Source organism: Pararge aegeria, chromosome 11, assembly GCF_905163445.1.
Source record: "Pararge aegeria chromosome 11, ilParAegt1.1, whole genome shotgun sequence".
NCBI classification, from domain to species: domain Eukaryota; kingdom Metazoa; phylum Arthropoda; class Insecta; order Lepidoptera; family Nymphalidae; genus Pararge; species Pararge aegeria.
Window position 1 is genome coordinate 6,801,792 of NC_053190.1, and position 144,179 is coordinate 6,945,970.

Consider the following 144,179-nt stretch of genomic DNA (forward strand, 5'->3'; position numbering starts at 1 on the left):
CTCCCGCAATGAGACAACGTTAAAGCCGTAGTCCACCACGCTGGCCCAGTGCGAAGTGCCCCTTTGAGAACATTATGTAGAACTCTCAGGCGTACAGGTTTCCTCACGATGTTTTACTTCACCGTTAAAGCAAGTGATATTTTAATTAATTAATGCGCACATAACTTAGAGGTGCTGGGATTCTAACTCGGCCCCCGGAAAGTAAGTCGAATTCCTACCCAATGCGCTATTATTATTATTATTACTCATTATTTGGACACCACATGAAGAATTATACAAGAAAAAAAAGAAACAAAAAAATAGAAGCAGAATACAAAAGGCGGCGGCGGCGGCCTTATCGCTTAGTAGCGATCACCGCTTTACTATTGCTATAGATAACAAAATAAGTAAAAGAAATAATAAAAGAAAAAAAAACCCTCCGAAATCTTAGTATTTTTCAAGATCATAGAGTTTTTTTTCAGTTAAGTTAAATCATTTTCAAGAGAGTATTTCAATATAAATTATTTTAAAGTTAAATATTAAATTAATGCATAAAATTCATACATTGGTATGTATTGACATAAATAAAAATTTGGAGTTGAATCACTAACCTACTTACAATTAAGTTATCACCAGAAAACAAATCGTTAGATAGATTTACTTTAGTTAGATTTTCTGCTACATGATTTCTATTGTTGATATTATGCTATTTATTTCTTGGCAGATACATACGTAAATAAATAAATTGTTACTACAAAATTTGCTCGCTCGCAATCAAGGGGTCGTTGCCGACTAGGGAAATACTTGAACATCGGAGTAAAATGGATCTTATTGCCATTTTGTTAAAGCTCAAATTTGCCTGAAATTCTGTAGAAAATATGAATTAGAAATACAGGATTTGCGATTCTAAAACAATTAAGTTAGGTCCTATTTATTTTGACAATACAGAGTTTAATACTCGAAAACGACACCAGCAAATTCTGTACTAAGGCTTTTTTTGCACCATCGCTTATAAACAGAGCAACATTTCGCGAGGTTTGCAAGGCACATGTCCTACAAAGTGCCCCCTGTGTCCATCAACCAGAGTCGTACCTAAGCTTCAAGTGCCTGTAATTTCACCGGCAACCACGAACTTCAAACCGGAACACAGAAATGCCGCTCCGCCATAGTACACCGAACGAGCTCTATCACAAAAAGCTCTAAGCAGTGGTGTGCACTTCATATATGCACAGAAGCACTGCATACCCTAAAATTTTTGTATGACTCATAAATGCGAAGGATTTTTCCATTTTATAGCACCTTCCTTCTTTATGCATACCCTGGTCAAAAAAACCCTGTGCACGCCACTGGCTCTAAGCTATTGATTACGACCAGAATATACCAAAACTACGTTCCAGAAACTAATATCGGTGCATAGTAAAAATAATAAATTAGTAGATTATTGCATGCCCAATAAATTGTAAAGCAGTATAAATCAAGGGATATACGCAGTACAGAACCAGCCAGCCATCCTTCAATCAGAGAGGCCATGTTGCGTTTATAGCGACGAAATAAGAGTTATACGATTGCGAATAAGCTATTTTTCAGTAAATCGTGAAGTTATCAGCAAAGTTGTTAGGTATCGAGTTTTTAATGTTAATATCGTGACATTACCGGATTATATTTTAGTATGCATCGATCACCAACCCGGCTCCCCAGCGTCGTGATTATGGGCAAATCCTCCAGTTAGGAGAGGCCTTTAGTCTAGCAGTAAAATGAAATAGGCTGTTGAAGATGATGATGCAACGTTGCAATTAGTACCTAATTATTTTTCTGCAATTTTTGATGCATTAGGAGTCGACGAGTCGGTTATAGGAGTACAAAAAGTAATTAAAAAATGTAATACCACAAAAATACTCAGTAATGTCTAAATATATTATAGTTTTTATTTATTCCGAAAATTTTAATATATTTATATTTCACACATATGCACGAACAACTAGCATTATATACGTTTTTAAATATAACACACACACACAAAAACATGGACAATATTGACGTCAATTACAAGTTCACATAGCATTGACAAAGCGTCGTGTAAACTTAATTTGACAAAAAATTCAACTCACCGAACACTTTTCGGTGAAAACTAAGTTTTTTCCTAAAAACTGTGGGTGATTCGTGGAAAATATTAATGCCAGGTATGTTTTAGATAACTCGTATTTCGCACATATAATAGGCTTTTGTTTTCCGAGGTGGTATTTCATAATGATGGGAACGGGAACGGGATAAGAAAAAATTTTGTGGATTTGTAAATTTAAATTTTTTTCTGTCAAGAAAATTTACTTAATCGTCTAAAGCGGTCAACCATTAATTAAGAATATTATGGTCAAGAAAAACATATATCTTTTTTTCATTATGAAAAACTAAAGAACGTAGAAAGATCATGGATTTTATTCATAGTTTTTTTATTCACAGTTGTTTTCTTCTCTTCTTGGTATTCCAACCAAGCCCACTAATCTCAGACTAACACCTGGCAGACACAGGCTAACTTGAAGTGGAATAAGAACTAAATCTGCTTCAAAGCAATCAAAATAGTTATCCAGTCGGTTCTAAATAAAAATCCTCTGATAACACAGACAAAGACCGAACTATTATTTATAGGACTCCTAGTTAAAACTCCTAGGGGAAACAAAGACCGAACTATTATTTATAGTACTCCTAGTTTCACTAGAGGTCCCTAGAAATTTGAATTCTCAAATTATATTTCTAGCAAACAGAAGGGAAAAAAATTAAAATAGATATTATTCGACAGAATCTCAAACGAATAGGTAAAATTCTTTGTTTGAAAAACAGTAAAACACAAAAATTGCAATTAACGAATTAGTCAGAAGTACGATGGTAGATGATAAAATGTCTAAAAGAGTGACAGCTCACTCATCAAGGCATCTGCCTTTTATAGGCAAATGCACCCGCTTTCGTCCAAAATCAATGCCACGTTGGAATTGGTTCATAATTATAAATACAACGTGTATCTAATAGAATTACGAAATACCTACTGCATAGCATTGTTACTAATACACTAACAATCTATGGGTCGAAGCGTCTGAAATAAATGTTTATTATTACTATAATTTATAAGTATATTTTATAAGGAACGACACTGTAAAAATATAAAATCAAAAGCATATTTATTTTTCCATACAAACAAATACAAAACATTCTAAGTGCCTACTTATGACAACCCTAATGAAGATAAAAGATAGACACGCACATAGTTATGCTACGCAACACATACCTAATAAAAAGGAGTCATTGTAATTTTGCATGAGATGAAAGGGGTGTATCTGATTTCTTTCAGTTAAAACTATGGAAGTGGTTTACTCAAAAACTATTAGAGTTTCGGTTACAAAGATAAGATTCAGAGACAGTTAATAATGTACCTCTAAAGCCTGTAAAGTAATACTTCGGTTTTCATTTACACGTTGTATAACGCATTTTTATGCAATTCTAAATACTGTGCGTAGTTTTTGATGCACACTGTTTCTCTAAATAATGATGCGTGTAATTATAACCTAAGTATCGTGCAATAATAATTTATTAATGTATCCCCGATATAATGAGGTTAATATATCAATAGACATACGAGTTGGACCAATCGGGAGATGGGTTATAGTTGATGATGCATGTAAATTACTAAAATTGCGTCGTTGGCCTAGCGACTATGTATTGCGAGTTTCTGGCTTCGATTCCCACGTCGGGTTGATAGTTATTGTTTTTGTTCTAGGTTTTTAATATCCGCCCCATGCATTTAAGAGCTGTCATTCCCGGTTATTACGCACAGTTCCCTTTCGCAGCGGTGAGCGCTATGGTTTTAAACAAGAAGTCCCGGGGTCGTTCCAGCCTTATTGAAAATTTTTTTCGTTCTTTGTGATACAGTAGACCTGTGCCAGTAATAAGGAAATATATAATCCCTAATTGATCCTAAATTATATCATCGTAGTTTGTTTGCTTGCTGAAAAGCTACACTTCATTATAGATCCAGATAGAAAAAAAACTGTTTAAGAAAATGAATGGTTTTTGCTTATATTGCCTACTATAAATATTTGAAACAACACAAAGACTCATCTCGTCTCTTACGCTGAGTCTTTCTCTGGCAGTAGCTGCTAGTCTAGAACTCCTAGCATATTGAAACTGATTATACGAAACACGCTAAAAGGCTTCAACTACAAATAATTTTTAATTCATATTTCGCGCTCTTATAAATAGCAATTTGCTTACTTGGACATTCTGCCCGCCATCGTGACGAAAAAAACACTGAACCCGTGCGCCACGTCTTCTCAGAAAATCTCGGCTCGCAGGCGCAGTACATTCATTTTCTAACTAGTCAGAACCTCGCGATAAACTAGAATAGTTAGGGACATTTAAGTTAAGTATTGCGGGATACAGTCATTTCTGTCTAGGAAACAATATTTATTTGCATAATATTACTAAACTGCAACGCCTTTATGTCTCTATATGAGGAAAGCTTTCATAAGTGCAGGTTAGTTAGAGAACAGAATGACATAAAATTAATTATAATAATAATTAATTTTACTAATTATATAATATTAATTGGCGAGAATAAAAATTTGCTTGTTTTTATAAATATGAATTAAACCTTTGTTTTTGAATGATTGGTTTATTCAACCTCACAAATAGTACCTATTGTATTATTGTTTTTGTACGTAGAGCATTTCGATCGCACGACCATTCTTCAATCAGGGAATGGCGTGTTTCGCTTAGAGCGTGAAAAAAGAGCGTACAAAAGTTCGAGTGAGTTATTTCGTGTAGGTGTCCGAAAATGAAGCAAAATTTACTGACCGACTTCAATAAAACAGGAGGTTTGTTCAACCCCGACGCACACCTCTAACTTTTTTAAGTTATGTGCGTTTTAAGCAATTTTATATAAAGTGCTGTAAAGGTGAAGTAAAACATCGTGAAACCCTCATGCCTAACAGAATCACCATAATATTCAGAAGTCAACGAATCCGCACTTAGTATCCGTGGGGGACTACAGCCTAAACCCTTCTAATTGTGGAAGGAGACCTTTAATCTTCTTCTTTCTCCTGGCTTTTATACCAATTCATTTGGGGTCAGCCATCCTAGTATTCCTCCGCCACACAGTGCGGTTGTGGGCTTTCTCTTCTGTTGTGTTGCTCGCGATTATGTCGTTTTTAATTGTTCTTAGCCAGGTATTGGTGGTCGTCCACGGCCTCTTTTCCCGTCCTCTATATTCATGACTTTTTTTGTCATATGGTCATCATCTCGCCTCATCAATATACTACGACAATACACACATCGCCATCTAGTCCCCAAAGTAAGCGTAGCTTGTGTTATGGGTACTGAGATAGCTGATGAATATTTTTTTATGAATATAATACACATAAATACTTATAATACACATATAAGCACCCAGACACTGAAAAACATTCATGTTCATCACACAAACATTTTCCAGTTGTGGGAATCGAACCCACGGCCCTAGACTCAGAAAGCATCGGTCTTAGTGGGCCCGTAATAGATTGACAATGATGATAGCTTTATGTTTATATGCAAATGTATTCAAAATAGTAATTCCTACTTGTAGATACGCAAGCACAATATATTTCCCCCTGATGAACGAAAACGAGGAGTTATGTATTCATTTGCGAGCGAATAAAGTCATTAACGCATGTATCAGTTGATTTATACTTATCCAGTGTTCAATGTCTTTTGTTGTGTTTGTTGGATAGAAGCAGGCTTTACTTTGCAGAAATCCATAATATATTATGAAAATTAAGCTTAATTTGCTATATTTCGCGAACAGCAGCAGAATCTGTTCAATCTGTGGTGTAATTTATAATTTCTTCAATACGTATACTCCAAACCAAACAGATCCTCGGCAATGTACCCTCTACGTACGTTTCGCTCCGAAACCGGAGCACCCTCAGGAGATGTAGACTTTACAATGAATAATTGTTAAGTCGACTCGACTTAACAATTACGGATACGGATTAAAGAAATTATAAATTACACCATACAGATTTTCCTGCTGTTCGCAGAGTATAGCAAATTAAGCTTAAATTTCGTAATGTAGTGTTTGTTGTTTTTAATATTCAGGATTCTCTCATTAGGTTATATTTATGTAAACTATATTTTAATTTCCCTGCTTTTTACAACGCATTATGTAATGATGTTGCTTGTACATAAAAACGATTACTTACACTCCTAATAAGAAGTATAGCTTAGCTTTTTGTAGCAGAAGCAGAGCAGCAAGCAGAGCTTTTTATGACAGGGAAGTACTGTGGCTGTGTTTCAATCTAAAGGGCGTGCTTGCCGGTTTAATTACAGGCAGATTAGGCTTACAACCTAATCCTTAAGTATGTGTTTTTATTTTTTTCCTATCCTTTGTTGGGTTGCCTGGCAGAGATCGCTTTCTAGCGATAAGGCCGCCGTCGATTGTACCTGCTTTTTATTTAAGGTTGTTTTTGTTTATAATTTCATTTCTGTTAGGTGTACAATAAAGTGTATTTTCATTTGACGACCGAGTGGCGCAGTGGGCAGCGACCCTGCTTTCTGAGTCCATGGTCGTGGGTTCGATTCCCACAACTGGAAAATGTTTGTGTGATGAACATGAATGTTTTTCAGTGTCTGGGTGTTTATCTGCATATTATAAGTATTTATATGTATTATATTCATAAAAAAATATTCATCAGCTATCTCAGTACCCATAAAACAAGCTACGCTTACTTTGGGGCTAGATGGCGATGTGTGTATTGTCGTAGTATATTTATTTATTTATTATTATTTATTTATTTCATTTCATATGAAGCTACGCCGGGCGCACGTTTCAGGGCCATTACTATTTCCTTACATGCAACGCGGAGTGTTGCTCTGTTCATAGGCGATGTTTTCTATCGTATGTACCATGTATCCATCTAAACTTCGCATATAAGGCGCACCTCCCACAAAGTGTCGCTCTGTATCAATCATTCTAGGCGTAGGTGTTTAGCCTCACGTGCCTGTAATTAGCACAGCAATCTCGCCCTTCAGACCGGAAAACAACAATGCTGCTTAGCGGCGGAAATAAGCAGACTTGTTATAAATACTTCATCGGACGAGCTCTATCATAAAAGTTCTATTGCTCCCACATGAATATGTTAAGAGAAAAACACTACGCAAAGGTCGAGTTAATGTTTTAAAAATATACAGTTCAATTGGAAAATAAAGTATAATTAACTATTAAATATATTGGTTCATTTTAGTGTACCCAAATCCTTAATATGCAGTTACCGTCTGTATTATAAATGGCTCTTATTATTAATGTTTGTAGGCCGAAGATAAAGATATAGTGTTAGAAATGTAGACAATACACCTTTTGGCGCTCGCTTGTTGAGCTATAATTGAGATTAGAGCCAAATAATTAATGACGTCCCATAACGCTGGATACAATATGAAGTAAATTCGATTATGGTAATATTCCTGACCCTATTATCCCAAAATATTATATAACTTATCACCGTCACTTCCTTTGGCAAAGAAGGTAAGTGCAAAGGTCCAAGTAGGTCCCTATAATGTTCTGTGTAGTTGTTACAAGTTACTGTAACATGTAGGATAGTATACATAGACATTTTAACCAATTTATATATTATAATGTACCTACGATATTACGTGAAATCCTAATGAATTAAATCATTTGCAGTAAGTTATAACTTAAAAAGTGTCTGACTGAGTGGATCAAAAATTAATTTATGATTCATTCGAACTAATCAACTGAAACTACATGGCACACACGCACGCTTGTTCACACATACACTTTAGATCCGTTTAGCATTTCATGGAGATCTAAATAGCCACTTACAGCAATAAAATGAGTATCTTAGAGGATATCAGGGATTTAAAAAGCGGGGGCAGTGTCGCTGGCGGGCCGCTAGTCCGTCCCAATGGGCATCGGTCTTCGGGCACGGGGTGTTTGTAGCGATATCTATCGGTGCTCTCATGCTAGTAAAATATAAATAATATATATAGATACCCTTAAGTATAGGCTAAGCTTACCGTAATATTATTTAGAACTCCAAACTGCCGCACATCGGTATCTAGATTGCACCCGCACGAAGCTTGTCGGGTCGCTAGTATTAAAGAAGTCAAATGTCACGAAAGCAAAGATCTTCGTAGAAATTTATATCCTTTATACCTTTGGAGACTCTACCATTAGTAATAATCAGTTTCTGTGTTTGGAACAGGATGTTAGGTTCTAGCAAAATTATAGCACTACTGCAATGGGCAGTAAGTCAGTGAAATGTAAGTTCTCCAGTTTACCACATATCTTTGCAGCAAACTCTTAAACGATTAAATTAAAATGAGCTTATGACAAAGGAGGTAGGTGGAGGAGTCTCTGGACGCAGTTGCATGCATTTTTTTTTACGCAACTTCTACATTGTGCGGAGTCTACAACCGGGTACCTACTACAATATCTTTTACTCTAATACTTCTTCTACTTTAATACTTTTCTCTATTATTATAATTATTTTTTTATTCTATTTTTGTTTTTTTCTCCCTCCATTTTCTGTTTTTGTTTAATTACATACTTTACTTTGTTTAAAGATATACCATTCCTACAACTTCTTTTAAGTAATTTTACATGACTTTACTAATTATTCTACTTTTTTTTTTTTCCTCTTCCTTACCAACTTTTTGCATTTAATTTACTACTAGTTAAGATTAGCGGGTCATCATGTCGTGGTCTTTTGTTGCTGTGTGATTTATAACATAGCAACCAGAGCCTTCACTTTTTGCAATAACAATTTTTGGTTAGTTTGGCGGGCGTTTCAATGTACAGATGGTTTATATATAGATGTATATTACAGTAATATACAGATATATTTTTATAATTATATATTTATATAATATATATGTATTGATGTGTGGGATACATTGTGTGGTATGGTATATTAATGTATTCATTTATGTAGAAGGGTTGTTGCACTGTTCACAGATTAGTTAGTCTTGTTTTCTTTTATTATAATTCTTGCTAAGTTCTCACAATAATCAAGGAATTTTTCCCTTGTTTCAATATTGCTCATCAAATCATTAAATAGGTCTGGTTTTATGGTTTTTCCAATTTCTATTTCAGTGTCATATCTCTGTCTTCCAAATCTCGGGCATTCGGATATGATGTGAATAATATTCTCTGCTGTTTCTGGATCGCAATTACATGATTGGTTACATTTAAACCTATGAACACGAGAACCCACCTTGTCCCGTAAGAATCTGCACTCTTATCGGGTTTAGTTCGGTTTGTTTGAGAATTTTGTAGGCCTGTTTGACATTTGGTAAAAATAACTGCGTTGTTCCGGCAGTTGATCCTGAGGTATACCTATTTTTCCATTTTTCGAGTGTATCACTTCTTATAGAGTGTTTTATGTAAGAATTGCATGCATTTCATACATGTACAAAAGCACTGCCTCCCCAAAAAAAAAATATAAATCGTTTGAGAGGAGGATTTTACGTTTTTGGCCCTGTCCCAGCTTTACATATATGCTGGTAAAGAACTTGATGCACGCCACTATTCAGTAAGGCACTTTAATTTGAGTCAGGTTTTACGAAATCAATTTAGTACATACACTTACAAACACAAAAGTGAAAGTGAAAGTAGTAGCTGGAAGAATTTACCTACTGATAAGATATAGGTATTTTGTGTTGTTAATATACGTAGTTGCTGGCTAGCTCAGAATAATAGGTAGCTAGCTCCCTTTGTGTGTTTAAAATATGACGTTTAGGAATCAGAAAACTGGAGTTACTGGAGTATATTAGATGAAGTACATCGGAAAATTAGAGTTATTATTGGCGGTAAATTAAATGTTTGATGCCGCCGTACCTCGTAATAGTAATAAAACATACAATTGAGCCAAACAAAGCCAACGTAAATGCATTACGAACGTTTTGAAAAGAAAATTACACTTTATTTCACGAAAGATACCGCTATACCGGTTTTAAAAAATTACCGACTTTACAATCTCTATAGCGCTTATGTAGGATGCTAGAACGCTAAGGGGAAACCATCGACACTATATTTATCAAAACCAACCTAACAGGGGTAACACTTAACAGTGTGCCATTGTTACATACACACATGCAAACAAAGACTGTTAATATTAGCTTATGATACAAGTATGCAAAGTGATACTTTACATTAAGAGCGCGAGCCCATATAAAACACAAGTGCCGTAATGTTAAATAAAAGACACGTGTCTAATATCTTGGATTATGAGCCTTATACGATGTAATAAGATCCACGAGACGGGCAAGTATGATGAAAATAAATTAGCCTTCCTTTGATTTACTTTAAAAGATAGAATACTTTAACAATAATAGAAATAAAGGTTAGGCCTCTTTTGCGCCGACATTGAAACTCAATTATTATTGGCATCAATGCTTCCTGAAATAGACGGATGTGCAATAAATCCGGCTAAGCTTATCGCTATTAGCTGCGTGCGTCCACAATCGAACCCAGTCGAAGAAATTGCCATTCTTTCGATATACCTACCTATTGTAGGATGATAGGTGTCATGTGAAAAGAGCGATGAATGTCTAACGTATCTAGTGATGTTAATTTTGCGCGTAAAGCTACGCGCAAAATAAGCGCCCTAATAATTCTCTAGTGTTCTAAGAGTATTTTTGTAATTTTACAATTGTATGACGTGAAATTATTTCGAATAATGATTACATCGTTCCAGGCCATTTATTGGGCAAATCTTCATGTGCATGCAGGTACCAGCTTATTACTACCGACATATATAACGTGGGTTTAATAAATGAAGTTAATAAAGATTATCTAATTAATTTTGTGAATTTAAGTTTGTTGTGTCCGTACAGACACAGGTAAGTTCTAGCAATTCATGATTCTAGTCACTTATAAAACTAGGTATCTAGAATCATTACTTATTATTACCAAAATGAGGGCTACCTGGGCCCTCATATTGGTTTGGTAGGGTACCGGCGTGACATCGTACGCGAAACTCTCCTGGCGTTTAATTCTCATGAAATTCATTAATAAACGAAATCAATACTTAGATCATGTGTTCTAGTGTCCATTACCATAAAGACATACAAGTCATATATACTCGTTCTAATTCAAATGTCAATTTATATACCTATTGTTCACTGCGCAGATTGATAGTCAGCGCTCCTTTTACGTGACACCTACAATACTTACTTATGCTTCGAGGGCACGATATATGAAGTCACGCAAACTTCAGAATAATATTACCAACTTACATTTTCACTAAATGTCATGCCCTGGCTTCTCACTGGAACTTTTTTTTCAGTCCGCTACAAAAGAAAACGCTTTTGACATCTTGTGTTGAGCTACCCTGTTTTTACTAGTAGGTCACTGCCGGAATAGCAAGTTGTGTTACTGAGTTTAGCGATGTGCAGTTTAGATATGTTTACTCATTGAGAGTACCGGCGCGCAAGTAACCGAGCCGACATTTCTCAGGCTTCAAAGGCAGAGGAGGGGACTGCTCACTCTTCCCACCATTTGCTCTGTTGTTGTAGCCATAGAGATGTGATTCAAATTCTAACGGTGTCTTAGGTATTTTTTTTAATGTTAAAAATATTTTGATTCTGTCGCCCTTGCCAACTGCCAAGTCATCAATCTACTTGGTGGTTTTACATTGTAGCGTCGCATCGCGTCTAAGCGAGTGAATAATGTACTTCAAAAATAAATTTTTAATAGATTAATGATGTAATCTGTATGTATAATATAATATAATATAGTATGTGTGAAGGGGTAATAGCCCAGTGTTAAGAACTTCGGCTAAACTTTCGGGGAGCCGAGTTCGAATGCCAGCACGTACCTCAAAATTATGAGCGTTTTAAAGCAATTTTAATATCATTTGCTTCAACGCTGAATGAAAAAACAACGAGAAATTTCTCAATGGCGTTGTCGAGTCCACTAATCTGCTCTGGGCCAGCGTGGTGGACTACGGCCAAAACCGTTCTCCTCGTGGGCGGAGACCCGTTTAATGTAGTGGGGTCAGTAATGGGTTGAAATGATAATAACTTAATATTATAAAGACTGTTTGTTTGTTATCGATAAACTCTGAAACTAATGAACCATTTTAACCATTCGAAAGCTCTATCCAGAAGCAGATAACATAGGCTTTATTTTATTTCACTAATAATAGTAACGGTAGTAGTTTAGTAGTAACAGGGCTCGTCCTGGTAAGTACTACCACCGTACTCATATCTGAAATGAAATAATGAAATGAAATTTTATATTTGTCCACAATTGTATACAAAACAATATCTAACAAAAAGCATGTGAACAAATAGGGTCCCGCACAGCACGAAGCCCCTGACAAGAAATATAATTAACGTGTCCACCCGCTAAATCACTGGAACATGGAATAGGAGAAGTTGACCCTATTTATTAATACACATATATTATTTGGAGATTTTTTCCACTTGTGCGCCAGTGCTCTGAGAGTTGATAAAGCTGTGGGAGAAGGTTAATTTTTATCTTTTCCCCGGGGAGATAATTGTCTCTTGCCCATGCACGTCGTGCTGGTAGGCGTTGTAATACTGGCCAATACACAAGACGATACCAAGTGCGAAGTATTGTTTAGATTATAGGCGATCGTTTTCCAATATCGGTGTCCCGCGCAAAGTTTTTCGAGCATTTGAACACCAAGCCAAATGAAAAGCGCTATCGAGCTGCATTCTTCGCATGCGCTGATAATATGTTACGTTATAAATAAACCGCAATAGGACATACGAACAAGATTTGCTCACTGGCAATCGAAGAGTCATTTTCGAGTATGTGATAAAGTTACTTGAACATCGAAATAAAATGGATCTTTCAAGCATTGCAATAAAGCTCAAATTTGGCTACAATTCTTTAGCTAAAGGCTTTTGATAGAACTTTTTTGAAACAATAGTCGGAAGTACAGAATTTACGACTAAAACGAGTGGTCTTAGGTCCATTTTACTTTGACGATGCAGAATTTCATATCCAAATACGACACCTCGATTGCGAGCCAGAAAACCTTGTATTAAGGCTACAGGTTACCTACTACCAGCGAGGCAGTTATATATACGGATACCAACAATATATAAACAGAGTATCAATAAGGGAACTATTGTATATGTATAAGAAAGGAGCCATCGTCGTAGATTTGCCAGTATTTTTCTCATACGCTACCGCGGAAAAATTTTGCTAACCTCACGGGAAATATGAAATGGCTCGCGGAAATAATCGCAGGCAGCCCGGAGCAAGTAATAAAATTAGGTAAGTATTATATTTCTGAAAAAACAATCTCTTGCCCTTAGAACGTCAAAGCGAGAATGTTTTTATTCAGATTGTTTTTTTTTTAAGAAAATAAATAGTAAACAAGGAAAAAAACTTGTTTCTTATTTGTGTAACTCATACCAACCCATAAATATGTATTTTTATGTATTTTGATATTCTAGTCTGAGTATTTATGTATTTCTTTAGATTCACTTTTAATAATTCCGTAATCCATACTTACAGCGAAAGAAAACGTACTACATACGTTACTATAATAATTTTCCGTATTCGTTCCGTTCCGTAGTCGAAGGAAGCTTTCATTATTGATTTGATATGTGCCCTACTATTTTCATGAAAATGTCGACAAAAAGTCATCGCATCCACGTAAGCAAATTTTTTAAATAGATCGAATCCTTGAACGGTTTTGTACATTTTATTACGTACTTGCTGTACGTGACTTTACTTTATGTGACTCAAATTTGTTTATCGACCCCTCGAGCGCTATAATGAGCGTCTTACAAATGGAAGATCCAGGATTCGATCCCTGGCAGGGCCAATTTAATCATCATCATCATCATATCAACCCGATACCGGGCAACTACAGAGAACGGGTGCGGAACGGAACGATGAGAAGGGGTTAAGGCCGTAGTCCACCACGCTGACCTAGTGCGAATTGGTGGACACCGCACCTTTTCAGAACATTATGTAGAATTCTCAGGTATGCAGGTTTCCTCACGATGTTTTCCTTTCTAAACCAAGAAATAAATATTATCCACAGCATTTTTAAGTCGGTGCCAAGTAAAATGTGGAAATTACTGGTACCTACTTTCCTTGCTACTATTAAAAAAGGAATACAAATATTTGATCTATACGTAGTAACTTTATGCATTTTACTTGGCACCGGCTTAAAAATGATGAACAAAATATTTATTTCTTGCTTTTCTTATTTATATAAAAAAAGTCGGTTCTCTTTGTCAATTTTGTTTTTATTAAGTATTACTTGCCAACCGTAGAAAGTTTAATAATTATGTACATTACCACTGCGCGGCTCTTTGCGCTTGTCCAAACATAACGAAACGATGGGATAAAATTAACGAAGCCGAGAAATATAAAATTAATAAGCTCGCCTTGGAAGACGTAACAGTGAAATTGGGCCAACCGAAATTGTTAATTTGGCCCCATGATAAGTAATTAAAATCCTCCCGAATAACAAATGTACCAGAAAACATTGTTATAGGATTGTAACGATTCAGTGCGGACCAACCAACGTCGGCCCTTCGGCCAGATGACTCCCATTATTACTTCCATTTATCAAACTTATTTCTATCTTGCGAGAACTTTATTTCGATTAAGTAAGTAGCGCGAGACAGGTGATATTGGTAAAGTTATGATGCCCAGGAAAGAGGATTTCTTTTAAAGGACTTCATATTAATGCATAACGATATCTACCCGGGTACCTACCTACCTATTTTTTGATTCACTAAAAGTTAGCCTATGTACAGTCAAGTACAGTAAATCTCACCTGCTAACCTGTTAGGGGCAGTTATATTAAACCGATATCTCTGATCGGTTGCTACAAGACATCGAACCGAAATGATTTATCGCTTAGCGGTACATCTGTGTCCGTAACCCGGAACCCGGGACCTGCCAGTTAAGTTACCGTTGAAGAAACTTTTTTCAAAATATCTTCAATGTGCAGAATTCGACCCCTTACAGTTTTAAATTAGGATACCACTTACCTGAGGTACTGTAAGTATACGAGCAAATAAAAAAGACCTTATATATCTATTGATTTGTGTTAGAAAAGTCATTGGGATAATGGCGCGTTTTTCATGAGCGTGTTATTTCCCGATCGCTCTATACAATAGTTTTATGTCCTCATTGTTTAAGCATTCACGTGCTAAGTTTATAGGTATTTTATTTATATTATGTAGACCGTAATAATGACAAACATGTTCAACATTGCTTTCGAAATAAAGAGGCCTAACTGCCAGCGAATGTGTTCTATAACGGGTAGCAGGAGACATTCTTCTCCCGGAGAACAAAATGTTTTCTTCTCCCACAGCTTTATGAACTCTCCGCGAACAGGTGGAAATAATATCCAAATAAAAAACGAGGGTATATTCTCCTATAACCTGTTGCCGTGCTTTAGCGGCACGCTAGCCGTGCTGCCATGGACATGAGATAAAAATTGTATCCCCCGTTATAACCACCGAGAAGGAATCATTTTGATGTCCACCTGCCAAAGCTAAGGCCCGCGTCCTTCCTACCCGTTCTTTAGGGCGTAAAAACCGCTATAGAACGGGGACGAATCCCGTTGGAACCTTTTGTTTTCCTGCCCAAAAGTCAATGTTACTTTCCGTCCTTTCAACTTACTCTATGCCATAAGTCAAGTTAATTGTTTGCTCAGTTAGGGCGTGAAGGAAGGACTCATGGCATTGTCAGCAGTAGGAATATTCATTTTTATGGCAAAACAATCAAAACCACTGCATTTTTTATCAGTACCATTAACATAGCAATGTAATCATCCAATATATGTTGCCCTAATAAGAAACCACCAGTTAGCGCTGTGACGTTTGTAGGGTAGTAAATGAAGGTGGAGTAAATCCCGAAGATCAACTCCCGAATACTCCTTCCCCAAATGCGAGTTTATTTCAAGTTTGTTTTTTAAACTGAAATTATGATACTTGCAGTACATATGTATACTGCGGTCGTTGACTATGGAGCTCATAAGAAGAATCAGAGTCTAGAGAGAGAGAGAGAGCAGGCGATGGAGACTCCTAATGTAGCTCACATTAGGAGTATCTCTACGTGATCAAATCAGGAATGAGGAGATCCGTATAAGAACCAGAGTTACGCAAATAGCTCTACGAGTAGCGAAACCAAGCGGCACAGGACAGTGGAATTTGAAACTACTTACAAAAGACTTATGTCCAGTAATGGACGTCAATGAGTTGATATGATGATCATGATAATGATGTATAATGCAACTTCTCCATCTTCAAACGAAACTAGACTAGTACCGAAATACAGAAACTATAAACTCCCAAGTTGCCCCTACTGGGGATCGAACTCCCACTTACCACAGCGGTACCACTGCGCTAGGGAAGTCGACAAAAACTAACTCTTCGAAAAAATATACTTACGTACATATTATTACAAAACCATGCGCTTTTATAAGTTTACTTACCTAATTCAAGGCTCTGCTTACCCTTACTAAGTACTAAAAAGGTTTCTCGAGTACCAAAAAAATCAACCCTTCTTTTTATTTACAAATGTAGCTTACAATAACACAGACAGGAGTGTTTCCGTCTTATTCCATTTCCGTAACAAATGTCCTTTTAAAGGTTAATAATAATAAGTTACTAGAGTAAAAAATTAATCATTGCATTTTTCTAACATAAAAATATGTGTGTAGGGATTACCTACTGATTATTTTGGCTAAGGATATTTAATTTTATTGAGGCAACTACAAATTGCAAAAAAATTTGCAATGGAAAATAGTGCACAGAGTGGTCCCGTAGCACTTTAGGTCGCTTCTTAGTTTGTCCTGGAATCGAATCCGGTCACGATAAAGGTACTACGATGAGCAGGTTATCAGTCATCTTAGTACCCATCACACAAGCTACGCTTCCTTTTAACAATGGGAGACTTCGGCCTTGGCTAGTTACAACCCTATTACCACCCAGCGATTTAGCGTTCCGATATGATGTCGCGCAGAAGCCGATTAAGGGAGTATGGCAGTTCTATTTAACCCATAGGTTAAATAGAACTGCCATACTCCCTAACAGGCTAGCCCGCTGCCATCTTAGACTGCAACATCAGTAACCAATGATGGGGTCCTCATGTAAATAATTTATCGAACAGGCTTAGTTCTGCTGCCTATGCAGTAAAGAAGATACGCCACCTGGCAGACATAGAAACTGCTAGGCTGCTCTAGTCTATTTAAGTCACTTTCACAGAATTATGTCATATGGAATTTTACTATGGGGTAATGCTGCTGATATTGGCACTATTTTCGTAGAAGAAGGCTGTTCGTGCGATCTACAAAATGGGAGAGAGAGTAAATTTAAAGATATTAAAATAATGACAGTACATTACATAAATACATATTTAAAAATTTAATGTATGTTCACAAAAATATTTCAAAATTTAAAAGAAAATGTGTATGCAAAACTTTGAACGATAGAAGCAAAAATAAACTTGCAGTTCAGTACACTAGACTACACAAAATAAGCAATTCATTTAAAGGAAATTGTATACAATTTTACTATAAATTACCGGTTTATATCTTGGGGATGTCACTAAAAAAGTTCAAAGATTGTATTAAGCGAAAGCTTGTAGAAAAGTCCTATTATAGTATAAAGGATAACGTAAGCGATAAAAAAGCTTGAGTGTGAACAATTGCTCTAACCAGGTTGCTTCTTAAATATTTTCTAATGACAATGTGAGATGGTGATAACAAAAAGAACACCCGGCTAGGTTTGTTGTGGGCTTCTTCTTAGACCAGGGCGCGTTTGGAACCCTCGTAGCTTTAGTTTTAAGTTTACGATTGTAGTTACCATCGCCATCACTACTCACTGCTATGTACACATTTTGTTATAATCAACGCATCAAAAGTGCCATCAATGTGCCTATTTGAATAAAGAAATATTTGACTTTGACTTTGACTTTACCAACAGGTGAGATTGCAGTCAAGGGCTAACTTGTAGTGTTAAAAAAAACTATTCCCTAGATCGTAGTCAGATCGTTGTACCTACATTAGAAACAATAGGTACTTCCTTTCCTTTTAAGAGATATTCGAGATTTTTTTTCATTACCAATCAAAATAAAAGTCAATTGACTTGCATTCAAGATATCGTTTAATCGTTACATTCCTTAAAAGATAAAAGCTCCATCCATATATACTACCGCGAACACATTTTCATAATATTTACATGTGTGGTGTCAGACAACCTTTTTCTAATTAATTTGGTCACTACATAGTGACCAAATTAATTTTATAAGAATTAGTTTTTGGAAGAAATGGAACTTCGAACTAGTTTGTCTGCGGTAAAGAATACCTACGTGTCTGAGTGTTTAGTTTTACGATTATATCCTAAAAATAAACGAGTCATACATAAAAAAACTCATTAAAGACATTTTATTTTAACGACGCGACGCGCTTGTTGTTTGTTACAAACACTTAACACCGACAACAATCAACATTACACATACTCGGCATCCCCATACTTTGCGTACGCGTGATTAGAGGTAATCCATACTATTGGTGGCGTTCCTAGGGTCTTGAATAAGAGCAAGCCCAGTTACATATAGGACTTATTCCACTCATCATATGGCCAATATAAGGCAGTTGTTTATGTGCCAAATAACAGACATCAACTCATGTTTGAAAAACACTACGATTATGGTCCACACGCTAGTTATGATTAGAAATTTTGATTGATAATAAAAGCCTGGTTTTTCGGCTTCTATGGTAATACCGCCACTGTTGGTGTACTACCCCAATGAATAAAGATTGGCACTCTAAATAAGAAGAAATCCAAATGATAGGATTTTTTTCGTGAATTGAGTTGTCAGGGGGTTCCTCAGGAGATATTGACTTTACAATGAATTACCAATTATTCATTGTAAAGTCAACGTCTCCTGAGGAGGCTCCGGTTTCGGAACGAAACGTGCGTAGCAGGTGCATTGCCGAAGATCTGTTTGGTGTGGAGTATAAGGATTGAAGAAATTATAAATTACACTATACAGATTCTTCTGCTTCTCGCGGAGTACAGCAAATTAAGCTTAATTTTCATAGTTTCTACTCTATTTTGCCTTGTTATGATATATTTTATTAAACAGCTTACTCATATTATTTATTTCAAATATGAATAAAAGAAAATAATTTTGTTACTTTAAATAAAATGCAAATTATGATTTTAGCTTTCAACTTTAATTATTTAATTTATTAATTATAAAATTTAAAACCAAAAGATTTTTTATATGCCCCACGTAGATGTATATAAAAACCACTGACCTAAGTAATAAAAACGTAGATTGTCTACTAAAAAAAAAATTGAAACGTGAATAATCTGTATGGCTGCAAATAATTGTTCTAAAGACATGGCTGTAAGGTGAAAGACCTTTGCCTTTGCCTTGTGTCAAAACTGTCAATTTGACATTGACGAATTAAGTTTAATTCTTTGAAGTTTCAACTTACAAGTAGGTATTGAAAGCAAACAAATATTAAGTACTTACACTAAGTTTCTAACTAAAGTATTTTAACTTTAAATAAATGTATCTAAGTAATATGAGTTATTAATTATGTACTTCAAATAAAACTAACACTATGTTCAGTTACGACGTAAAGTTCATAACAAGTGACGATTCTATTTGTTTAAAAAACACCGAATTCAAAAGTTTGAAGTAAGTTTTCTTTTTACACTCGAATTAATTCTTTTATTTATAATAACCAAGCTTGTTCTAACGTTAAACAGGTATGAAACAAAGAAAAAGGTTGATGAATCTATTCACGATCATGGAAAAAGGAGTTTCTGTGAACGGCGCGGTGGACTCTGGTGGTCAACAAGACCGAGACAACTCCGTCAATTAGAATCCAAACTCCGTGAAAGAAATATAGTGTACAGTGAATGGACTACAGACTCCCTATGCACCTTAGTATTTTCTTCAGGTGTCATAGCATACATAACAGTAAAATGCAATACATTAGACATGACCCACATATTATTTGATAGGTACTGTGTGGGCAAACTTAACGGACAAATGGTAACCGGTGGTATGTTTAATTTTTTATCACCACACGTCTCTTCTAAATGTGTACCAGCTTCTTTTCCCTCTTATCCTGCTATATGCATTTTGCACTTCTACCAACCATCTTTTTTACTAATATTATAAATGCAATAAATAGTTGTAAGTGTTTGTTTGTAAGTACAAACAATATCCTTGCAAAGCGCCTTAACAAAACAACCCATCAACTTGATTAATGACATAGAGTTAGATGAAAGGATCTAGACTAACATAAGCTACTTTTTATCCCTGGACAAAGGTAGTACTGGGTTTGGAGGATTTTGTGAAAAACCTATAATAAACATGTACAAAGAGAGCGGGCAATAGCTAGTCTTGTATAATTTTGGTTTTTGTTTTAAATACACTATTTTATTAGTGTTTACAAGAGAAATTGCAGTTTAATAAGTCTCAGAGGGGACCTCTTCCCGAGGGTGTTGTATGGGCTGTTATAGACTATTAATGAAGTATCTAGTAGCCTGGTTGGTGGTCAAAGAGACCAGATATAAGATTATGAAACTCAGCATTCTTCAATTGTCATGTCCACTCTGAATTATGTGCCAATTCACTGCAGATCACAGCCAATGCAGAGTTCTATTTTTGAATGTCATTGTTATTTGCATGTACACTTAAAAGTGGCCAAAAAGTTTAAAAACTACTGTATGCTAAGTGCACAAGTTTTTTATTGGTTTTTATTTTTTTTATTTTACCCAAGTTTGTTTTTGGTTTTGTAGTGCTTTTCAGTTATTTGTTTTTTTCAGTTGTTTTATGTAAATCGCTCTTATTGTTCACTCATACTGATAAAACGGGCACATTGATCACATTTGGCAAAAACATTGATAACAGTCTTCCCATACAAATCTCAGATAGAGATCCACATTTACAGGTATGTGTGAGCTACTGTGTGCAGCCATTAAATGTTATAATCTAGTTTTGACACTATCATATCCCCCCTTATTAATAAATGTTGCATGACGTCAGAATAAATAAATAAATATACTACGACAATACACACATCGCCATCTAGCCCCAAAGTAAGCGAAGCTTGTGTTATGGGTGCTAAGATAGCTGATTTTTATTTTTATGAATATAATACTCATTAATACTTATAATATACAGACAAACACCTAGACACTAAGTTTATTTTTAAGCAAGATTTTTTTTTTTACCACCTCAATTTAGCCCTTGACTGCAATCTCACCTTGTGGTAAGTGAGGATGCAGTCTAAGACGGTAGCGGGTAACCTATTGGGGAGTATGGTAGTCATACCAATTGGTTTCTACGCGACCATCGCACCGGAACAATAAATCGCGAAGCTGCACGTCTTTGTCGGTAGGGTGGTAACTAGCCACGGCCAAAGCCTCCCAAAAGACCAGACGAGATAAAATTCGGAAATTATAAATTCAAAATTGACTTACTATTACAAGAATAGTTCAAAGCATTCCCTACAAAAAAATCATGCAAATTAGCCTACACTCTTCATTATAGTGTACAGTCGCGGAATTAAAAGGTTCGTTGATTTTCGGCGATAGAAAAATAGAAATGAAAGGCCAAAGAGGCTTTGGAAAACCATTATATTTGGGAACCATTATATTATATTTGGGAAGACACTAGAGGTTTGGATCTATGCTCTCGTCTAGTATGTTCCATGAGAAATAGATTACAATGTGTGATTGAAGCTAAAGGTGGTTATTATATGTCATTATACATATTCGTAGTTTTCATTGACTTTTGCTTATTATTTTATAGTTTGAATACATTTTGTAACATTGCATTGATGGAATAGGAAAAACCAGCAAAACCTTATTCGATAGAAAACGTCATCCTCATCATCAAATCATCAACCCATTATAGGCCACTACAGAGCACGGGTCTCCTCTCACAATGAGGAGTGGTTAAGGCCGTAGAAAACGTCATATATATTTAATAACATTTAAATATATATGACGTTTTCTACGGCCTTAAAGCAGCACTGTTTCTTGCACTTCTGTGTTGGCATAATGGACTCTAGCAGTACTAGTGCAAGCGAAAACCGACACTAAAATGACCAACCTTTTCATTTCGTGACTACAAAAAGACGAGATATTGACAACCAAATATTAAAAAAAAACACATTTACTTTTCTTTTAAAGTATATATAGTATACTAGCTGTTGCCCGCGACTTCGTCTGCGTTTGATTTTGTTTTTAAAGTATTCAGTATCGCTAAGCTTTAAATGAGTATAGTAGTATATATATATAACATGTGACTGCCAATTAATTATAGACAAATAATTTGAAATAAAATAAAATTGGTCGCAATTTTATTTTATTTCAAATTATTTGTCTAACTAAAGATCTAAGCTATCCTATCTCTTAAGTTGGATCAGACTGCTCACGGTGTACTAATTTAATTTTAAATCGGTTAAGTAGTTTAGGAGTCCATCGCGGACAAACATCGTGACAGGAGATTTATATATATTAAGATATAGTTATATATCATATGTATGTTGTAGCACAAGCTTGTGCTACGAGATATATGCAGAATTAAATTGTCATTTTCATGTGATTAATAATTTCAGATTATAAATCTAGGTGGCAGTGCAAGGAGGGCTGATAGACGCGTGTCCTCTTGTGAATCGTCCACCTATGTTCGCATACTAGTGTGGGGTGCCACGATAATAGAACCAGCTCCCTGGAGTCCTGTGCTAGAGGACCATGCTAACTTACATCTTTACCAGATAAATGGGTAAGTGAGCGGGATGCTTTTATATTATGAAAATTAAGCTTAATTTGCTATACTCCGCGAACAGCAGGAGAATAGCAAATTAAGCTTATTATCATCATAAGATATTGACTTTACAATTTAACAATTATTCATTTTAAAGTCAACATCTCCTGAGGATGCTCCGGTTTCGGAGCGAAACGTGCGTAGAGGGTACATTGCCGAGGATCTGTTTGGTGGGTAGTATACGGATTGAAGTAATTACAAATAACACCATACAGATTCTCCTGCTGTTCGCAGAGTATAGCAAATTAAGCTTAATTTTCATAATATATTATGGATTTCCGCAAAGTAACGCCTGCTTCTATCCAATATTTATATGCTTTTAACAAGAATGTCTTGAATGGATGTCCAGTGCTTGTCTCGGAATTAAATGGACCAGACACTACAGCTTTGGAAAAATAAAATATAACAGTGATTGAAACATTTCAGGCAGCAAATGACATTATTAGCGTATCATCAGTTGGAGAATGAAGTACTCTTTGCCGAAATATCACACAAACATGATCACATTGTTCATGTTTTAGAGCAAATAGCTTGTCATAAGGTAAGAAATTTACACGCTTTTTATTAGCTTTATCTGTATGTTTGTCTGTTATGTTTATATAAAAGTAACCGACTCCTTTGGACTTGATTTGGACTTTCTTCAAACCGTCTAATTTCGGTGTAACTTTGTAGATATATTAAGGACACAGCTCTAGTAAAATAAAAAAAACAACTAGTAAAAAAAACTGCCAAATTAATATTTCCTTCATAAAAATCAAAACTGATCCAAATCTAAAAGAAACAAAATACCGTGCATATAAATGCACGTCAATTAGAAGTGCACATAGCATTGACAAAACGTCATGTTAACTTAATTTGAAAAAATAATTTAGAAGAAACCATGAAAATAATTACCACATTACACATTAGAAAATTAAGTTTCCTATGTAATTGACTTATGTCTTTTTATGGGAATAAATGGGTCTTTAAACATAACTTTCTTCAGAAGCATGTTTTATTTCAGAATGGCGTTAATTTAATATGGCTACGATACGAAATACCAGAGGGAGAGAATAGAATTACTAAGTTATCCAGCCTCCGTGAAAATGTAACCAGAGTTTGTTTGCCTGCGCCTGCTAGAGTCGCGCGGCGGTCACCCTGTGACTCGAGACTGCTTGTGTCTTGTATTGATGCCTCAATACACGTTGTCCATCACATTACTGGGCTCACTCATTCCACTAGAGCAGGATTTGTAAGTTGAATTTATAGGAGCTGTTGTTAACAGGGCATATCGCATAGGCGGATGGCCCAGGCCATGAGGTGGATAACAAGGACTAATATAGAAAAAGTAATTGTTACCAACACCAAAAGTTTAGTAACTTAATAAGTACATTTTTAAAAATAATTATACAAATAAATACTTTTTTATTATATAGGCGGGTATCACTACATAGTACTCGTATAAAACAAAGTCGCTTTCCGCTGTATATCTGTACATATATCATATGCTTTAATCATTAAAAAATATATATATATATATATATATATTAATAGATAAGTGTCACTCAGCAGGAAGGTTTTGAAGTATATTACATGCATAACTTAGTTGAGAAACTGATAATTTTGGAGGTTTCTAATGTGATGTCGTAAATAAATACATTTTTTTGCGCTTACATTGCAAACGCTGGCTGAAACCTGCGAGATAGATCAAAATAATGTACTACTCCTATACCTTAAAAAGGTCTACAAAAAAGTCCGCGATGGTGTATCTCCAAAGAATAAACAAAAGTAATAATTTTTACATTTTACAAAAAAATATACGCTTTTTTACAATACTTTTTAAAACAATACAGTATTATTCCTTATCCAATTAAATACATTAGAGACGTGCATTTCATGTGGATCCAAATTGTCATTTACAGCATATTTTATTTATTAGAATATATTAGAGCAGTGGCGTGCACAGGGTCTTCGACCGTGGTAGGCATAAAGCAGGTACGTGGCATAAAATGGAAAAATTCCCCTCTAATACGAGTTATATAAAATAATTTGGGTAGGCACTGTCCACTGTCTTGGAGGATATTTTAAATAATCGTCGCACGTCGCGCCTACATCGGGTAGCAGGCGCGGCGCTACATTCAAACTCCCGAAAAACAAATTCAAATTTCATAGACTACATACCTTGCGCTCTTGCGAAGCCTTAAATATAATTATCACATGTCAGTGAATGTCATGTCATGTCAAAAATCAAAACACGATGGCAATACGGTCTCCGATGCCAACTTCCTAACCCCAAGTAAATCTTATCTTTTTTATATAGCAGGCAAAACTTATATTAGACAGACAAACGTAACGTAACAATTTTGGAAAAATTTGCAATGCCGCTTACGCTCTAAAACAATTAGTGTACGCCGTTGTGAAATCAGAAAAACCTAAAGGGCATTTCTAGTGTATTGTTATTAAGATTTATATGCGTGACTTGTGATGTACGTACGAATTACAGATAGCCACAGACGTGCGATGGGCGGGCGAGTTGATAGTGGCTACAGAGGAAGCGGGCAGGCTGCAATGTTTCGACCGCGCCCTCTCTTTGTTACACCATCACACCAAATGTTTGGACCTCACTTCTTACATGCGGTAAGTTTCATAACGCGCTATTTACATTGACACTAGCCATAGCTCGTCTGCGTTCATTACGGTTTCTTGCAAAACCCCGTGGGAACCGTTTTTCCCCCGAAAAAAAAAAGAGCCTCGTGTTTTCAACTATATGCCAAAAATCTAGTAGTTAGGGGTCAAAGGAAGGACAACCACCGTACTAATATTATAAATGCGATAATATGTTTGTTGTCAATGATTGTATTACGACAATTTATTTTAAACATATAAAGAACGACCACAATGAGCGTGATAGAAATGTTCTATATGTGAAGCCTCTTTTTTTTTCAACTTCTTTTATGTGAAAGCCGCATAAAGATGTAATTTAAGTAACGACTTAAATTACATCTTCATGCGGCTTTCACATATTCAAAATTTAAAATCCAAAAATGTTTTATTCATGTAGACCTTATCACAGGCACTTATGAAGCGTTCACACATTTAACATGTTACTGTATTATTAACCAAATTCGTTAACTTTAAACTAAAGCTAGGAGGGTTCCAAACGACCCCTGGTCTAAGAAGAAAGAGCCCACAACAAACTTAGCCATGTTTTTTTTTTATTATCACCATCTCACAGTCTAGTATTGAGGTATGAAGTTAGAGCACCCAAGCTTTTTTATCATATATGTAATCCTTAATATTATAATAGGATTTTTCTCTAAGCTTACGTTTTATATAAACTTTGAACTTATTGAGAGACATCTCAAGGATTTCATCTGGTAATTTGTTATAAAATTGTATGTTAAATTACCCTTAAGTTAATTACTAATTTTATGCAGCCTAGTAAACTGCACTACAAGTTTATTTTTACTTCTAATATTAAAATAATTACATTCCACTTTCTTTTTAAATTTTGTCATATTTTTATGTATGTACATACATATATATTATAAGTACATATATATTCTAAGTAGCAGTATATATAAGAGAATTAACATTACAGTCAGTTTTTATTTCTTATTTACTAAGTACTTGCGCGGAGTGCGTGATTGTGTGCGTGTGTATCTCACTAAACTCCTAAACGGCTGAACCGATTTGAATGAATTTTTTGGTATGCGTTTGGGTGGCACCCTGGATGGTTTAGATTCACAAATCAGCCCGACAGATGGCGCTGGGGTCCGCTAGTTATTTATATATTTGGAAATCGGGCTATCGTTGATTATGCAAATTTTCGTCATTCTCGAAGTCGGTCCGAGTTGGATTTCTAAAAATATTAATCGTTATTTTTTTTTTTTTCAAATTTATATAAATAGTAGTTTCTTTTTTTCTTAAATATAGTTCAACGGATAAATACCACACCATATTTTTAGATATTTCCACCCAGTTGCATGGATCGTGGTCACGACGGGACTGCGTAGGTACGAGATGTCAAGTTGGATATCACGGGCTATATCTGACTACAGAATCTGATTAAAATCTTAAATAGTAGTTTGATATAATATTTACTATTCCAGGGATGCGAAACGTGTACAAATATTGGCGAGCCTCACTCTTAGAGGCGGTCCTCTTATCTTGGCCTCATTTACCGGAGGGCCCTTGACGCTGCTACGGATCACACACGCCCGACTGTTATCGGTAATGTATAGACATTTCACAAAAATAGATTTTTTCATTAATCATAGACGGACCCAATAGCATTGGCCGCCTGTGTGTTCTGAGTGCAAGATTTTTCATATATTCGATCGCTTAAAAGTAAACTATGATTTCTATGAAAGAGCGCCAACTAGGGACAATAGATGACGATCTTTCGACGCCATACAAATGATTGTTTATATGCGATCGGATAGATGGAAATTCTCGCACTCAGCACACCGATGTTAAACGGAAATCCGTTGCATATAAACAGTGGGATATTTCACAGGATATGTGAGGGCCACTCATTGCCCATCATAATAAGTGTTAAGCCCAATAGCGTGCATAGAGGGTATGCATAGGGTGGTGATAAAAATTGAAGAAATTCTCTAGTACGAGTTTTGAAAAACCTAAGGATAAGCATTGTTAGTGTTATAAAAAGCCTACCCTTAACGACCGAAGCCTCTTAACAGATAATTATTGTTGCAGCTCTTATTCCGATTATTGATTCATTTATTTATTTACTAGCTGTTGCCCGCGACTTCGTCTGCGTTTGATTTTGTTTATTCATGTGGCATTAAATTTAGTTTCTGTTCTAAAAAAAAATTCAAGTATTCAGTATCGCTAAGCCTTAAATGATATGATGATGATTGGCGATTAAAATATTATTATTTGTTGGCCCTGCTTCAGAGTCTAAGGCCAAGGGCTCAATTCAACTGAAAGATGTTTTTTTCACTGTCTGGTTGTTCATCTGTACATTATAAGTATTTATGTTTAATATTTCTAAATATCATTTATCTTAGTACCCATATCCGATATCCGAGGAGATGCCAGTATTTTCGTAATATATTTATTTATTATTATTCCACTTATATCTTTGAATAGCGGTGATAGCATAGTGGTTGGGACTTCGGTTTCACTTTCGCAGAGCCGTATTCGAATCCGCACCTCTAGCTATATCTACTCGTAAAATCTGAAGTTATGTGCATTTTAAGCAATTGAAATATCACTTGCTTCAACGGTGAAGGAAAACATCGTGAGGAAACCCGCATGCCTTGAAAATGTGGAGTCCACCAATCCGCACTGGGCCAGCGTGGTGGACTACAGCCTTCACATTTTGGGAGAAGACGCGTGCGCAGTAGTGGGCCCGGTAATGGGTTTATATAAAGACATCTTTTCAGGCTTGGATACGCTCTTGTCGTACAACTAACGCAGTGGCTCTACTTCGGGCTCTCGATTGGGAGGAGGAAGGGGCAGAATGCCTCAACGCGATAAGTGAAATTGTACGCAATGCACTTCGTAAAGGTGCTTTAGGGGAGAGCGGGGAAGTGGTGCAGATGGCACTGGGCGCGTATTTAGCGCCGAGTGTGCCTCTACCTGCAATGGCCACCAAATACGCGCCAGCTGTACATGACTTGGCCAGGAAGTTCTTCCACCATTTGCTAAGGTAACTGTTTAGTACGCCATAAATCACGCCATATAAACGCCCGATGTTTGAAATCAGTCTATTCCCAATTCTTCAAATGGTCGATTCGGTCGAAATAAAGGTCGATTAAATTTATTAGTTATATCCTTATTTTAAGCCGCGAAAGCCCAGCGGTTAGGACTTCGACCCTCGGTTTGTACTGGTCATCACCCCATATGCACCTTTTATGATTTTTTGGAGTTTCGTGCGTTTTTAATGTAAGGAAAACATCGTCAGGAAATCGGCATGCCTAAGAGCTCTCCATAACGTTCTGAAAGGAATGTACAGTCTACTAATCCGCACTAGGCCAGCGTGGTGCAAATCTTTTTGACTCTGACACGTGAACTGAAGTGGGCTGGTAATTGGGTTGATGATGATGAAGGCAATAATAATCCTTATCTACAGAGAAGAGTAGGTAAAGGATAATACTACTAAATTAAATATGTCATCTGAAGTTATTGGATTGGATTGATTTTTACTTTCGGGTAAAAGACGGCAACAATGTGTCTTTTTATCAGCCGTCACTTCCTCTGAATTGTAGCCCTTATACACTTTTTTACACGAATATATTTTCCCCAATTTAATCCATCTCTTCTTTGGTCTTCCTCTACTGCTTTTTCCTTTCACATTAATATTTATGCAGTATTTGTAATAACAATAAGTATATGAGTAACTCGACTAAGCTGCAGGACAGGTCAACATGGCTGCGTTGTGAAAAGTGCAGATTGTCCTTTCTGCCCATGTGCAGTAGAATGGCCCAACTTGCGCTCCGTTACTCTCAATGAGTATACAAAGAAAAGTACTGCTTACTACAGTGTACTATTCTTATGTTCTTTTTCAATAATACCATACTTTCATACATATTTTCTATTCACAATAGGGTTCCGGCGACATATACTTTGTTTTTTTTAATACCAGACGCGGTCGTATCGAAAAGGCGCTCAGTCTAGCGGTAGATTTGGCGGCATGGGATCTGTTTGTTGACGCGAGGTGGGCTGCCAAAAAACACAACCTGCCACATCTCGTCGAAGAGGCAAGCACTTGCGCGGCACATTATGCAAGGCTTGACGGACCTGGTGAGCAAACCCTGTTTTATCGTAGGGAAATCCTCACGGATACCTCTCGCCTCGGAGAGGCGGAGATGTAACGTCGGACTTCTACCGATTGAAACCCCACGGTGTTCCTAACCACAAAGCACTACCTGGTTTCGGGAACACTTCCAAACACAGCCGCAACTGGTAAGCAAGCACAAGCGACGATGACCGTAAATAGAGAAAATGTTACTATATCTAGGAAAATGAATGATATCAAATAAAGCAAATCCCTCTGACTTATCACTTCATACAATTTGAAACACCTTCAGTGTATAGACACAATATTTATTCTTAATTTTTAATGTTTAATGTTTTTTTATTACTGTGCTTTTTGGATTTTACCACAATAAAGAAAAAAAATCTCGATTTTGATGGTTTCACTGTTTCATAAAATGGTTAAGTTGAACCCATTTCTTATTTGTTTATTTATTTGTACACCAATACACAGTTAGGAAAATAAAGGACGAATAGAGTGAAACACAAGGACTGGAGTAGAATACAAGAGATAAGCGAGCTCTGCCAGGCAACCTTAGGATTAGGCTAGGATTTCTTGATGTGATTAAGTTTCCAGAGAGAGATGAATCAACTTACTGCAATATTATACTCCTTACCTTTTAACCCATTTTTAAAGAGTTTCTAAATCACGATTACTGTTATATACGCTAGTTTGGTTTTGATTTTTTTATTATTTTAATTTTTTTTCCAGATTCCGAATGCTCCGAGTCTTGTTCACAATGCAGTTCGCATTCATACTCCGGTTCGGAAGACGAATCGAGTTCGTCCCCCAAACCGATAAAAAGTAACCCCCCACCTCTCCCTCGAGTCCCTATGCCTCCCCATCCGTCTATTCTCACCGTGCCGATAACCCAAAATGAACCGTACACAACAAACAGTATCAGACCAAACCTGCACCAATATCTTGAACGTGACACCACAATTTGGGCCAAGGATATACCTTTGAGAGACGATACCTGCATAAGGAGCATGTATAAAAGGGACATAAAACCGATAAACACAGTCCCAAATGTCCGATGGAATAGTATGGACAATGTACTCAACTGTCAAAGACCTCCTATAAATTCTGTAAACTATGAATATACGAAGGCAACTCAAAGCGTATTGGATATCCTTCCTCGGAACCAAGACGATAGGATAGCATCGCATTTCAAACACTTATTTCAAACCGAACTGAAGGAAGAATCTAACGATAGATACATCGCGAACATTTCAAACAATAGCAACTTTAATGGCCGATATCCTCAAGACAAATACTGGACGGGCGTGAAACCTGAAAAGAACAAGGTCAAATTCTCCGACACAGTTAAAATTGCAGTTGTTTCAGTAAGTATAAATATTTAGCTAATCTATTTGAAGTTAAGTTATAAGTACTTATTCCTCGTTTATTACCTTTTCACTCCTAACCAGTTTTCTTGAAATAAGTTAAAAACTTGATAACGAATTAATTTTATAAAGTAGCCCTACTGGGTACGATCTCCTCAGAGTAAGGAAGGTTTAGGCTGTATCCAACTACGCTGGCAAAGTGTAAATGAATTGGTAGATTTCACACATGGGCGTACCCATCTTCTGGTCTAGGCTGTTTTTGAAAAAAAAAATTTAAGGCCCTCTTTAATCGATACTGAAGGCAACACTGTATTTTTCTTTTTGTCTGTCTGTCTGTATCTTGGCCGCCATACATTTTTAAAGAGAGTTCATTCATTTTATGCGAGATTGGCCGCAAAGTGATTTTCAGATGCCTAATACAAAATAACGCACGGTTCATTTCAGGAAAGTCTAAGTCCTAACCCAGCGCACGAGTTGGCTGCCAGCCTGCCGCTGTGTCCACCGCACAAGTACCTAACCGCGTTCGCGCCGCTCCCCCCTCCGCAAGCGCCGGCCACGCCCGCCACCCACCCGCCCGGTACTACGCTCGACTACGTCGAAGTGTGACGCATGACCCACCCATTGACGTGTGTTAACCCATACACTATGAGTAGACTATACGTAGTGAGTGCACGAACAAGTACAATTACGCTAAAGGTCTTATTAATAAACGTGGCATTACGTCGGAACAGTTATGACCCTTCAACTGACAGAACTTTTAAAAGAATATATTGCACTGTCGTTCGCAATGAGGGCTCGTTTTCGAGCATGCAAATAATGAAATATCGAAGTGAAATGACATCGGATTAAAGCTCTTATTTGCCTAAAGTTGCTCAGGCTTTCGACAGAACGTTTATGAAACATAACTCAAAAGGTCCGGATTTGAGACTGTAAAACGAGTGACATTAGGTCGATTTCACTTTGGTGATACAAAGTCGAGCGAACAAATCTTTGCCACTGCACTGCAGACTTTATCAACAATGAATTTATATATCGACGTAACGCCACGTTTTTTAGGACCTTGAAAGTGCGCTGTAATCGGTCAAATACGTGCTTGACAAATTATTTGACGTTTTAATGAAAATTTTACTTAGCAGCTAGAATTAAATTAATAGTAACAGTTCGATAGTGTTTGTCAAACATGTATGTATGGGAGTGTGTGTCACTCAATGGCGCATTTGCGGGCAAACACTGCGCTGCGAAGGTCGCCAACTCTCCAAGATGTTGAGAGTCTCTGGTTATTTTGTCTGTGACAAAAAAAAAAGGCAAAATGCTGGACATTCATCCCATTTCCAATGCAATAATTAACTTATTTGCTTGTTTTGCCAATCGTTGCCTTTTGCTCTTATCATTCCAGCGTTTTGGTACTTGAAAACTTGCAAATTATTTCTGAAAAATCTAATGAGGTCACTGGGCACTATAATGGATTTTTCCACTAGTTTAAGACAAGAAATACTGTGAATTAGACAACTGCAATGCATATTGCATTGCAGTTGTCTTATTCACATGCAATGTGCTAACACCATTAGATGAATCAGAGTTGTAAACTTTTATTTTGGGTCTCAGTGTAGTAATAAGCTTGGCTATTTTAATAACACGATTTTCAATAATATTTATCACATGCATGACAGCTTTAAATTATTAACACTTGCACTATTCGTACAACTATTCACATCGCAAACCTGCAGACTATAAATTGCGAGAGTATTTCCTATTTGACGTCATTGAATGCTTTATTTTTTTCCTTACAGAACATATGATATTTTTATTTTCCATATTGTTCCATAGATTATTATTAAAATCTGCCACTTAAAAATTGGAATGGATTATTCCTAATGGTTCGGGAAAGTTTTGAATCACTGAAAAAAGAGTTTGAGCAAGACCCCTTTTTAATAGTTGTCTAGAAAAAAGTATTTAGACTAAATAAGTCTCATTTTCTACGGAATGAATGGGGTTTCTAAGAACTACTCAACTACAATGCATGATTTCGTATATTGACTCTTAGTAATATTATATTTAGATATTATAAGTTTCTTACCTAAGTAGTGTTATATTTATTTACAGATAGCGCTGCTCAAAAGGTCCCTAAGATTAAAGTTGTACATTTTGGAATGGTGTAACCCTATATAAATAGTTTATAATTTAGCATAGATATAGGTGAGTTTAAATAACCACTGTATTCCGTCCATATTTATTAGCTTTAATACTTAAATTAAGACATTATTAATAAATAATTACAGACTTAATATGAGTTTAGTTTTACTTGCCCTGACCTTTACCAAAGAACGAGTTTGCAGACAATTTATGAAGAATCAATAATGACCTATTTCATTCACGTAGGAGATGTACTTGAATAAAATATAGTACCCGTTATACTTTGAAGCAGTGAGATTGCAAATATGTACTAGTAACATATTAGATCAATGCTTTAATATTCAACTTTATGGAATCTTTCGCTCAAGTACCGGTTACTGGTATATGGCTGGCCATATACCAGTAACCGGTCATTTCGGTTCCTTAGAATATTTTCATTTAATTAACCAGTGACACTTAAAATAATACTTTATGCGATTCTGAGCCCTGCGTGCCACGTAGAGCTCCGTAAGCCATCGTCAGTCACGGTTAGAATCAGTAATATCTGATTCAAAAAAACCTCTCATTGAATGCGTAGGTCTAAGCTCTAAATACCTCTCAGCCCAGAAGTGGGGCACTAATAAGCTAATGTCAATCGTACACCATATTAAGAGCTTTATGTTCTGGAACAAGTATGAGGCCGAATTTACTCACATAGGTAAATATACACATAGTGGGTATGAATGTTACTATCTCAAAAACTTTTTCTCATTTTCCCCATTTTATGGTAATTTTTTAACATTAGAGGTATGGATGCTAAAATTTTCGAGTCAACTCAGTATTATATGTATAAATCATCATCAAAATGTTATAGGCAACAGTCCACTGCTGGTCTAAAGGCTTCTCAGGAAGGGTTTCGTCATTTTCACAACTCTCGGCAAACGGATTACTGATCGCAGTTAATAAACGTCTTCGTATGGACACCAGTGGGTTGGGGAAAACTATTCTGATCTGCCGCCGCCCTACACTGCACTGGATTGATGATTTATATTAATTTCATGTTTACTTAACACGTTGACTGCTGCCTAACATTAACAAATACGGTACACGAGTGCGGCAGGATTACACGCTAGGCGTGTTTTCAGCACTGGTGAAGCGTATTCGAAACAGGCGCTACGAGCATGCGGCCCCACACGCCTGGCGTGTTTAAACTTATCGCGACAGCTATGCGGCCTTTACGCAACAGGTGTGTTATTACATCACTCGTATTTTCTCATTTATTTATTGAACAACATGAAAACCCAACACTTGTCGCATTTGAATAGCAATTTGTATTTTTTTGTTGGATAAAATAGAATAAAACTTTAATGTAGTCAACACAGATTTTCTTTTTTTCAAAATTAATCATTTTCTAAAGAGCTTTAAATATAGTGGCTTTACATCTGGTAGGTACACTATTTTACTATATTCAAAATCGCGGCAACGTCAACCTGTGTGTAACTTGTGAATGTCATTTAGGAATCATGATAAATAAATAAGTAAAAAAACAGTATTAAATACCTACTTACATACGAATGCGGATTGCCGACAAAGAAGCAAATTTTAAAATAATATGCATTTTAAATATAATAATCCTTCCAGTAAATATACAGAACCATTGTTAAATTTACTTTTAAATTCGAAACAATAGTAACTCATTCCTGAGTAGTTTATTGGTACCGCTGGCCGCACCGATAACGTTTATTTAAGAAGATAAGAAAAAATAAGGATGCGGATGCATCGTTTTGTAATTCTGTCGGTATAATGGAATGCAAACCGATATTTATAAAATAAATTATTGACGATACCGATACCAATGAAAATAGTGCAGGCGAACTCAGGCGTACAAATATTAAAAAATATACAAATAGACGTCAAACTTATGTTGCGGATACCTTTATTGCAGAAAAACATTGTAGAGTATGCTAAAATATAGGACGACGATCCTATATCGATATCAATATCTATTTCGCGTCCCTATAAAATATTTTAAAACAATGCAATTATCTAGGTGGGTATTATTTAGTGATCGATGGTATTATACTATTGTTGCAAATATTTGGTCGAAAACATGTTTTTTATATGAACTTGTTAGTTATACGTGTGATGGTCGATTCTCTCGATGGCATGGGAATTATTAAGAAAAACACTCATGTATAATGATTAGATAACTCACAAAACAACGAATTTTAAGTAGGTATACTGTCTAATATATAATAAAACGTAATTGCGTTAACGTTTAACTAATATTTAATAAAACGTACTTGCGGTAACGTATAACACACTTGTTGCGTAAAGGCCGCTCTAACAGTATATTTAAACAACACAGCGTTTGTGTTTGCCGCACTCGCAGAACGCCGAAAAAACACGCCCAGCGTGTTCGGCCGCATCCTTGTAGGTACATTTATTTTAACACGCCTAGCGTGTTCGAGCCGCACACGCGTTACGTAGTTATCAAACACAAACGTTGTGTTTTCAGCAGCCAACGTGTTAATAATAATTTCTTTGTGATTTGCCATTACTTCTGCAATCTCCTACAAATCTATCGGTACCGATTAAGGACAAAACCAGCCATAATTGAACAAACTAGTCGCTACAGCTTTCAGCCATTCCAAAGTGTAATATTACTTTTGTTGTTGAATTGTTCTGACCATTAGCAGTAGAGCAAAAACAAAACGTTTAACACATGACATTTTCAAACAATGATTAATAAAGAAATTCATATTCATTAACATTTATTGTTTTGCCAACAGTAGGCACCTTGCAACTTGAACTAGAAATTTAAAATAACTGTGCAACATATATTTTACTGAATTCTCTATTGTTGCATTGAAATTTTAATAAAGATTATATGGTAGAATTTTAGCACTTTACATGGGAACTTTTATTTTGACATCACATAATATAATTTTAGATTATTTCATAATAGAGAACCAGGGCCAGCCTTAAGGAATGATGAGAAATAGAATTTGCAAGTTTTACACTTTTTATTGTTTAATTTTTAAATTTAACATTAATTGCATAAGCAAGTAGCTTTCTGTAATAAATGAAATTAGTCCTTGATCTTCTTCTTGGGGCGCAGATTGTTGGTGTGTCCGCACTTGGTCTTGCGGCAGTTGGTAGCACGAGGGTGAAGACGTGCATAGCATTTGCGGCAAATCATTTTATCGCAGTTATATTTCATGGCCAAAATCCTGAGAGAGGGCTCAATAGTACCTGAAATTATTAAATAAAAATATTATTACTCAGTTGGCCAACATGCTAGTGAGCATGACTTCTGCATGACATCTACAGAGTTGTAAACTAAACTCCAAGTCAACATGCAGGGAGCAAGACTTCTAACCAAATCGTATACTAACCTCCACGTAGTCTGAGGACTAGATGCAGGGTAGATTCCTTTTGAATGTTATAGTCAGACAGGGTGCGTCCATCCTCCAATTGTTTACCGGCAAAGATCAATCGCTGCTGGTCTGGTGGGATACCTTCCTTATCCTGGATCTTAGCCTTCACATTTTCTATAGTGTCAGAGGCTTCCACCTCGAGTGTAATGGTCTTGCCCGTGAGGGTTTTCACGAAGATCTGCATTTTGAAGCTGAAATAAGAATTTAGTTAAATAAAACGTCTATAATTTTGATGGACTGGCTAATAAAATGGAAACAAGAAACAAAAACTAGCAGTTGTCGTCAAAATGACATGCCACGCGGATTTCGAATATCGAAACACCCAGTACAACTCAAATTAAAAAACAATTTTCGAAGGAGTCGTTATTGATTGAATTGACTCTTTTTGCCGGAAATTTAATATTCTCTGGAATTATTGATATTTATAATACTAACCTTCCCAAAATGTGCTCGTTGTAATGTCAGCCTTGCACGAAAGAAAATTACACAACACCACAGAGTATACAACAGAAAAACGAGCACAAGAGTCCAGACACAGAGAAAGAATGTGAGCACAGGCACAGAGTCCAAACCGTCAACACCATGAACCCTACAATAAAAATGAGAGGAAAATAATTTATTTAATAATAAAAAGACCAATAACAACTGATACTAATAAAACTTCGTGAGTTTATATTTTTTTTCGACATAATGCTTGAATAAATTTTTTTTTCAGGTTTTGTTTCATTTATTGTTCATTTTTAAAATAACTAAAATGAAAATACTATACCCATGGAATTAAAAATTAAGAAAAAAATTATTAGACCTTATCGTTCAAAAACAGTTTTTATGACGTAAAACTCCCTGTCGCTACTGCGCTACGTTTCTGAACGTTATCGATATTCTAAAGTACTTGTTTCGTAACAGGGTTCGGATTTTTAACTTCGATAAATTCAGTGAATTATAATTCCAACCATGTATCACCAATTGAACCGATTTACTGGCAGGCTGATTGCCTCTTCTCACCTGCAGAATCCACTGTTCCCTGTTGTGAGTATAAAAAGTTCATCACCATACCCAACCTTATCTGCACTCATTAGATACTCAAATTCCATAGTTGCTTTTAGTAGTTACTGGCAGGCTGATTGCCTCCTCTCGGTTGCAGAAGTCAGTTTTCCTGCTGTAAGTAAAAAAATATTACATGCAAATAGATTAGTTGAGTGGCGCGGACTAGTGGTAGTTAGTGAGTAGCGATGTCAACATACCTTTATTAGATTCATTGGATTTGATCATCTTATGGAGTGCTGCTGATTTATGAAAAATATAGTGAAAATGGGAATTTACCAGAGGGTATAACATAAAAATAAAAAAAATTCGTATATAAAAAATCACCTAGATTTCATGTTACAAAAGATAGTGAAAATGGGAAATTTACCAGAGGGTGTAACATAAAAATAACAAATTTTCATATATAAAAAATCACCTAGATTTTCATGTTACTAACTATCACTTACTGCAACTTTGTGCTGAATTTATGTTACTACTAGCTAATCCTAACTTGTACTGAAAAACTGGGAAAGTTCTATCTACATAGGTGAAGGGTTTTGTGCCGTTCCACATTGTAAGTCTTTGTTTGTCCTCCTTTATACCCTAACTAAGCAACTAATAGAGTTAGTTAAAAGAACGGAGAGAAACAGGCTACATTTTATCCCAGGAGAACTAACTTTCCAGGTTTTGTAAGAGCATAATAGACGCAGACGAAAGATTGCGGGCAGCAGCTAGTGAAAATATATTATTGCTTAAGCCCACCAACCTGTATTGCAGCAGCATGATAGATCTAAAACCCTATTCCCCTTGAGAGAAGCCCCTGTGCCCAGCAGTGCAATGTTGATAGTCTCAAGAGGATGATGATAATGGTTGTTCTAATAATCTTATAAAAAAGGATTATAAGTGACTAGCTGTTGCCCACAACATCATCTGCTTTTGATTTGGTTTTTTGATGTGGCATTAAATTTAGTTGTAGATCTAAAAAAAAATTAAAGTATGTAGTATTGCTAAGCCTTAAATGAGGGGTTTGCTGCTGTCTGCTGAGGAGTTCTTTCCTCTTTCTACAACCACAGTTTGGGCAAAATTAAACACATATTATTACCTCTATAGTACAAAAATAATTATTTTAATTGGTAATAATTTGTCGGAGTTGTGGTGTAAAATTGTCAAACACTCCTCCACTCGCCCAAAGGAACCGAGCTTATTGTTGGGATACAAGTATTCTATTATTGTGTGAAAGCGTAACAAACAAACTTACAGTGACATTTATAATATAAGTAAGGAAGTAGGGATGTAATTTTAAGTTTTCTTCATTTTCAGGCCCCTATTGCTTTGCAACGAGTGGACCCTCCAGCAATCCAGTACAACACTAATCACATGTCTACAGTGACTGAAGCTACTGCATGTGCTGCAGGCTCCAGGCGATTGGTGCCAGGCACTAATATCCCATACCCCCCTGTGAACGAAACCATCCGAAAACAACAAGAACTATTTCAGGTAAAATTTTAGCAAAATATTTTAGACTGATTTTTTTTTTCTTGTAGCAAAAAAAAACTTCTTGCACAAAAGTTACTATAGTATTATGTCTATGTCACTCAAAGAAGTGATAAAATTGTTCATGCTTGAACTAAATTAGATAGAGAAGTGGTGGTCAAGTTTTAGTTACAATTCTTGGTGCTGCCACTCTTTTTTTTTTTTGCTAAAATAGTGTATTTATATATTATCAGATCATTCATTATTACATAATATTAATCATTTAATTTATTTATTCATTAATTTTATTAGCTTCAATAAACAATATAATAAAAGACATGTTATGATACATGATTATCAAAGCCATCAGCTTTGTTATACACTAACATTCCAGAAATAAAGTAATTCTTAGCATTAATGGGATGTTTATTGAACTGCAAGTTTTTTAGACTTAATATTTTATTTTTTATTTTTTTACAGAAAGACAATGATGTTCCAGTCCATTTGAAAGGTGGTCCATTTGATGCCCTTCTGTACCGCCTCACCATGCTGTTGTGCATCGTGGGATTGGCTGGCATCGGCCACACAATCTACGGCCATGCTGTTCCTAAGAAACAGTAATTCATGTAGTGAAAAACCGTTAAATTATGTTTTAGATGCATGTGTTAATATAGAACTCTGTTCAAATAAAGAACCACTTTAAGTTATAAAATTATGGTTTAATTATATATATCCAATAATCTACCAAGTCTAGTCTAAGTTTGCAAGTTTGTACAAGTACATAATGCACTGAAACACCTCAAAGGATTAGCAAGTTGCAGGGCAAGTAATATCTATCAAGAGTCAAAAATGGACTGAAGAATATACCTAATTTTTTTTTCATTGGTCTATCTCTAAATCTAATAGAAAAATTGACCAGGTTTCACCTGTAGTTACAATTAAAGTTGTTGGACAAAACACACTTTCCATCCGTGATTTTAGTCAAGCGCAAAACTGTACAAACAAAGCAAGGTTTCCTCAGGCAATATACTGTGGAAATTCCAAACCGTATTGACTGGCTTGAAAACCGGATCACCTGGAAACCGGGGAGCCTTAAGTGGTACACAGATGGCTCCAAGTCGGGTAGTAACGTAGGATGTGGAATATTTAATTATTTGAAGAGACCACCAGGGTAGGGCTCCAACGTAACCTGGGTGTCTACGCCTCCATATTCCAAGCAGAGGTCTTCGCAATAATTGAATGTGCGGAAACCTGTCTGCTAAAGAACTACAAAAACAAAACTATTTATATCCATTCGGATAGTCAGGCTGCACTTTCTGCTCTATCTTCTGAGGTTCTAAACTCAAAACTGGTAGAAAACTGCAGACAATTACTGAATACTCTGGCGCTAATAAACAGGGTCATTCTACGCTGGGTTCCTGGCCATAAGGGGATCATCGGTAACGAAATGGCCGATGAGCTTGCAAAGTCAGGCGCTTTGGAGAAGCAGATTGGCCCTGAGCCGGTCTGCGGAATACCCAAAAGCTTGGCGCAACTCACCCTTCAAACCTATTGTAATTACCACACACTTATTCGCTGGAGACAACTCCAAGGAATGAACCATTCTCGAGCGCTAATAAAACCATTTAACAAAAGGGCCGCCTCTGAGGCATTAGCACTCAACAGAAAAAACCTATGCATACTAGTGCGAGCGCTTACGGGGCACTGTGGGCTTAATAGACACATGTTCAACCTAAAGCTGCAGGATACAGATCTATGTAGACTCTGTAAGGAGGCTGCGGAGACGCCGCTGCATTTGATCTGTTCCTGCCCCGCGCTGATGCATAAACGCAGCACTCTTTTGGGGAAACACATAATGCAACCAGTGGATGCTAAATTTCTTCCAGCAAGGAAAGTGCTGCTTTTCCTGAAGGCGACCAACGCTTGCTGGGAGATCTAGACAGCGGCGTCACAATAGATCGTAGCCGGTCGACGTGACACCAGGGATCAGACGAACCTGAGCCGCAAGCAGAAGAAGAAGAAGAGAAGAAGAAGGTACCTTTATTTGTAATTATTAAGGGATGCGTTCCATTGACAGATGGGTGTTCTGACCTTATGAGGGCCATTCCACCCTATTCTTTGTTTTAGACGCGGGTTTCATCAGCATGAAAACCCTAAAACCTACCAGTTACTTACAGTATTTGTTAGGTCGTCAGAGTGCCGATTTTCTGCCTAAGTTTACTCATAGATCGCGTGAAAATTAGACTACGATTTTTATGGTATCGCAAGAGCGCCATCTAGTGACAGTGTTGTTTATTATTGCTCTTCTTTTTATTTATGATATTTACCATAAAAATCCTAGTTAATTTTCACGTTTAGGCAATCTCACTTGGCACTCTGGTAGCTCCCATACATCGCAGCGCGTACATGGGGGTCACTTCTTAGCTGTAAAAGCTTGCTTCAACCTCAACATCTTCTGGATAGGATCGATCAACAATCTATAATTATTATTAGTATTGTGAGGTGATTCTACCTACCTACTTATGTAGCAGTAATAATTATCGCTGCAACCTGATCTAGTAGGTAGGCACAAAGGGATGCTAAAGACTAAACTCGGATTCATACAGTAACTTAAGTCTATCAACTCCTAAAATTTAGCTCTTGGGGAAAATTGGATTATTCAAATCATAGGTACATTGCTCTCTGTATTCTGTACTTTCTGCTTTTCGGGTTTTTACCACAATAAAGAAAAATTATGAGCGAAGGAACGAAGAATTTGAAAAGTCTATCTATGCCTGCCATAACATCCAACCTGCATACGCGGTGGCGTGGAAATGTGTAAGCAAGTTTTGGGTTTGGTTTCAAATAAGACGCAAAATGGCGTGATACTTACGGTCACTTTGGTTTTGCTATTTTGCCTTCCAAAGACATTCAGGTAGGTACCTAATTAACTTGGATAACATCGCATTGACCTGCGCAGTAGTAATTAGGCTAAACCTTTTAGTAGCACATTGTACACCATGTTAAATAAATTCTAAGATTTATAGATCTAAAGCTTTGCAGCCTGTAGAACATTTGCATACATAGCCTCTAGGAAAAATAAAATAAAACGCTAATTAAATTTAAACATCTTTATTGTTTCTTTTGTAGAATACCATAATATACTGGCCATAACAGTGATTATGCCACGCTAACAAATTTTAAATACAACATTAAGCATTAAACACTACATGTTTTAGCTTTCCTAAGCAATTTTCTACCAATATATTTTTCCTTACTCATTCGTCACTTGACACATACCTACATAAATTAAAAAACTGAAACAAATGCAAATCAGGTACAAATAATTTCCCTATTAAGCAAATATTCTTAAGAGAGTGAAAAATCAGTGCTTGACAATAGTTCAATCGCTCAGCGCGTAAAACCAATAAACTAAAAAGAAGAAAAATCAGTGTCTCGCAAAAGCGGATCAGTTTGAATGAACTGCTCTTGTCATGAATCACCAAAACTAATATTTGAAAAAGGGGCACACAATAATTGTTATTTTAGGATATGTAGGTATAATTATTGTACCTACATCAATGAAAGTAAATAAATTAGCTCTAGTTTGTTCTTGACGACACACACTGTAAATAATGTAGGATTATTTTTGAATAGAATAGGTACATAAATTATATAACATTATTAAATCATTTTATTATCTAATATTATTATGTTATTATTTTAATTTATAACTGGTTCCGTAAATATTTATAGCTTTTTTGTTAACCGCATTAGATCTAAAAAAAAAAAATATGCTTATAAATAGAAATCAATTAAGTAACTATGTTACATATAAATTAATCTACAAGATCCTATCATGTGGATTAGATTGGGAACAGTCATTTGGTAAAGCCCGATTTATCATCCCTGATAAGAGTTAACAGCAAATAGGATACATATATGTATACTTTCATCGTGTCCGCATTTAACAAATGATAAATAATTATCAGATATCATGATCCCACTTTGTTTTCATTAAACCAATATGAAGTACCCATTTTAACGAATGTATCATTATAAGTAAACATTTTATTTTACTACATAATCACGTAAAAGTAACTGTGTAGAGAATACTACATTTCTATTTGTTGGATGTGAATAATTATTGTGAACCTGAGTATAGATAGGTACATATCCACAAAATAAACTTACTTCCTATGTTAAAGTCACTGTACTTAGTACAAATTATTTTAAATACATATAAAGTAGGAACCAAAGATAATTAACATAACAGTTTGAAATTTTTAAGACTGAAAAAGTATTAAAAAATTGTTAATTTGTGAAATAATACAAAGTCTTATAAATGAGATCAACATCCAATCAGCATTGTGTGTATAATAAATTCATTGACAGTATAGACATTTTTTCGTTGTTTTAAATAAAGTTTACTCAAAAGACTGTTTAACTATACCTACTATGTTTTTAACACCATCAATAATAATTCTTATCAACAGGATATTAGTGAATAACAAGTTCTTAATTAGTCCAGTCAACAAAAACCCAGGCAGATACACAAAAATAATTAAAATACCCTAATTTCTTCAGTCTGATGACTTATCAGCCTGGACAAGGTACTAAAAGGTCTTGATAAGTATTAGTGTGTAATTGTTCGTAAGTATGTATATAATAATAATACACCCCACCAATCGGTTTCCCTTGGTTTTCCTAATCCTAAGGTTGCCTGGAAGAGATCGCTACTAAGCGATAAGGCCGCCCTTTGTATCCTACTTTTTAAGTTTATTTTTTTTGTGTCCATTGTTTTTTTTTACTATTTGTGGTGTACAAATAAAGTGTATAAATAAATAAATAAAACTGATTGGAAGGAATTGAGGCTACCTTCATCACTAAGTTGTTCAGAACTTCCATAATTTTTGTTGCCAGGGCTAAATGTAACAATAGCAAATATAGTGCTTTGTTAAAGGTAATATAACATTGCAGATAATTTATAACAATCAGATCACAGCCTACCTATAAAAATAAAATTTAACATAAGATATTGAGAGTATAATAAATTTAAGTGATAAAACGATATTGCAGAAGATGTAAGCAAAACTTTAGCTATATACCTAATAACATATTAGTGACACACATTATTGCTACATACTAAACAGCTTTTATGTTTCATATTGAATAAGTACTGTGTTAATCTAAATAACTGGTCGGGGGCGTGCAGGTAATGGAGGCGGAGCCCCTTGCCGGGCAGGCACGGGTGGTGGAGGTCCGGTCGGAGGCGGGGGATTGCTGGCAGGCAGCGGCGGCGGTGCGCATGTCGGGGGTGGAAGACTATCAGCAGGAGGCGACACTATTGTGGGTGAAGCTACATTTGCCGTTGCAGCATCTTGAGGAAGAGGTGCAGGTCGAGGCGGCGGTGGGCGTGCAGGACTCGGAGCTGGAGCTCGAGATGGCACGAGAGGCGTAGGCGAAGGTGCTGGCGGCCTGCTCGGTTGCTGCCGGCGTGGTGTTGGTGGTGCTGACCTTAGAGGCCGTTCTGCGGGTATTTCGCCGAAAAGCGGAATAGTGTTATTAGAACATAAACTTATCTCCGATCTCACAATCTCAACCCAATCGGGAGATTTCAAAGACACTGACAATGGAATTCCACCAGCCATTATTTTTCCTTTCTGTGCAGCAGCTAGTGCATGCTGTCCATCTCTAAATGTTATACTTAATGTCTGATCTTCTATAAAGCGCACTAGCGTCACTTCTCCAATTGTTGCTAACTCTTGAAGAACAGCTGACATTACATTATCATCAAAGATAGAGTCTTCATTGTCAATTTCATCTAATGGCTGTACTGTAATGCTAGCATCTGGTGGCCCTAAATCTGTGACAACTTCATAAAACACTTCCATACACTTTGTGTAGCTTACTTGCAACACTTCAATTTCTAAGATTGCAATCACTGGTCGATGATCACTCTGTTTAAGTTCAGCTCTGCCATAATGCAACAATTTTCCTAGAGCCAGTTCCGACGTAGTTTCTGGGTCGATTGTATTTTTTCTGCTTCTCCATAAAATGCGATCAGTCCACGCTGGTGCTCGGCATTTTTCACTAGTGTCGTAATCATCACTAAATAAATCGTATTTATATGTCGGGAGGAAAGTTATTTCACCTTCAAAGCAGTTTTTGAAGACTAAATCTTGTGATTTTTGCTTTAATAACTGATCATTTTCTAAAAGCCTGGAAATACTGTTCTGTGCTGCTAATAAACGAGTTTCTTCCTTATCTAGGTCAATACGATAATTAAAATCGCCACACCAAAATACATAATCATGAGAATATAATGAGCGTCCCATAGGAAATGCTATTTTACGTGTAATTTCCGTATAGTCAGCATTACGCTCTGTAACTTGAGATTGGCCTGCAGCAAAATGAGCACATACAAAGCATATCGAAGTTCCATATATAACCAAACGAATAGCAACTGCTCCCTTATTGCCAGTAGTGCCCCCAAGACCAGTTTTAACAGAATCCAGCGCTATATCTCTTATATGAGGTATCAAATCTTTCCTTGCAAATACAAATAGACAAACTCCAACTAATTGATGACACGACAAGAGTGTGTAAGAAGCATCTCTTGCTAATATTTTTTCTAATTCCTCACTCCAAGCTTTGGCATTATCGGAACTTGCAGCCATAATATTACTAGCATTTAGATCAACTATCTCTTGAAATCCAATAGCAAAAATATCTGATGGGTGGTCTTTTAAATTCACTGTGTTGACTAAAGATGAATTTGGGCAATCCAATAGCCAATCTGCAAGTGATACATCCTTATAGGCGAGACTTCTAAAATGTTTTCCACCATTAACATTATATGTTCCAATTGTTATGCGAATATTTGAAGGTTGTGTGAATTCACCAGCCCTTCTGCACATTTCTCTGAGGACTGCAGTTGATGTGTGTAATATGTTAGGTGGTAACAAAATTCTTGTCCTGTCAGACAATTCAGAATTAAGTGTTGAGCCCAAAAGAAGTATATCTATTGCTTCTTGTTTTGAATTATCAAGTAGGTTATTCTGTATAGTGCGAGCAGCAGATCTTGCACCATCAATTAGTTTTGAACCACCCTGTATAGCTCCTGTACCTGCATAGATTTTTGAGACTTCATTTCCATTATTTATCCACATTTGTTTAAAAACCTCCTCAAATCGGTTCACATTTTGCTTTTTATCTATGCATTGCAACAGCATCAACTGTATAGCAAGCATTTCTAACCCAATAAATGTTTGTATTGCATTTGTTCTATCCAGACAATCTAAACAATTTGTGCGTATAACACCTTTTTGTATGTTGTATATGTCCAAACCCCTTGCACTGAAAATGCTGATACCATCATAATGCTTTTCAATTATTTTCTTAAATTTTGACAAAGCAGTTTCTATAGAAGCAGCTCTGACTTCCTGATGATAGTCAAAAATTATTTGTGATATGTCATTATGGGCAGACTCATTGAGATGTCTTTGAAAAGCATTGCTGAGTGTGGCTTCTCCTTCACTCCCTCCAATCAAACTTGAACCCAGAAGGTTAACAACAACTACTGATCCATAGTTACGTTTTAACTGAGAGAAGTGCCTATCACATGCACTAGTTGAAGCATCATAACCTCTTGACATCTTCACCTTATGAGAGCCCACTTGTATACCAGGCTGCTCCCAAAACAAAGGCACAGATCCCCTGGTCTGGATATAAGATGCCATTGAATCGTCAATGTAAATAGCTTGCTCTGTTTCTACAAAGTTTGCCACATTCCCATCATCATTGCATCCTCTCACATTAAACCTAGTCCCAGCTCGCTCACAACTCAAGCGAGACACTAGAACTGCTCTAGCTTGCCTGTGACCAACATAGATAGTTCTTATTTCCACAGACCCACACATAGCTCTAGTCAGCCAATCATCACAGTCAATACCATATCTTATAAGATGAATAAACAAAGTTCTATTCCAAAAGAACCTATTATCTGGATAGGCCCCTTTGCTTTTTCTTTGGGCGCATAAGGTTAAATCAAATAGATTATCATTAGCTTTCCCAGAGTTCCATGAGAAGTAGAAGGTGCCAGAGTTAAGTAATTTTCTCACTTCAGAAACTTTATCTTCCCCTTGCGATTGATAGAAAAGTGGTAGAAACTGTGTCTGGGTTATCTTAAACACTTCGATGTCGCCTACCTTGCCAACAGAGCAGCAGCCAGTGATGAGAACTAAGTACAGCAAGCAACTTTCACCAGAATTTAACTGCAGCACTCCTAAACATCCATACGCATCAGCCACTTTATGATATTGCTTACGCAAAGTATCCGTTTCTTGGGACGATAGAGATACCACTGCTTGAGATTCGAATAATAATGCAGAGTCTTTATTTCTATGTTGCAAAATTATACTGTACGGGTTCGGTGGAGTGGATTTCTCCAGAACTTTGAAGCCCTTCGACATAGCCATTGTGGCTGTCTAATTGTGATCAAAATTCATCCGCCCCCGAAATCGAAACTGTTGAGAATAAATCTAAATCTGTTTTAATTGAATTTATAGCAAATCGTCAATCATAAATCCTCCAGATTATAAAACTGTACTGTATTCAATTCAATTCAATTCAATTCTTGTTTATGGCTTTTGTCTGCGCCAACTGGGCACAAGGTACTTCGCCAATGTCTTGTAGATGAAGAAGGCACGAAGGAGATTGATCGGTGAAACTAATGAAAAGTTAATTTTGAATTTGTACCAAGAAATAGTTGTTATTAGCTAGTTAGCTCTTTAACCTAAGGACACAGACAACACATGCATATATATCTTACACGGATATTTTTTGTACATTATACTTTAATTTTATTACTTACTATATATTTACATAAAAATCTACAATAAGGACTGAAAACAAACATTAAAAAACATTTAACACTCAAAGGACGGGGGACTTTGGGAGGAAGAATGGTGGGATTATGAAGGTTAACTCATGTTTCTTGGGACGTAAACTTTTACAGTTCCACTGTAGCAGGGTTATTGGGCCCATTTTGGAGTAGTTTAAAAAGTTGGCTTAAGTTTTTGGCAACGTTGGGCGGTAAGGGAATTTCACTACATGGAGCGACAATACTAAGTAGAAATTCGGAGATAAACTCAAGCATTTTACCTTGGGAGGGAGGGTTCTCAACATTGTTGTTGAGAGCGCATCCATTAGGAAGGGATGAGGAGTAATCACCGACAATAGTCTGAACAGCTTTTTTATCGTAGCCCTTTGCTAGAGGAGCTCGGGGACGAGGAGAGCGGAAAACTGTTTGCCGGTAGGAGGTTTTGGAGGAAGTTACATTAGTAGGAGTAAACATTTCTTTTGTTATCTCAGCATAGGACCTGCGGACAGGAGGAAACTGAGATGATGCTTCAATGTAAGATTTATTATTCTGAGACATGACCATTTTAATAGATTGCTGCCTGGAGAATTCTGGGCAGTCTTTATCAGTAGCAAAATGACTACCAGAGCAGTGTAAACATGTAGATAATTCCTTGATGACCAAACATGAGTCACCTGTATGGGGCTGAGCACATCTGTAGCATCTGGGCTTAGATCTGCAGATTGTTTTAATGTGGCCAAAACGGCAGCAGTTCTGGCACTGTATTGTTGGAAGTTTATATGTTTCAACTGGCAGTGAGGTGTGGTATGAATATACCTTAGCAGGAAGCATTTGCCCCCTGAAGGTTAGGACAACAGATTGGGTAGGCACCCAAGTGATGACACCCTCTGTGACAGATTTTCTGTTCAGTCGCCTTGATTTCAGAACCTCACCACAGCCAGGCGGGAGCTCTAGCGAATCAACAAGCTCGTCCATCGACCAGTCCACGGGAACTCCTTTCACCAGCCCCATTCTGGTTATGTTGTATGTGGGAATTATAGCTCTATATTTGCATAACTTCAAAACTGGACTAACCAGAAAGTTGTTGGCAGCTTGGGCAGAAGTAAACTCTACAGTAATTTTGTTGCGGCCTATATTTTTGACGCCGTCGTGGATAATTGAACCAATTTTGTGTTTGTGCAAGAATTGACCGAAATTTATAGCCCGTAATGACGCTCCAGAGGATGGGTCCTCCACTTCCCGTGAGACTTGGACGATAAAAGGCCCATTATCATCGTCAGAGTATGACTTGGCGCCTTCGGTGAAGGAAGGATGTATGTAAAGGCTTTGAACGGATGGGTTTACCTGAGTAGGATCAGTTATAGTTTTTTTGGCCGCATATACGTTGGTATCCTCTCCTTGTCGTTTGCGAGACGAGGCTGATGCCCCCGGGTCGGGCGGCTCAGGAGGTGTATCTAGATCCATTTTACTGGAAACACTATAACTACAGACACATAATAAATATTTAACCAACACCAAATACGGTTAGATTTATACGAATATCACCAATAACAACTATTTCTGCTGCTGTGTAAATTCACATAAAACACCGAAATTACACCGGAATCTCACTAACACGTGTGCACAAATTGACAGGCCAAGTTACAGTTCAATATAAACAACACCAAATCCTTTTCAAGACGAGTTTACAGTAAAATCAAAGAAAAATTTGAGAAAACCGCGTCCGCCATGTACGAAGTTTCCCGCCGAAAAAAAAAAAACTGTACTGTAGGTACTGGAAAATGCAATTCTAGTACTGTCAGTGTCAACTGAATGTCATTAATGTGTCAAGTCAACTTGTCAAGCACGGTGAGCACAGCACTTATCATGGCAATTCTGTTAATAGTTTTTACATATTATTTGTTGGCAAAAAATAAGACAAAAAAAGGTAACAAAAAATGTTGGTACCTAATAGGTTCTAAATAATTAGTTACATGGATGCGAACATAATGCTTTTCGATAAAAAATATTTTATAGCAACAATACGACTTAGTATATAAAGTTACTGTGGGAGAATAGAATATTAATTGTTTGCGTATGTATCAATAGAAATAAGTGCATTATTTCTATTGATACAAAAAAAATATTTAATCTTTGTATTTAAAATGATCATTCTATCGAATGATCGAATGAAATAGATGCTTGACGTTGCTCTTACGTAGGTTCTATGGAGGGTAGAGGTAAGGAGAGTCATCTTATATGGGAGAAAAGTTGAAAAGTGTCCAGTTGCATGCGCTAAATAACAGTTCAAAAATCCTCCACAATGGCGCTGGTGGATGCACAGGGTATGGTATGAATGTAGCAATCGTATATGGAGGGTAGAGGTAAGGAGAGTCGTCTTATATGGGAGAAAAGTTGAAAAAGTGTCCAGTTGTTGCACTAAATAACAGTTCAAAAATCCTCCACAATGGCGCTGGTGGATGCACAGGGTATGGTATGAATGTAGCAATCGTAGATGAATTGAAGTATGCCGAGATAAAAAATTTAATGTCATTATCGACTAAAGTAGTTAATTATTGAGAATTTCAACAACTTACGTTGTACAAAATATTGTGGTAAATATAACCTTACTTCCTTGTATCTCCATACTTCCTTGTTTATTTTTCAAGCCTACTCTAACAATATTTATATTTGGCGCTTCTTTTAAGAGTTACCTTGATGCAAATGTGGCGCCATCCTAATTTAATACATTTTGACGACACTTTTTCATATACACAGATGATCCTCCTTACCTCTACCCTCCATAGTAGGTTCGTGTAATATTAGTTTGTATAAGAGCGATCTTATTAATTAAGTTTTTTATCAAACAGCCCAACACTAGCATACAGGGTTATTGACTAAAAATGCAATTTTGCTTCACCTTTTAAAATTATTATATTATTTACAAAAGATCATTCGTTCATAAAACTAACATTGAATAAAATCTATTGAATTTTATGCTTCTAATATACTTTATTTCAAAACACGCATTAATGCCGATTTTGTTGTACATAAATCAATAAACTAAATAACGTGATATTGAACATAAGGGTAGCAGGATAAAACATAAACAAATATAGTGAACAATAAAATATTATGAGGTAAACATTTTAACAAGTGCAATTGGCGCCACCTTTATTCCTCTACATCCATAAAATTTCAAGTCTAAGAACACTTTAAACGGTTAACCGCAAAACCAATTTAAAATTACGGTTACAAGCCGTGCTGCCAATTTAGTCGACCTCTGCCTTACCTTATCCAATTAGCTGATTTTTCTAATTAGTGGTAATAAAACACTGCATTGCGTTTCTGAACTTACAGACTAAAATTAACATATTTATTGTAAAGCGCGACCGATTCAGACGGTACAAAAATATTTCCAGTTGTGCGTTTGACATATTCGTGGTATAATTCTTTGGAAGCCTTAGTGACGGTTGGTGGGATAACGTCCACTGAGCTGTCGATCGTCAATGCGCTGCTCACAGTCATTACAATGTGTATGTCTGGCTTGTATCTTGGATTGGATCTTCGCTCGAAGTTTACGTAACGTCTGTACCTAAAGGGAACAAAAAAATATCATTCACTAAATTTGCATTTTCCACAGCCAACAACATAAATAGTAAAATGGTAATACAAAGCTTTGAAAAAATACATTTAATTTGTTGAAGATCACTTAAACTTAAGTGTTTACTATTAAAAAGTCGTCAGCAAATGTCAAAAAATTAAAAGGTTAGGAGTATATATGTATATATTTTTTTAATAAAATTTTGAGTCTGGTCATTTATCGATAGAGTATATCATACATACATAAATAAATATAGTACGACAATACACACATCGCTACTTAACTCTAAAGCGTAGCTTGTGTTATGCGTTATCTGTTCTAAGACGACTGATGAATATTTTTATGCATAATATACACAAATACTGATAATATGCAGATAAACACCCAGATACTGAAAAACATTCATGTTCATAACACAAACATTCTCCAGTTGAGGGAATCGAAACCACTGCCTTTGACTCAGAAAGCAGCGTCGCTTGTCCACTGCGCAAATCGGCCGTCAAAATAAGACTCACAATAACATATCTCGTTTACTGGGCTCGTCGACTTTGATGCTATTGTATCGTTTGATGGCAGGAAATAATGGCGTCTCTTCAGTTTCCTCTGTCGCCAGTAGTTTCGCCACCATCGTGATTGGAGATATTACGTTCTGCCGTGAACTGGGCATCGAACTTGTCAGATCGTCATCCGAAGTTGAATCGCTGTTGGAACTGAAATAAAAATTGGATATTATTCCTATTTGATACATTGATTAAGGATTTTCGCGTACTAGTACTAAATTTGCAAGATATTTGAGTTGATTTGTTTAAGCCATTATTTGAAGGCTGGCATCAATTGAAGATTTAAAGCCTTCGAGCCTAATTGGATTAAGTTTAGCTCTTTAGCTTAAAATAAGTGCTAAAATTGCTATTTAAATCGACTAGGTTTAGTCAACGTTAGAATTTATAATATGCGTATACTATTTTACTATATATATGATTGGTCTCATAGTGCGTGTGCTATTAGGAAATCGCTATAACCAATATATTTATCGATAGATGGTTAGAATTTTTAGCAGAAAATCCTTAAATAATATAACGCTATCATAAATCTATCGCCAAATTAGAAGTTGGATTCTCAAAATGAGTATATGATAACATTAATGACCAGAGACCTGTTTTACGTTTCGTAAACATTCCACCCAGCTTTCGTGCATTAGGTGGTAATGGACATAAAATACTAAAATAGAGTACAAGTAAATGGTGGTAAAAGAAAGAAGATAAAATACACACTCGCTAGAATTATTCGACGTAGTGCTGCATCTACCATTGATGACTGGGTTTTTAGAGCTAGGTCCTTTTATTCCTGCTGTCCGTCCACGCACCACGAATGGACTCAAACTATCCGGAAAACTGGGTGCCAGGTCTCTTAATGTGTGGTACATCTGGAAATAAAGGGTTCACTTAAAATAAGCAAGTAGGTTAACAACGCTTTCACCATAACACATAATTTAACTGATGACCTTGGAGTAATAACCACTTATTTCGATGTCCGATAGGTGCACTGTATCGATCTATGCGTAGAATTTGCATTGTAACTCTTTGGCAAATATGATGACTGCAAATGTCTAGATTGAAAGATGAAGGAAAAAGTTGTCTTAAACAGCAGCTGGTATAAAATTGTAATTCTTGCTGATTTGTTCAATTTGCAAATCAACTTTTTTAGCCCCAGTATAAAAGTAGCAATATGTATGTCGGTGCTTAAACGGAGAGAGTTCTCCATAGGGATTAAAAGGCCGTGTAAAGTCTACCGATCCGCATATGGCCCGCTTTTAGAGCTACGGCCTAAACCTTTCTCATACTGAGACTGTAGCTGTACCCGTACCCTGTACTGTACCTGTAATGGTTTGGGTTAAACCTGTAATTGGACACGCATGTGAACCTTAGTTCTCTGGTGAATTCGAAATTTTACAACTATACCTTAAACTCAAAGCACTCCATGAAAACAGTGTATTCGAAAGGCCTGTTGTACTCATGGTAGGGATCGATCATTTCGAGGGCACTGCTGTCTCCTTGCATGCCAATTATTTCACAGCAAAGTTTCTTCATCTCGTTGGTTGGCCGCGGAAGGTACTTTAACACTTCGTCGTCCCACCATTTTGTGAGAGACCTTTAACACCAAATCAGAACTATGTATGAAATCAAAGGATAAAAGCTATAAGGCCGCCTTTGCATGCCTACAATGTCCTGTACTGTTCTTACTGTTACTTTTCCTTTATATTTTGCGGGCAATATAGTGTTTATTCTTCTCGATTTCTTGCAGTTAATATTTCTTCTATCATCTTTACGAAAAGAACGTGCGACTTGTTTTTTTCTAATCTTCGAATTAATTAGATCAGTGCGGACTATTTAAAATGATCGGATATACTTTTTAAACTACTGAAAACCAGGAATCCTTACTATTTGCATCGTTTGAGTCTTTCTACTACACTTTTTTTTAACTGTAGGTTACAATCTTTAGCTATAAAACCAATTTACACTTCGTAAAGCAGATTTCGATTGGATCACCCGAGATTACACATAAAGCATTTGGGGTAGGTATCCGTTCATACTCAAAATTACATGTTATATCAAGGTTATATATAAAGCAGAAGATATTTCGTCAGTTAGTTCGAATATATGGATAATTATTTGCCATATCCATTTGTGATAAGCCGGCTACGTTTCAACGTTGCGTATGTTTTGGATCAGATTTAATTATTAATCAGTAAACGTTGGTATGGATTTCATAAATAAAATTGGTCATTAAATAGCAAGAGCGACAAATCCAACTGTGACCTTGAGCATATTATTTGTAGACTGATAGTTATAATATAAATTTTATTATCGACGAAAACTGATGTTATTTATCTCTTACTTTTTAAAATTAGTTTACTGTACCTACGGGGATGTAAAACATGATATAGATAACAATATTAAGAAAATGTATCCCAGAAGCGTTTGGAAACCATGTGACGTTTATTAAGTTAACTAATGTAGTTATCACCAAAATTTAATAGTAATGCATAAAACAGTATGTACGCATCAAAAGTGCCTTTTATGAGTCCATTTTAATTTATCAAGTCTATTTTGACTTTAATGTCTGCAGCGGCAGTCTTATTGCTTAAGCAATTAATTTTGTTTTCCATTACCTTTTATTGGGTATATAAACCACAGTCTCCGGGTGGTGAAGATAGTAATCAGTGGGATATTCCCAAATTGCTGGTCTATTGGGATCGGGAACGAACAGTCCGAGGAAAAGATTCATTGTATTCTGCTTCTCGGCATCCGAGAACGTGTTAGAGTAGTAACGACTTAGCGTTTGCATAATGTCGTTACCGTGAGACGACCATGGCGCGGTTTTACGATACGTCTTTATTCTGTAACAATTGAGTATAATGAATGGAAGAGAATAGTGTATCTAAGAGTATTAAAATAAAAATATTTACATATTTTGGAATCAATCGAAAGAGAAACAACTATAGGTTAGGGGTTGCTCTCCAAGTGATCTCACCATGAGTAACTCAAGAGAAAAGGCTGCAAAATCATAATAGACCGTCAATTTCTAAAAAATAAGCCACACTAACGCATTTTTGGTTTAAAAAAAATTTAAAATAAAAAGATGATTTTCGATCGTAATTTTGTATGAATTTAGTAAAGTCGTAGCACATAGTTGTTAAAATTCTAAATTCATTTATTTCAAGAAGGCCTAAGGTTCGTAAGGCAAATTCTACCAAGAAAAAGCCGGCAAAACTCAGCAGTTGCTCTTTTCCAACACCAGCAATTTAGTTAAGTTTTAATTAAGTATAAGAACTACAAGGCCGAGAGATTTCTAATATTTTTTATTTAACCGTATATAGACAGATGAACATATTTCAGTTATTTAATTACCTGTGTACTAGTTGCGATCCACCGTACTGCAACGCGAGGGTATCTCCGTGATCCTCGTATAAACCTTCCAGGAGTCGCACGCAATCTGAATCAAACTCTATCACTGGCTCTTCGATAAGACCTAATGCATACAGCTAAAAAATTAAAAATAAATCAATTTTCCCATATCAGTTCCGTTACTTATTAAACCAATACGAAGATGAAGAGTTACTTTTGTTGATCGAATACAACCTAAGTTAGCTACGTGCATAGATTTAACATTTCATACACGTACACGGGGCATAAAACCATGCATTTGTATAGTTAGTGGTATTTGAAGCGTCTGCACGGCTAGTATGGGCAGGAGAGAATTATCTCCCCGGGGAAAGGATAAAAATGTATCTTCTCCCACAGCTTTATTAACTCTCAGAATATTACCGCGCAGGTGGATATAATATCCAAATAATATATGTGTTATAAACGGGGGTAAACTTCTATTGGATATTGGATAGAAGCAGAAATCCATGATATATTATGAAAATTAAGCTTAATATGCTATAACCGGAGCATCCTCACTTAACAATTATTCATTGTAAAGACAACATCTCCTGAGGATGCTCCGGTTTCAGAGCGAAACGTGCGTTGAGGGTACATTACCTAAGAAGTTGATTGAATTGTTGTAATTATGTTTTTGTTTCCTGTTTTTATTTTGTATTTTCTTTTTTTTGTTCTCGTTTTAATCTGTTTTGTATTTAATTAGTGTAATTGGTGTTAACCGTACTAATTGAATTAAAAATTAATAAATAAATAAATAAATTACACCATACAGATTCTCCTGCTTTTCGCGGACTATAGCAAATTTAGCTTAATTTTCATAATATAAGGGGTAAACTTCTCCCGCTCCATGTTACCGTGCACACACTAATTATTTCCCCTGTTATATATAGGTATAATTATTTTCTCCTGTCTGTGATAGCCCTGCTGTGGTGCTTGATTTATCTTTAGTTAATCATGTAATTTTAAATAAGATAAAATGATCTTACTGCTTGGAAGACGGATTTGCATGTACTTCTGCTGCTAACTCCATCAAGCCAAAAAACAACCGGTTATTTTTGTTTGCTAGTAAAAATGTGCATTGCCTCGCGAGGAGCTCTTCTATCGAATTCGAATCGACCACGGTTGGATCATTATCATCATCATCCCTACAGGCCTTCTCTCTCATAATAGCTGATTTAGAGCATAAGAGTGGCTCTAATGCGGATTGATGGGCTTTAACGATTATAACACGAGTAACCTTCACGGGGTTTGACACCGCCAGTGTAATTACAGACACGTGACTTTTAACACCAATGAAATGTACACCAATCCGCACTGGGTTAGCGTGGTGGACTACGGCCTTAACCCCCTTCTCATTGTGGGAGGAGACCCGTGCCCTGTAGCCAATTATATCTCAGCCCGCAGACCGCGACAGATACAAGGGAGCAATTGTTATAGCCAACGTATAAAGCGCTCACCGCTATGCCAGGGTCGTCGTCGCGTCCCGTCCACTCTCTTATATCGCCGAACCACTCAATACTATACTACTAAACTCAATAAAATAATACTCAATAAATATATATACTCAATAAAATAATGTCTCCCAGGTGTTATTTTATTGCCTTCAAGGACCAACCTTGGTATTTCGCATGTACCTTTCTCTGTACCGAAAAATGCAACATCTCATTGTATGACGGTGTGCTAAACATGCCTACGATTATTTTTTTAAAGTGAAACTTCTTTAGAATCGTTGTGATTTCAAAACGGATGCAACGGAAAAAACGACAGGTAAGAGAAACAAATACAAAAATGTGTAGGATGAAGCCGGCAAAGAATGAGACAGAAATATACATACTATTTTATCTGTTTTTTTTTCCTATTAAGGTTACCAAGGAAACCGAATAATATCTAGATAAAGAAACAAACACATAAATAGGACAGAGTGAGATAGAAAACATTATACATTTTTTTACCTCTTCTAGTTACCATGGAAACTAAATAATAAATACTCTATAACCGCCCCAATCTCTCGTAGACTATTTTTGTGAAAAAATTGCACAGGTTTTTTTTTTTAGTATATCCTCATGGATGTCAGCAGGCCTAAACCAAGTTGTCATGCCCGACTGCCCTAGTATTGGAATTACTCAGTCCCTACGGACTAAAACATTCTATATTCAGAGGGCTTCGTTCCCGGAACCGCTATACGCATTACTTCAGGAAATGGGCTGTCTAATCAGGCTGCGATCTGCCTACTACTATACCAAAGAGAAAGCAACATAAAGCAGCGCCGGTGAGGTGGTTGGTTATCAATGTCACAAACCTGATGCCCCAATACGCACTTGCCGATGGCGAACTGTGCCGTATTGGTTCTGTCGAGGCAGTCTACACAGTTGACCCGCGCTAAGCCGGTTTGTAAGCGTCCACTCTGGTGGCCCTCTACGCCCATCACCTCACCGTAGCCTTTGCCGCTAAGGAATATACCGGTGCGGCGGACAACTGTTCGGGCTATAGCTGATAGTCTGTAAGAGTTAGAAAAAATTAAGTGTATCCAAAACATTTTTCCTAACTCGCCTTATAATGTAGACAATCTTTTTATTACTTCTAGTGCAAGTAAGTTTGAAAAAATTCAAAAAAATAACGAGTGCAGTCAAATAAATAAAAACAGACGCAATAAAAAGAAATTTGAAAATTAATTACTAAAATGAAACTAAAAGATTACATTGTACATTGTAAGAAAGTCTGAAAAAATAGACTATACGTAATATTTTATTCAATGCAGTTGCTTAAAAAATTGTATATTATTGTGGGGAATGATCGATTTCAGGCACTTTTTACTTTTTTTGTTATTTTTTTTTTTCGAGCTGGCTGGTAAAGCTTGCTTTCAATTCATGCAATCAAAGATGTTGTATCTGAAGATATTATAGCATTGTATTGGCCTTATTTTGTATTGGCATTTTATTTTGTTTTCTGTATTTGTACTATAAAAAAAATGTATTCTTTCATTCATTCATACATTCAAAAATAAAATATTTAAATTAAATTTAAATTTAATATTTTAAATATTATTATCTAAATAATAATATTTAAAATATGCACCCTGAATATTATAATTGTTTATCGTATACAATTATGCAACCTGAATTTTAAGGGTTATTCTTCCCCAAATGTTTCCTATGGAAAAAGATAGCTTTACTTTGATGTTTATTATTTTAGTTCGACAGAAATAATCCCTACCACTGAGCCAACTTACTTATCAAGAACTTTAGCATCTGCACCTTTGTTCGTTCTTGCCATATCCAAATGAAAGTACTGAATGGCATTTTCAGGTGGAAGGAATTGATTGAGGTATTTCACTGCGTTGCTTATCACATCGGTCAAAAGCGATTCGTGTTTCCGTTTCTCCCGTTTCTTCACTAAATTCAATATCATGATCGGTGCGCCATATCTCCTCATGAGGTTGTTGAAGTGTTTCGCCGGTATTTCGGCGAAGGGGTCGCTGCGATCTATCATTATTGCCGGCTTTGGGACCATTTTTGATATATCCTGTGACCAGAAGCTGGGTATAGATCCACGCATTTGGACAAAAGCGCTGAATCTGAAACATTCAGAACAAATGTTTCGTCTATGTTAAGTTGATTTGGAAAGAGGGTCGAGTAAAAAATAGATATAGAAGATAATACTAATTTTGAGTCATTGCATGAACCCTTTACCGGCCCGCTACAAAGCACGGGTCTCCTCCCACAATGAAAAGGGACCGTAGTCCACCACCCTGGCCCAGTGCGGATTGGTGGACTGCGGCCTAAACCCTTCTCATTTGAAAACACACGCCTTTGAGAGCAATATGGAGAAATCTCAGGCATGCAGGTTTCCTCACGATAACGCACATAACTTAAAAAGTTTACGTTTTGAGTAATGACTACAATTTATAGTATCTAACGTATTTGTAGAAATTTTGTGCACTTTTGTTTAAAACGGTTTACGTTTACGGCAAATTATGCTATCTTGTAGGAAGTCACTGCGTATTTTTCAATGAAAACATCTATTCTAGGAATATTCGTGGAACTTTTTTCGTGAAGAAAATAATTATCGATTTTAGTATCTTGTGTAAGGTTTCCCACAACCAAATTTCTCGTGAATCAAACAAAGCACTATTGACGAATTTAAGCAGATTTTTCGACGAAATTCGGATGGCTTAATTTATATGGAAAAATAATATCAAAGTGTTCAATACATAATATGTATTACATACTAAGAATAATATTTGCATTTCAAATAATGCATATATTATGTGTATAAAAAAAATATATACAACGTGTAAATGAAAACCGAAATAATACTTCAGAGGCTTCAGAGGTACATTATTTAGTCTCTGAGACTTATCTGTGAAACCGTAACGAATCTACTTACTGAAAGAAGTCAGATACAGCCCTAACGCCACATGCAAAAATAAAACCAAGTAACTCCTGTCACTTTATTAGGTACGCGTCGAGTAGCGTAGTTATGCAGATGTCGTTCTTTTATCTTCATTAGGGTTGTCATAAGTAAACACTGAGAATGTTTTAAATTAGTTTGTATGAAAAATTATATATGCTTCTTTTGATTTAATTTTTTTACAGGGTAATTCCTTACGAAATATACTTATACACCATTCAACAGTATTTCGTAATTCCGTTACACGTTGTATATTATATGTAATAATAAAAGAGGTAGATATACCTGCCAACAGAAAAAGAAGATATCATTGCGTCATGAACGATCTGTTCCGTTTCCACTTCATTGGCAACATCACCATGCATATTGGCTCCTCTCTTTAAAAATCTGGTGCCTGCATACCTGTAATAGATACAATATGGGCGTACAATAAGCCTGCCAATCAGTGGCGTGCACTTCATACATGCACGAAAGCACTGCATACCCTAAAATTTATTTATAACTCGTATAGGAGGAGATTTATTGCCGTTTTATACAATTTACTGCTGTATGCATACCCTGGTAAGAAACCTAGTGCACGCCACTGCTGCCAATGAACATTCAGCTTTAATTGCTACAAAAAATCCGCGAATCATAGAACAATTGGTAATGTTATCAAGTCAACTTCTCTTGGGGATGTTTGACAGTGAAACTTTAGAGTAGAGAGTTGTAGGTAGGTATATCATGGTGTACCGCAAAATAACGTCTGAGTGGTTATGTGTACCAGTGGTGTGATAGCTAGGTCATCAAATTTCTCGTAATCATAACTACTGGGCACAGATAGCATTAGGTGATTCAATGAAGTAGCTGCAATCTATAGTTGGCCAGACTGAAATAAGCCACAAGTTTTATTAAAAGTTATATAATGCTGTGGTTGCCGGTGAAATTACAGGCACATGAGAACACCTACCCTGTTTATAGGCAATGGTTTTCCACTTACCATCAGGTGGGTCATCTGATTGGTCCGTCAATTATAACACAGAAATAAAAACTATTTTTATTTACCTATTGCTTCGTCTTGCTATGAGAGTCAAATATATGGGCCGTCCAAAGATATTCAAGTTGCTCTGTTCTATGAATCCATGTATGATGTAAAGAATCCAATCTGGATGAAGCTGTGAATGCACCACAGATAACAGGTGACTATTCCATACAAATCTCCATTCTGGCACACTCCGCACTCCAAATTCTAGTTTAGGGCCTTGTTCTCTAGATAAAACATAACAAACTATATTCGATTATTAAAAGCATTTTAATTCGTTTGAAGCTTGCAGATATTGGGTGGAATTATTTGGACCATAGCCAAGCATGACATAGTGGATAGTGTATTCATATGGCCTCCTGTTAATTTACCTAGCTAAAAAGTTTATAAAACAAATTTTGCTTTGCATTTAGAAAGGCATGTCTTTAAGAAGCTTCACATTGAGGAAGTTTGATGTTATTAAATAATGTTTGATTCATAAAATTAGATGTAGAAAAGGTTGAGCTCTAAATTTAAATGAAATTTTATACTTTGAAAAGATGCACATACCTTCAGGCAAGATACCAGACAAAATCTAAATTATAATAAAAAAATTATTCAATAAAATAAAAAAATCAATACCCAGTTTTGTTATGCCTCTCTTGCAACTGTGTTTTCCAAGTTTCAAATATATCCTCATCATCTTGTTTATCACAAATACAATCTTCTTTATCCTTACTCAGATTGGAATGATACACGGCTGCAGTCACTGGCTTGGGAAATAATGCTGGTGCCAACTTTCTTGGAGGCGCCATATTCATTTGCAGTGTATGGGTGACGTCATAACTATAGCTATAATAAAAGTTTGTTGATAGATCGATGGCAAGGAACATTTTCACATATCTCTGTTCGTCTGGATGCAGTGGCTTACTGTTATCATTGGGAATGTATATCATAGCTGTGTCTTCTATTTTGTAAATGGAATGTGAACCAATCACAGCAATTTTACGTCTCTTTGTTACTAATATAATATAGTAACCTTCCAGAAATCTTATAAACCCTGTTGGAGAAAACATGTTTCTTTCAACAAAGAAGCAATAAGTGATAAATATATAAACATGTAGTTTATAGCCTCTAAACCTCTGGTGGAAAGAACTGCAATCTGAAACTTCCAATCTTACCCAATGGAGTACTATCCATCCCTACTAGGAGGTATACATATCTTAGCCCATAATGTGCATTTATTTCCTACATACTTAAGGGATTTAATTTTAAAATTGAGGTTAATTATAACTGATTGACACTGATTTTCAACCATTGTTTGGATTGGAGACAGGTGTTATTGATTGTTGGCAGACCAAAGAAAAGCTGGGATAATGATGACAGGGAAAGAGTTGAAATGCCAAAAACAGAAAAGGGCAGAAAAATTGAAGGCTATTTCCCATTAACATCAACCCAACTAAGTAAGTTTGTTTAATTAAATATAGTATAACAAGTATTTTTTGTGTTGCAAAAAATAGAAAACTGTGTAGGTACTGCAATTATTTAATATTTATCGATAAGGTTCCCATGTTGGAGCATGTTAAGCTGTTGATCCCGGTTATTAAGTAAAACATTCAAACAGTATGGTAAGTTTACATTCTAAAACCGTCACTCCTTTGAGAGATGAGGCGTGCGCTGCTGTGCGCAAGTGGAACATTAAAAGGCTGTAGATGACAAAGGTTACGAACCAACAATTCCGAATGCTGACACAAGCTTATTAAAGCCAGGTGATCTGCCACTCCTGTTGCCAAATCCAATCATGTTCAACAGTTGATGTATTTCCTGCTTATTATACTCCACTTTGTCATCGACAAGTATCAATTCTTTGGAATCTGTTCTATCTATTTTAAGCACACGGAACCGTGTCTGTGTGTTGTTTGACCCTATTAGATAGAATCTCTGAAAAAAATTGTTTTATGGTAATTTTTGAACTATGCCCTGAGTAAGAGAAGGTAGTGGTTTTTTACGACAAAATTTATCGTAAATAATAAAGTAATATTTATTTAAATTAGTATGAATAAAGCATTTACTTAAATTCCTTTAATAAGTTAAAAAACTTACCGCTTTGGTTTCATATAAAGCAATTCGTTGAATTGAGCTAATAATTGGGTGAAATAAGAGATTTTGTTTCGACATTTTCTCTTATCTTTTAAAATTTCACGATATAAATGTTTGTTTTCATTTATTCCTTTCCTAAAGATTTATTCATAGGTAAGATAAAAGAAAGCTTTGAGTATTTATATTCTCAAGATTTGTTTTCATTTTCTCGCAACAAACTCAAATCGAAATCTCGTGACAAGTGACAACTGACATTTTATTATTTGACAAGTCTCAAAACAGTATAAAAAACAGCGTAGTTCTGCCACTCGAGAGCCACGATCAAGTTATTAATGTATTATCTATGATTGAGATAATAACAAAAACTGGCCAAGTGCGAGTGTCAGAGTCGCACATCTTTGTTTCAGTTTTTAAAAGTCCGCAAAATAGGGTCGTGCCTACCTATTAAAACAAACAATCAAATATACTTCAGCATTTGTAATATTGGTCAGGATGTGTGAGCTTAGGTATATGTGTGTGTGAAATCATCATTTCTAGGACCGTTTACCATGGCCTATTTCCTTATATTGCAGTAATCTGTGAGGGGTTATTTGACCTTATATGTAAATACAGCTGATATGATGGTTGTCACTGTATTTCTTTGTTGTACAACTTTCTTCAGATTTTCACTAACATTATATTAGAAATATTAGTATTCTAATATTAGTTTATAGATCAGAAAAACTATGTAGAAAAACGTTTTTCATTATTATGAATACTGTCATACAGAATACCCTTTTTCAACTTATACTTTTAACTTTGCATGTACATTTTAAATATTAGGTATTACGTCAATAATTGTCTACGGTCTACGTACATGCAAATGCTTAGGATCCTTATGCAAATTAGGCAAATGTAACCGTCTACTTGCTCTGTTATCGCATATGTCAAGGCCGTCCGTCTACCTTCGGTGCTTGATAAGCGTATCTAATGACATTAGACGGTAGGCCCAAAGGACACATGGCAGAATATTTAAACATTAGCTATTATTATATATCTACTATCTATCTATACATTTACGAATATATAAAATTACCTCGTCTACGATTTCCAAACACCAGCTTCAGATTAACCAAATATGATTTGATGGTAGCATAACATAAACGTGCCGTGTGGTCAGACAATGGCAGATCAGAATCCAGTTGTCACTCCTCTTATCGCGGGATTCGTACGAAGCGGCTAAGGGAATATAACAGAGAACGGGCATGAGCGTCCTCTTTGTAATTACTACCTTCTACTGCGATAAATAACCCGTCTGCCAAGCATCGTGGTGATTATGGGAAAACCCTCCCGTTGGGAGAGTCTTTTAGTCCAGGAGTGTCGTGTCGTGTGTGTATTGGCGGCTATTGATAACACAAACACATGTTTAAATAAAAATTTCGGTGTTTGTCTGTTAGGGCTAATCTTTGGAAAGTCTGAACCGTTTTCCTTGAGGGTTTGTCAGGCAGGTAGAGGACTTTGCAAGGAGGCTTCGATTGAGCACGTAAATTACGAAAATTATTTTCTAGCCCTACTTTGTAGCTGTTCGTACACAGGTACTGCGGGAAGTTAGCTAACGTTATTTTTAGGGTTCCGTATCCAAAGCGTAAAACTTTTACCCAATAGGGTAAAAGTTTAACGCTTTGGACACTTACTAACTTAGTAATAACTTAGAGTTCGCTGTATGTCTGTCTGCCTGTCCGTCTGCCTGTCCGCTTGTCCGTCGGTCTGTCCGTCGGTCTTTCCGTCTGTCACCAAGCTGTATATCATAAACCGTGATACTGATAGTTAGAAATTTTCACAGATGTTGTATTTCTGTTGTCGTGTAACAACAAATACTAAAAAGGGGGTACAACAGACATGATAATTTTATACATAACCAGTTTGAAAGATCAATTAAACTGAAACCTTTCCTGAAATTCATCGATCGTCTGTTATACTTACCAGATTATTTTTCCACTTGGGTGCATGTACATTTAGGCACCAGCTTCTAACTGGGGTACTCTAATTGGGGTAGGTAGTTAATTTCTATATGGATCAGGGGACGGATATTTAAATATCTCAAAGGCCACAGTATTGGAATTCCGCTACTGAATGACAAATATTCTAGGATAATCGTTTTAAATCATCTTGTGACCAACCTCCACATTTGTTCACAGTTCGCCGTATACATACCTAATTTATTTAAAAAAAATGTGTTAATGGCTGAAACTGGTTTTAATTTTTCCCGGTTTCCTAGCTCTGCTTTTAAATTGTCAATTTCGTTAAGGAATCAATCCATTCGTGCTAATCCAGCCGTGTCTGTTATTGCATCTACCAATAGAATTTATAAAATAAGGTAGGTACACCGATAGTTTTGGATTTCGGTCTTACTTTGAGGATCGATTACGATATCAGGAATGCAACTAAAATTTTTTGGAGTTGAAATTGATATAAAGGGCAAAACTAGGAGAATTGTTTTTACTTATTTCGGAAATTGAACATAATAGTAATCAATCCGATATAACATTAAATATTACTCTATTTAAATATTATGACATCCTATCCCATCCTTAAAATCAGTGTCATTGAGATATGCTGTCGAATTGAACTAGTGCGGCATCTGGAGTAAATCCCCTCCTGTGAGCGTTTTGAGCAATTATGTATTAACACTTGCTTAAATATTAAAGGCAAACATCGTGCGTTGACCAGTGTGGTGGACTATGACAAAGACTTCTGAAGAGAGACCCGAGCCCTATAGTGGACCAATAATGGGGTGATTATGAGAATGATGAGTGGAGTCCCTGTTTAACTACGATAGCTTGGTAGTGGAAAATAAAACTATTTCAAATGTCCGTAATTATGATTTTTATTTTCTTAAACGGAATTTGTCAGGCACAACCTGTAAACTTTTTTTCTAACTTATCTTTGTTCTTGACAAGACAAGTGACATTTTGATAGATACATTTTCCCGCCATTTACATTTTCAAGCGCAGATTTTAATTTACAATTGAACATTATTAAATACCTACCTCAGAATGCTAGCATAAGGGGTTACTTAACCACGCATCGATTGCATTCATACATTCTTATGAAAAATTGTAATAAATAAAATGCCTTAATTATTGATAAAATTGCTTCAAGGTAAAAATGAATATTTTAATGAGGTGTGGCCAATTGGTGCAGTCCGGAAGTCGAAATACCTACCTGAAAATATATTTTTCAATCCCGGCGAAACTCGGTCGATCAGATAATGTCCTGGCATATTTCATTATTTGCAGTGTCGCCTATGAAATGAAGAGCGAAATAAATAATTTTGTTTCGAGTTTATAATCTATATTTAATATACATAACCTACATACCAATTTGTAGTGTTCCCTTTTTAGGCTTTTCTTAGTCAGTAAAAAACTGAGTAAATATACTTAATTACTAGCGGACCCCAGCGCCATCTGTCGAGCTGATTTGTGAATCTAAGCCATCCAGGGTGCCATCCAAACGCATACCAAAGAATTCATTAAAATCGGTCCAGCCGTTTAGGAGGAGTGCAGTGACATACACACGTACACAAGAAATATATACATAAGATATAACGACGCTACCTACACACATCGTCATCTAGCGTCATTCCTTGTTTTATGGGTACTAAATAATACTTATAATATACAGATAAACAAACACCCATACACTGGAAAACATTCATGTTCATCACACAAACATTTTTAATTTGTGGATAGTGACCACTTTCAGGTTTAATTTTCGGTAGTGGGAGTTTATTATTTTTGAATTTGCTAGTCTAAGGCTTCGACCGTGGCTAGTTTATAACTTTCTACCCAAAGAATTAAAAATAAATAGATTTAGCCATTATTGCATGCAGTGCATTGTGTCCAAAAACAGTGAAAACGCCCCGATTTTTGAACAACGCCGTATTGTTGCTAAATCACAAACTTTTCCCTTTTTCTCTATTTTATGGCAAACGTAGATGCCAAACGTAGTGGATTAAGTATAACTGCCATGCCCCTAACAGGTAAGCGCGCTGACCGCTACCCGCTACCCGCTATCTACGACTGAATCATCAATTTCTGCATCAAAACTGTTGAAATATAATATGTGGCATGAAAAAAAACATAACAATACATAACGTTTGTACTCGCTTCCAATATTGTTGAAGTTTTTGAAATATTAAAAGGTAATAATTATTTATTAATAATAATTAACTGCATATAAAAGACATTAACGCGAGTGGTTGTATAAACATCAATAAATAATTAAAGTTATCAACTCGCCCGCGTTTGTTCGGGTTTTCTCTAAAGCCTGCAGGAACCGTTTGTTTCCCGGGATGAAAAGTATTCTGCTATGTCCATCTCCAGGTTCTGCTGTGAAGCCATAAATACACAAAGGCACGTGTTTTAATCTCGTGGGAATGGTTACCGGACGTTTTTCCGGGTTAAAAAATATATGAAATGATAAAAATATTCTCTTTTATGCAATCCATCTTTATGCCAAAGTGGGTGGTTGAACTGAACATAGGTATTAAAAAAACAAACCAGCAGACACACTTTCGCATTAATAATATTAGTCTATTTTTGTTTGCTTGCATTTTGTCTAATAAATAGCACCTAAGTTGATTAGACAAAATGCAAGCAAACAAAAAAACTGAAACGTAGTTACCAATGCTTGTAAAAATTTTGTTTCTTCTTTAGGTTCATCGCATACTGTTGCAAGAGGCACAATTGCCGCGGGAGTCACTAGAGACGTAACAGTAATTTTCGCTATCATTATAAATATTAATGTTTGGCTGTTTTTCCTTCCTGTACGCCCTAATTAAGCATCCAACCAACTGGATTTTTTAGTTGAAAGGACGGAGTTACTTTTTATCCCAGGAAAACAAAAGGGATTTGCAAAAAACCGTAATAAACGCCGGACAAATATCGCGGGCCAAGCTGATAAGTCACACATTGCTTAGCGTTCGTTACATTTAGCTATTAAGTATAATCTGTTTTTGTTGAAACTTATTACTGAAAAGTTGTCGTTATTTGTTTGCAATAAGAACGTCTTAAGCGTTACGAAAGAGCACGTAGTATCATCATTACAAGTCATGAATGACCACCGTGACAATATAGATCTTTTATCCGGTTTGGCAGTTTTATGCCACTTTTGACCAATGTATCCTGTGATCCTTTTTATAATGTCCGTCTACCTAGCGGAGTGTCTACTGACGATGCACTTAAGCCGGTGCGGGATTGCCACCCCATCACCTTGGAATTGCAATGCCATCTTCGGAGTTTACCTAGATTTCGTTGCAAAGCAAAACCTGCGACCTGTCAACCTTTTTCATCCAACTTACGAAAAGTAAACTAAACTAGATAAACAGAGTCTTGCGCGGTTTGCAACTGTCTGAGATTAACTTTATTGGAAAACTTCATGCAACTCGCTTTTAGTTTTATTTTGCATACGCTCATCAATCCAAATTAGTTTTAATAGAATATATTACTAAGTTTAATAAAGTGTTGTAAAAGCAACTGTGAATTTTAGTTTTTGCATATATTAAGAGTTCGATCAACTGAGTAAATGTTTTTATTGTTAAGAGCATATAAAAACAACACGCGTTGCCGGTTTTTAGGGTTCCGCCTAACTGCCTGCAGGCATGTTACATTTCATTCGAAAACTAAAAATAATAGTGAAATTTAGCACAGTCATAGTAACTTATTATCACTAGATGTATAGTCGAGAACTGCTTTGGTATAGTAAGCAGCATCAAGCATGTTAAAACTACGAATCAGGAATTCCTGATACGACAAAAATTGTTAGGTAAGGGATTTTAAGTAAACATTTTTTAGTATAGTTAAAGAACCCTTACATATCTTTATTCTGTTACGCACTTGCCCATCATTTCATTTTATGATTATTTTTGAATTTACCTACAAAGTATTATTTATGAAATTATAATAAATTAAATAGTAATGACTATTTGTTAATATTTAAATATTAGTATAGGTTCTAAATACTAGAACTTAATTTATCCATTAAGTTTAAATTAAGCTAACTATGCATGTGATCTAACTCTGCAACTAGATGTGAAAAAATCCACCTGATCCTTTCGTCTGTGACTCAAAGAGTATGTCAAAACGTCAGGATATCAATGGAGTGGATAAGACAAACAACAGTGCAATTCTACAGCAGTATCTTGACCATCTAGATGCGTCGTATTATTTTTATGACTAAGCCAAAATTTTAAAAGTTTGGCTTAGTCATAAAAATAATAGTCTTAGTAATAATAGCTCAGTCATAATTCTGCAACACAGATTGAGTACCTATCTGCGTTTTAGAAACGCTTATGCTACGCTTAAGCAACTTGTTAAAGGTTTATCTGCAAGTAATAACGACACACGCGTTGCAGAAGTGTCATCTTTTCGTATTATACTTTCGTTACTTGGGTAATATAATACGAAAGGTTCAACGAATCGATTAAACAACAAAATAGCCTCACGTACCTATCGCAAAAGCTGCTGCTACTTTCGGCAGGTTAAAAGGGAGGGTTTGGACATCACATGATGTGCAGTTGAAAACTAAAATAGCGATTTATTAAGTCATCATACTGCCAATACTTCTATATGCTTCTGAAGTGTGGTGTCTGTACAAAGCAGCTATTGGACACTTTCCATGTAACTGTTCAAGATCAATACTGTGAGTTAAGTGGCAGGACAAAATCACAAACTCTGAATTCTGCGGAGATCGAGCATGGCAGGCATTGAAGCTTTGATATCGAAAGGTCAACTCAGATGGTGTGGATATTTGGCGCGTAAGGATGACATAAGGCTACCAAAAGCAGTTTTTACTCTGAGCTCAGTACTGGTAAACGAAAATCTGGTGGTCAGTACTTGGGATGCTTTAAGGATGTTCTTAAACGCAATCTAACATTACGTAATATACCTTGGAACAATTGGGAGGAAATTGCCGCGCAGAGGTCTACATGGCGCAAAATTGTAAGTGACCAATGGACTTTGAAAAGAAAAGTCTAGAACATTGGTCCAGTTTGGCGACAATATCAAATATTTTTATATGATTAACACCATACGTATGACAGACAGAACATCATCATCATCATCATCATCATCATCATCATCATCATCAATTCAACCGATTGACGTCTACTGCTGGACATAGGTCTTTTGTAAGGAGTTCCACAATCCATGGTCCCGACCCGCTTGCTCCCAGCGACCCGCTTGATGTCGTCTGTCCATCTCGTTGGGGGCCGACCTTCGCTGTGTTTACCGATGCGGGTTCGCCATTACAGCTGTTTAAGACACCAATGTCCATCGGTTCATCGAGATACGTGCTTTGCCCCACATCGGCTTCTTAGCCGAGCTATAGTATTATTGGTAACCTCAGTTCTTCTACGGATTTCCTCATTTGATCACGTAGAGACACTCCTAGCGTAGCTCTCTCCATCGTCCGTTAAGTTTCAGATCCGTAAGTCATGACTGGCTACACGTACTGTTCGAAGTCTTTAATCTTGAGGCACTTAGGGATTTTGGACTAACTTTAATATTATCACAACAAAGTATAATCTCTATTTTAGTTACCGGCAAGTTATATTTTTATTAATATTGTTTTTTTTTTTAAACCGATTCTTATTTGGATTATCAACTTATACATATAAACATGACAGTAAGTACTTAAATTATTAAAAAAATTAAGGCACAGATTTAAAATTAAGGTTCCGTTAACAACGAATTAACTTTCTGGGGCAGAGGTCATGAGTTTAATTCCTACTTGTTCCAAATACCTACTTGTGCGTATTAATATTTCAAATATTTACTACCTATGATCAAAGGAACTCAATTATTTTCATGTTATTATTTTTCTCGTCAGTGTTTTTAGACCATATTTAGAAATAAAACTAAACTAGCCAACTAGAGAGTCAAAGATATAAAGAGGGGTATTATGACCATTACCTACACTCCTTTGCGTCACGCAGACAGATAAAAGTTAATTAAGGCTTTATTTTTAAATTCATAATTATTTAGTGTTGAATAAGTAAGTACTTTTAATTATATTAATATTCAAATTTACCACAAACTGCCTCAAAAAATCCTCTTTTCGCTGTTATTTCAGTTTTTGGAAAATCCTACGGGATTTAGCCTCACTTCGAGGTAGCAAGTTATCTTTTTGAAAATTTTCGTTTCAAAACTTACTTATCCTTTCCTGCATACTATGCAGGAAAAAAACACCCGAAATATTCAATAGCTGAGCCTTATAATGCAATACTTCATAAAGATTAGTGCAGTGTTTAAGCCTAACATAAGTAAAAATAAATAAACAAACACACAATTTCGCATTTACTACCTAGGTTTTTTACCAAGCCTCATCGGAGCAGCGTTGTGGTCCTTTGCTTTAAAACGGTCTCTCCTACGAGGGAGCACAACTGTGTCCAGCAGTGGGACGCTATTATTTTGTCGATAATGAAAGGATAGGCTGAATACCCCGCATGAACACCGTCACATTGCAATTCATAAAAAATGTATGCTTTGGTTTTTCTTGAAATACCTATATATATATAAACTACGGTATGATCTATCTCGATGTATTAAATTAGTTACAATAATTTAAAAAACCGATAACAGTTTATAGGTATCCACCTATAAGGGGGCTCACAGGCGTGGATAGCTTAGACCACCAAGTAGTCTTAATCCGGTACTGATCGTATATAGCTTTATCATCGACTACTAAGTCGGTTTTATTCCGCTTTATAAAATAGATCTACGTTATTAGGTCCCACCAAAACTTTACATTACAAAAATATATCCAACGTTTAATAATACCCGCATTCGTGGAAGTATATTCAAAGAGGGGTGAGTAACGTGTCGGAAGTGCTGTAGTTGGATGGACGTCACGCTTTTAGGGTGGAAAGGTGCCACTCCCAGACTCGCTCAAATATTTGTGTGGATCCAAGTAGGTCAAACCTGTAGCTGTACTTATAGAATACGTACTAGGTATACCAACTTGCATGTATTCACACGATATTAGCACACTGTTTAGTCTGATAATATCGATTGAAGCTATAATTAGTAACATATAACGCATTGGTCCCCTTTTATACCTACATGCGAGCGGTAGATAACACCTAGGCTGCGTTATACAATTCAAAAAGAAGTAAATAATTCGTTGTGTATTTAAGTTGGGGCGTTCAGTTTTAACTGTAATGCCTACATGCAAAGTATTTGCATTCATTAAAGTTTTAGGAGCTTGTTACATGGTGAATTCATATCGAGTGTATGTGTAAATGAGACTGTAGATCGGTTTTTCCGAGTGGTGCTGGTATGGTAGCGAGAGATCGCGCTTGCGCGGGCGTTCGCGGGAGGGCGCTAGCGTCGCGTCAGTTCGGTGCGCGTCGTCGTGCTCGACTTACCTGTCTCTCGTTACTGACTACTTGATGCAGTGAATCGAACGATCTGAATTAAATACACCGCGCAGCGATGATGTTGATATCATCGTCTTAAACACAGTGTTTCAATGGTTGTTTAAGTGATGACTTCGCGGTAAACGTGGATGAACTGCGCGCGGTGGTAAACAACCGGTTGCGATAGGGAGGCTGCGTCTGCCCGCCTGTAGTGGAATGCGGCAATTTTAACTACTGCGGACCTCGGGACCCATAAACGAATTGGGATTGATCGACTACGTTCTACAAAATAAGGTAAGTTTACAGTTTCGGTGCATTGAGGATTCAAATATAGCTGCATCTTCCATTTTTAGCAGTACATACAATTCCAATAAGGGTACGTTTCGGCACATTATGCACCATTCAGCGTTGATTGTTTCGAATGTTGTTTCGTGATTTTTATTCGAAATACTTCGATTGAAAAAATAGGAAGATCTATTTTAGTTTTTTTAATTATTTAAGCTCTATTCATATACCTATATAGATTTACATTTTTGCATACTTACTTAACTCTACCTAGTAATCTACGAGATTCGTAAAGTTAACCGTTTTTTCTGCTTTTAATTATTATCTTCCTGGTTTACAGAATAAAAACGTACAGCCAAATTAACGCAAGGTCAGTTTTTTTAATATACTTAACTAAGTTCTAATTAAGAAAAATCGCGTATTTGACCAATTAGCCGATAACCTACCTAGCTATATTTTATATTTCCTTCCTAAGTTAAATTTAGGTAAGTGTGATAAATATTAGTAGATAAATATACAGTAATAACCAAACAACGATAACCAAATCTACGCTTATGAATGCATATCTTTAAAAATTTCACTCAACATAGTACCTAAGTACCCACTGCAGTAACGGATGGTTTTTCACAGACACCATGATTTTCCCACGGTCGTTGTATTCACAGCCGCTTCATTATGTCACACTTGGTAGGGCACAGTACAGTGAAATCGATCTCAATGTTCGTATCTAATTTAATAAAACGCTAATAATTTAAATTCCAAGAATATGACTCTTGCTTCACAATTCGACTATTTCGCTTTGCTTAGGCCAAAGAGTTAGCGTCACTTGACGAAATAAGGCCATGTTACTTCACAAGAATCTCGTGTCAATCATTCTCAAGCAGGTAGGCCGTACGAGCCAACTACAATTATGTCTATTATTAACGGTTGATTAAAAATAGTGTAGTTACACAGTAACAGATTACACAGCCAAAAACAATATGTGGGTATTTATACCTATAAGAGTATTGTAGATATCAAAAAAGAAGACATAGATACCCTATTTATTATCACTATGAAACCCGTTACAAGCCCTTAGGGCACAACTTAAATCCAATGACATTTTTTCATTTTTTTATTTCGTTATGTTATACAAGGAAAAAAATCCTTTTTTTTTATCTAAAACATTTACACATGAATCAACACAATTCAGTGTACATCACTATCTCTCCGTTTCCTACTGCAAATATTGATTACTGCTCTACAAATAGAAATAAGCATATTGATTTGAAAATTGTATACATTTGTACTAATTATTATAATGGCATATTACAATACCCAGTCATTTTATTGTAGGTTATTTCATTGAAGATAACATAAATATACAGGTACGGTACAATATATTAACTTAATCGTATTTAAGGCTTCATATACTTATCTACGATCAAGATTTTATAATATTTAATAACCCTCTTATTATTAACCTGCAAATATAAAAAAGGTGAATTATAACTTCTATGTTAAAATATTGTTTCGATTATTCAAAACTTAAGTAAAGCGATTTGTCTGTCTCCATTTTCTGTAGAATCCAGTAAAGTATGATAATGAATGAAAGTTCCATCTCATCCTCAGCGCCACACCGTTTTTAAGAAACAGATAGGTACCTACGTAGCCAGGTATACTGTCGAAAATGTAAGAGCAAAACTGATTAAGTAAGATAAATCACTTTCTTTTCGAGCACTGCCTTTGCAGAGTTCTATTCACAGCTCTCAATTTCTCACGGCGACATCCCTTGCGAGCAAAAATACAGAATATGCATTGTTATTTTGTTGTTTCGCTCATTCCCTTCATCCGAGTTTTTGCTACCCGGTATGCTGAGTGATCAATACCTTTCCGTTGCTTTGATTTATTGCATTTATACAACTTAGGGTTGACCGTTCTTAAAAAAGGTATATTTTGGAGCTTTTGTATTTTTGGGTGGATAACCAGTAGGTACTCACATTGTATAATTTTAAAAAAGATTGCGTTAAGACATTCAATGTACATATTTTACCTTGGATCAAGTTTTACTTATTAAATAGAATACGAGATAATTTTTCTCACAATTACACGCACTGCATGCAGTGTATAGGATTACAATGAGTTCAATTGTGCACATGACACCTATAATCTGATCTCTAAACTTGACTTGTAGATGCGAATACTTCTGTGTCAGTCGTTATCTATGTTATTAATTATTATAACACAGGTACACAATTACCTAGTAACTTAAATACATAGTGTAGCGAATATATTTTTTCTTCACTTCACTTCCTATTTATATAAGAGGTACTACCTACTCTATCATCGATGATCTTCATCAACTCCAAATGAGTTAAATCATTTTAATATGTTCAGCTTTAGTAGACACACGGCCCATTAGTTTGTCGTCCATTTTGTAAATTTTTGACTCGATTTTTTAGTTAGGGCCACCAATTTGATTACATAAATAGATAATTGTTATAAGGACGTTTATAAAAATAGCAAAAATAACGTTGATCTGTACCTTTTATGCAACTTTTGCTGCTACATAAGAAGGGTTCTTATGTAGCAGCAAAAGCTATATGATGCAATCCTATTTGGTATGTTATTCGCCTTTAAAATGTGTCTTTAACCCTTAAGGTGATATTCTAGGATGTGTCAGCTTGAAGTATGTTAGAACATTATACATATTTAAACCTAGCCGCATTGGAGTTGCGTGTTGCGGGAAATGAATAGGCTGATGTTTAGATATCGGAATATAAGTTTGGAGCATTGATGCAAGGTTTTCTGTCAATCCTATCGGGATTCCACATGAAACTATTTGCTCTGGTTCTATTAACGCCTTTCTACCATCGTACCGTGTGGTATCGTAAGGAGGTGCACCTTTACGTAGTTGATTTCCCCGGGACAAGTAAGAAGAGCTAAAATTCCTCGTTTCTAGTATGAATTTGAATGCCCTTCTCGCTTCTATTTTCTCCACAACCTATAGAGTTGGTATCTTTTAATGTAGAGTTTTTATGCTTTTTATGCAAGCGCTCCATTTTAGGATGATCGTTATAAACTAGCTCTGCAATCTCACCTGATGGTAAGAATGTGTGATTGCAGTCAAAGGATAGTTATCATATAAACCAATTACCGGCCCACTACAGAGCACGGGTCTCCTCCCTCAAAAACAAGGGGTTAAGGCCGTAGTCCAAAATGCTGCTGAGCTTAGTAGACTCCACACGTCTTTGAGAACATTATGGAGAACTCTCAGGCATGCAGGTTTCCTCACGATGTTTTCCTTCACCGTTGAAGCAACTCATATTTTGATTGCTTGAAACGCACGTAACTTCGAACTCGGCCCCTCGAAAGTGTAGTCATAGTCCTACCCACTGGGCTATTACCGCTTCCAAGGGATAATATAAAAAATAAATCCGTGTTGTTCCGTCGTCGGCCATGCGCATGTGTCGAATCGGCCGCGGATCCCCGGAAGTCTACCAAACAAGAAATACAAATAACAGGTCGCAGGGCTCACGAATGTAGATATGGATCTGGAGCGGCGAAGCGTGCAGAGAAATTCCCATTATTATTGCACATTGTATAGGTATATGGGATAGAGCTGCACAGTAGGTAACTACTCTAGTCGCTGTTCTTTCAATACTCAGATTTAATTTACTACTAGGTATATTGCATTCTCCTTTAAGTATATGAATCACAAAAATATATCAAAATTTAAAAGAAAATTTGACTGCAATAATTTGAACGTTCTAACGTTCAAATTATTGCAGTCACATTTTAAGGAAAAGGAAAAATAAACTTGCAGTGCAGTACACTAGACTACACAAAATAAGCAATTCATTTAAAGGAAATTGTATACAATTTTACAATAAATTACCGGTTGATATCTTGGGGTAGTCACTAAAAAAGTTCAAAGTTTGTATTAAGCGAAAGCTTATATAAAGTCCTATTATAGTATAAAGGATAAAAAAGCTTGGGTGTGAACAATTGCTCCAACCAGGTTGCTTCTTAAATATTTTCTAATGACAATGTCAGATGGTGATAACAAAAAGAACACCCGGCTATGTTTGTTGTGGGCTTCTACCCAGAGGTTTCCAAACCCGACCTTAGACCAGGTCGGGTTTGGAACCCTCGTAGCTTTAGTTTTAAGTTTACGATTGTAGTTATCGCCATCATTACTCACTGCTGTGTACACATTTTGTATATAATCAACGCATCAAAAGTGCCATCTATGTGCCTATTTGAATAAAGACATTTTTGACTTTGAATATTAATTGTTTTGGCTTTTATTGGCGACTAGTTTCCAGTCGCCCGGGTCTTCGCCAGCAGGTATGCATAATAACTAATAGGTTATTTAATTGTGGTACATATAGGGGCAATTAAGGATCTTATAATTTCTAAATTTTCTTTAGTCAGGTAGGAGGGTCTGACCGATAAAGAAGTGATTTAGCATTCCGGTAAAGTTTCGTATAGAAAGTAATTAAGAATTTGGGTTTTATATAATTGCTATAAACTAACGGATGGCTTGCAAAAAAATAATCAATAACAATTACCACCAGATGAGATTGCAGTCAAGGGCTAACTTGTATAAGACAGCAACTGCTGAGTTTCTTGTTGGCTTCTTCTCTGTAGAAGAAGAAGAGATCTGCCTTTCGAACCGGTTGTATAGTCACTAAACAGATAGACTGGTTCCAAAAGTTCTTACAGAGTAAGCCTACTTGAAATAAATCTGATTTTGAAAAAACCTCCGCTTAATTTTTGGAAGTCTGTTAAAAATGCAGTTTGGTTTGATAATTTATCTTTTAAAATGGTAAACAGATTGATCCTCGACAGGCGCCACTCTGTCTTCTGTACATGCCTTCAAGGTTATTCGATGTTTATATTTGAACTTTTAATATACCTCCTTGCTCGTAGGTCAAATATAAAATTTTACTTTTATGAGTGTAAATGTGATTTACGAGGAACCAGATTCAGTTTTGGTTTTGGATCTAATTTTTTTTTTAAAATATTTATTGCTATTTTGGCTTTAGGAACTTGGCATTATGCAACCCCTTGCCTCGGAGAGCATGTTAAGCCGTCGTTTTCGGTTTAATCAGTAACATGTGATACTAATCGTTAATGCTTGTCAGCCCGCTTTAGTGCAGTGGAGGGTGAAAGCAGTAAATCCCTCCCATATATCGCTTAAAGCTGTATTACTTTAAAACGACAATTTTATCATATACCTTAACGTATGACATACCTTGTACGTCACTAAAATCTATGGGTCTTACAAATTAAAGTGCTACAACTTTGGAATAGTTATGCATGTTCGTATTAAACGTTACCTACTGTAAGTTTATTTTTAAGGCCCCAATAGAAAGGCTTTGCTCTGACTGACTGTCGGACAACCTAAAACCTAAATGGCAGAACGGTGAATTTTGAGAGAATACTCTTTGAACATCCTAAAGATGTTGGAACTAAGGAGCGATTCCTATAATTCCACACTAAAAGGGATTAAACAGGGTAAGAAAGTTTGTATGAAATTTTTCATGTCATAGCCAATAAAAATAAATATTTGGGCTTTCGGTTTAAACAAACATGTTTTTACAGTTTTTGAAAATATAAACCGGAAACGTGTGAAATGAGAATAAAATTTTGTATGAAAGTACTTCATTTTTCAAGTAAATATCCTCGAAAATTAGTCATTTCGTTTAGCTTGCCTATAGATTGCTGTGTGACGACGGGCATATGGGCACTGCGGGAAAATTTCTCAATCATCCGAATATAATAAATTCAACGCATACGAAGTAAGGATTATAATTTTAATACAAGAGAGTTAACAATACGCGACGGTAGTAGGTAAGTACCCTGTACCGAAAAAGTTAATAAGAAGCAAAAAGTAAGTTAATATAAAGAATAAAAGTAATCAAATAAGTAGATTTTAGGATGATGATAGATACAAGCTGCATACGCATGGTATTACATAAAACATTAACTTGATTGCTTTTTTAAAGTTTTTATCCCGAAGATGCTCTTATGCAAACCTACATCCAAAAAATGCAATTTAAGTACATGCTGTCAGTTGGAACTTTAATACAAAAATGTTTCCCAAAATTAGTTCAGTCGTTAATTAGAGAAAAAGCAACATACAAACACACAAACAAACGCCAATATACCATTACTATTTCTTCGTATAGGTAAAAAGTATATATATCTAACAGTCTAAATAAATACAAAGTCACTAATGCAAGCTGAACCTCTCTTGTATGTACACCATCGATAATCATTTCGCTTTCATAGCAGAAACTTACAAGCAATTATGTTTACAAAGTAGGTACCTACCTGGCCTTTAGATAGAATTTACCGTAACGGTAATTCAATTTGAGTGGCCAAATTTTCGTTAACACCAACATTATAACAACGAAGTATGTACATAGGGACTGTTTATACTGTCACTTTTAACCGGCTTTAAATTGAGGAGTTCCGTTGCGGCAGGTAGATATGCTTTATCGATGTTTACGTATATGTTTTTATTTAAAAAAGGAGGATGAATGATGGAATGAATGAATGTACTTTTATTGGACACCACAAAAAGTACATAGAAAAAGAAGAAAAGTATAACAAAACAACGTAAACTATTTGCCGGCCTTATCGCGTCATAGCGATTTCTTCCACGCAACCAATGTCGAAGATAAAAAACAGGTGCAGATAATAGTAAGGTGGTGCATATATACATATACCCATAAAATAAATATTTCCTTACTTAAATATATACATATAATATACAAAAAAACAATATTTGTGAAGACAAATAAATAAATAAGTAACTACAATTAGTGGAGGATGTTGCTTTAATGTAATTTCGGCGGTTTATCTGTTTATTGTGGGTCAAATTATATTCTCACCAAGTAAAACTATATTAGAGGATGTGATCCTCGATCGAGAAATCGAAAGAAATCGTCAAATTATTTCTTTTTGTAAAATGTGACTATAGTTGTATATACCAAGCCTACCCATGCTCTTCCCGCGGATGTCGTACGAAGCAACCTCGAGCGTCCTCTGTGCTACTACTACTGGTGCCAAGCGTGGTGATTATGGGCAAACCTTCCTTTTGACAGGCCTTTAGTCCAGCAGTGCACTGTTATAGGATTGATTGATACCACTAAAACAAAGTAGTACCTAATCATATACTTTCATCTTATATAACTTACTAGCTGTTGCCCGCGACTTCGTCTGCATTTGAATTAAATTTAGTTGTAGATCTAAAAATGTTTAAGGACTCAGTATCGCTAAGTCCGACTCAGTATCGAATATGTGTACAAAGTTTCATAAGGATCGGTTTAGTAGTTTTTGCGTGAAAGCGTAACAAACAAACTTACATTGACATTTATAATATTAGTAGGGATTATCTTATATAAGTCAATTATATCACATAGGTAAACAAAAAACTCGTTGAAATGTATAATTTATACATTAAAAATTTCCGTTATTCTAAATAACACATTCCCAAGGGAAGAAACAAGAATAAGCTGTGTGTGTTTGCTAAAGGTTTTTACCGGATCTTTTGCTTTTAGGTCAGCTATTCATAAATGGTATACAAATAAAAGATAGGTGGATGAAAAAAAGTCGACAAGCTCAAAATTGATGCGTAAATATTTTAAGAATCCATCAGGGATCCGTGAATGGACTCGAAGCTTTTAGAGTAGATGTTACGGAACAAGTTTCTAGGTAACATTGTGTCAATGAAAGAAATGTGGGAACGTCGATGGATATCTCGAGGAACTAATTATTTGTTTAAATAATTCGAAGAAAGTCGATGGTCTAGCTTTCGCTGCGACAAATTTGATGAATAGGTATTTGAAAAAAACTATTACCGTCGTGATGAGTCTGAACCACTCATGTCTAAGAGTGCGATAGGAAAAGCTGTATCTCAGATCGATTTAAAAAAAATTAACGAGATCAACAAATCCAAAACAGAGGGGACTCAATTATTTTTGGCATCCAATTTTAAGAAAAATTATACGTCTTTGTTTAACTTACTCTCTTTTATATTTTTTTTGAAACATGGCGAGCAGGGCGGTAAAAAAGAGGAATTTCTGCTTATTTTAGATGGAAAGATTTTCAAAAATAATTAGTTTAAAAAAAAATAGTGAAATATGAGGCATTATCCAGGGATCCAATTGGGGAAAACATTAGAGAATCCCGCTTATCTTCGTAAGAAAGAACTATAAAAAATTAAGTTTAGGTAACAGACGAATTACTTTCGGATTTACAATATTAATTAAACTATTGTCCAAAGAGGCTACACAGAATATGTTTCCAAATTCAAGAAAAAAATAATCTTCTATGGAAGCAAGTAAGAAATTGTGTGTCTCACAATTTTTCCGTCGCTCGGAAGTAAAATCGTTTACAGGCGCGCATAAAAAAACTTACGGCGCGTCACGTACCTCGCCTATCTAAAGGCTGCTCACAAACTCATTTGTGTAAGAGATGGTGAGCTATAGACGTTGTAGGGAACAAGAGACGCCATTTGTAGGCGTCAAGTGTTTACAGAAGAGTGCCGGCGCGGCATCGCTAATGAGCAGTGAATCGGTGAAAGCAGGAATCTGCGTCTGTGTACCACACACCGCAAACGTAATTTACATCGTGTACTTTCCTACGCATTGTGTTGGGTACTAAAAAGTGCGCCAAATCACACGGAGAACGTTTGTTCCACAATATGATTGTCTTTGAAATTGCGTTATAAAATTATTATTTTTTCCTTTTGTAATACGTAGGTAGAGTTTTTAAATATTTAAGTACAACATTGGATCATCACCCCATCAAAGCCTATTACCGTCACACTGTTCGGCTAAATATACCTCTCTCAGAGAATGTACGGATGATAGAGATTTAGAAACCCAGACGTATTTTAAGTGAAACTTCTTTAGAATCGTTGTGATTTGAACTAAAACGAAAATAAAAAGAGGTGATAAGATAGCCCAGTGGGCAGCACTTCGATGGCGCGTTTGGGGCGCCGAGTTCGAATCCCAGCTACTAAATTTTACAAGTTAGGTATGTGCTTTTAAAGCAATAAAAATATATCTTGCACGGATGAACTGTGAAGTAAAACATCCTGAGGAATTCTGCATGACTGAGAGTTCTCCACAATGCTCCTAAAGCTATGTTGAGTCGAACAATTCGCATTGGGCAGCATGGTGGACTACGGCCTTAACCCCTTTTCATTGTGGGAGAAGTCCCATGCTCTGTAGTGGTCGGTAATGCGTCACGATAAGGAAACAAACACATAAATGTTATGCACTGAATTCTGTGATAAATGTATATGATTAAGTCGGCGCGGCGTGAGAATGAGATAGGATACGTTTAACATTTTGTTTTGGTTTCCATGGAAACTGAATAATACGTACTAATATAATATTTTGTGTGATAAACACATGGTTTTAGTAGAAGTAAAACGTATTGTATCAGCTCGCCCGAGGGTGTTCTACCGCCATGCTTATTTTGTCACCAGCATTGCTGTTTTCCAGTCTGAAGTCATGACCAGCCATGTCTTTATTATACAAAGTTCCTATTGGTATTCCAACTATATTTTACATTATAATATGAAATAATTTTTAAACTTTGTAAAACCTTACATTTATCCTAATATCCTAATTCTCTACATATATCCATCTCAATCTCTCGTGGGGTACTTTTCAAAAGTGTGAGAATTGCACAGGATTTTTTATTATTATTACCCCTGCGCCACTTTGAAGTGCGCGTTTTGTCAGTATCTTACTGACTCAAACCTCACGTTATTCCTTCTGACTTGGCACCTATACACTCCACACACTGGTGCCACTTTTTCGTTCTATCTTCGTGTTGAGATTTTTTTTAAAGAATAACTAAGTTGTAAACTCTTTTGTGAACTCTTCTGTGAATCAAACTTTCGTGATCCGTTTACTCCTACATACCACCCGATCTTTAGACTAATGCTGCCGTGCTAATGAAATAGGCGAGTTTGCGAGATTTTGCTAAAATGAGACTTGTTGTGCATCTGCAAAAAAAGCTCTACCTACGTTTATCTTACTCGACATTTTTGGGAAAACGGAAACGGGAAAACAAAAATCGCAAGTAGTAAGTAGTATACTTAGGTAGAGCTACTTTGGTAAGTCTGAAAGTCAGTTTTAGCATATAGTCCGAAACTTTCCTTTTCATGACATATCAAAAAGTCGTACAGCAAAATGAATCTAAGGAATGAAGCAGTCGGTCGCATACATGTCGGCTGTCAAATGGTGCTACTTTTATCTTTAATGTATGGAACTATCAACCCCCTATAAATGGACTCGTGAAATCGTGATAGGCCGTTCCTTAGGCGAGAAGGGCGGTTCAACGCAATTCTGTGTTTGTTCCTAAGACCGATAATATTTTACGAAACTATTAAGTTTTATTACGAAAACTTATGGAGTAGAAGCATGTAATTCTAAAAATTGATAACATTCTATGATCGAATGCTTTGCACGTGCCTTTTATGGTATAAATCGATTTGTAGTTGCCTTAATTTATTTTCTAACCGTCTATTCAGAGCAATATTTACCTTCGCTGAAGGGAGTTTTATCTTTAGTACACTTTTACAATAAGAGAGATAAAGAGAAAAGAGTTTTCAACTTGGCAACAGGCTTTATCGGGAAATTTTAGCTGCAGTCCAAGGTATTATTATCAACATCATTATCAATAGCCTACAACCTACCTACTACCTCTCCAAAAGAGAGGTTTTGACCATAATCAACACGCTGGGCAGACGGGCTGGTGTAGTAGTGGATGGCTGTAGTAGCACAGAGGACGCTGTAGCCTGTTCTCCGTTATAATATTCCCTTAGTCGCCTCGTACGACACCCGTGGGAGGAGTAGGGGTGGTGACATCTGTATTCTGGTTTTCGTCACCACACGGCATCGTTTAGTTAGCAATGTTCTGAAATGGAATCCACACATGTCATGCTCTAGCTTCAGACTTCAGAGGACTATGCTTAAGTCTTTACGAGCGAGAAAAACCAGTGACCTGACAATCTTCTTATCCAGCTAAAGATACATTCGTCAAAACTAATATTTTATATAATAATAATAATAACTAATAATATCATTTATTTGCATTAATGTGTGTGTGTGTGTTATGTAAGGTACAAAATAAAATTGGTCCAAACATGTTTTGCCATAAAGGCGCGCAAAATTTTTTACGGATACAAATCCATTCAATTAGGCAGTTTATTTGTATTTAATATTAATTCATTTCGTTTCAGTTTCAATAGTAAAATTAGGTAAATGTCAACTTCTTGGTCAACTCAAAGATTTCTAATTATATAAGTAAAATTTAGAAATGTCTGTTTATAAGTCAAATTTTATTTCAAAATAATCGTTGATGTAATATAAGTTGTCTTTGTTAAATCTATTAATAGGTAAATCTGTAACACAACTTTTATTTTTTATAAATAAAAAGTGCGGCCAGATTTACCACTCATATTCAATAATACGACACTGCACGCAAAACGTTTGTCGGATTACCGGGAGTGCATTGCATTTGAGTATTACTTTGAGAATAATTCTTGATGCGTGGTTCGTTACATAATTGCAAGTGACGGATGTGAAGTGGTCTCTGCGGGATGGAGAACTGGGCGAGCCGGTTCGACGCCCGGCGGAGCACAATTCCGAGCAGCATTCTATGTGTGTGTTATGTATTCCCAAATGTGGTAAACAAGTCTTGCGAGTGCGCTGCGTAATTGGCCTTGGATATTTCAAGGATAAGTATACTTAAGAAAATGTTTATTATCTTTGATGTAGTGTAGGTAATAATTAAAATAATAATAAGTTTTATTGACCACAATTCTTCAAGCAACATACTGATAGAAATAATTATAAACAGACACTTAAATAATTAAAATGTACTTTGCGTCCTTGTGGTCAATAGGTCTCCTCAGCTTTGTTTTAAAGCATCATGACAGTAGGTCCTGCAACGTTGATTTTCAGTAGAGACCCAATTTACAAAGACTGGAAGCGTTGAGTTTGGAGCTTGGGCAATGCATCAAAAAGAAGCAAGACCAAGATCTTGTCCCTGCTAAGAATCAGTGTTCATGTTTCCTCGTTATGTAACCGACTCTTTTATTTTGCGCACAACATTTATTTTATATTTTTATATTTATATTTTTTTATTTTTTTTAATACTCGTTTCGTGTTAAAATAATAATAAAATATTATTATTTTAAATTTAATTTGTGCTTCTTTTTATGTTAATTTTTTAAAATGTTAAGTGTTCTGTATATATGGGCTATGCACTAAATTTATTATTATTATTTATTTATTATTATAATGCGGTGGGGGATCAGTTGAAACAATGAAACTCGTGCCGGTTCTATCATATCACCAAAATGGCCTCCATCAGCCGATGGAGACAATTTACTCGAAGCTGATATTTCACCAGAACCACGATCTTCAGAAATGGAGTAACGAACGTAGAGAAAGAAAAGTATTACTTACATTTAATTAATTAAAATATTTCATAACTCCAAAGAGGTGTGTGCCGGGGGTCAAACTTGGTCTCTTCGAGTCACAGGCCTAAGCAAAGGCCACCAGGCTATCGCTTCCCGTAATTTGCATCACAGTTAATAAATAGTTATTGTGATTAGGTACAACAAAGTCCTATTTTGAAAAAAAAGGTCACAGTAAACTATAACAGTGTCATTGAATATACTATAGTCACTGTTATACCTGCTACGGTCTCTATAGAATGAGGTAGGTACATACAAAAGGGCGTATTAGGCACCTGTCCCACGACAAGCGAGAGCTACTAACTAGTAACAAGTTTACGAATAGCGAGAGGCGAGTGTACATTTCATACCTTTGCTGATGTTTTTTTTTATGAATCCTTAAACTTTTTATGATTTCTTTTTATTATTCAATCTATATACCAATTTTTATCGTTGTAACTTAATAGAGACTTTTATAATTACATTTAAGGATTAAATAGAGGCTCCTTAAGTGGTGAATATTTCAAAAGCCAAAAAAAATGTAACAAATCAAACTAGTAGTGTAAGCGTTCATACAAAATAAGTGCAGAGAGAGACGTAGTTCTCGTCGGAGGTATACATTCGGCGGTCAACTTATAGTATATTATGTATAGTATAGTATGAAGTATACCTGCTACAGTGACTATAAAACTATGTACATACAAAATGATGTATAAAGCCTGTCTCATCGTCCGTCTATGAGCAATATGCAAGTAAAGCCAGTTACTATATAGACGCGTTGCAGCGAGAAACGGGTGTGTAGTTCCGTGATTTTTGTAGCTGGGCTTTAGGCGAGTGTGGTGTTGAGATTGATATCTAGCGCGTTTGATTTGATTGATATCTCGACGTGTGTTCACCGCCAAGCGAACATCGCTGAGCGAGTTTTATAGATGATAGCTGCGACAAATACCTATTAGATGAGGGAGAGTTGTTTGGGGTTTTCTATCAGGAAATGTTTTGTACCTACTCGGAATTCCTGTCAATCCAGCGCCCCATCTCTTTCCGGTTGAGTCAGAGCTCCTGTCCCATCGGACTATGTGAGTGAGGCAATAGAGATTGCACCTTGCGCGCACACATGAACACTATAATACCTCCCGTGAAGTTGGAAAATCTCTCTGGAGATTGCTGAAATCGGTCAAGGAAACTGTTATTATTATAGTGCATGTGTATCTTTAATTGACACGGGTTTTAAATCTTTTGTACTTTTCTTGTGCGAGAAAATCTTATAGCTAGTCGCTTACTCGTCAACGGTGGGAGAAGAGCCTAAAAGCCATTCACTGGAACTTGGGAACTCGTTAGCGACACTATGCCACAAATGCATTCATAGCTTGTTTCTTCTATTCACCATGAATCCTCTGACCGAATTTCTTTACCTTTTATAGATGTACTTTATGTGAGGGTGGGGTTTACGATTTCGAATCTCAACGATAAATACCCAGTTTTTTTGAATGAATACATAACGATGTTTAAGTTTCTATGCCTATTTTAAGTTTTTATTGAAAATAGCATTTTCTAACAATACGAAACGGATTTCCTTATTGAACCACTTGTGTTTTAAATATTAAGATGTCAGTTTGAGCAACTTAGAAATTGGCAGTAATAATAGAAATTGCAGAACAGTACATGTCATACTACGTGTTCTTTATATACCGTTTACCGTGTTAGTTTGCCTGCGCTAAGCTGGGCTGAGATTGCTTACTAACCTAACTTAAATCTGTACGCGTTGGTGATTGTTTGTGTTATTAAAGATCAATACATTGTTATCATTATCACACTGCTCAGCACGTTGACGTTCTCATAGCAGGGAGGGATTTAAAACATAGACCCAAGCGATCCTCTACTTTTCGGCTATCACATGCTAGTGACTTTAACTGACTGCATCTTCTTCCTCTTCTTCTTCTAGCGTGCTATCTGAAGCAAGGATTTGTATTACACTTATTTTCTAACTTCAGACTAGTGCTAAGAATTTATTGACGGCAAAATCTAATCGGACAAATTTTACTAAACCAACTTAGGACTTCATGATTATTAGTCGAACCTGCTAACCACTTTATCATAGAGGCATTTAATTAAATTCATTATAAAGATAAAAAATATATTCAAGAGTACGAATTACTTAATGTAAAATCGAATCTAACTGTATGTATCTTATCTCCATAGCAATCATTTGTTTTTAATAACGTAAGGTAATTGAGTATTTTCGTTCGCAAAACATTGAAATAAATGTACACAAAAATAAAGATGACTGTAAACTTACCTACTGTATCTTGTTAATTTTGACCTTAATCTCGCAATAATATTAAATCAAAAAAGTCGATAAAGATATTTTAGAAATGTACTTATTTTAGTCGGTTAAGGTATTTCATGGAATTCTTAATATCAAAGTAGGTTATTACTATTCACTCGTAAAAGTGGTAATATTGTGATTTGTGAGGGTTATAAAATTTTTAATGCCACGCAGAAATACATATGACAAAAATGTTGGTATAGGAAGCTTTTGCTCATTTTGTACCTACTTAAAACCTATTTTTTTCTTTCATCATTTTCAACATCTACGGCTATTACTAATCTACTGTTACTGGACGCTGGACTTCCTTTCTTGCGAGATACAACCCTCAACGTTGCTCCGATTATGTTTTATGTGAATAAAAAATAAACTAACCTAAAACCAGCCTTGGAACAGCGTGGAGAGACTAAGCTCTATGTTTGTTTTTTTCGGAATGAGTTTAGCTGGCAACTGTATGGGATTCAATAGCGTAACTGAGTTGGTAAACCACTGAATGAAGGGTTGCCTGGAGTGAGTTTGAGTCCAGGGCTCCAAGAAGTCTAAGAATCGTCGGACTAAGGGCACCTCATGTAAGGCCGGTCCTTGGATAAGAAAGTGGCTCTTTCTCTATTCTTCTACAAGACAGGAGATCTGTAGTCCAACCGTGGGACATAAATAGGCAGGAAATGCAGAAGATATTTAAAAAGAAACCGTATATTTATTGTAAGTAATCCGACGTGGCAATTTTCATACAAATTATATTTTAAATTTCGCGGCTTTTCCTTAAACTTTATCCTAATTTTCTTTATTAAAAACACCAGAGCCAAATAAATATAAAGAAATACTCAATTCGGTTCAGCCATTTTCAAGATTTTTCGAAACAAAAATGCAATTCATTTTTATAAAGAAGAAAGATAAGTTTTATCGATGAAGGCAGAATATGTATTGATCTTTGATAACACAAACAACAATTAGCCTCCAGCGCGTGCTGATCTAAGTTAGCTTTGCAAGCCATCTCAGCCCAGCTTAGCTCAGGCAAATTAACACGGTAAACGGTACACAGAGAGAACACGTAGTTTCACATGCAATGTTTGGTTTGTGTCAGTTAAATTGCATTTTCCATTATACCCACTAATTTATGTGTCGCTTATCGATTTCGCACAACATATCGACTCAACAACGACTGGACTCAAAATAAAACATTTGATATATGTGAGATTTATATTTTGTGCCGTAGTTTTTACAATTGCTGGCTGCGAAAAATTCGTCAACCAAGGACGAGTGGACCACGCGTTTCCCACGCGTCATACACTTCAAACAACACTATGTTGCTCACCTTTCCATGTTTTAAATCGAGTCGAGTCTATGTCGAGTCGATGTTGTATGCGAAGGTCATAATACAGTAATCTCAAAAGTCTATTCACATATCTAAATTTCTGATGTTATAAAAGTATAATACCATCTCTCGTTTAAATATGAACCATAGGCAGTACTTAGATCTAAAACTGCAACGTGTCCTAACTAGATGACGTTTAAAGACTGATAAAAAGGCATAGCCATTTCAATTTGTCTGGTGGGAGGATTTGGCTACCGACAAAGACGTGCCCGTTAAGCGATTTAGTGTTCCGGTGCGATGACGCGTTAAAACCGATTAGGGGTATGACTACCATACTCCTTAACAGGTTAACCCGCTACCATCTTAGACCACATCATTACTTGCCACCAGGTGAGATTGCAGTCAAGGGCTAACTTGTAGTGGAATAAAAAAATGCAAGACATTGGACACGACAGACAAGGCTTTATTGGCAAAGCACTCAGCGATAGCCATTGGGTTCAAATCTGCAAATAAGCATTTTAAAATATTCATTATATCCTCCAATTACAACTATAAATAAAACAACACACCTACAACAACAGTTTCCCTGACCGACTTCGTCTATTGTGGTCAATCTCTAGATAAATTTTTCTAACTACGCGGGATATATTATAGTGCAACAATGTGTGCAGAAACACAGTGTAGTCCAATGGAACGGCGGATCTGTCACGACCGGAAAGATATCAGACGCAGGACCGACAGCTTAACGTGCTCTCCGAGGCACGGGGGTGAATAACCGCCAATTTCCATACTAAGAATTTCTTGATAGAAAAAAACCTATTCATTGGCACGACCCGGGAATCGAAGCCAGCACCTCGTGTTTAGCAGTCGAATATGATAACCACTAGACCAACAAGGCATTATTATTATTTTATGTGTCGTATGAAATTAAATGGAACTCCCTACAAAAGACCTATGTCCAGCAGTGGACGTCGATTGGTTGACATGATGATGATGATGATGATGAAATTAAATAATTACAATCTGATGATTAACAATATTCTTCGACATTCCTATTTCAAATATCTATCTGACTGCCATTTGAATTTTAATTTAATTTAATAATTCTATTTTGTACAATGTAGTTATTTAATATTATAATATTGTAATCTTTTAGTGTAACAATGAATAAAGAGAAGTAAAATATTATATTCGCAACGCCCTGACAGTGTCTCATGCACCTACGTAATAGTAAATTATATCCAATAAACAAATAGAAGACGGCGGTTAAAAAAAAAGCTCACATCTCCCTCGTGTATAAAGCTGAAGTTACGCCACACGTTCATACCGCTACGTTATATGTATATCTACGTAGTGAATAGTATCAGCCGAACACTGGCGTGCCCACCGCTTCAATTAAGTTCAGCCGTCCTGCGGTATGTAGCCGATCCGTGACCGTGCCGTATTAACAGGCCAACTGAACACGAGAGCACTCCTGAGAATGCTCCTTCAAGTCGGAGAACGTTTCAATTACACTGCGGTTTCAGCTATTCCTGCAAATACTTGCCATCAAGACAAAGAGGTCTGCTTTATAACGAGTTCACACGGTTCGATTTTGGTTTATCAACGGTAAATCGCACATGATTCAAACCATCTGAACAGACGTCAATTACAATCCAACACCTTTAAACTTTTGTAGATTCTAATTTCCATTCCTTTGTTGAAAGCGTTTCGACTCTTTTTTTTTAGATGCGACTGCCCTCTTTATTAGTTACTACCAATGTTGAATCAATTTTAATTGAACCGTCAGAACGTGTTTATTCAAATTCGTTTACAATATTTTTTGAGAAACAAATGTTGATCATCTAAAATAGAACCGTTTGAACCCGCTATTACTGATTTTGTATAAGAGTTTCATTGATCGCATTTTTCGCATTTTATGTGTATTTTCATTTATAAGGATTCCAGATGTCGACAAGCGAAAACAGACAAAACTGTATACTTAAACAATTGCGTTGAAAAGAGTTCCTTTTTTGGCTTCTACCCGTGGTCGAAAATATAATTTTTAAAAATATAATTTTAAAATTACAATATTATTTAAAAAAAATATAAAGTAACAGAAATATGGTTTACATTATAATTATAAAAAGTAACAAAAAATTAAACACGTAGATAAATATTATCGCTTGTGTGGTAGCTCTTGTCTTTCTAAGGACTTCCTCATTTCAGATTTGATTACGTAGGGATACTCCGAGCGTAGCCCTCTCCATCGCCCGCCGTAAGACTTAGTTTTCTTATCACGTTCACGGCTATTATACATGGTAACTTTTTGTTTTCCTATTAAAACAGGGACACAGTTAATCAGTCTAATGTAATAGTAAACAAAAAAATATTAATATATGTGCTAAGAAGCATGAAGAACGTGTTAAGAAGCATCCTATATCGAGTGTAATAACTTGGTTCGGCGATATTAATTAAATCAATAGCGGTAGTTTCATGTAGTAGAATAAAATATTCGAATGGGCACTAAATGTTCTTATTGTTTATAACTGGTGTAGTGAACTTCAATTGTTTTGAATATTGCTAAGAACATTAGAGTTTGTCAATGTACCACGAACTTAACGAACGGAAAACAAGTAAAGTCTATTTTTCCTTGTCTTATAATTTAAACAATCTTTCTGTCACTTTTTTTCAAATTGTGTTGTGTTAAGAAAATAATAAAAACATGCCTACGTAAAGAAAATCTCTTTCTAGGTATAGTTTTTGTGTTTATTTCTTTTATGGTACTTGTTTTTATATATTTTCAAATCACACATTACACTAAAAAGTAATGAAAATATGGTTTCCATTACACGACAAGTTACAAAAGATGGAGTGTACTTATATTATTTTACCAAAATAAACACGAACATAATAGAGTGCCTGTCGCCCGATATTATATTCTTGCGAAATAAACACAGTATATTATTACGTTGGGTTTTCTCATAACCCTTCCGCCACACACCTCCTAAAGTACAGGTTAATTAACTCTGTGAGACCTCGCCGGCGCTCAGTTGCTGACGAACTTGCATTATTAGCCCACTAACTATATGAACTAGCGGCAAACAAACTGTTGTAGGCGTACTGTGGTACTTTGTAGAAATACAAGACAAAGCACGAATGAATATAGGTACATTTCATAAGCAATAGTTTATTATCTCCTCGGAAAAAGTTTCGGTTCTGTAAAGTTTAATATTTCACTGTAGAAGTACAGTTTATTGTAACAAAGCTCGTCTGGGGAAATAGTACCGTCATGCTTACTTCTACCGCCAAGCAGCATTGCGCATTGGTCTAAAGGGTTGGTTGCCGGTGTAATAACAGTCGCATGACCTACGCCTCAGGTTGATGGACACATACGCCCTTTGTAGGATGTGTTCTTTACATGCCCTGCAAATTCATGTACTTAGGCCGTTAATTATTACTATATAAAAAAAACTATGATCTTTCAGTGGAATTTCCCTATAGCTTCAGCTTCAGTTCCAGGTTCGATTACCGGTTTACATCCAGTGAATTAAAAAAAAAGAGTTGGAAAATCCAAAAGTGCACGCCTCATAATCTCATTCATTACAATAAAATTGAGATTATTTGTAAATAATAATTAAACTACATCTAATTATAGCGTGGAAAGTAATAGGCTTCTATTCCTCAAAATACTGAAGCTTATAGAAAAAAAACAACTCGATAAGTGAAGTATTTCGCTCTTTATCGTGACCACAAGATAAGGGATACGCACATACAGAACACGGACGTCCAAGACAGAACTTTTTTCAAACAATTTTTTAATAAGTTTAAATAATAAAAAGGGATTTTAACATAGTATGAGTGTCAAAAAACACTATTTTTAAATAGTGTTTTTTCTCAACATTTGTCTATTTATATTCACTTATAAAAGCAATAAAGAACGAAAAAAGTGACATTTTAAGTTGGAGAATCACTCGGTGTGCGTAAACTGACAGTAGTACCGACCTCAACGCTTCGCTTATGAGGCGTGAAATATATAAAATTACTACAACATATACAACGCGTAAAAGAATTATGAAATACTGTTGGAGGGTGCATAAGTATATTCCATAAGGAATCACCCTGTAAAAATATTAAATCAAAAAAAATTGGTTGCCTGTAAAGTCGGTATACGGGCGAAAGTTTTACGTGACAACGACTTTGAGTGGTAAAATAATTTTAATGTGAATATTCATTCGTATAGTAGGAAGAAGGATGAAATAATAGTAACAATTTAAAACATTTATTTATACAAAGAATTATATTTAAAACATTAATTTATACAAAGAATCTCGCACTGAATTTCATATTAACAAAATTTTATTTTTACCTTTACACATACATACGTATTTATATACAAATATACATACAATAACTTGCAATACATTTGCGTACAATGAAACAGCGTTTACTACAAAGGGACGCGTGCCTTTCACTTTTTATGTCTGTCTCTCTCGCTCTTAGGCGGGCTAACCATGCCCGAGTGGAAGGGACGCGTGCCTCTCACTCGCTCTCGTTGTGAGCACATAACGTGAGCGGAGCGTAACGCAGTTTCTTGAAGTGTCACCCGGCAAACCAATTTATAAGACGTTGTCACGTCAAAAGCATTTTTAATTTTCCATACAAACGAATTATAACATTCTAACTGTTTACAACCCTGTTTAGGGTTTATGACAACCCTATATAAGATAAAAAACCGACACGCTATTTTTTATACTATGTAGTTACCTAATACCTACTTGCCTGTAGAAATGAGAAAGGTTGTAAATTTAGAACGTGAGATGAAAACATCGCCTATTGTTTGATACTTGGTAACTCCTTAAGCGGGATTTTGAAAAACAGGTAATTAGAGCATTTGTAAGTAGGTAATTTGTATGATACCCACCGATATCTTTTGTTGTGGTCTTCAGAAATTCTGGCCCCACAAATTTGAATAAAAAAGTACTTAAAACTTAATCTTGTAAAGTTATCCATTTCTACTAATACTAGAAATGCGCAATTACGTTTGTTGGTTTATTGCTTGTGCTACCTTTCACGCAGTCACCGAACAACGCACGGCTCGTATGGCAAGACTTCGGTTGATATGGGGTAGATAAAAACGCAATTTTTTTATTTGAAAAAATCCATAGTTCATTTATACGAGCTGGCGTATATTTTGACTAATGTGTAATATAATATACTTATTTATTTACTCTGCCTTATAATTGACAATGGGTGATCTTTACACTTAGAATTTAGGCGTAGCCTTTGCGTGGGATGGTTTGAAATGATGCAACTTACCCAACGAAGAATTTATATTACACAGCGAGTCAGCTTTTCTTTTAAATAATCTAACTTACTATTGGTTTTTTTTGTTCTCAGGAACTATTACTCGTATTTGAAATATCTTTTTAGATAAATCAATTCTAGAGGAAGGTTATTATAGGCTATTTACATAGCGCTACGACCCTTGGGACCTAAGAGTTGAGCGATGCGACGCGGTAGGTCGTGGGATTAAAGTTTGGGTAGGATAAAAGATATCAGAAGATGAACGCGAACGAAATTGCCATAACCACTAGAATATTTAGTACCAAATACGAGTAGATATTTTTGGCTGCTAATTGCAGCCTGACGATGTTGGATGAGAAACTGGAAAAGAGTTATTGAGCAACCGAGTTTCAAGCCGGCTTGTTCTCGGTAGTATCTGCTTTTCGGTAGCGTCACTAAAAACAGACATACTCGTACTTGACGTTATAAAAGTACTTAAAGCAAAGAACAATGAATTAGGAATTAGGCAATGGTTAGCCTAATTGACGAGACGCCTGCTCAGAAGCCTTCTGATTCTCGATTTTTAGGTTACTATGTATATTTTTATTTGTCGTGAGGAAAACGGAAGCAAAACGGTCATTTTTAGAAATCTTACTATGTATAAAAAAGCGGTGATAGCGCATTGGTTAGGAGCTCGTCTTCACTTTAGGGGGGCCGAGTTCGAATCCCAGCTCGCACCACTAAATTTTCCAAGTTACGTGCGTTTTAAGTGATTCAAATATTACTTGCTTCAACGGTGAGGGATGTTTTTCTGTGAGGAAACCTGCATGTCTGTGAGTTCTCGATAATGTTCTCAATGGTTTGTGGAGTCCACCAAACCGCGCTGGGCCACCGTGGTAGACTACGGCCTTAACCCCTTCTCTTTGTAGGAGGAGACCCGTGCTCTGTAGTGGTCTGGTAATGGGTTGGTTTGATGATGATAATGGTACCTATAATATGCATTGTCATGTACATTTAGGAATATACTTTGCGCTGTACTTGTCTAATGCCCGTTTTGAGTAACGACGAATAAGGCAATACCTAAAGCATACGTCAACAAATAGTTGGTGAAACGACTTTTTCCTATAGACATCGCTTTATTAATTAGGCATTCGATATAGGCGATGCCTAGTTTTAATGATGATTGACCTTAGTTATATAAAGAAGTAAGTATCTATATTCTTTCTTTATTATTATCTTTACATCTATATCGAATAATATATTTATTGAATACAGAATTACGATGATCTAAACTTTTAGATTTACATTGCTAACGCTTCGATACCGATAAAACAATATAAATATAGAATAGAAAGAAATCTAATTAGCCTAAATAGGCTAAAATTATAGTAGATAACTAAATAAACTAATCACAACAAATTTATTAATTTAATGCTCCCAATTTGTGGTGTTTCTAATAATATATACCATTTTTAATGCAAATTGTTTGTATCTAGCTATTAGTGCTAATTGGGAATTATGGACAGCTAAATTTATGTTTTGACACCGAATTCAATTGTTTTCAAATATTTAAATGCGTGCTATTTTTGGCAAGTTATTAACTAATCTTTATCATAAATGTGCAAGCGTCTTTAATTAGACAGATTTTGGTACTTTTTGTACCGAAAAAGCACAAGGGAAACATTCCCATGGGTTAAGGAAAAGTACCCTTCGGTTCTCATTTTGTGCACAGCTTTAAAGCTTTAGAGATCTTTTCAAAAATTTGCATTGAGATAGCTTGCTTCCTGGAGTAGTCATAGGATTTTTTTCATTTTTCCACAAAAACTAAACGGTTTCATAGGGCTTTTAAAAAAAATGGAGAAGATTGTAATGGAAAATAATGTAGGTTTTAAATTTATTATTATGAAGTAAATGTTACGATTAATGATTAGTAATTAATGTGCAGTGGTGGAAGCCCAATTGTTAGGACTTCGGCTTCACTTTCGGGGGACCGAGTTCGAATCCTAGCATGCTCCTATATTTTCTAAGTTATGAGCGTTGTAAATAATTAAAATATCATGTGCTTCAACGGTGAAGGAAAACATCGTTAGGAAACCTGCATGCCTGAGTTCTCCATAATGTTCTCAAAGGTGAGTGAAGTCCACTAATCGCACTGGGACAGCGTGGTAGACTACGGCCTAAACCCTACTCCTTATGGGAGGAGACCAATGCCCTGTGGTGGGCCATTAATGGGATGATATGATGGTGAATAATGTTACAAATCAAAGGCCCCCGTTAGTATAATTAAATAGTGATTTACCTTCAAACTTTAAAGGACAGCAAGTCAAGGGACTAGTCAAATTCGTAGGCATTCGACACAAAAGCGCCTTTTTTAAATCGCTCACTCGTCATCAAAACACTTTTTGCTAATTCATAGTGAATTCTGCACATTTTAGCGCCGTTCGGAACTTGATGTATTGGCATTCAATAAGAGCAAGAAGAACGGTCGGTCAAAACATTCTTCATTATAAAGAACTTAATTCCGCTTACGACTTGTGCTCCTCATCTATCTATAGGCTGAGCGCTTATAAAATAAGAAAATTCGAGTAGCTGGGATATTATAATATTGATCAAAGAGGTGTAGGTACTTACTTACTAAACCCAACGCACTTATTCATTGCCATTAAAATCAACCTATTACCGGCTCACTACAGGGCATGGGTCCCCTCTAATCAAAAGGGTCCAGGCCGTAGTTTACCACAATAGTCACGTGTGGATTGGTAGTTTTTACACGCATTTGAGAACATTATAAGTAGAACTCTCAGGCATGCATGTTTCCTCATTATGAAATGAAATGAAAATACACTTTATTGTACACCAAAAAAAAAAAAACAAGCATTAGTAAAAAAAAGGAGAAAAGGAACTATAGGCGGCCTTATCGCTTAAAAGCGATCTCTACCAGGCAACCTACGAAATCAAATTGAATACATGAAGTTGTGAAGAAGGGTTAGGGTGTACACAAAGTACTTGAATAATAAACATAAATTACAATAATATACATACTTCATAAAAAAAAAAAAAACTAAATATATGTTTTCTTTTACCGATAAATCAATGATAATTATTTTCTTAAAACGCCTACCGCCGAGGCTCAAACTCGGTCCCCCCCTCGGAAGGCCGAAGTCTTAGCCACTAGGCTATTACCGCACTAATGCCCGATGGCAAAATTAGTTACAATTACTCAAAAGAGGACGAGGTTAGAAAGCTTACTTTTTGTTCTCTTGCACGCAACGCAAAGTTACATCACAATCTTACCAACACCCAGTTATTACTTGGATATATAGGTACAGTGAGTCCATACTTTGAATATTTAAATTTCAATTTTACTGATTGATGGCTTTCCTGTGTCTTCGCCCGCCAAAAACATCTGTTTAATTTTTTATATACTATATTATTATATTTTTCTAGCAACTTTTAAAATTATATCTATGTACATTCAATTTTTTTGCTATTTTGAACTGTGCTGCAAAACTTAAGGCATTTCTATCTAAGAATTTTCATACGTTTTATTATATCTTATTTTGAAATTATTACTTTTCTAATTAATTATTAATATTAGAATAAACTACAGCTACTTCCCATTATTTTCTCTGTGCTTATAATTGGCAGCTGGAATCTCATACCCAGCGCCAAATTTGGCATACGAAGTACTCTACAGTAACTTTACTGTGGAACCGTAGGACTAGAACTTTCATGACAGTTTTTTCAGTAATTAGAATTTTTTATTATAACTTATATATATAAAACGCTCGTATTGCGGCTTCACAACTTGCAGCACAAAAATGGCATTCAGCTATTGGAAAAAAACAACAGCCTGATCTAGTGGTAGCTTCGCTATGGCAAGCTTGATCAAGCTAGTTCTGAAAAATATCACCGATCTAAATGATCGGTGTGATTTTCATTGATACTTATGTCATATTGTTCAAGGGAAAGGGACAAACCTACAGTCCCATTTATAATATTATATATTTAGTAGAGATTGTATTTACTGACTGATATTAGTAATGTCACTACGAAATATAATATCAAAATTCTAAAAAGAAAAATGATCCGAGATAAAATCATATTTCATTTCCTCAATCACATTGTAGACTAAATAATTTATGAAATATTTATCTTATATTTTTATTTCATTGTGCGATAAAATGAGGTCAGTAGTTTAGTTACATCGATATATGTAACACAATCTAATAATGTTATTGTGTAAACTTAAGCTCGCAAATCCGCGATGAAGCAGTACTGTGGGTTTAAGATCTAAACCTGAAGTTTTATAAAACTTAATGTAAAACCGCGTATTTTTTGGAAAAAAAAGCCTGTAGATATAAAAACTAAGACTATATATGCACCTAATTAAGAAGGAAAACCTCGTTTAATTATAATTTTACGGTATATTATGAAATGTTTCTGTATTATTCGAAAAAACAGTATATTACAATAGTCGCACAGGTATTATCTAGTTTCAAAAAGAGATGTCACTGCCAGTCCTTCGTGCAGAGAATGCTCGAGGGGACACGGAACACCAAAGCACGTGCGTAACAGATCAACGCGAAAACTAAATAGGTTCCCAGCCTCAGTTCTGTTCCCAATTCAGTAACTTTATTTCTTTTTGCTCTTATTTAGTAGGTACGTCAACATGCCTTTTCTCCACTAGCTTCCTTTAGCCATCCACTCTGTATGTACTTCTTTTACATGCAAATTCTCTTTCACACAATCCATCTATCTCTTTTTTGGTCTTCCTCTACTTCCACGTAAATATTTAACATTCTTCTGGTAATATGATATTCTTCCCTCCGTATTAGATGTCAATACTACAACAGTTTATTTCTCCTAATAATTCCTGTCACTTTTTTTAAACCGCCTCTTTTAATTCATATCTCATCTTATCCTTTCTTGTCACACCACATATTTGTCTCAAAAGTCGCATTTCGGTGGCGCGAAATCTTCTGTAATCGATCGATTGACGCGGCAATAGCCGTGTGGTTAGGGCTAGGGGATAGAGTTTGCTCCCCGGCATGCACCGCTAGGCTTCGGAGTTATGTGCGTTTTTAATTTAAGCAATTTAATTGTCACTTGCCTTTACGATGAAGGAAAACTGAGAGTTCTACATAACCTTCACAAAGCCTAAGCCTATCTCATTCTGAGAGGAGACACGTGCCCTGTAACTGGTTCATGACGATGAACTCTTTTTATTTTCTTGTTCGCGTGTATTCAGTAACTTTAAAATTGCAGCTATCAAATAACGCGTTTGTATTTTTTTATTTATCTTTTATCAATTTCAATAAATAATTAGATATGTTTATAAAATGGCATTGAAAGAACCACAAAGGTTTAACTTCAATGCTAGTTTAAGCTTACAATTTAAATAGTAGGTACAAATTATTTAAGATGTGAAAAGTCCGGTGGTTGGCAACTCTTTGGAAAACTTACTGAATCGGGAAGCTGCAAGTCCTCATAAATCTCTCTGACCACAGTAGTTCTAGGAAGGGTCCTAGAACTTCAAAATGCAAAAATCGGCCGGCAATGCAAATTAAACGTACTTACTTATTAAGTAGGTACTAGGCTAGAAAAAAGTCACCTAGGTGTTCTGAATTCACGATTTCTTTTGTGTGAAGTGTTGAAGCAAATGTTGTACAGAGATAGATGGTGTATCAACAATTATGACCAAAAATCCCAAAAGCACTTAAATTCTTGTAACGCCGGTATGCTTATGAGGATATTGACTGTTCGAAACAGGCCGACGTGGGACAGTTATATTTAATAAATATTTATTAAACTGATAACATTATATTAATACGCAATTATATAACGATGGAGAATCGTGATGGCCAAATTAAAAAAAAAATTGAAAGTAAAGTTAGTTTGGTAAGTTTAGTTTATAAGTACCTTAATTTGCTAAAGCTAGGCTTTGAATTTCTTACCCATTGACTACTTAGACTTATGCACAACTTATGTATGCGAAACATATTATGAGATATGCGTTAATCCACTAAAGTAAATTGCATCAACCAGTAATCTACCTAAGGAGCTTAAGATAAGCATCAGTTATTCTTACTAACAATGCTTTCGTTTTAAAGTTCCTTTGTAAACAAGTCTGTCTATCTGTCTATCTGGCAGTTAAACTAAAAAACAAAACTATGAACTATGTCACAGTAAGCGTAGAAGAAGCTATGTTATTTTACATATGTATTAATAACAAATATTTTTCGGTTTAAAGACTGTATCATGACATGTTTTGTAAAGTTAAAATGCCCCATTAAAATTTGCGTATTTTCAACTTACCTACCTGTAAAAGCGTTTTTGTAACTTCTCAGGGGTTTAAAACATGATACCTACAAGTTTGTGTGTGGAAAATTTATGTTATGCAAATTTTTCTCGGACGTAGTTGCGGGCAACTGCTAGTTTTAATTAATAAATCATGTAAGTACTAAATAAATTCCGCTCCTAGAATTAAAAAAATAAAACTGGGTATGTGCGAGTTTAACTCGCATACGAATGGTTGCATAACACGGCACAATGCGAAGCACAAAAATGAGTGAAGATCGATAGGTGAAAGGTAAATGTATGCCTAGGAGTTCTTTGATAGCGACTTAGACACCGTGTGGTATCTTTGTATAATAAAGGAGGAAGAGAGCGGATGAGTCGACGCGGTGGGTTGGAGTATATTGTGTACAAACTTTTTTCCCAATAGCGGAATTTTATTAGCGGATTAGGGTTCTGTTGGCACCTTGGGTACGGAACCCTAAAAATGGTTCGCTTCAAGCAACGTTCGTGCATGGATTATAAACGGAACGCAGTATCAGCAAAGCGTAAAATTGCCCTCGTACAGCGTACAATATTAGCCAGGGCAAGTTCTGATTAAGCAGTAAAAGAGATTGGTTCCTTAGCTGAGTGCTTTATCAGACGTTACGTCCCCAATGAGCGCACTCTCGCCCGGGGTGTTGGAATGGAGATGTCGCTACAATCTATCTTTCTAAATCTATACTAAAAATAGCTATGCTTTTTTTTATTGTTTGTGTGAGCGCTCTAATCTCCGGAACTACCAGTTGGATTTAATAAAATCTTTTATGCATTTGTATTTTGGAGAAGGATTTTGAAAATTTTTTCCTAATAAATAAATACTGGATAAAAGTATTATGAATATCTGTTATTCTTCAAATTGTATCTATGAAAATTGGTATCTGACCGAGATACTAATTTTTAGCACCAATTAAAATGATTAAATACGTTTTAGGATTTATAAAAATTACGCCGCCCACAGTCGGTAGATCATTTTATTTGTTGCATTTGATAGCTAATTTCTCGAGAAAGGTTATTAAGTATTAAAAACACGTTGCGACCCTTTGATGCAGGCGAGTCGACGCGGTGGGTCGGAGTTTATTGTGTACAAACTTTTTTCCGAATAGCGGAATTTATATAGAAAACTTATCAGTAGTTGTACGCGACTGAAGTCGCGAGGCACCGCTGGTACCTCCTACACACACGGTATGTAGTTTCCACATTTTATAAGCTCAAGGGAGGCAGGTGGGAAGACAGGGTGATTCCATTTAAATGTGATTGTGAGACTACCTCCTTTGCGGTTACAGCTGGGTGCATTGTTTACTTCGCCGGGTGTGGTACACTCATTACATTTGATTACATTTAAATTAGTACTAGGCGGTAGGTTCTATACGAAATAGTTAGTTAAGAGTTTGTTTAAATAATGAAAATTTATTTATTAGTTCGGCCAAAATTTATAGAAATTGGGACAATCTTAGTATCAGCCCGAAGTATCGGTGGTGTCGACTCCCGTGCCTTGGAGACCACGTTCGCTAATCGGTCCTGACTATTATCACTTACATGTGATAAGCCTGAGTGTTTTATCAGATGTTACGTCACCAATGAGCGTTTTCTCACCCCGGGTGATGGAATGGAGATAGCGCTAGTAGCCATCTTACTACATAAACGGCATATAACTTCCACATATAAGCTCACGGGAGGCAGGTGGGAAGATAGAGTGATTCCATTTAAATTTGATTGTCTGCCTACCTCCTTTGCAGTTACAGCTGGGTGCATTGTTTACTTCGCCGGGTGTGGTACACACAGTGGCGTGCTCTTCATACATGCACAAAAGCATTTTTTATTTAAATAACGTATACTAATCAGGCCAGATTTTTTTAGTTTAGGGTTAAATCTCAATTTTAGCCTGGAGTTAGGAAATTAATAGGGCCAATCCCCGTGCCTCAGAGATTAAGTTAAGTCGGTCGATTAAAAGTAACTTTTGGTAACGCTCTAAAACCCTTTCTCCTATAAGATAGGGTGGTGGGCCAGTTCCCAGCAGTGTTAAGTTAAAAGGCCAACGATGATAATGATAACAGTTTGTATGTTTGGATGTTTGTCACACCTTCACGCCATATTAAGACAGCGTATACCTTGAATTAACACATATTTGAACAAAAGCTAAAGCGACCCACATCTATAGCTTGCGATTTGGAAGAAATTCGGACATTCTCCTAGCCTAAATTTTTTTTAACTCTTAACCTTTATCTTTATCTTACCCTGGAAAGTAAAAAAAAACCTTTACAGTACAACTGCACAACTACAACCTCAATTTATTATTTCTCACATTTGTTATTTCTCTCTGGACTCAATGCAGAAGTCCACACAGAATCAAATAGCAGGCAGTAAATAGTATCTTTAAAAATAAAAAGAACAAAAGCTGAAATCCACTTGTGCTGAAGTAAATCTCTCAATAGAATAACGATGTAACAACTTAATGAAACTTAAGTTCTAAAGGCTCAGCTGGTAAATACCGTACAAAAGTAACAACTTTTCTGCTGAGTACTATTGAAACATCACTGCAATGGCTTAAGATTAATTAAAAAAGAAACCCCCATATTCCGTCCCGTTCAGGCCGTTTAATTTTTTTTTTAATAATATTAAACTTTAATATTGTTTCTTTAAAATATAAATATAACCTAAAATAAACTATTTAAAACTAAATAAAATCTAAAACGTCCTCGAAACCACCGCAGCGAGGCACAGTTCCTAAGACAGCATTTCCACTTTGGATGGCCAAACTAATTCGTTGGCCAAGGTAACTGCCCGCTCTAGGATCACCGGTAGACTCGATAACCCTTTTCGATAATTATTTAAAACGTTTAATCGTTTTAGTATTTCTAATTACAACGTAGCACATTAGAAACTCAAACATCAATCTATCTGAACTTGCACAATTTTCTATTAACAACGAAGAGATAACTTCTTCATTCTTTCCTTATCTTCTTGAAACTTCTCTTATCTTCTTCTTCTTTTCCTTTTTTCTTCTTAGTCGTTACATCTGGGTGTTGTGGCTCGCTTTACAATCCTTCGCCACTCTTCTCTAACGTTTGCCTTTCTTGCGCATTCATGTAGAGGAGCTTCGAATGTGACCTTCACTCAGTTTGTCCATCTCATCGGTGATCTACCGCGTGCTCTGTTACCTTCTACTTTCCCTTGAACCACAAGACGCTCATTGGACACATCATTACGCCTGGACACGTGACCGAAGAAACTAAGAATTCGCGCTTGAACTGCCGAAGATAGGCGCTGTTTGATGCCGAGTTCGTCAAGAATTGATTCATTAGTACGGAACATGTTCCAGGTTCCCAACATTCTCCTCCAGCACCACATCTCAAGAGCATCTATTCTTTGGTGTGCCAAAACAGCAAGTTGTATTTCGCCAATATCATGTATACTTTGAAGATCCACAAAGGAGATTGCCAAAATATAATCATTATATAAATATAGCACTATACTTTTTATAAATCTTAGTATTCCAAAATAAGGCGTTCGTAATGGAGGTATTTGGTTAGTGTTATAACTCAAAGATTTTTTTTATTTTAAATCATAATAGGATATCTAGAGCTTAACTTTGTTAGATTGAATATATTCATGAATATATATATAATACATGAAAATTTTACATAGCGACTAAAAACTAGCATAAGACAACTTTGGACATTTAATACACATTTGTGTATAATCTTCTGTACCTCTTTTTTCCTGCCATTTTATACGATCTTCCCTTTGATCTAGGTTTCTGTCATGTTGAATTCCTACTCCAACTTATACCGACCAAAGATTATGCATAATTTTGAGCAGTCCGAACGAAGATACCTTTTTTATTTTTAACCAAATTTACATACAAAGGCAGATTTGATAAGAATTATGAAAGTATTTAAGTAAAGTATAATAAATAGGTACGAGTATGTTCCTATGACGTTAAAAATACAATCATAGAAACTCAGGTATTTCCAGTGGCGTGCACTGGGTTTCTTACCAGGGTAAATTTCTAAAATTATAAATTCCTAATTTTCCCCTACCGGGACAGAACCCGAGACTGTAGTACTAGTTATAAATAGTGCCATTGAAACATTATAAACTTCAAGTACAAAACGCCACACAGGACGTTAAAAAAACTTGAAATCCGTCAAGCAAAATGTAAGTGCCGATCTATGTTTCTTATTAGAAACAGGAGTGAGCTATATCAAGGGATCACGCTAGCAAAAAATTTTATCTAAACTGGGCTGCATTTCACGCGAATCAGGCTCCGTCAAGCCAACTCCAGCTGCGGCCGGTCCCGTTACGCCTTTGACTAACCAAGCCCGGCGTAGAGAGAAGGATAAGACACTGTTTACATTACATTGAAAGCGGATTACGCGATAAGGCGAGCAAGCCCGTTGCGACCGTTCGTTGGACTGTAAATACAGCTTCTTTGCCGTCTACTAAGTTACTGTCGTATCAACTAGCTTAAGTAAGCAGGGATAAGTAATGGACTGGAATGGCACGAAGAGAAAAGGTAGCTAGCAGGGCACATTGCATTTGTCGTCTGTAATTTTTGTAGAAGATTTACACACACTAAAACGACTAAATGACTGACTGGGAAAACATCGAGGTTAAAAATATGTTACTTTTTTACCGAAAAAGGAACGGAATTGGTATTTGTACCAGGCAGGTATACCCAAAATACACCAGTTACTCGCGGTAGGAAAATTTGTTTTTAGAAATCCTGCGTAGATATTAAACAATATATTTGCACAGAAACCCCTTTTCTGCCCTACATGGATAAAATTTCCAAAAACGTTTTATGGTAGGTACTTATATACTTTATAAACAAAAAAAAGCATAAAAATTATTTTTGCTATAACTTGATATAAATCAACTTGTTTCTTTCGTACATTTGTAGAAGAAACAAGTGCTATCTATATTCCTGGACAACCGAACTAGATTGATGCATTAGTGCAAGGCAGTGACAGATAATACTTATACAGTGTTGTTTCCACCCACCACCTTTTGAAAGTCTGCCCGTCTGCAGTCACCGTTTGAAAAATATGTATCCCCGAAGCTTTTGGTAATAGACACACGCACTATTTAGTCCACAGTACCTGGTCAGAGCCCGCACAAAGGAACACAGATTGTAATTCAAAATTAAAAATTCAAAAATTCATGTAGGATGCTTATCACAGGCACTTCTGAACCGTTAATACATACGAGTATATGTCTGCATTTTTGTTAGGTGATGATTATAAAACATTCGTTAATTTAAAACTGAAGTTAGAACGGTTCCAAAGGCGCCCTGGTCTAAGAAGAGCCCACAACAGAGTTACAACATGGATGGGTAAACTTTTTAATAAAACTTTTTTAAGTGCTAGTCAAGCCCTTACTTGAGTAGTAATATGGAGTCATTTATTCCAGCGAATAATATTATCATAGTACCTAAGTATAGGTAAACAGTGTAAGTTTCACCAGGCTTCTACTGAATGGAACCTGCATGCACCAAATATAGAACCACCCTTTTGTTAACCAGGATATTTAAGATTTGACTACAGTTTTCGTAAAATATAATTACTTAGGTACATTTTATTTCGGCTATGGTTGTATACGAGCTCAAGATGTTCTTAATAAACAATATATTGGATGGATGCCTACTATATACTTAGTTCAGATAAACCAAGAGTTCTTTTTGTGCGTCGAAAAGTCCAGATAAAACAGTTGGTGACTAAAATAGATGGGTCCGCATTGGGGAACGACCTCACTGCAGCTGCTTACGCCATGTGCAGACTTACCGCATTTAAAGTAATCGTACTGAACTTTTACTATACATTTAACTGTTTTAGTTTGTTTTTTACTCACTTCAATCAAAATCAAAAAGTTTTATACCTGAGCTTACCGGATCGGAACGGAGCCTTAAACAGGCTGTGGAATACCGACAGACACACGCGACAAATCAATTTAAAGTTCCTATTGGTACAGCCACTTATTAAGAAAAAATTTACTACGAATTATTTAAATTGTGTATTAAAAAGCTGTCATAATAGCATTGTTTTATCTAAATCAGTTAACAGATGACTATAACCGGATAGTTTAAGCAGCTATTATTAAAAATTTACTATTAGATATTTATTTTACTGAGAGTTCAGCAGTATATATATTTTATTAAGAATGTTCACAATTTGTTTTTAAATCTGAGTATCACCAGTTTTCTAAAACTGCGTTAACTCTAATAAAACCTAATCTCTTACGATTCGGGTTATTGCCGTACCATACCCGTCACGAAACCACATCCTGTAGCCTATAGTAGGTATATATAATACCAGGTAGGTAGGTATAATACCACAAAGGAAACGCCGAAAATAATTCCTCGTGATTAACGAATTATTGCTTTCGCGAGTAGAATGCTTTGAATCACAAAGAAACGTAATATAGGTCACTGATAAGCTTTTATTATAAGTTCTAATGTGCCTGCGTGCCGACTAACACGCATATTACATTACGAGCGGCCAGGATATCGTTAGGTAAGCTAATGGAAACTTTATTTGAATATTAAATGAGACTTTTATCTTAATTCATTTCTATTTAATTGACATTCCTAATCATTATCCTGACCTGATTGGTTACTACAGATAGTCACATATTTAATCAATGGGTTTCTGCGTATTAAATTAGTGATAAAAAAAAATCTATTGATAACACTGTAATAAAATACAATAAGCTCTAGGATGTGTCAAAGAAATATAAATACATAACTTTCATAAGGTGTTGCGATAATTAATTCAGGTGCCTGCTGGATAAGGACTGGACTAGCCTATTTTTCTTTGCTAGCAAATTGCTGTCGTTGCCGCGAGAAGCGATGCGCTTCCACAACAGTAGTCTTAGCACAAGATTTGCACGCTTGCAATCGAGGAGTTGTTTTAAAGTATCGAAATACTTGATCATCGGCGTAAAATGGATCTTATTTTCATTGGATTAATGATCTTATTTGCCTACAATTCGTTAACTCAGGAGTTTGTAAAACGAAATCAGAAGAACAGAATTTGCGACTATACAACGAGTAACATTAGATCTATGTTACTTTGACGATACAGAGTTTTATATGTGAAAACGAAACCTCGAATGCGAGCGAGCCAATCATGAAGGCGCAGTGTATAAAGTGTTTTGTTGTACAGTTATGCTACTTCTTTCTGGCAACTTCATGCCACCCACTTGATGTAATTTACGCATATAAAGGGTACCAACAATGAATATTCTTGTGAAGAGTCGTTATTTCAGCACCTGATAACTCCCAGCACAGCTACGATTGTATTTGTAGTAGTGCAGTTGAGACCAAAATTGTATCCCCCAGTAAAGGGTGATTTTAATCGCTAAGTAAAAAGAAGCGGAGCGAAGCGAAGCTCTCGCCACCGACTTCTATATTATTTACCTCACTAGTACGTCACCTATACTCTACTAAAACCCTTAAAGAGATTCAAATTGTTTTTGAAATTAGGGTAGTATTTAAACACTTTCTTCTAGCACTTTATTCATCGCTTAGGATTTTATAGTCGCTCACAATTCAACCACTCAGTATTTCTTATCGCCCGGTTTGTTAATTCTTCGCAAGCAATATTCATCGTATAACGCATAAGTTAAATGTTAACCTTGAAATACTTAGGTTGTAACTGTCAACTTCTGAAAATTGATCAAACACACTACCAACGGTCGTACGCGCGTCGTCGTTACCTAGAAGCTGCGGATCGACTTGCTAGGTTCTAGCGGGGTCATTGGCCTAACCGGTCTGACATGTGATGGGCGCCTTTTTGTACATTATATCTTAAGCCACTTCTTAATTATTCTAACTGCTTTATATCTATGCAATATGTTGTCTTGGTACACGTTAATATGAATAAAAAAGCAACACGGCTTATCAACTTTTTGCCTTGATTCCTCTTATCATTTTTTACCTAAATACTAAATGTCTTTTTTTGCTTTCGATTTGTAATTGGTATCTATCGTAATATTAGATCTGACGTCATGTTTCACCCCATGTCAGAAGTGAGAAAACAAAGTGCGAACACAAAGAACAACATGGATTAAAAATAGATATCCATTAGCAACTATAGAGGGGTCCTGTGCTCATATCTTATTTCAGTCGCCCCAGTTAGGTAGGTGAGGTACAATGTGCCAATTGCAATAAAACTCTTAACTTTCCCTAATATTTTTATTCCTACCAAATCACTAAATTAGTGATAGTATAGACTGACACTTGTGAGCACAAGTGAAATAAATCCAGTATTTTTTGACCGAGTTTTGCATACTTCTTTTTTCTTCTATTGCGAAGAAAATAATCTAGGTATTAATTAATTAAATATCTATCTATTTAAAGAAATTTCTGCCATACCTTTGTATCGTATTTGTTTGATTATAAAAGAACTTTTAAGAGGATTAAAAGTGGAAATATTTTTTATAACAAACTCTGTCTTTTAGCACAATGCTTTTCAAATTCATTCTCGTTTTCAACTAGCAAATTTTTATCAAAAATAGAAAAGAATGTTCTATTTTTGTTTATGTACCTACGTATACAGATTTCACTTAGGTTTCTGGGCTGCATTTGCATTGTTATTTCTCAATTCAGTAAACAGATTTTCTCATAAAAGGCTCATTAAAATTTGCTTAGTTGCTGTGCCGCGTGGTTACGGCAGATGAGAAAACAGTTGTCACCAGCCCTCCTCTTCCCAAGGGTTTCATACAAGGCGGAATATAACGTAGAACGGGCAGCGGCTTCGTGCTACTACTACTGCGATCACTAACCTGTCCACCTAACATGGTGAATATTAGCAAGCCCTCCAGTTGGGACCTTTACACCAGCAGTGGACTGTTATATGATTGATGGATGTGTATATGTATACTAGGAGTGCATGCAGCGTGCAATGTAGATTTATCAAGTTTTCCGCATGGATATGTAAGAGAGTTATGAACGGGCTTAGTTATGTTTGCGTAAATTGTAAAACAAAAAAGGTTCTCAGGATTAGAGATTGCTTTGGTTCTAATCTTAAGAAATCTTTTTTCTAGTGCGTGTGAAAAATATACAATACAGTAAATTTAGATCACGAAATTTTTAACTGAATCCAAAAATTGTATAGAAGTAAGAATAGAAGTATATTTACTTCCTCGTATCATCTCTCTTACTTAACGCAAACTTTAGTGTTAGCATTATCTCAAACTACAGCGTTATTTTCTAAAAGATTATAAATTTAAGTAGTTTCAACTACATCATACTCTTCGATTGGGAGAGGCCCATAGTCCAGCAGTGGTTTGTTACAGGCTATTACAGAACTACATCATTTCATTATTAAATTATTACTTCAATTATCTTTTGAATTTCACCTCAATGAACTGAACTGAAAACTCTCGTATAAATTAAAAGAAAACCCATTTCTTGTCAATAGTTCTCCAATACTTGGTCTACAAACAACAACAACGCGAACATTTATGCGTTATTCTACACAATATACCTCGACACACCTCGTTGCATCGTCCACCCGTGATATAACCTCACTATCAGGGATCCTTGAGTTGCAGCGAGATTGTAAAATAGCTAATTTTCTTATTCAAGAATCATCATCATCATCATGATATCAACCCATTACCGGCCCGCTACGGGGCACGGATCACCCACAATGAGAAGGGGTTAAGGCCGTAGTCCACTACGCTGGCCCAGTGCGGATTAGTGGACTCCACACACCTTTGAGAACTCTCAGGCATGCAGGTTTCCTCACGATGTTCTCCTTCACCGTAAAAGCAAGTTATATATTAATAAATTATAAAACGCACATAACTTAGAAAAGTTTGACGTGTGAGCTGGAAATCGAACTCGGCCCCAAGAAAGCGAAGTCGAGCTCCTAACCTCTTGTTCAAGAATAGGTCTATCAAGTACTATAAAGATTTTACGAAACAAATTTGTTGATATATATACAAGAGCATTCTTTTTTTTTCAGAGCATGCCAGTCATTCAATACTCGCCAGTTTAATTAAATTATTAGTAATAGGTATAGATTGATATATATTAATTGTATCAGCATCAAGAACGAATTGTATTCAGTCATTTATACGATTTTTTTTTTAAATAAATATACTACGACAATACAAACATCGCCAAAGTAAGCGTATCTTGTGTGTGTAATTCGAATGCACCATTATTTTTATTACCTACTTAATTTATTCTAAAAGGCGGATTTCCACCATAACCGTAACAACAAACGTTAACCCTATTTACACTAAGGTAAGCCAAGGGTGACATTTATTGGATTGGGCGCAATTGCTATCGTCGTCACTCATCATAATAACGTAGAGTTTATATCTAAGTTCATGATAATTACAAACCTAGTGTTTGTATACCTATGCCGAGTTTTTTTTTAAAGACAATAATTTTTCTTAACGCACTAAATATTGATTCAGTTCAGATTCAAGTGCCCACCTGTACCCACAATAATCGTGGAAATTCTTGAGTCATTCAACTTACCATTCTTTTTAAAAATCGAAATTCAATAATTTAATTTAAATTCGTTGAACAGTTTAAACTTCAATGAACATTTATCACAAACAAACTTTGTAACTTTAGTCATATGTTGTGTTTTTTTCCACGGATTTTTATTTCATGAAAGCCAGTAAAAGAAACTGGCTGTTGTCCGCGACTTTATTTTCCCGGGATGAAAAATATCCGGCCGGAAAATGGACGTTTCCAGGATACCAACTATTTATATCCATAATTTGAGCACGACAAGTTAAGCGGTTAAGATGGCAGAGGTGACAAATATTATAGGTACTATGTCCAGGATACAAGATATACTCGTATGTGTGCCAAATTTCTCCTAGATCGGTTCAACGGTTGAGCCGAACATAGGTAACAGAAAAACAGGCACACTTTCGCATCAATGATTAATATTAGTATCGATGTGACAAAATTGGAAGGGGAAAGAAATTAAGCATCAATGTGTAATTTATAATAATTATATGTGTAGTATTAGAATTTATAACATGCAGTAGTTTGATTTTTTTTTTTATTTAGGTGTAAATTCTTATTGCCGCACCAACCCGTTCCTTATAACAACTACTTTCGCCAAAGGTTGTCTGGGAGAGATCGCTTTAGCGATAAGACCGCCTTTGCAAACTAAACAACAACAACTTAAACTTGTTTTTTTTTTATCTTTTGTGTTTCTCTTTGTATTTTGTTTTTGTGTGTGCAATAAAGAATTTAATAATAATAATTATTATTATTATTAGCCAAATATTGTTTAATCTCATAGTTTCAGTTTGAATACAACTTAACAAACGATTTACAAAGTTATAAACAAAATCATCTGTAATTATATACTTACTCGTAGGAATGTAAATACTTACCTACCAAGTTCAATAAGAAAATGTGGTAGGTACCTACTAACCGACACGGTTGAGAGCGTAGGCGGCGCCTGTTGTGCTTGCCGAGCTCCCTACGTTGAATCGAAATGAATGACACAGACAATTTTTTCGTTTAATTATTTAATTTCCCTCATATATCCATCACAGTGTAATCCTACAAATGTTTAGTTTATCCAATGACAATTAAAGACGTCTGGGTAAAAAATATGTTATGAGAATACAGACTAAAAAAAACTCTTCTTTGCAGTTTGTAAGTAGGTACCCTTAATTGGAAGTCAGACATAGGCGATAGTGTCGGTTTTTTTGTAATTACTTCGTATAGGCGACTCTTAAAACTATTTGGTCAGATGTGTTCACAATCATGCCTAATTTATTTAATGCAGCAAAAATTATAATAATATAATAATATAATATAATAATAATAAATATATAACGAATACATGCATCGCTATCTAGCCCTAAAGTAAGCGTAGCTTGTGTTATGGGTACTAAGATAAGTGATGAATATTTTTTGAATAATATACATAATAAATACGTGTTCATCAAACGAACATTTTCCAGTTGTGGAAATCGAACCCTCGGCCTTGGACAAAGAAAGCAGGGTCACTGCCCACTGCGCTAATCGGCCAGCCGACAGTAAGTTAACAATATAACGAAATTTTGATGGGACTGATATTTTGTTAGTAAGAAGGGGGATTCTTTAAGATATAAAAGCATTATCTACTTCAATTTTAGGCAAAGTGGTACGAAAATCACTGGGTGCATACCTATATTCTACATATATATACCTCCACAATTTTTTTAAAGGCTGCTCTATCGCTTAAAATCGCAGCCGCCAATAAAATTTATAATAAATTGCGGCGCCATGGAAGTGCATAAAATTAGATAACGTTATTAAAGTTGCAACATTTTTCAACTAATAAATATAAAATATTAATTACTCTACTGGGATGGAAGCACATTCATAAATACGCAAATCCAAATAAATTAAAATGAATTTAAAGTCAGCCAACTGAGACAGAATTTAGCATTAAGTATTGAGTGTACTCCCATCTGCACTGCAACTCTTCTGAAGTTGAATTATTAACTTCCTGCCTAGTTTTCAAGCAGAAACAAAGTAGGAATAATATGATAAGTAGTTATAATTAACTTAGTTTTAATATGCATCTTGTTGATTTGAGATTTCATCTTCTTTATTACATGAACCATAACTTAATTCCGACCGTTTCAGAGAAGAAATGCAGAAAGAAAGCAGGTAACAGCCCCTTAATAAATAAGGGGCTGTTACCGAATTGTATTACTTTACTTATGCATTTTGGTTGGATATGAAGGTTTAAAATTTATTATTTCATAAACACATCTTTCGTTCAACCATCCATCCAGAGTTGGTTTCCTCCTGTGATCTTACATCTTCAATAAATCTGTTCCTTTCATTAAATCTCTGACACTTGGCATTTTTTTTCATAATTTGGTAATTTTGTTTTGTTTTGTATAACTATCCTAGTACAGAAGTTCGTCACATTTATTGGCTGCATTTGTACACGCATGTCGAGTGACTGGTTTTATTTTATTGGTTGTTGTTCTTATTGTTCTGACATGATCTGTTCGGTGTGCTATAGAAACAAATTAAAAAAAGGAGTTATAATTCACATTGTACAGTTCTAATATTATATGTGTGCAAGTACCCACCTTATAAAGGCAACGCCTTTTGAAGTGTTAGTGGTAGATCCAAAAAATCTGGGTCACATGAACATTTCGTACCAGCTTGCGCTTCAGAGTTCAGGCCGTAGAAAACTTCGTATTATTTGTTAGCGTTGACTTTGTAGAAATAAATAGTTCTTGTGTTCTTATATTATGACTTCGAAATGCTTTGTTTTTGAACCTCAATAATCTGCAACTTACTACTTATACCCATATGTTTATCAAATACGCCGTAAACATGTACTAAGATAATAGAAATACGTACTGTACGTACCTACGTATAATAATTGACGGCACTAAGCATATGACTTATGAAGCATGCCGTTGCCACCCTGTGACCATCAGCCGTAGACGTACGAATTTCAAAAAAACCAAAATTCAAAATTCATTTATTTCAAGCCCAATTTACAAGCACTTTTGAAACGTCAAGTCAGTCTGTTTGTAGCAGATTGCACTTTTTCAACATCATACTACACGTTGATAATGAAAGAACGTACGAATGTGATAAGCATTATGTGCATTTAATTACATCACGCCCTTCAGACCAGAACACAGCAAAGCTGCTTGACGGCAGAACTTCCTTGAATGACAAGGCTGCTTAAAAGCATCCGGCACCTCTCACAAGATATGAATAGAATGTAAATAGTTGATGTTGGAAAAGAGCAACTGCAGAGTTTCTTGCAGGCTTCTTCTCGGTAGAATTGTCCTTCCGAACCTGTGGTAGAGCTAAATACCAACCGACAGATTCGATGTTTCAAAAGTGATAGAGTAAGTGTTCTAGACATAAATCAATTTTGAATTTCGAATTTTCGAGCTCTGTCAAATATATTTAATAAATTTGTACACTACAAGAGGGAAGACTGAAAGCGGTTGAAAGACGGGCTTTCAACGCGTGGGAGCATGTTTGGACAATTCATTTACATTTCTCATCTGTGGTCTGGACCGTGAATGCCTATGGAATCTGTGGTTTTGGTGGGTCTGTGGTCGTAAAGAACTAATGTCATTTTTTGTGTTGAGTCATATTTTTTAAGACGTTGAGTTAAATAAAACTAAGTCATGGAATACAAACAGCAATTATAATAATCGGAGGAGAATTCTACAGTATAGTAAATAGGGTAGATACCTATAGAGCTATCTACACGATTTTAATCGTAGTAGACTGATCAACACATCGACCTTTTATCGGCCCACTAAATAAATTGCATTGGTCTCCTCCCACAAGGGTTTAGGCCGTAGTCCACTCCACCAAGCTGGCCCATTGCGGATTTGTGGACTTCATGATTTTGAGAACATTATGTAGACCTTAGGGATTCGAATTCGGCCCCCCCAAAGTTGGAACCGGAGTTGGAACTACTGTGCTATCACCGTTTAATAGTAGACTGATAGTAAGTTCTGATTTATTTAACGTAGTGGGCGTTACTCCTTAAGGTTAACTTAAATATTAATTTGGCCCGTACCATAAACATGGTCATTATTGTTATTGTAATAAGTCAATTTGCATTTAAAAGGAAGTTCGTCTCGAATACCTATTCATTCATCTCTGCTAATACCTACGTGGGTACCGTAGATTAACATAAATTACGTAGAAAGCAATCGGGGTCAAGGCTTTCTTTGTCATTAATGACGTAAGCGTAAACATGGCAGGGAAAATCAATAGTTATAAATACACTTATAAAGCACTAGCTGTGCCTCGCGGTAGTGCCCGCGTTTTAAGTAGTAGTAAAGCTTTTTGTGACAAAGCTTCTCCGGGGAATTAAGTACTACCACCGAAACTACGAACACAAACGTTCGGAACGGAACACTCAACAGATGCACGCACCGTTTACGCACGCATTTGTTTAGTCCGTCAATTAATTAAGAAAAAAAAAACAGACTACGTATGCCCCATTTTATCAATTGTGATTTAACCTTGCCATATATATTTGTCTTTGAAAACTTTTTACAGGTAAGCTTTAGAACTTTTGTATGGAAACCTTTCATACTATTTCTCTCGTCCGTTTTTTCGCCGAGTTTCGTTGCAAAATTGGTCTCTACGAAAAGAGTTTTTATTCTAACGCTATAATATAAAGTCTATTTCCTCCCTGAAGTTTATTCTAAATATTGGTATTCGAATGTTTGAAATTGGAAGAGTAGGTTCGAAGACTACCTCCTACATCCAAACTCACAAACATAAACTTTACGCCTTTTTATCATGAAGTATTTTTATAAGATTTAATAATAATGTGAATACTTATCTACAGTAACTTAAGAGATGCATTTTAATAAAATATTCTTATGTGGTGTTAATAAAATGACTTTGGCAGCGCAGTGAGCGCTATAATTTTAAGTGGGTCCGAACAAAAGGTCCCGGGTTCGAACTCTGGCAGGGGAAATTTAGAAATTTATCATTTCAGATTTTCTCTGTTACGCCTAGAAAACGATGAGGGGTTTAATATAACCTCCATATAACCCCCCTAACAAGTAAGCCCGCTACCATCTTAGACAGTCAAGGGCTAACTTGTATAGGAGTTTTTTTTTTACACAAACAACATGGAAATCCCTACAAAAACCAAGAAACACCAACTAACCATCCCTTTAGATTTCCGAAAGAAAAAGTACCCTGTGTTATTATATATCATCCTGTTTCACTACTCTTTAAATCGGTTTAACTGTTTTTGAGATTATTTGGGACAAACAGACCGACAAGACAATTTAAAACTTATTTCGTAAGAAGCTGTTACACTTCGCTTAGCTGTTTTGACACTACAACATTATTTATCTATATACATAGCTCTTAAATATACCCAAAGTGAGTTGAGTTGCTGTACATTTGGCGGTGGTCACTTGATAAATTTGATTTCCTAACTACGAGTTGAACCGAAGGCGGCCACACCCGAGACGTCACCGACATTTCCACGGGGTATAATTTGGCGAATTTAGAACACCGGAATGTATATTTTATAAAGTAATTTTAAAATAAAATAATAATTGTATCTTAAATACCAATGGCCTTCTTAATTTTCTATTTTTGTCATAAGTAATTGAACATTAAAAAAAAAGACAATGTATAGTGAAACGGTTGCGCAAGTTAGGGGATAAAAGTATAGATGTAGGCATAAACACTGGTAACTCAATAATTTACAAATATTGGGCCTTACAAAACACCACTTACAAATATACAAACTACCTATAATCGTTCTAAAGGATAATACCTAATATTGACTATTTTTAAGTGGCCTTTTGTAATATCAAAATTTCGTCTTCTTTCCGGCATAGCTTGGGTACGTACTATCTTTTAAGATAGCCGCTTTGATGAGTGGTACAAATAAATATATGCTAGACTTAGCTAACATTCGCGTTAAGTACTAGTTCTTATTAATGTACCTACTTACTTTCCTTGACTTACTAGGACTACATAAAACTGTTGTTTGAATACTAAGCTATTCTTATACTCAACTTTACATGAGGTTACAGTATACCTACAAGCTTTGACAATCATCTGAGAAAACCAAAAGAATGTGTGATAGAGGTCAATTAATACAAAATTTAATTGGTATGGTGACATCTGAATATCTGAAGCAACACAAGCGTGCCCTTCGCCCTACCCAGTAGTACCTAAATAACGCAATAGGTTATTTATATTATACAAGATTCTCTACAGGCCTAAAGAGAATCTCGATTTAATGATATAGATGATAATAAACTGTATTTTAAAAGCCTCAAGCTTCAACTCCTAATATGTACAAAACTTGAAAGACTATATACTATACTATAGTCTTTCAAGTTTTAACTATATATATAGTATTTTTTAATAGAATTCTATATAAGAAATACCTAACACTTTTTATACAAAAAACACAAATTTTGTAAGAATGAAATTAATATCGCCCTCAGGTTTTATTATATAGTCTATGTAGGTGTTACCCAATCACGCCAGAACGCCTGGACAGATTTGGATGAAAATTGGCACAAAGATATCATATTATTATTATTTGTAATAGCATATAGTTTTGGTTTACGTGGGATTTGTAAGTTGTAAAAATCCTAATAAACGCAAGCAGTAGTTAACTATACCTATATCCATAATTTGTGCAGTCCTAAGTCCATCGCATTGGCGTTAGAAAACATACTACCACAGTATTTCTCTATGATAAGTGTACAGGAAGTAGGAACGGAGGAAGTTCTGCCAGAGCAAATCATTATCTGTCTCTGTAAGTGTGCAACCGTGATCGGTAATAAAGTTTTTATGTCATGAAAGTAGGAGAAGCATAAAAGTGGATAGGTACAATCGTTTTAAAATATATAAAAGCGATTAAAGCGGGGTATGATACAATTTAGAACAAAACTAATAATTTGAATGCTGTATGAAACTAAGAACCTACTTACGTTGCGGATGTCGACTCTTTTTCTATCCCTATTTAATTTTTCCTGTTTTAATTATTTAATCGAGGGGAAATCCTCATGGATACTCTCACGTCTCGTGAGGCTATGCTTCTGGAACCAAGGACCGTCCAGGTATAAGACCAGCGGAGGAATAGAGGCTCATACCTCCGGAACCCAATGACCTACTGGACTGACTGTCGGAAACGTTAAAAGGGTGGTCATAGGTGCAGTGTGTTCTTGCTTCGGGAAAGCGTTTGAGGACTTGTGGGTAATGGAAGTCCTCGCGTCCATTGGCGTGCTACTGCTCTGGCAGGCCTTTTTCTTCTTTTACCTAACCTAACATCTTTAAATAGTAAAAAACAAAGTCGATCCCGCCGCTGGTAGGTACGCTTGGATCTTTTAAACTACTCAACGGATTTTAAGGACTAAATAGAGAGATTATAGCATATTATTTAGAAAAAAGACAAGAACTTCAAAGATTTGTAATGAAAACTTAGTTTTATGCGCTTACATTGCAAACGCCGCGCTGACTGAACCTTAGAAGATGGATTCAATTGATGTACTACGGAATTGTAAATCTTAAAAAAACTATTAAAAAACTGACTGGTAAAGCTGCTGATATCGAAACTATATTTATATTGCAGAAAAGAGCTTTACCATCAATATATAAACCTACTCACAAGAAATGGTCATAAATTAGTGACATCTGCATATCGTCTGCGAAAGGTACAGGGGTTATTTGTGGGATTGAGTATACGCTTTTATAATATGATTCCTAAGGTAATTTTGGACTGAATGATTTTGAATTTAAAGAACATGTTAAAACACATTTATTACAGCGAGGTTACTATACAATTGATGAATTTCTTAATGACAAGGTTGCTTGGAAGCATCCGGCTCCGCTTTCATCTCTCAGAAGATAGAAAAATGAATGTTAAAATGTAAAATGTAAATTGTTAATGTTGGAAAAGAGCAACTGCTGAGTTTCTTGCGCTGGCAACTCGGTTCTTCTCGATAGAATCTGCCTTCCGAACCGGTCGTAGAGTAACTACAAACAGACAGACTTGACGTTTCAAAAGTGCTTATATTAGGCCAACTTGAAATAAATGAATTTCGAATTTTGAATTTTGAAAGGTATTTTCAAGAAAACTGTATTATTCTTTGTACAATAAAATACATTAAAACGTTGTGCATTGAATGTAAATCGAAATTGCCCATAACAGCATCTCATTAAAATGTATACCTACCTATCTATAAGGATATAAGAGATTTAAAAAACGGGTGCATAGCGGAGAATGTTAAGAGGTCGTTTCCGGTTATGTTCAATAACTTGTGCCAATAGCCATTAAAGCCCACCAACCAGCTTTGGAGCAGCGTGGTGGATCTATTCTAGAGGAGGCCTGTATTTCTCTTATAATAAAGGAGGCCTGTACCCACTAGTGGGACGTTAATAGGCGGCGGCAGATAATAAAAATGATTATACGCATTTGTATGGAATTGTCGCGAAGGCGTAGTAAGGTCGAGAAATCACTTTAATAGGCTATAAAATCAATTAATAACGGACCTACGTAAGTTGGAATTTCGGACTGGAAATATAATCATGAATATTAAAGACTATTGTTCACACGGCACGCCATAAAAATTGGAATATCACGATTTTCATGTACCTACTTACTGAATATTTTGGTGCTTACTGATAAACAGTCCAAGACGTCGGACGCGCAGAACTCTTGTTTTGCAAACGTTATTTTAATAGGGTATGACAATAGTTTTGTAAAGTGGGTAATTAATTCATATTTTAATAACTTTAACTCCCATTGAGATTCTTGACAGCCCAATCCAATGCCTTTCGGTTTTTGTCCCGATACAAAATCGAACTAAGGACGCCGTGATCCATTGACAGTTAAATATTGTATGCATAACATTAATAAATAATGAAATAATATTAAAAATAACAATGTACAAAAATAATAATGTAAATAAATTAATAGTGTATTTGTCGATATATAATAGATTACCCGTATATAATAGGAGCCCGTTGCCCTGTGTTTAGGAGTTCGGCTTCCCTTTCAGGGAATCCCAGCACACACCACTAACGTTTCTATGTTATGTGCGTTTTGAGGAATTAAAATATCACCTGTTTTGTTTTTTTGGTGGCAAAACATTATTGCACACCCATTAATTGTTATACTTTACAATAAACAATTTGCACTTGTATAGGCGAATGAAAACTATAAAGTTCTCAAAGGCGTATGGAGCCCACCAATCAGCACTGGGCCAGCGTGGTGGACGCTCTATTTTGTCATTGTGGCAGGAAACTCTTGATAATAGGTTATAAAGGTTAAGTAAATAGTTAGACGGCTCATATTTAATGTAAATTTTAATTTTAGTTTGTAATTATTATTACTTATAACTTAAAGTATGATCTGTGACTATATTTTGACTATTTCGTGGTTACAATAAATTCACTATGTAAATTCAATTCAGTGAATTCAAATCTAAATCTTCCATACAACATTCCAGGTTCGATCACAGACCATAAACGGATTTACGACTGTCATCGTCGATCTCGTGTTGAACTATTGAGGGTAATCACCGAATGTCTCAGAGGGGCGAAAGATCAATACCTACGCCAATATTAATTGAAGCCGCAAATAGACAATCTAGAATTGCCGTACCTGTGTTAGTAAATGATCAATTGATTGCATTTGCATCAGACGAATAAAGCAACGAGTAATGTTCGACATATCTTTCGAACTAGAACTTAGAAATGAGTCTAATAGAAATTCTAAAAAAAGAAATATTAAATACAAAGAAATATTACGATAAATATTTTTTTAACCTACAATTTCTATACTAAATCAAATATACCTAAAATATAACTAAATAGAAAAAAATACAAAAAAGAATAGACTTTGTTATTATATAAGAAATAAATATCTCAGTAATAATAGCGAAATGCTAACTGCTCATAACCTTCTGTAAAATATTTTTGAAGCCGGGGCGTTAAAGCTTGAGGAGCCCTTCCGCCACTTCACCATCAGCTCCTTTGGTGACGAGCGTTGTTTCTTTTTTTAAAGCGCTGTCCCTATGAACTAACACTAAGTCTTTGGCCAAGATAATTGCCAGCTCTAGGATCACGGTGATCCTATCCTGGCACTTGTTCACCTTTTTTGTAAATCTCGAGCACCCGTCTCCACGGTCCCAAAGTCGCTACACCAAAAGACGCAGATTGAAACTGCTATCAAGGATTTTATATTTGCGCCTCTTGGACTGGTGGCAGGTTAATTATAAGCTTCATATAATTATTTAAATGTTCTAAATTTTTGTCCTGTCTGTCTGTCCTTTTACCTATTAGTTTGTAGTAGTGTAGTAGTAGTAATTTTCAGACCAACTCAACCAATTTTGACGAGACTGACGGGCAGGCCGAGGATAGATAAGTTAAAAATGTTTTCTCGATATAACTCCATCGTATATTTAACAAATAAAAAACCAGTGCCCATAAACATTAAAACGCTGGTGATAACCTGCTTCCCCCCTTTCTACTACTAACCTGACATTTTTTTAGGAATTACATATTTTATGCCTAAAAATGACGATTGAAAATAACATTATAAAAAATTCAACTATTTTTACGACTTAAAATTTATTATTGTGTTCTTTCGTTAACTCATTATTCGTATTCGTATACTATGATATAAATATAACCTTTATTACCTACTTCCGAATAACGTAGCGTGCTCATGGTGAAAGAAGAATTAAAATCGGAGTTTATATCGGATAATTTTTAATCACTTAGGCAGGATTTAACCCCCCCTTCCCCCTTGAGGAAATCCTGACTATAGAATATAAGAGGTAATACGAGTAGTAATTAGTACCGTCTGGGAATAGTTAACACAGGGTTTTGACTAGGGAACTACTTTGAATTGAAAGGCTTTAGTGAAGTAGTCTAGTAAAACCGATTGAGTGCAAGTTGGACGTAAAATATGAAATATTAATATAACTTATATGGTGCAGCCAGAATAGAATGCTGCCTGCACCATTCCTACGCGTGCATGACTTGCACAGAACTAGTTTAATACTAAACAAGATTTTTTTTCTTTAACTAAAAATAATTCTAGATTTTTTTTCAAAACCGACACTGTTCAGCGATCTGTTTGATCCTGTAGTGAACAGTTGCAAAAAAAAAAAAACGATATAATGGTAAAATTGATAAATGTCTTCATAAACACGAATAAATAACAAGTCTAGACTTTATTGATGCTATGCTATGTATGTATGGGCTACAGTCTTGCCCACACGCATCGTCCTCTTAGCGTAGTAAAAAAAGTAAAAAGAAGTCGTAGTCATACTCTTCAAAATCACGTGAGTAGTAGGTGTTACATTTGGGCCACGTTTCAAAGCTTTTTTGTAAAATAGTATGCATTTCCCGTTACAAGATCTCTATAGATTACCTGAAGTCTAGTTTATTTATTCTAAATTAAAATTTTAAATCTGCCTGTTTTGGAATAAACGGATTTTTTAAACAAGGCCAGTTTTTAAAAGGTACAAGGTAGCCATACAAAGTATCATTGAATTAATTACTCGATTTAGAAAAATGGTTTTGTTTATAAACTTACATAATTAGGTCATATTAACTTATATTTCAGTTCTCATATAAAAATAACTTCATATATATGTTCTAGTCTTGTTAGAAGTTTTGGCCCAATCCGGAAATCGTATACAGAACCTCGTTGTCTGTAGTTGAATATGTTAACTATTTCACAAAAGAAATATCTAGAAAAGAATTAAATAAATGAAATAATGAAAAAATCATTCAATTGATAACAACCTTTTTGTAGTCGGTAACGGTCCTTACCGTTTACCGTATCGTGTATTTTTATGTTTACTATTTTCACCACATATGTAAATAGAAAACATAAATAAAAAATAATAGGTTGAACATTTTCTGTTTTATTCTAACAAACAATTGTGAACAAATATAGAATGTTCACCGTACAAACTTTCGGTCGGTAGTTATGAAAACCAACATTTCGTTAGTTTTCGCAGCTCTTCCTGCTTTTTAATCACCCAATTTGTATGAATGTTTCGCCGACGTTCACGTGTAACTTTTCATTGGGTGACCAATCTCACTGATAATTTTTTAAAGTAGCTTTTATTACGTTGGTTTTTTTTAATTACGCGAATAAAGTTCATTATCCCGAGCTTGAAATTAATGTCCAGGAAAAAACTTCAGGATATATATAAACTATGTTTATGTAAATTGTTGCCACGAACAGTTCAGCTGACCGTAACAAAGTTTATTTTTTTGAATATTCTTTAAAAATGAAAATGATAAAAAATGTTATGTGCCGAATTTCGTGCCGATCGATCCAGTTGTTAAGCCAAACATAATGAAACAAAATAATGAATAAACAGATAAACTTTCATATTTATAATATTAATATCGAATTAGGTTTGGTGACATTTTGGATGATACAATGCAAGACGTACAATGGAACATACCATATGCCGTAGGACTCGAGGAGGCAAAGTAGTCGCCCCATGTTACGCCGAACCTCGGCTTAGGCAGCTAAATATTGGAACGCCGCGACGGGTGGTCGGACGGTATAATGGTCCGCAAGCCTCAGAGGCCTTGAAGTTAGCCCACGTCTGGATGACGTAGGTAGGAAAGCGCAAAAAAAAAAGTGTAGTGTGATTGTAGATGTCTTAATACTTGCAAAAGGTTTAAAGCTGGCATCGCCAGTAGTGATCAATTTATCGTAAAGAATATACTTAGGCCGCATCTTCGATAGAGGAGTGCTAAGATCAGGTGCATGGCAAATCTTACAACTTGTACAATAACCTTCAGACTTATCAGTACTAGTACATTAGTAGGTACATTGTTAGCAATAAAATATTTGACTGCAGATCGCAAGGTTCTGAGTAAGATGCAGTCAGGTTCTTTATCACCCTGGAGTTAGGAAATTGGCGTTATCTAACTATATAAGTTAGAACGTACCATTGACACTAATTTTGTGGTGGAACGCATTAGAAGTAGCGTGGTGACTAAAACAGAAGTCGAATCTGTTCTCGCAAGATAAATAGTCCAACCTGAAGTTCCTGGCGTTTAACACAGGTACAGATAATACATTGCACGGGCCCTCTGTGCGCCTGGTGTTCAGAAATGACTACAAGTTTTGCGGTCACTGTGTGAGACGAAAAGGGACGCAGTGTTGTAAAGCAATTCTTAATTTGTAAACGTCAAAAAAAAGATACAGCATGACATGTCAGTGTAGTGTAGCCAAGCCACAGCAAGATTCAGCCATCAAATATTCACGTGTGGAGGTAGCCGCTTTACTGCCTCCCTTCCCGCGCCCCTCGCACCGCACCCCCGCCCGCCGCCGACCCCGTCTCAAACAACTGAATGTGCTAAAATCAATAACTGTTGTTTGACATTGGGATTATAGTAATATTGCCATTTGTTATTGTTAGTTATTGTACAGAAACTGAAGCATTGTAGCCCGTAGCTGCCTCGTTAAGGCTTTGAAATTGTAAAGCTTCGGTTTAGAGGGCTTTGGAGATTTGTATGTGGGTAGAGCATGAGACGTTGCTTAATAATAGCTACAAAACAGCATAACGATCCCATCTTCGTCACCAAAAAAGTAAAAGGAAGACTGTTGAACTCGAATACTCCGATAATACTGGCATCAATTAATTATTTGCCGCAGGAATATATAACAATTCCTATCACAATTTTATATCTATGAATGCTATAGACTTAAAATTTAGGCTGTGATCTGTCGAGCGTAGGTACTGTTACTTTGCTCAGACTTTACTTATCATTAAAAATAGACAGAGTCATGAAAGACACCTAAATTTGCCTCGTTTTTAATGTTTCATATACCTACCAAAGACAACGTACACTTTAAAGATCTCAGCTATAGAGTAGGTACCTACTGTAGTTATAAAAAAAACATTTGTCTCACTGTATGGTTTTCTAAATATTTCTTTATTTAACTTTAAAGTGGGTTTTCTAACACAAATAAGTTAGTATCATATAAATGAAAGCAATATTGCCAATTATAAGTTGCCAGTGGTCTAAGTGACTCAACACCATTAGAAGAGTAACCAGTCCACGTTAATGTTTTTAATATAACATATTACCTACTTCAATATTTGTTTTACTTTTTAGTTCCGTGTTTTAGTTTCCGTTCCACTACACGTAAATATTTTTTAATCTTCTTTAAACAATAATTTTATTTACTTTTGAGTTTCATATTTAAAAGTAAATCGTAAATTTCGAAAAAATAAGCTTTAATCCGACTTTGTCATTGTAAAATCGATACGAAATTTAACCGATTCTTAATTCTTATTAAACGGACGAACGGACGGACGGACGGACGGACGGACCGCAACAGACATGCAGATTGCCCATCTGATGCAAGAGAGGCCATGCCAGGAAATGGCCTTTTATTCACCAGCAACCACGCCTTCCACAGCATTGAAACGATGCTGCTTGGCGGCAAAAGTAGTTTTATTGGTTATTGGGCGGGATTTCAATTTTTCCTGACTCGAGAGTCGACCCGCTATCCCGCAAAAAGAGGCCCAAGAAGTAGTTAGGTTAGGGTTCCTCGCCCTACTGAATCCGTAGACTCATGTAGACCGAGCCGGCACGAAGCGCAGTTTATAAATCCACGACTGCTTATAACATCCGCGGAGAGTACAACGATAGCGCGATGTAAAATTAAATAAGTGACATGTAGCGACATCTAGCGGACGAGCTTCACAACTTGCTATCAATATTTTATTGATTCGTTCTTCTTTCAAGCAGCAATGGATTATTTGATATCAAGGACAGAGATAGTTTATAAAGAATCCAAAATAATTATCATAATTTTTAAGAGGAGACTAAATAAATGTCAGATTTCCTTTCATGATCTATTTTTTTTTATTACACTACAAGTTAGCCGTTGACTGCAATCTCACCTGGTCGTAATTTATGCTGCAATGTAAGATGGTTCTGTTTGATGTTCATCTGTTGGGGAGTATGGCAGTTATATTTGACCCATATCCCTAATCTGTTACTACGCGACATCTTATCGGAACGCTAAATCGCTTAACGGCACGTCTTTTTCGGTAGGCTGGTATCTAGCCACGACGGAAGCCTTCCACCCGACAAATCATTTAATAATTTTATCTACGTTTATATATATATGCATAAAATAGTTGTATCCGTAATAATTAAATTTATAATGTCATAGGCCTTCTGGTTTTGTAACATTTTGTCGTTTAGAGTATGTACTAAACCGCGAAATGTTACTTTGCATAAGTCAATTAAAAAATGTATATTTTTTATAATCTAATATTAAGTTAATAAAGAAATTAACATTCATACTTATATATTAAGGGTATATAAGTATGAATGTTAATTTCTTTATTCCACTTTAACTTCTAAATTCCTGAAAGATGTTTCAGGTATCGTTAGAATCTTAACATTACTTTGAGTGGCACAGGCTATACATTTTTCGACTGGCGTAGTGGTGAGCTCTGTCTTATAAGTTGTGGTTCCAGGTTTCCATCCCCGGCAAGGCTTTTATAAAGAAAATGATTTATATAGAAAAATATAAATGATTCCATTTTCGAGTGTCACAATTCGTTGTGCTCGGAAGTTTTGTGTATTATCTTTTTGAACATTGTATCCTTAAATACTACATATACGTAAGGATTACTTCCGCAAGTAGGTACATTATATAAAAGATCACATATGAAAAAAAACTGTAGGATTTAATTTGTATAGATAGGTTATATTAAACGACCACACAAGTGGTTTAAAATCATTTTAAAATACGTTCGCTGCGCACGATTCGTTTCACCGGAGAATCAGAAGACGTTGTTGAGTTTACAAAGAATAATTGCAAGGACTTTAATGATTATTGTATGAATTATAGTACCACAACTGTTTATTTAATATTTTTAAAAGTAAGCAAAAGATACAAAGTGTGAATAGAGATAGGTACACAGAACGGAAGATTGTAGGTGCCGGAGCAATAAAAATATTTTAAATACGCACAAAGGAAACGCGAGGCGTGAAAAAGTTGAAACAAAAACACTCGAGATCGTAAAACAGTGCGCTTTTCGTGATAAACAGTAGTCGTTAGGCTTTTTTCCCGTTTTGTACCGGCGGATATCAAGTCGAGACAGCTACGACCTGGGAAGATACTTCCATCGCTTAAAGCAGTATTATATTAACATTGTTGACTGTTTGTTTTAGAATTATAGTTCTTATTATAATGTTGTTAAGGTATATAGAATAAACTGTCATTTTGAGATCATACCGCGTTGGAAATAATCCCCTGCTCAGGATGAGGTTTGCGGTCTTGTGTCACTCGGACGGGATGTTGTCTGACTACATACCTATTTCGATCCCCGTTCATATACGGCTTCATGGCGGATGTGTTGACACTTCGTTACCTGGTTACTGAACTTTAGTAGCGTCTATTAATAATTCCGTAAGGTGTTCTTTTTATTCGAAGTCTGGTTCTGTTGTATGTTATAATTTGGTCGCTTTACATAATATATTTATATATGATATACACACTAACAAGCTTTCGCTCAACTGCAGGGCTAGCAAGGGCGGGCGATAAAAAATATATCCCCCGATTATATCCCCTGACTAGGGATATACTTAACGTGCCCACCTGTTAAATCACTGGGACATGGAATAATAGAAGTTTACCCTCGTTTGTAATACACATATATTATTTGGATATTATTTCCAACTGTGCGCCAGTGCTCTGTGAGTTGATAAAGCTGTGGGAGAACATAAATTTATATCCTTTCCCCGGGGATATAGTTGTCTCCTGCCCATGCTAGCCGTGCTGATCATGATCAAATTTCATGGTGGATATTTTTACCCTGGAAAATCAAAGATTCATAAAAATTTCAAAACTTAAGTCTACGAGAGTGAATTCGAGAAGTTCACGTTTGCACACTTCGGGCACAGAACCCCAAAAATCAAGCTATTCCAAGCGCCCGGTCCAGTTTCACACGAGGTCAAAATTCACAAAGTAAGCTATCAAAAGTGCGCCGCATGCAATTAACTTAGTGTTTTTTTTTGGATGCTAGTTTTTCTTTATTTTTCGTGCGTCCCGGCTGTAGGTGGGCGTAGCCTTAGGCTTTGATAGATTACCTGCAATCAACGATCTCTATAGATTCCTTCACTATTCAAATTCCTCTTAATATTGGTTTCAAATTTCAAAATTTGCTAGACTCCGACTCATATATAAGAGTATAAGGATTGAAGAAATTATAAATTACACCATACATATTCTCCTGCCTTTCGCGGAGTATAGCAAATTAAGCTTAATATATCATGGAATTCCGCAAGGTAACGCCTCCTTCTAACCACCAGTGGTGAGCACTTCATACATGCACAAAAGCTCTGCCTACCCAAATTATTTTATATGACTCGTATTGGAGGGGAATTTTTTCATTTTATGCTCTGTTCCTGCTTTATGCATACCCTGGTCGAAATCCCTTTGCACGCCATTGCTATCTAACTAACTATGATTTTTTTTAACTTGTCAATGCTCGGTGAATGGGACTTCAGTTTTTCTCTATACATTATGTATCCGCAGTTACCGCAAGCGGTATATCGGTATATCATAATATAAATGTATAATTATTTGCTTTATATCTACTTTTCACATCCTATTAATTCGTTCAAATTGTTATAAAAAAGTTTATTTTAACCTTATTAATTCTATTTCACTACCAAGTATTGTACCTAAGTATATAATTTACGAATGCTAATAATAAATGAGATTGCCACCAGATTGACGGTTACTAAAATACTTCTGTAATAAGGAAATTTGTTTTCTTATCAAATTCTCTTCAGATTCGCACCACCACCGTAGTCAATCTCCTTATTTATTTTTATCGTAAACTTAAGGGAGAGCGGAATCTCGAAATAAAGTATACATACCTATTAAATATGAAAAAAAAAATTACGTCAAATGATTATTGTAATTTCCTAGTTATGGCTAACCTAACAACAAAGACGTGTCGCGTAGAAACCGATTAGTGGTATAGGTTTAATATAACTGCAATACTCCCTAACAGGTGAGCCCGCTACCATCTTAGATCGCATTACTTTCCACCAGGTGAGATGGCAACCAGACTAAACCAGTCAGGAGTCAACTTGTAGTAAAAAAAAGCTTTTACAAACTTATTTACGAACATAAAAATTTATTTCTACTGAAGTATCTTTTCTCATTCATATTCATCATTCAACTCGTCTTTAACCGCCTAGATGGTCGAATGGTTAGCATGCTTAACATCGGATCACAAGACCCTAGGCAAGTCAAGTCATGTCAAGTCAAAAATATCTTTATTCAAGTAGGCCCATAGGTGGCAATTTCGATGCGTACATTACATGAGATTTACACTGTAGTGAGATGATGGCCATATTCGTAAACTTAAAACTAAAGCTACGAGGGTTATAAACACGTCCTGGTCTAAGAAGAAGTCCACAACAAACTTAGCCGGGTGTTTCTTTTTTGTTATTACCGTCTCACATTGTCATTTAAAATTATTGGAAGAGCAACCTGGTTAGAGCAATAATTCACACCCAAGCTTTTTTATCGATTACGTAGTCGTTTAAACTATGATAGGACTTTTCTATAAGCTTACGTTTAATACAAACTTTGAACTTTTTAAGAGACATCTCCAAGAAGTCAATGGGTAGTTTATTGTAGAATTGTATGCAATTTCCTTTAAACGAAATTGTCCAAAAATTCATCAGTCATCTTAGTACCCATAACACAGCTACGCTTACTTTTGGGCTAGACGGCGATGTGTGCCTTGACGTAGTATACTTATTTGTTTACTTAACTGTATGAGGTTTAATCCGAAATAAGATCTGATATAGAGTTTAGAGATCAGGCAACTGCAGAGAAGTCCGGGCCGGTATCTATGCACAAAGCAAATATTCCGGAAGCTCTCGCCATTTCCTTCCTTACCGCCGTGTTCGTCGATAATACTAAAATGTTGAACAAGCGTCCGAAATTCGTATATTTCACGTTTCACTAAATACTAGAAGACTATTTACATAACATACTTTCAAAGGCAAGGTGAAATAGGTGTCTCATCGATTTTAGTGCATTACTTTTTTTGTAGAAGCCTTTAAGTGGTGGTTAAGACTTGGAAAAGCAGGACAGAACACTTCAACAAAGGGCGCAAGTTGTATGGAACCACGACCATCTCCTATATGCCACTACTGTTTTGAAGACCTCCCTAGCGCTGTAATAAGCGCTGTGGTCTTATAAGTGGGAAACTTGGGAATTAATAGTATCTTAGATTAGTATATTAGAAGGCTTCGCCATGTGTTTAAGCGTTCCGGTACGATGCCGCGTTGAAACTGACCGTGGTACGAGTTTAATATAAATGCGAGTACCTAACAGGTTTCCCGCTGTTATCTTAGACTGCATCATCACTTGCCACCAGATGATTCCATCAAAGGGTAACTTGTGTGTCAACAAAAGATGTACAAGGACTGGGTAGATTTGCAAACACTGCTCAGAAGATCTGTGCACTTTTAGCTGAATCTGGGCAGTTCTAGCTTTGCACACCCTGCGTACTTTGCCCGTAGCTTCGCCGCTTAGTTTCAAGATTCAGTTAAATTAAGAATTGTATTTTTGGATTGATTTATTCGTACAAAAACGCCAGATCTGTAATTCTATTAAAGCAAAAGTATTGAAGCGATATTTTTTATTCATTGTGATTTTTTTGCACACGGTTTAGTTTTTGTTATTGTTAGGCGCGGCGTTTAACATAGACATTTATCGTACCGACACGGGACACTATCACAGGAAACTGCGGTTGCTGTGTCCGGTAACTGCAACTGGACACAGTCGCTGGTTGCTACTTGTAGACACTGGTTACAAAGAGACTAGGTTCAGTGCTGGTTGCGTTGCTAACTGTTGTTTACCGACAGTTTTACGATGAATACCGTTATTATGTGCAACAAATATTTACAAAAGTTTGATTAGTAATAATTAGCAGTGAATGCTATTTTTAAAACAATTAACTGTAAAAAGTCTTACGATAGCCGAGCGAATATTAAATACAACTCGAGTAGAATCAGACATTAAATTCATTGCAAAACTGTCTAGTGTTTTTAAAGGGTTAAGTTTTTTTTTCATAGTTCTTCTCATTGATCGACTGAAAAACAATTGCAAATAAAAGCAGACTTGGAGCCCGTTGTTTCTTGTCAGTTTCACGATGTACACTGTGTCCTGCGAACACTGTGTCTTGTGTACGACACAGGCGAGTAATGTGTGTTCTAAAACTCATACGATATGTATTTAACTATAGAAAGTTAATAAGAAAAGTGTAGAATTAGTATTTGTCGCCATCTACTGTAATTTTAGAATATTTGAATTAAGAGCTTGAATTTTACTAACACGTTCCTTAAAAATTTCTTGTTCCGTGACAGTGTTTGGGTATTTTTTTTTTTGCAATAAGACTGACTATTCTGTGAATTTTACTAATCCGTTCCTCAAAAATTCCTCTCACCAAAGGTGTCTGGATATTTTAGTTATAAGACCGCCTATCCTGTGCTAGCTTTTAAAATTAGTTTTAGTTTCTGTGCGTGTTTATTCCTTTTTGTATTTTACATGTGTGTGCAATGAATAATTGAAACAAACAATGATTTAATAATTTTGCTAATGTCTGCAATTAAAACCTTTAGGTTCTAGTTGCTAACATTTTGTAGGCAATATATGAAGGTGTATAATCGGAAGCTACTAAACCATAAAAGTGTCTACATCATCTAAAAAAAGTGGTTCTTGTATTGTTTTAGTCTGATACGAGACTGCGGCCGTGGCTGGTTACCACCCTACAAACAAAGAAGTCCCGCCAGGCGATTTAGCGTTCCAGTCGTGTAGAAACAGATTAGGGGTACAGGTTTAATATTACTGCCTACCCCCTAACAAGTCAACCCGATGTAAGATGTTAAATCTTACACTGCAACATCACTTACCATCTGGTGAGATTGCACACAAAGGCTAAATTGTTGTGAAATAAAAAAAAAACACAAAAATGCGCAGCAGTTTGCGCAGCGCCTAATTGAACACCGATGTCAGGTTCTAGAGACGCCGTTAAATTTGAAATTCTATTTTAGTACCAAGTATTGTATCTATATAATTTAAAAATGTTTTCAAACTGATGGTAATAATAAAATTGCGATCGGTCAAAAATCTATATGATAAAAATTTCGATGTGTTTGCGTTCTTAATTCTTGTCCTCTTAAACTAAACACCTTGCCTAATTTTAATGCATTATTTTACTAACCACTTAATATACTCCAAACACAAAAATCTATTATGCCGGGTCTGTAGAGGTACACAAATCTCTAAACTGAACTAGATTAACAGGTCTAAAACTAGAGCTACCCTTTTCTACAGGGAGCAAAGATCACTATTGAATAGTCCCTGGCTACTCCAGCTCATTGTTTAATTCATGTAACAGCATTCGTAATGGAACAAACCTCTCGCCCGAATATATTTTGTCTATGCAATTTCCCGCAGGAACGCCGTTTTCATTGGATTTCCAAAATACAGCAACATAATATTGAACTATTTTTTGAAGTCTATATAAGTCTATTTTGAGTTTTGAGCTGTTGGCAAAAAAAAAACAGAAAAAACAGAATTGATCACCCAATAGTCTAATATACCTAGCTACTGAAGTATTGTTTAAATTCGTGTTACACACATGGATTCGTGTTACACACCCAAAACACAGAATTAATTTTTTAAATAAAAGAAATTTATTATTTTATAAAAAAATTAAATAGGTTTAGGTATTACTAGTCTGAATAATACTACTGTCCACCTCGTTGGGGGGGCGGTCAACGCTGCGTTAACCTATGCGGGGTCGTCATTCCAGCATTTTCAAACCCCAACGTCCATTCACGTTTGAGTGGCGCAGTGGGCAGCGACCCTGCTTTCTGAGTCCAAGGTCGTGGGTTCGATTCCCACAACTGGAAAATGTTTGTGTGATAAACATGAATGTTTTTCAGTGTCTGGGTATTTATCTGTATATTATAAGTATTTATGTGTATTATATTCATAAAAAAAAATATTCATCAGCTAACTTTGTACCCATAACACAAGCTGCGCTTACTTTGGGGCTAGATGGCGATGTGTGTATTGTCGTAGTTTATTTATTTATTTATTGGTTCTACAAGCTAGCTCAGCTTTGCGACTCGTTCAGCTATGTCGGTAACTCTGGTTCTTCTTCGGATCTCCTCATTCCTGATTTGATCACGTCAAGATACTCCCAACAAAGCTCGCTCCATCGCCCGCTGAGTGACTCTGAGCCGTCTTATGAGGCCCATAGTAAGCGACCACATTTCAGATCCGTATGTTATCACTGGCAACACGCACTGTTCGAAGACTTTAGTCTTCAGGCACTGAGGGATTTTGGACGAAAAGATGTCACGAAGTTTCCCGAACGCTGAGTTGGATTCGGCGGTTTACCTATCTCTTTCTCAAAATTGAACCTACCTAACTGGAACTGTTAAAACATACCAAGCTAAAAACCATTACCATAAATTTATTTACTTTATTCCTATGCGAATAGAAAAAACAATATTTATATACATATGTTTTTGTTATATATTGAATTTTCACAAAATAGAGCAACCAAATATTGAAATATTTATCGAAGCATATCCAAACCACAAGAGAAATACAGATTCGTTATAAAACGTCAAATAGTAGATATAGTCCAATTTAAAATGTTCGTTTTGTTTCGATATTGGGATGCGAACGTGATGCCAACGCCACCTACCATGGCATGATTAAACAAACCAACTTGATTACGTTCCCTGTTTTTGTCCTTTCAATTTGTTAATCATGAAAATGACCAAATAGCTGTTCTTTTTACTGCAATGTTGAACATAACTTCATTCTGTTGTACAAAATGCTGAATTTAAAATGAACTCCACATTTTTATATTGACTATTAAATAGTACCTAGATTGAGCTACAAGGACATAAACAATCCATTTTACCGTGAAAAGACCTTTAGGTTAGGAAAGATTAGTCGAGGAAAAGTGATTTACCTATTTTTAGTCTTATAACAAATTTATATTCATAATAAAAAACAACGGAAAAACAACTACATACTTATTTTTCATGATTGTAAAGCGTCTATTTTTCCTAATATGATTAATTTTAACTTCGTTAATAAGAAAGACACATATATAAATATAAAAGCTAAAATTAAAATGTATCAAGCTGAGTTTGGGCATAGCAAACTTTGCTTTTACACTAAAGTCTTAGTTGTCAACCAATTACAATAAAGCCCATTTTCACTAACGACGAATAAGGTAATGCCCAAATAAGTAACACCTAGACCTAATCTAAGGATATTCCAAGGTATACATTAATCATTGATATCACCTAAGAGTTGGTAAAGCGTTTTTTTTCTGCAGAAATTGCTTAAATCATTACATATTCTATTTAGGTGATTCCTAGGTTTAGAGAAATATAGTAATAGTGAAAAAAAATTTATCAACATAAAAAAAATCCAATTCAAAAAAATCCGTTGATACCCAGGTCTTTGAGTCTAGTCGAGATGTGTTTACATAAAAAATTGTATTGTTTTAATGTTTTTTTTCTTTATTACTATAATGCTTTGATCATCCACTCATACAAAATTATAATCGCAGAGTTGGGACCGAGAATGGCTACCGTATCTTTTATATTGCGGCCGCTCGCGTAGAACAGTGAATAAAATTAACCACAAGTTTTATTGCAATAATTATTGCAGAAGGCATATTAAATTATTATTGCAAACCTAGCGGGTCTTAAGATAGCACCATCACCGGGAAGAAAACTATTAGGAAGGACTTACACTTGTGAATGCCATATATTTTTGCAGAATTAAACTAGTAATTTGAATTCTACGCGGCCGCCAAGATATACAACGTGTAAATGAAAACCGATACAATACTTTAATAAGTCTCAGAGACAGTACATAATGTACATCATTATGTGCTATCTTTGAGACTTATCTTTAAAACCGAAAACCTAATAGCTTTTTTACTGAAAGAAATCTGATACAGTCCTAACATCACATGAAAAATTAAAAACATATGACTACTGTTACTTAATTAGGTCCGCGTCGCGTAGCGTAGGTACTATGCGCGTGTCGATCTTTTATCTTCAATAGAGTTGTCATAAGTAAACCATTCGAATTTTTAGAATTCGTTTGTAAGGAAAATTAAATATGCTTCTTTTGATTTAATATTTTTAAAAGTTGATACACGTTGTATATACAATATTTTCTTTTTAAATAGTTGGTAGTAGCAGCAGTGATACTGTACAATAGTGATACCTCGAACTATTTCTGAAAAATTGAACCTCGATAGACGGACAACAAAACGATCCGGTGTTCTTTTTTTCAATGTTACGACGGAACGCAATCTATGCGTAATCTATCTAATCTATACCTACATTAATTTTAAATGTAATTATAATCGTTTTGTTATAGTTATAGTACCAAATTCGGACTCTACTGTGATATTATAGTGAGAGGCTATTTGAAAATTTTTATGACTATTCTCTGGTTTGGTCTGGTGGAAGGCCGTTCCTAGATCACCCTTCCGACAAAGACTGGCTGCCAAACGATTCAGTCATAGTCACCGATAATTAATATGGGTTTACTATAACTGCCATACCCTAGAAGGTTACGCTACCACCGTAGACTACATCATAACTTCTTACCAGGTGAGATTGCAGTCATAAGATAATTTATAAAGGAATTAAAAAAAGAAAACGAAAAGAAACTCAGTATTAAATGGAATGGATAAATGGAAATTATGTTTAACTAAGGATTACGCTATTACCAATTCTAGTAATTGTACCTAATACTATTAACTAAATGTATCCAATAAATTACGCTTTCTACAGTATCTCTGAGAGCCAGCCTTTATTAAGCTGCATTGACGACTTTAATAAATAAATTTCACAGCGGCGAAGCTCTGACTATATCGGAAAAATAGATATAATTTTACTCGCTGAAAAATTCGATGTTGAAAAATATAATATTCCACCGTGGACATTGACATATATAAAGGGACCAGCCGAACAATTCACGACAATATCGCTTTATAAATACGTACAGTGTATAGAAGTTCGATTGATTGAATCTGGCGCTAATAAAGACCATTGGACAATTCGTTTGCAAAAATATTTCGTGACTCGAACTGTGGAACAAAAAAGCTACAAAGTAGTATACTCTTTATATCTAATTAAAATATATCCTCAATTTTATCTTTTGTAAATATGAATATTTTTTTATTGACTATGGCATATTTTCTGTACAAATCCTTCGTGCATATTTTCTATACAAAATAGTCTCTATGTTTGACACCTTTCAGGCGTCCCGGAGCGGGGCTCAGTTTCTTTTTTTACTATTGCGAACGCGTTAGCCAAACATCCGGAGTGCCGTATCTTAGCATTCATGTCTATGATTCTGGGTATTTTAATTTATCCAAAGTACTTTCTACCAAAGATAAGTCTTTAACTAGGAATAATTATAAACTTTAATCTGGGAAACTCATAATTTTGATGAAAGTTTGTACAGTGAAAAATTTCTTAAAAAGTTGTACTCGAATTAAGTCACGGTGAAACAGTAGTATCCAAAAATTTTTGTTCTATCTCTATATATCTCTGTCTGTATAACACACTCGAAGCTGCACTGAAGCAGATCTAATAGCACGCGACTCCGTATCGCAAATTAATACAGGAAATATCACGTTTGAACTGAACTGAGCATCGGCGGAAATTGTGCGGCTTTCCCGAGTTCCTCCGATTTTACCGTTTGATTAACTTGCAAGTATTCGCGAAATACTCTGAGGTATATTATCCTGTTTACTTTATATGAAGTTGAGATCAGAAATATTCAAGTTGTAAGCCAGCTAGCAGCTGCATATTATATTAAAATGTTAAATAGTTATAAAATGTAAAAAAAATAATTATTAATATTAATAATAATTGAATTGTTAATCTGTTTTCAACTGTGGCTATTATAACGATATTTACTCGAAAGTTTTACAATGTATCTAAGTATACGAGTATACGAGTAGCCCTATTATTGAAATAAATAAACGGTTACAAAATGTTTGTATCGAGCAAGAGTTTACTTTACATCGCATCGCGTGAAAAAGCTCACGAATAAGAACCCCGAACAGTATCAGTAATACAAATTTCATAATATTACATACCAACTGAAAGAATGTTGACATAAAATACACTTGACACTGTTTGGCATGGCGCAGTCTAAAAATAGGAAATATGTAGTACTCCCCAAAAACTTGACGACTCAGAGCTTAATTCTCTTGAAGATTTGAGGAATTTCAAATTGCATTCCACCGCCGTTCCCCGAGCTTATAATCGGGTATCCCAGTAATGCGATGAAAAACGGGGAGTAGAGAGCACGCGCCAGATCGAGCAGAGCAAATCAAGACACGCCGGGACATCTGTGACAAAAGTGAATGATCACTGATCGACGGTTGATTCGACATAATCACGTTCTATTGTTTTGTAGTCATTAACGGCATCGCTTTTTAAACATCATTTAAATTCTTTAGATCATATTCTACGGAGCTGTTTCTAAGACTCGCGTAAAAATATTTTGGCGTATTATGGACATGTTATATTATGGTCACTAGATTGTGTCAAAATGGGTATGGTCGTTTATCTATATTATTTTGATAACCGTCATTACAATGTCAACATACCTTGTCTACATGAGCTTTATGTCATTATACCATTAAAATAATGTGTACTAGTAACTCACGTGACGTATAAAAAAAACCCAGTGTGCCTTGTCGAAAGGGACAGTCTTTCAGTTACCAAGGAGCTGTTCGGTCGGCAATTATATCTGTAATTTTTTTTGTACATACAACCAGTGGCGTGCATAGGGTTTTCGGTCAGGGTATGCATTAAAAAAAATAGGTACTGAACATGCTATTTTGATGTTACTGTATAATTTTATTTGTGAGTAGGTACCTAACCTAACATTGTTTGTGATACCCATGTAGATCTTCTCATCATCTCCTATTTCCAGTAGGTATAGTAAGCTCTGAGACGACCGACTAGCGAGTTTTTAAAATTGGCTGCCATGGCGGCAATTACATTAAATAATGTTTTATAGTGTAAACAATAAACAAACATAGGTATTATTATAAATAAATAATGAAACAAAACATTGATCACTGCTATTCGCCTGTTTCTGTAAGTCAGTCAGAGCTGTTTTTACGTGCCGCTCCTTGTAGGTGCATTCCTTCCTTCACGAATAATCTCAATTAAACGTTAGTTAAGAATTAGCTCTAAACTTACCTACATTTTTCAAGCACACTGAACCATCAGATCACACGCCGAATATAAGAACTTTCTTACACTAAGAATATTTCTCACAATCATTTACAAACAGTACACCGTCACAAAGGTTCATGTTAACAATAATAATTGTAACTATTTACAAACAACCGTACAGCAAACGAAAAAAACAGTAATTAATTCTAATTCGGTGAATATAAGTTGTTAAGACAGAAGGTAAAAGATAAACAATAATGGCGCTGAGCGATCGCCATATGTCCAAATATGTCCGTAATATTTTCTTAGTACACAATTGCTATTAAAAGTTATCATTTGAAGAATATTACTTCATCAGTTACCAATGGCACCTGGTATACGTTAATAATTTATTTAAAATAATTCGGCAACTTTTAATTTGGTTATTTTAATATACTTTTTGAACAAATTAGGTACTTATAAATTTCTAAAGACCTTGAATGTAATAAAATTCATTGATAAATTTTTTAACTACAATAAAAAATTATTGCCGTTTAAAACAATAACAAACAAAGCAAATTACTTGTGCTTATAAAAAAACAAAGCATACATTTGGATTTCAAATTTCCGTAAGCAGTGCTTTTAAGATTTGCACACAAGCGAAACCCCTATATTGGAAACCTGGAAAGCTCGCACACATAGAAAGAGCCAAATATTGTGTAAGCACGCACGCGATTATATCACTACACACCAGAACTTCCTTGTGTGCTCGTGCACACAAGTAACGACAGATGCATTCAATCGCCGTGCTTCTATGGAGACCGCGGCGGCGCGGCGCATTAATTCGAGCGACGAATAAACGATTTGCCCGGCAATGGATACTTAATCGTGAAAACCCCAGCTAATTTTATGAGATTTAAATTATATTTAAAGCGTTACTTTTTATTTAGGGATACAGTTTACAACTCAAAATTAAAATATAGTCGAAATGTTATGCAGTTTGTCTATTTTAGTTCTAAACCATGACACGGGACTTGTCCATTGATTTACATAAAAGTGCGGCCGGTTTTAACTAGATGGCGCTTTTATAGTTTTCTATTAATTGTTTAATTTTTTTTCAATCTTTAAATTTTAAGTCGTCCTTATGGTCTGAGGCCCTGAGGTCAGGGTATGCACTGCTTATTTGCATCTATGAGATGCACGCCTCTGCATACAACTGACAGCGTCAGATTCACGTAGCTCCGTCAGAACGATTGTAAGTAGTACAACGTACCCTCGATAAGTGACATGCTTGAGACCTGGAGCATCGTATCTTGTTCCGACACAATGGCAGAGTCTTGGCTATCTCCAGCATAATAGCGGGAAGTTTAAAGCTTGGAGAGCGGTAATCTTCTCTTAAACCTGTTATGGCCACGGCAGGAGGAAGCAAATTAGTGAATAATAGGATCGGAGATGATAACACCGTATCGCGATCCCAATCCCTGTTTTTCACAATCCTAGATGTACTCGGAGTCGCGAGGCGGAAAATACAAGAGTTCTTGCTACCTTTAACCACGACATGAGGGAAACTTTCCGGATCGCAAGTTTCACCTCCCAGTAAGGGACATGAGGCCAGGTACCAGTTTATCCCGGCACGAATCCAAACAACACAAGGGGCCGATGCATTCTTATGTCATTCCTGAGCCTCCCAATATATGCTGAATGGGGTCATCTAGAAGGTTTTGCACTAAGAATCTATTCCACAGAAATCCAGGTATCTAATAATACTAGGATAATATCCCCCGTTCTCAACGCAAACTTTAATTCAACGATCTTTTTGAATGTAAAAAGGCGATATTAAAATTTTATTTAATTGTTAAGTTTTATTAAGAAAGCTTAAGTCAAATCCAACAAAACACGAGTTTGTCTCAAATATTTACCACCGCTCTCATAATTATTCAAATATTAAAGGAATTTCCAATAACAAAGAAAAATAGGAAACGCCAAGCATTTTTGCGTGGAAATATTCGAAAATAGACAACAATAAGAATTTTTAATTATATAGGCGAAGATGCTTGCTATTGGAATCTCTACAGTCTGCTTTAGATGCAATTTTATAACAACTTTGATTATAGAGTAGGATCACATATTTTCAAAAAGTAATAAATATTGGATAACTCGATAAGTCTCGAAAGTAACAAACGATCAATGAAAGTGTATACGACGACGACGGTAAAAAAAATTTAATAAAATAATTTCCATTCCCATAAGACCTGTTTTCTCAATATTTTTCTATGATCTTCTTCTTTGACTTTTCTATGGTCTTTCTGCCCTCCTTTTCTTTTTCTCAAAACTATTAAGCAAACTGAAGATTTAAGTTATTTAATTGACTTTCATGTAGGTCCATTATTTATGGCATCCTTATAATAGGGAAGTTAATGCTAAACCTCGACATACCTTTTATTTGTCAGTGCCTATCATTTATTTATCGTATTTCATTAGAACGGCTAGAAGCCAGTTACTCTAATATATATATATATATATCGTTAAGCAATAATCAAGTTATCGATACTATAGTCACCGGAAGTGGCGAGAGCGGACGTCTAAAGTAATCCGCTTAGCCGAGACATCGCACATTATCGATAGTTTTCGATCTGCTTTATTTGCTACGAACTTGCACGATGTGATAAAAGATTAATTAGTTTTGTGTCGAGGGCCAAATGCTATTGTAAAATTAAACATCAACAACGATTCTCCAGAAATTCTCTCAAGCTAGGAGATGTGATTTGATTATTTTCATAATCGTAATCGACAGACTTATGCTGCTTGTAAGTGCCCATCCTCGTCTCGTTTTGTTGCGTTTTTCCAATGTCCACATTCTGACATGACCAACGCAGCCCTTTCCTATGCGGAGTTGCCATTTCAGTACCTTAGGACCTCAATTTCAATCGGTCCTTCGACCTATGGGCCCCGTCCACAGGCATTTAAGTGTTGCAACTCACTGAGCCGTCAGTAACTCTGATTCTTATACGGATCTTAATCATGCAAAAAGACTTTGAGCAATTTGGTTTGAGCAACTGAAGAGACTATCCAGGCATTTGAGGTTGAAGATTCTGTCAGTATTTCGATAGGAATAAAAAAGACCCTTTTGTTAACACCTTCACAATATCTGTATTTTTAACAAAATCGACGTGGATTGTCCAGTAACGTTTAACTGATATTAATAAGTGCTGATAATAATAATTATTATTATTTATTATTTATAATCACAAGTTTACGCGATATAAACCAACATATCTGGGGCTTCCCTATTCTAAAGAATAAAGATCGAACCTGACTGGTACCGGATACAAGAAACACTGATTTCAGACGGCACGTCGCTGATGGATTTAACGGTTTCGGTAGCCCGGCTAACCTAGAACTTAGAAATTTAGGCTAGTCACGAATATTTTTACAAGTTGGGTAATGTGAGATTTGTAGATTGGATTTTTATATAAATACGCGGTGCGCGGTGCGCGGTGCGGTGTGGTACAGAATTTATATTTCCAAAGATTGTCGAAAAAATGTTTAATACTTTGATATTAAGGTTGCAATTTTTGTCGTTGATAGTTGGAAAAGTGGGCTGGTGATGAGTCCAATCGAATATTGGTATTAAACTTAGATTAGCACAAATCTAATGAGTGTTCGCTATACGCTTATTAATTGAAACGAATGAATATCGTAGTACGTTAAGTTAAGACTCTTCTCAATATTATCGATATGAAGATAGAGCACCTAAATAGTAGCCAAGCTCCAATAATCGAGTTATGGATACAATATTCCCGGGAGGCCGAGAGTGCGGAAGGCCCAAGTAATCCTCTTTGGCCGCGACAGCCGGAACTTTATCGATAGCTCTTCTGAATTCTCTACTTTAAACTTGAACGCCGTACGAAAGAGTAATAGCATCCGTATTTAAGTTACTTTTAAACTGTAACCACGCCTCCGGAATTTAAATGGTACAAATTATAATGTTCAAATTATGACCGATTAAAGAAAAAAATGTGAAGAAAAAATCATAAATCAAAATATACTTGAAAATTTGTTTTTTTTGTTCGGTATAAAATTGTATCAATTTGCCCATTTTACCTTTTTATAAGTAACTTATGTTTTTTTCATATCTTTGTTCGTGAAATAAATATAAATAATGCAACGTACTTACACGCGTTAGTGAATCCAGTTAGAAGAAACACCACAGTCGGTAGGTACGTAGATACGTACGTAATTTTTATATTTTTACAAAAAAAACATATCTCAATTCTTAGTAAGTATGCTTTCTTATTGTTAAGTATTCTGATCACGAAATGCCAATACTTTTATTTCCATGAAAACCATTTGGGGGTGAGCTCCGTAGGTATAGATCCATACCAAGAGTAAGTACAAAAATTGGAAAGTAGCACGCGGAAATTATATTACCTCATAAACTTTTTTTAATTATTAATTTGGGATAACAATGTGCTGTGTTATATTATAGCTTCGATAGGCTAAATGTTATTTTATTTAAATATCTTTTTTGCATACTACAGAACAAACCATGGGTGCTGTAAAATATTACAGGCAACAGGCTCTGATCTCTTCCAGGTGACTTAAACTAAAGGAATACACAAGAGAGACGGGAAATGACATTTAAATACATAAAATACTTTAGCGTATTATTTTATTTATTAATTTGGTGTAATTGCGATAAAGTATTATTATATTAGTATGATAATACATAAAAAGAGGAAAAAAAAGATGTACTTATAAATATTTATATAAAATACAATTGGATGGTGTTTTATGTCAATGGTTTTGACCAAATGTTTTGACGTCTGGCTGCGTTCAGCCAGTTCTTTTGGGACGACCATTGAATCCCGAAACAGCTAAGCTTCGTCGTTTGTTTCAATGTCCCCTTTTGTATTTGTACTGAGTTCGAAAAACGATGATATTCAGAAATATATAACGTACCTACCTACCTACGTACGGTTCTGAATCATATATCAATAACTTCATACGTTGCAACGTTTCAACCTAAAATGCACTAAGCGAGAAGAAAACAAAAACGAATCAACGAGTCTGCAAACGAGAGCCAGAATGAATAGAAATTATCTATCCAGATTTTATGAAAGAGCTGCATATCTACATTATGTAAATTAAAATAATGTTTAGAGTGCATTTATAAATAAGAAATATAAATGTTTTTCACTGTCCGTTGCCGGATTACGCTAATGTATTCTACCCTATCTGTATGGAAGCTATGAATTGTAAACTGCAGGTTAAATTTGGTCGCATCGAATACCACGAATATATTAAAGTTGCAAACTATAAGTCACGTCATGCAAATTGTTTCTGCTATTTTGAGTTTTGAGGATACATTACCGGCGCAAAGACAAGTTTTAAACGTGAACGCATGCTTAGAAATATTATATTATTCTACTTAGGTACAGATCTAGGTACAACTCCAACCTATACCTAAGTACTAGGTAAGTATTTCGCTTGAGTTGTACTCAACTAGGTAAATTGAATTCTAAATAAGGCTATGAATATTTTAGAATGAGTAGCAATGTAGGTTTTAAACAAGTAAATTTAAGTTACATACGATTATGCTTACCTAATTTTCGTGAAGCTTTATTTAAACTTCTTGGTAAGAACGGTTAGTCCTACAATCGAATACAAAGAATTTAACTGAATAAATAATATGTCCCCACAAATCGTTTCCAGTTTCCGACAATCTTTGTTTTAGAGACTTGTGTTTTTGCTTGGTATTATTTTTGTAAAGCTAACTTTGTAATTTTTTTATCCAGATAATATTACTGAATCATTTAAGGAGGAAAGCCATTATTATTCATGTAAATTTTAAGAATAACATTTAATTTTTTCGTTGTGAACATAGATTTCATTAATAGTTTAAGTTCTTTGAAGAACCTCACTGAAGACTCCTAAAGCGATTTTTTGTAATTATTTTGAGAACATAAACCATATTGAGTCGGATCATGGGGTAGAGCGACTGCTAAGCTCGAGGCGAGCAGGGCCGCCAGCTATCCAGCAAGCACGTGAGCCGCTCCAGGGACCATTCATGTCGGAGGGCGGCGGC

At 35.7% G+C, this 144,179-nt stretch overlaps 5 protein-coding genes across 7 annotated transcripts; 2 read left to right on the forward strand and 3 right to left on the reverse strand.

Annotated features, from left to right (window-relative positions):
* Positions 1–19,501: 19,501 nt before the first annotated feature.
* LOC120627572 (WD repeat-containing and planar cell polarity effector protein fritz) lies at positions 19,502–33,222 on the forward strand. Of its 2 annotated transcripts, none has more exons than XR_005658934.1 (13): positions 19,502–19,681; positions 19,753–20,051; positions 20,821–20,945; positions 22,620–22,786; positions 23,255–23,369; positions 23,832–24,059; positions 25,311–25,444; positions 26,920–27,040; positions 28,219–28,484; positions 29,421–29,578; positions 30,303–30,937; positions 31,382–31,600; positions 33,041–33,059. XR_005658934.1 is itself a non-coding variant. In XM_039895575.1 (13 exons), exons 1-13 carry the CDS (start codon positions 19,605–19,607, stop codon positions 33,094–33,096), a joined length of 2,514 nt encoding a protein of 837 aa, XP_039751509.1. In that variant the 5' UTR covers positions 19,502–19,604; the 3' UTR covers positions 33,097–33,222. The 2 variants fall into 2 exon arrangements, 1 of the variants encoding a protein (XP_039751509.1); XM_039895575.1 differs by having other exon boundaries at positions 31,382–31,514; positions 33,041–33,222.
* Positions 33,223–36,056: 2,834 nt separating this feature from the next.
* On the reverse strand, positions 36,057–37,079 carry LOC120627718 (ubiquitin-60S ribosomal protein L40). The gene is made up of 3 exons (XM_039895742.1): positions 36,925–37,079; positions 36,448–36,680; positions 36,057–36,304 (listed from the first exon to the last, which is right to left on the reverse strand). Exons 2-3 carry the CDS (start codon positions 36,671–36,673, stop codon positions 36,141–36,143), a joined length of 390 nt encoding a protein of 129 aa, XP_039751676.1. The 5' UTR covers positions 36,674–36,680; positions 36,925–37,079; the 3' UTR covers positions 36,057–36,140.
* Positions 37,080–37,356: 277 nt separating this feature from the next.
* On the forward strand, positions 37,357–39,700 carry LOC120627435. Its single transcript, XM_039895437.1, has 3 exons — positions 37,357–37,518; positions 38,836–39,012; positions 39,469–39,700. Exons 1-3 carry the CDS (start codon positions 37,444–37,446, stop codon positions 39,607–39,609), a joined length of 393 nt encoding a protein of 130 aa, XP_039751371.1. The 5' UTR covers positions 37,357–37,443; the 3' UTR covers positions 39,610–39,700.
* Positions 39,701–44,040: 4,340 nt separating this feature from the next.
* On the reverse strand, positions 44,041–47,563 carry LOC120627308 (synaptojanin-1). The gene has a single exon (XM_039895269.1). It carries the CDS (start codon positions 47,445–47,447, stop codon positions 44,157–44,159), a length of 3,291 nt encoding a protein of 1,096 aa, XP_039751203.1. The 5' UTR covers positions 47,448–47,563; the 3' UTR covers positions 44,041–44,156.
* A 3,223-nt stretch (positions 47,564–50,786) lies between these two features.
* On the reverse strand, positions 50,787–63,112 carry LOC120627528 (polyphosphoinositide phosphatase). 2 transcript variants are annotated; one of them, XM_039895532.1, is made up of 13 exons: positions 62,892–63,112; positions 62,519–62,729; positions 61,431–61,848; positions 60,833–61,036; positions 60,074–60,190; positions 58,608–58,952; positions 57,678–57,876; positions 55,343–55,476; positions 54,604–54,831; positions 53,393–53,582; positions 52,706–52,857; positions 51,950–52,144; positions 50,787–51,425 (listed from the first exon to the last, which is right to left on the reverse strand). In XM_039895532.1, exons 1-13 carry the CDS (start codon positions 62,964–62,966, stop codon positions 51,185–51,187), a joined length of 2,709 nt encoding a protein of 902 aa, XP_039751466.1. In that variant the 5' UTR covers positions 62,967–63,112; the 3' UTR covers positions 50,787–51,184. The 2 variants fall into 2 exon arrangements, with proteins under 2 accessions (XP_039751466.1, XP_039751467.1); XM_039895533.1 differs by lacking the exon at positions 62,892–63,112 and having other exon boundaries at positions 50,790–51,425; positions 61,431–61,640; positions 62,519–62,587.
* Positions 63,113–144,179: the final 81,067 nt, after the last annotated feature.

Excerpts from the sequence above, each read along its gene's own strand:
- LOC120627572 (XM_039895575.1), top strand. The coding sequence starts at position 19,605 with ATGTTCAGTTACGACGTAAAGTTCATAACAAGTGACGATTCTATTTGT. Across the intron at positions 22,787-23,254 it reads CATCTTTACCAGATAAATGG|GCAGCAAATGACATTATTAG; the intron begins GTAAGTGAGCGG and ends GAAACATTTCAG. Across the intron at positions 23,370-23,831 it reads AGCAAATAGCTTGTCATAAG|AATGGCGTTAATTTAATATG; the intron begins GTAAGAAATTTA and ends GTTTTATTTCAG.
- LOC120627528 (XM_039895532.1), bottom strand. The coding sequence starts at position 62,966 with ATGTCGAAACAAAATCTCTTATTTCACCCAATTATTAGCTCAATTCAA. Across the intron at positions 62,730-62,891 it reads CTTTATATGAAACCAAAGCG|AGATTCTATCTAATAGGGTC; the intron begins GTAAGTTTTTTA and ends AATTTTTTTCAG. Across the intron at positions 51,426-51,949 it reads AGTAAACGAGATATGTTATT|GTACAGACGTTACGTAAACT; the intron begins GTGAGTCTTATT and ends TGTTCCCTTTAG.
- LOC120627308 (XM_039895269.1), bottom strand. The coding sequence starts at position 47,447 with ATGGCTATGTCGAAGGGCTTCAAAGTTCTGGAGAAATCCACTCCACCG.
- LOC120627435 (XM_039895437.1), top strand. The coding sequence starts at position 37,444 with ATGTATCACCAATTGAACCGATTTACTGGCAGGCTGATTGCCTCTTCT. Across the intron at positions 37,519-38,835 it reads AGAATCCACTGTTCCCTGTT|GCCCCTATTGCTTTGCAACG; the intron begins GTGAGTATAAAA and ends CTTCATTTTCAG. Across the intron at positions 39,013-39,468 it reads AACAACAAGAACTATTTCAG|AAAGACAATGATGTTCCAGT; the intron begins GTAAAATTTTAG and ends ATTTTTTTACAG.
- LOC120627718 (XM_039895742.1), bottom strand. The coding sequence starts at position 36,673 with ATGCAGATCTTCGTGAAAACCCTCACGGGCAAGACCATTACACTCGAG. Across the intron at positions 36,305-36,447 it reads AGTCCTCAGACTACGTGGAG|GTACTATTGAGCCCTCTCTC; the intron begins GTTAGTATACGA and ends TAATAATTTCAG.